The 144179-nt window shown below is 39.7% G+C and overlaps 1 protein-coding gene across 1 annotated transcript; it reads left to right on the forward strand.

Moving 5' to 3' along the window:
• The first annotated feature begins 46769 nt into the window (after positions 1 to 46769).
• On the forward strand, positions 46770 to 116852 carry PHF3 (PHD finger protein 3). The gene is made up of 16 exons (XM_075202575.1): positions 46770 to 46879; positions 60610 to 60876; positions 66444 to 66602; positions 69825 to 71391; positions 74240 to 74549; positions 77879 to 78062; positions 84565 to 84718; positions 87186 to 87342; positions 87446 to 87562; positions 88050 to 88178; positions 90282 to 90420; positions 102424 to 102613; positions 104127 to 104283; positions 108766 to 108855; positions 110504 to 110699; positions 111864 to 116852. Exons 2-16 carry the CDS (start codon positions 60633 to 60635, stop codon positions 113939 to 113941), a joined length of 5871 nt encoding a protein of 1956 aa, XP_075058676.1. The 5' UTR covers positions 46770 to 46879; positions 60610 to 60632; the 3' UTR covers positions 113942 to 116852.
• The last annotated feature ends 27327 nt before the right edge of the window (positions 116853 to 144179 follow it).

Consider the following 144179-nt stretch of genomic DNA (forward strand, 5'->3'; position numbering starts at 1 on the left):
AGTAAACAAAGCAGGTCAGCAATCCACAGCACAGACCGCTATAACTGGCACGAAGGCCAAGTCCTCCCTGCCTTAAATACTGGTATTGCCATTCAGCAGTCAGAGCAGCAGGGTTCATCACAGGAGTCTGCTTAATTAATTAATGAAGCTGCCTAATGAATGAATGAAGCAAGAGGCTACCTAAATCTACTAATGTGCGAGCACCCAACAGTGCAGTGAGCAAGGACGCCGCCCAGATTGAAAAAGCGCCCGGGCCGTTGCCCTGGTGACAGCCGGGAGACAGCAAGTGAGCTGCAGCTCTTAACACTTACTTCATGTAATCTACACAAAATATGGCACATGTGTCAACCCTTAACAATAGACTTTACCCATTACTCAGCGCCCCATTGTGTTCATAATCACTTTAATATGTTTTTTGTCTCTGCTTCCCTGACTCTACTCTCCTCACATTTGAGTATTACCCCTTTTCCATGGTCTAATCATGCTGGCATTCTCTTTACATATTTCTAAATCAGTTCCCTGACTTCGCTGTTGACGTCTCCTTTGTTTTGGGCTCCTCGACATATAAAGACATTAAAATGTCAGTAACCAACTACTCTAAAATTAACTCCTCCCCTGGCATCATCTGGGAAGCCCATAAAGCAACCATCCTTTTTTCACTTCCTTGCCTCTTTTAACTCCATTACCAACATAAATAACGCCCTTCCTCTTCACTCCTCACTCAGAATCGGTTAAAGGCCAATTGATCACTCTGCTCTCTAACAGAGCAGCTTCCAATATCAGAAAAATCCATCAACGCTTTTGTGGTAAATCTGACAAAGCTGATGTGATGCTGGCCAATAAACTATGACAAAAAAGAGCTTGTGGTATGATTGGGGAGATCAAGAGGAATACCAATGACTCTTCCTTTTGCGACCCACTAAGACATTGTTAAGGAATTTCAGACCTACTATTACTCTATATAATTTATCTCTTTCTACTCCTTCCTCACCTGCCAAGACAGAGCTAATAGATGACTATTTACACATTAATACATAACCTCAGTTATACCCGAGGCGAAAAGATCAGTATATTTCACTTGAAGGAAGCCTACAGGCTATAAAATCGCTGAAAACTTTTTCTTCTCCTGGCTCAGATGGTTTCACTTCACATTATTACAAGAACTACTCTGATACCCTCACCCACAAACTCACTGACCTATTTAATAAGATTCTATGGGGGCAGCCTTTCACCTGGCAACCACTTGAGCCAATGTAGTCATACCTAAACCTGGAAGAGATCATGTGACCTATTTCACTATGGATTTAAAAATATTTACACAGGAACTAGTTGAATGTCCTCCCTTCTTTAATTCATCCCAACCAAGTCGGTTTTGTCCCTGTTGGTCAGGCCTCGGTCAACAGCAGACGAACAATTGACCTGATTTACTCCATATAATAGCGCAATATACTTTCTCTTGTACTAGCGCTGGATACGAGAAGGCATTTTACCAGCTATCCTGACCATTTATGTTCCAGACTTTATCTATTATAATGTACTCTGTTAAATTCCCTTTTGCCATCTTGGCATTGTTCAGTTGTGGTGCTGGTATTGCCTCCGAACCATTTACAATCACTAATGGAACTCCTCATTCCTGCTATAATTATTGAACCTCTCCCTCAAGCCATATGCAGTAACGTCCATTTTTCCGGTATTAAATCAGGCAAACTTGAGCACAAAATTGCATTATATGGTGATGACATCCTTCTCACAATCACCCAGCTCCAACACATTCGCCATGTCCTCAAACAATGAGCCTTAAGGCTCTCTTTCTGGATATAAAATCAGCACTAAGAAGACAGAAGTCTTAGACTTCCATCTTACCCCTCCTGTCAAATCCACTTTGTAATCGCTATAACTGTCTAAATGGAGCCTCTGAAAGCTGAAATATCTTGGTCTAATTCTCACCAAAGCTCATCATTAGGTCTATCAGACAAATTACCCCTTACTTTTATCCACTATTTCAGACAATGTGGCCAAATGGAACCCACAATATATTTCCTGGATTGGACTTATCAATGTTGTTTAGATGATCTTACCTAGATTGTTCTACCTCTTTCAGGCACTCCCCATACAAATCCACTCTCAAACAAAATACCTAACTGTAAGATATATTACCAATTGGCTTAACTCGCCTAATGTATCTAATTCACTTCACTTGCAAGAGTTTGGGTCCAGATGGAGGCAGATTATATCAAACTTCCCACATTGTCCTCCCACTTATGGCTACCCCCTTCCTGCTGTTTCTCTTTAGCTTGGACGCATCTGATAATAGTGTTTTCTCTTTAAATCTGGGGTTGCGTTAATAGATTTTACTCATTGACCTCTGATTCTTCTCCCCTGATACACATTTTTGGATACCCTGTCTTCACCCCAGGCCTTAGGTTTACATTCTCTGCTTCTTGGCTGGCAGGTGGCATCAGATTTCTTTAGTGATATTACTCATTCACCCACATTTCCCCAGTTTTCTGATCTACATGTTGCTCTTAATTTGTCACATAAGAATTTCTATGCATTTTTACAAATTAGGACTTTCTTTGCAGGTACAAACCACCACTCGCCGATGGGACCCTTGACTACATTTGAATCTCTTTGCGTGAGGCAAGCCTCTACCAAAGTTTAGGTCTCTACACTTTATGCCAAACTTGCTTTACCCAGGTTCCCCCATAATGATCCCCATGTGCAAGGTGAGGTTTTGGATGGAGAGGATTGATCTCAGATTTGGGAGCATATCGCTTCCAGCTCTTTCGTGTGAGATTCAAGGAGAATGTCTACAAACTTTTTGATCATTGGTAATATGTCCCCACAAGACCAAATAGATTCTCTCCTGATGCCTCTGAAAGATTCTGGAGGAATTCATGCAATTCATGCAAAGATTTCCTACACATCTGGTGGTCCTGTTCCAAACTCACATCCTACTGGTCCACATTCAGAAGGCTGGTATTATCTGTCCTGCAAATTGTTGTTTAACTTCTGCCTAAGTATTACTTAGCTGTTTCCAGTATTAGTAAACATCAATTTAAACTTTTGCGCCACTACATCTCTGCCACCACCTGCAAGCTTGCAGTAGTAATCACGCACATCTGGTATGTCTACTGCATGGAATAGATGATTGCGATAGTAAACAACTCGGCTAAATAATTTTCTAAGACCTGGGAACTTTGGGCTCTTTATAACAACATCCACCTGTTCTTCTCTCATGAATGATTTTCTGCCTTCTCAGATGTCATTGATGTTCCATCCTTTCATCCCCCCCTGCTTCATTTGTCTTTGATCCTTCCTGTTCCCTCCTAAAATTAGACAAACCCCTGGTTGACAATCCCTTACGCATCCCTTAACAAGTGTTTTCTGTTTCTTGTTATTTTTTTCCTGTACTTATTTGACCTAATTTATTAGGCTTATTGTTGTTACTATTTCAAACAATTGTTTGACCTTGCATAAAATAGAGTTTAAAAATAAAATTGAAATTTAAATAAAAATAAAAATGTAATAAATAAAATAATAATGAAAATATGAAAAATTGCATTACCCTTTTATATTATATCACAAAAAAAGTCTATTACATGTCCCCATCTTACATAAAATCAGAAACTGCAAGTTGTCTGAAGGGGTTAGTGGAGGAAGTGACAGGTGATTTTTTAGTATTGCCATCACTGTTACAATTACCGGGGTACCTTATGGCCATTTTGCCCAGGCCAAACAGCAAACAGAGTAACCTCAGGGTAACAGGCAAAGACTCCCATATAACGTCAGCGGATGTGGGAACATATTGTGCATCCAGGCAAATATCAAGTAACATAATATGTAAGGTTTATTATGAAAGGAACTATTACGGGTAGGGTTAACTAGAAACAAAGTAATTATAGCAGTTATAAAAAAAGAGTATTACAGTCATACTGCGAACAATTGACCTGATTTACTCCATATAATAGCGCAATATACTTTCTCTTGTACTAGCGCTGGATACGAGAAGGCATTTTACCAGCTATCCTGACCATTTATGTTCCAGACTTTATCTATTATAATGTACTCTGTTAAATTCCCTTTTGCCATCTTGGCATTGTTCAGTTGTAGTGCTGGTATTGCCTCCGAACCATTTACATACTGCAGTGAATGTAACAGTAACCATACATACATGTACGGCACTATACCGGTCTGTCTGAGTATCTGATTCAGGCTTGCATCAATGCTACGTTGGCTTCTCCGCTGCTTCACTGTCACTCAACATTTAAAGTATATACAGATTCACAAGACCCACAGAGATCACAATGAATTAAATAGACTTTACAATCCTCTCAGTCCTTCTTTAGTCCTCTGATTTTCCAGTCAGTGTATTGGGAGCTATAACCCCTTATCAGTTCAGACATCCAGCTCATTAACACCCAGCAGTTCAAGATTGAACACCCACATTGCAGCAACATGTGCTCTGTATACACATACACATAAACCAACTCAATAGCTCCGAATTCTCACTACTGAGTAAAGGTCTTTCATTCGCCCCTACACATAAACCAAATAAATTCCAGATGTTCATAGACATCAATAAGTACACAAGGAAATTGACTTTAAAGCGACATTTCGCCAGAAAGGGTACAGCAATAATTTCTAATTACGAAAATATGTCCAAATCAGGGCTAAAACCAACTTCTAAGTTCTATCCCCTAGAATCCAGAAGTAGTCACATTGATCTATTCCAGGAGTAAGTGATTAAAGACCTATGTAGAGAGAATTACAATAATCCCAAAACATCTAAAGTTACCAAACATGAACTTCTGGCTATGAACACACTTGCTAACAATAAAGAACTAGTAATAAAACAAGCCGATATAGGGGAAGGCATTGTCCTACTAGACAGATCAGCTTATATAGAAGAAACGGAGAGATTATTAAATGATGAAATTTCTTACACTAAGTTACAGAAAGATCCCACTATGGAATATGTATCGCTACTAAGAAATACACTTATTAAAGGCTTGCGTAATAATGTACTAACTAAAGACGAATATCAGTATTTACTGGTCTTGAACCCCATTATTCCTGTTTTTTACTTTCTACCGAAAATTCATAAAACATTGAACAAACCCCCTGGTAGACCAATAGTAGCCGGTATAGATTCCCTCACATCCCATATTTCCGAATATGTTAATATATTTCTTAGTAAATACGTCACCAAGCTTGAATTTATCTTAAAGATACAAATAGCGTGCTGAACATCTTTGAAGGATTTTGTTGGAGTCCTAACTATACATGGCTAACTATTGATGTCCAATCATTATACACAGCAATAGAGCACGAAAAAGGCATCAATGCTTGCAGAGAGTTTCTTGACCCGGACCCAGATCTCTCTTTAGAACATAAGGACTTTTTATGTGAACTAATGAATTTTATTCTCACTCACAATTATTTAAAATGTTTAGAAACCTTTTATCTCCAGGTATGCGGCACAGCTATGGGCACTATATTTACGCCAAGCTTCGCTAACCTATTTATGGGAAGCTGGGAACAGGAATATATATACAAGCCCAATCCCTTTTCCAATTGCAATAAGATCTATAAGAGATATATAGATGAAATATGCATGGTTTGGGAAGGTGATGATGAGTCTATCAATGAATTTCTTACATATATTGGTAATAATAACTGCAATCTCAAATTCACAGCTAATCGGAATACCACCAGCATTAAATACCTAGATCTAGTCCTCACAGGAACTGATAATCAAGAAGTTTGTTAAAACGGTTGATACAAATATTTATCTCCATTATAAAAGTGGCCAAGTAAAGAAGTGGAAATCAAACATTCCATATTCCCAATTTTATAGGATAAAAAGAAATTGCAGCAATTATTCTCAATGTAGGGAACAATTACACATGTATTGAAACAAAACCAGAGAAAAATAAGCCCGCGCTCGGTATATCCCACATTATATATGTAACCAGCTGCGTGGCAATATAAATGCCCATATATGTATACAAAACAAAAAGAAATTTGTCAGCGCTTATCCTTTAAACTGCATATCTGTGTGTGTCTAGCAAAATGAAAACATGAGGTATTAGTTCATATTTTGATCAAAAAACTTAAGCCTGCATCCCAACATCAAGGGTACCTCATTATATGCAGGTCCTACACTGACCTATATGCTTTAAACACTATAAAATGCAGTCAAAATCAGATGCACTCACCTCCCAGGTATAGGGGTCCACATCTAGCAAAGGCTGGCTTGTGAGTCACACCCAAATGTGCCTTAAATAGGCTTGATGGACAGCTGCTATGACAAAAAGGCAATATTTTGAAACAAAACCAGAGAAAAATAAGCCCGCGCTCGGTATATCCCACATTATATATGGTACCAGCTGCTCTGCAATAAGCCCGCGCTCGGTATATCCCATATTGTATGTGGTACCAGCTGCATGACAATATAAATGCCCATATATGTATACAAAACAAAAAGAAATTTGTCAGCGCTTATCCTTTAAACTGCATATCTGTGTGTGTCTAGCAAAATGAAAACATGAGGTACTAGTTCATATTTTGATCAAAAAACTTAAGCCTGCATCCCAAAGTCAAGGGTACCTCATTATATGCAGGTCCTACACTGACCTATATGCTTTAAACACTATAAAATGCAGTCAAAATCAGATGCACTAACCTCCCAGGTATAGGGGTTTACATCTAGCAAAGGCTGGCTTGTGAGTCACACCCAAATGTGCCTTAAATAGACTTAATGGACAGCTGCTATGACAAAAAGGCAATATTTTGAAACAAAACCAGAGAAAAATAAGCCCGCGCTCGGTATATCCCACATTATATATGGTACCAGCTGCTTGGCAATAAGCCCGCGCTCGGTATATCCCATATTGTATGTGGTACTAGCTGCATACACATGTATGCACAACGCTTCCAGAAAAGAGGCTATCCAGATAAACTCATAACGAAAATTGAAGGGGTTAACAGAACTGATTTATTACAATATAAAATCAGGGACAACAAAAAGGAACGCATCCCATTCATTACCAATTATAACTCCTGCGAATACAGAATAAGATCCACCATCTCCAAACATTGGGATATTCTACGTATGGACCCCATTCTAGCCACCATTCTTCCCATAAGACCTGATATAGTCTTTCGCACAAATAGGAATTTGAAAGATGTCCTTGCCCAGAGCATGATACTGATATCCACACCAACACTCCTAATACATTTTTTGAGGTTAAGGGGTTTAACAACTGTAGCCACTGTAATATTTGTAAGTTCGCGAGTCCAGACAAGAAAACATTTTACAACCATGATAATAGCCAGAAGTTTAATATCAAACAATTCATGAACTGCCAAACATCATCCGTGATATACTTATTAGAATGTTCTTGCGGATTTAAATACATAGGCAAAACGAAAAGACCATTAAAATTGAGAATCCAAGAACATGTCCGCAACATCAAAAACAAAATAGAATCCCATTCTGTCTCCAAACATTTGAATAAAAGACATAACATTTGAATAAAAGACAGATGTTCTGGATCTTCCAGTTGAACACCCTGGCCCCTTCTGGTCTTAATGAGGTCTACGAAATTGCACCCTTCTATAGTACTAATTTTATTCTATTAACATTTTAGATTATACTTTATTACATATTTCAGTAAATTATTGTGAGCCCTTTATGTTAGATGGCCACTATATCACTTCAGTTAAGAATGGCTATGTACTTGTCTATGTGTTTCACCATGTAATATTTTGTATGGATGTATATGATGACACCATAATTTGTATCTATATTTTATCATATGTCCTCTTGTATATCTTAATTTTGTATTTGTATTTTTATACTGTTTTTATCTTATATATACTGTATCTCATCTGCTATTTATTATTATTGTTATTGTATACTATACTTTTCAATATGTACTGTAGTACCCTTATCCAAGATGGCCACTATTGGCCTCACACACTAACATAGTGTGTAAAGTGTCCACATCCAAAATGGCCGACGCACTCGTTTTTAACATACACTTCCTAGAGGCTTCCAACAAGTTTTTAGGCACTGGACAGGATTCATTAGCATCCTTGGTCCCAGATCCATATGCCATTACAAGAAATTCCTCTGTGTGCACGATTGTAGCACTCTCGCAATCGCGAGTGTTCCGCGCATACGCAGTAGCGTCCGCGCATGCGCAAATTGGCCGCCATACATACTATATAAACAAGCCCTAGATATGGATTACTTAATTTTCCTCCAGAAGAAGTCTATCCAGACAAAACGCGTTGAGGCCATACTACATCTCTTCCTGCTAAATAGGTCATATTGCCACCCTGGACACTAAGTGTATTTACCCCGATAACTTCTGTGTGGAGATCGTCGGTAGTACCTTATGAACTTACCAGGGATCCATACTGGTACAAGTAGACCTACTTTCAAGGAATACAGATAAGCATTTATTAACTTTACATATTGTGAGTTTGCATTTTTATGATTTGCTGAATAAATTCTTTGTATATAAATTACTACACTATATGGCTCCTCTATCTTTACTATATCGGTTGATTGGAGTCTGTTAGCAGTGATTGCACTGGGATGGCTGTCCGTGATTAAGAAACATTGTATACGCATATGCTGTCTATTTGCCTGTTCCTGACACACTAGGCTGAGCAGAGATTTTCTCCTGGCGACCCTGATACAGATAAGCTGATTTTCTATTTCTTTTTGGTACGCTCCCACTCACTGATCTGTACTATATTATCACTTTGTTTGACTATACTACTCTATATACCTCTTTTTTCTCCCTGTATTTATTTTGATACATGATTTGAGAGTTTGGAAGCTGTGATATACTGTTCCAGCAAGCTTAATATGAGTAACACATGAACCCTCAATATTGGAATTTGAGTTGAATTTCTGCACATCACTGTCTGATACGCTTGGTCATTCTGTCTAGCATATGATTTGAGACTGGACTGATATATACATATTGTTGGACACCAACCCAGAGACTTGGAATTATATTCATATGCTTATTTATCTTGTACCCACCTTGTTCATTATATTTCTGACAACACCACCATTGCGCCTTTCCTCTGTTGTACCTATCAGATAGATATATATATATATATATATATATATATATATATATATCTACTATATAAATGCCTAGTGGCGTGTGTGGGGAAAAAAACCAAGCTGCAGCGCCACCTGCTGGGCAGAGTTATACACTGACCTATATATTTCTTGAAGGAGAAGTGACAGTTAAGAGTGGTTGGTGGTTGCCGGGGGTGACAGTGGGGAGTTTTTAACACCTTAAGTAGCTTGATGAAGGATGTGGCGATGAAGATGAAGGATGAGGTGATGGAGAAAAATGATGAGGTGGTGACATGTGGACAAAACCACGTTAAAAAAGGGCGCTTGCATCGGGAAGTAACGCTCTTCCCCTGAGGAGGCCTGGGCTAGGCCCAAATGCATGACAAGAACCTTTTTAACACCTTAAGTAGCTTGATTTGACTAGAATGCATGAGTATCATGCACGGGTTAACTTGTATATACATATATACATACACTAAGATCACCAAAAAGGGAAGAAATCTGTTCATGCCAACATGAGATCTTACAATACAGATATATTACATATTCATATTTAGCAGCAGGGGGTAGTTTTTGCCTCAGAGAAATGCATCATCTAACTAACATTAAGATTCAAACACAACATACAGTAATCTATGATTTCCCAAGTAAATGCTGCAACACAGTAGCTTACAGACCTGGTTCACAGGAAATATGATAATTGCCATTTGTGTCCCCATTTTATGGTCTACTCAGCCCTGGTATTACCATATTACCTTAGAAACAACACTTTCTGTTTACAATAATATACATTCTGGTTAAAACGTATGCTTAATAAATGCATGGGTTTTAAAACATAAACAAAAGGGCTAAAAAAATATATTATCATAGTCCACACTTTGTGAGAAACGAGGAACAGCATTGGTGGTAGGTGGAAGACAGTATAATTGGAATGGTGAACAACTTTTTCCAGAACGAACCATAATTTATGGATTTACCTAAAATTCCTGCTCAAGATACAATTAAGGTACAGGGTAAGACAATGCTTTATATCAGGTGCCCCCAAGCCACTTTGTGTTTAGCCTTAGAATTTTTAAGCTGCATATAACTTTTTAATAATTAATTTTTTAGTGAGTTAAAGTATGCTTTGGGAAAGAGATAGAGAGAGTAAAAATGAGATTACATTAATTTTCAAAACTCTACCTGGTCGTATAAAGTGAGGTAGATGTAAATTTCAGTAAAAAAAAGTGTGATATTGTTATTGTTTATTTGCATGGGCCACACTGGTCTGCACCTTAGGACAGTGGGGAAAACAAGACATAGGTAAAACGGGGGCATACAAGGTAGACAAAATAAAAGTAGATATGAAGAAGAGAGAGGGTCCTGCTCATGAGAGAACTTGCGTATTAATTGGAACATAACACAGCTGTGAAAGAGGAGTGAGAGAATAGATTCGGACAGTTGTAAGGGTGTACCAGCATGAGTAGTTTATGTGGAGGTAGGGTAAGCTCTGCTACAGAGAGCATATAAAGATTTGAAGGCTGTGGGAGTGTCTGATCAGGCATTGTAGAGAATTTCATAAGTGGGTATCAGCACCTGAGAAATTTTGTAGGCGGAAGTGAGAGGTGGTTACCAGAGATGACTTTGTAGGTAAGGTGTAATTTGAATTGAATTATGGAGGTCATGGGAAGCCAGTGTGGGGATTTACAAAGTGATGCAGCAGATGTGGAACGGGGACAAAGTGCTAGTCTTGCTGCAGCATTTAAATGGACTGAAGTATGCAGAGAAGTCTGACTTGATGGAGCAAGTGATAGGAAAGAGACTGATTATTAAATGTAGAGATTCATGGGTGGAACAATACCAGTTGGACTGATGCATTTGATCTCTTATACAACCTCCATCCAAAGCCACAAGAGCTCTGAGACTCGTGCAAAGTTTCGGAGATCTTATGCTCTTTTGCTTCCCTTTTTAGGAGTAAATCTCACATGCTCTTTATATATGGTAACTGGTAGGAGAAGACATATCGTCCAGATTTCCATTAGCCAGCTTTCGAAGGTAGATCTTAGGTCACGAGTGGCCAGACTTATTTACTCCATGATTTTCACTATCTACCAAAGTCATTCACAATCTACCACAGTACATAATATAATATCTATTTGGTTAACTAAACAAAGAAAAGTAAAATAGCATTAAACATATACATTTTATCACAATGTGTTTTTCACTTATTGTGAAGTTTATAGATGATACTGAACATCTTGTGAAAACTTACTGAAAAATGATTCATAATTACTTAGGCAGAAGTGACGGCATTATTTTAAATGTTAGTCGGTCGGATGGCTTCTGTATCTTTATTATCTTCACCTTGGAAAAGACTGCCTCGCAAAGGTAGGTTGATCAAAAAAATACTGTTAAACAAAGAGCTATTGATCTCAAGCCTGGGTACTGTCTTTCATAGAGTCGATTGCATATATTGTTTTCAGAAACTATTGCTTTCACAGGAATGCCACATTGAAGCTTCAATATTTCTCCTTTCAAATTTGACACGTTCATATTGAACACCGAGAAAATCAGTGCCATTACTAAACATTATTGTGCCCTGGGCAAAACAGAGCACCCCCGCCCTTCCTGCACACTCGTGGGAACGCACAGCCAGAGGGGATATTCCTACCTGGTATTGCTGCCGATGTCTTAAACGCAGTTTCTGCTTGGACGGATCCTGGAATGTTGGGTTCCCTGTTTGGAAAATAGATAGTTACTATGCATCTCCTGGAAAGTTGAGCATTCACTAAAAACTAAGCCATCCAACCAGTCTGACATTAAATCATTAGCTTTTTTTTGTTCAATAAACAGGCCTCTTTGTATCCAGTCAGCCCCAGAATTTAATTAATAGTATTCGCAATTAATGAAAATTGCTTATTTTCCCCCATATAGCCCCAACATTAAATTAAATGGCACCTGCATTTAAAAATTAGGTATCTTTCCCCATAACCAGCCCTACATTAGTGTTTACATTTAATAAATAATCCTCCTTACCCCAAACCAAACTCATTAATTTAAAACTATTTACATTTAATAAACTTTCACCCCTTAACCGCCCCGGCATTAATAGCATTCCCATTAAATACAAAGGTCTATTTTCCCCACCAGCCCCACAATCAAATTAATGGCATACAAATTTCCAACACATTTAATAGAGATTATTATTACTGATAAACACATCACAGCCTTTTTGAATATAGTACTCATTTATTATTTATAATTAATTACTTATTATGCCCCCCTCTTTCTCCTCCTGTTCTTTATAGCTCCCTCTCTCCTCTCCTGTTTTTTTTTACAACTCCCTCTTACCCCCCTGTTCTTTACAGCCCCGTCCCTCCCATCCTTGTCACTGAAAAATGACAGCTCTGCGGTAAGTGCGCTGTGGACTGCATATTGCGGGCGGATGATGCGCCCTGGGCAGTCGCACTGCCTGCACCCCCCTCCTTACAGCTCTGGAGGAAATAGTTGCAGAAATTTCGTTAATGTCAACCTCAGCAAAAGGAAATTACATAAAAGCTAAGATTGTCTTAATATACTGAACACCCTGACACTACTCTAGCTCTTGTAAAATATTTGGCATTTTAGTAAAATTAGTCATGTAAATCTGCTTTCATCATAGTTTTCTACAACTTTTTCTATGTTAGGGAAGTTCCACTAAATTGCCTTAACAAACTGTAATTTTTGAAACTGCAATTTGAAAGCATTTAAGGAACTAATTGGGTAATTGTTTTATCCTTTCCCTGAAGTTCAAGGTTGAATGTATTGCAGTGAGCTGTTAAATCCATCAAAAAAGCTAACTTTAGCAACCATGATGCAGCTAAAATGTTCATTCTCTAAGTGATTTCAAGAACTTAGTTATTTCTGGCAACAGGGACTGGAATACTTTTAAGACCTGCCACAGATTAAGCCACCTAGCATAACTATACTACAGCAGGTCTTCATACTGCACCTAATATTTCTCCTGTTGAGTCTGGAAAAGATGTCTTGGTAAACTACTGACAAGAGTTAACTATCTTGGCAGTGATGTCCATAACATTTGTCATGTTTAAAACTTTAGCACACAGTGCATTCTGATGTGCATTCACAAGGCATTGTTGCACAGTTAACAAGAAACCCCTTATATTTGCCAACTATGGCAATTCCCCTTTGGTAGCAATGCACATAGGTTTCCGAAGAAGAAGGCTTGTTTCCAGGCGCACATATAGGGGGATATCCAGTTGCTTGAATGATTTCAAATTTATTCAATTTATCAAAAAAAACCTTGGAAAGTTTCAAATCTTGGAAAGGTTTCTTATACTTCACTGAAATATTTGCAATATGAAAGGATGTTTCAGTCACTAGGGAGTGCAAAATAGTTTTAGCAAATATAAGATGTTGTACTGCTAACTGAGCTTTCAAGGATTTCACTTTAATCCACCTTATTTCACTATTGGGTGGAAAGTCATGATCGTATTTCTTATGTTGGCTTGAAATATGTGTTTCTAAATACCCCTCAATCTTATAAAAGACATCATGTTCTCATTCTTTATGAAGGTGGTAGGTTATATTAAAGTAATTTTATCGTTTTCAAATAAGCATTGCCCAAGCGATTGTATTGTGTTTCCGAAGCACAAGCAATTTATTTAGCAAAAGCAATTTGTTTAGCAGTTCAATAAACAAGTACAATACAGTACAATATAGCCGATACATGATACCTATTAAAGATGTTACATTAAAGCAGGAAAGTATGAAAACACTGAATACATTACATTTTCCTTATAGAGCTCCCCCGAGGTCCATGTAACACAGCCATGTTCACATGTAGCCACGTTCAGAGAGAGAGCGAAAGAGAGCGCTCTGGCTGATAAAAAAAAGCTTCATAGTATCTGGTTTCAGTTTAGAACATGTTTCCATTGGTTCAGGGTTCAGGACAGTCTAATGTAAATCAGGTCTTAGGTCAGTTCAAAGGATTCCTCTGGGAAGATGGGATCACCTTCCCCCAACAGCTGAAAACATGTGCTTCTCAAGGAAACTGACCCAAACCAGTTATAAACACAATGCCATTTTGATCATTCAATCTTTTATCTTCCATAACTATTGATTGCAGGAAGCGATCACAAAGCTGAAATTATAGGATGAGAGATGGTAATGTGCAGATCAAAATGACACTAAACATGATACATTTGCTAAATCCTGAGCCTTAGATACCATTTAACTGTAAACTCTTATTACATTTGATTATAAACAACTGTGTGTTGGAACTATTTTAAGGTGAACTATTTACAAGTGAATGTGTAAGTGTATGTGTGCGTTATTTATCGTGCGATTGCATCATAACAACATCAATCAATATAGTTTATTTCATCCAATTATTCAACTTTGACAGTTATCAGTCTCTCCCAATTGCAATCATGTTCACTAAGGGTACTAATCACAAAACACAATTTATATATATATATATATATATATATATATATATATATATATATATATATATATATATACACATATATATATATATATATATATATATATATATATATATATATATATACATACACAATCAACAATTCACTGTTTTCCCCATTTTGTCCTCAGGCAGGAACTAATCTAATGCAGACAGATTAACAAATAAATTTACTACAGAAAATGAAAAAGCAGTCGTTTAAGCCCAGAGACAATCTGGTAAACATTATTGAATCACTGCAAGTAAAAGCAAATCTTTCTAGTTTATTAAGTTTCTTAAATAAACAAATCAGGATAAAAAAACCAATAATAAATTAAATAGAAACAGCTATTGACTAGACACATGCAACATCTACAGACTGCCGAATATCATCCAAAACGGATTACTATATTCATTTGTAAAATATATCATCTCCAAAAAAAGGAGGGGAAATGTTCATTTGAATAAATCCAACAATTGCAAATATATCAAGCACGCATCTTATAATATGAGTAATTGGTAGAAATGTCTCTTATCAAACACTGCAGTGGGAAATGGATTGTGCTTAAATGCACTTTACGATGAGAAATTATTAATAAAGGACTTAGAAATATACAGAATAGAATATTAAAACTAAAATTATTTCAGCATTTACTCATGCTGATAAAGTATATCGAATTGCCTTTCCTGCTTTGATAGAACTGTGGGTTAATTTTAGAGATGCTCACTGACCCCCGTGTTTTGGTTTTGATTTTGGATCTGGATTACCGTTGTGTTTCGGTTTTGGTTTTGCCAAACCGCCCTTGCGTGTTTTGGTTTTGGTTTTGGTTTTGTTTGGTTTTGCCATTTTTGAAAAAATACCATTTTTTTGGTCTAAAATAACCTAATTTAGTGCTCCACCAGTTTCTTGGATAAGTGAGGTAATTCTAAAGCTAATAAATTATGAAAAAACAGTTTAATCCCTGGTAGGCCATCATTAATTCTACCACTTGCCTGAAAATTATACAGACAAACCTGGTTGTCTTCCCCCTCCACCTTTGATTATTGGCAATGTAGCCATCGTCTTTGGGTGTATATTATACCCTCCACTTTAGTTTAATAGAAAAAAAGCAGCCTGCATAAACTGTAGAATTAGAAAGTAAAAATAAATGGACCAAGGTAGTTTGGTGGCTATCTATGCCGCCCCCCTCCCCCCCCCCCCCCCGCCCTCCACTTGTAGTTGAATTGAAAAAAAGCAGCCTGCATAGACTGTAGAATTAGAACATTAAAATAAATGGACAAAGGTAGTTTGGTGGCTATCTATGCTCCCCCCGCCCTCCACTTGTAGTTGAATTGAAAAAAAGCAGCCTGCATTGACTGTAGAATTAGAAAGTAAAAATAAATGGACAAAGGTAGTTTGGTGGCTATCTATGCTCCCCCCTGCCCTCCACTTGTAGTTGAATAGAAAAAAAGCAGCCTGCATAGACTGTAGAATAAGAAAGTAAAAATAAATGGACCAAGGTAGTTTGGTGGCTATCTATGCCCCCCCCCCCTCCACTTGTAGTTAAATAGAAAAAAAGCAGCCTGCATAGACTGTAGAATTAGAATGTAAAAATAAATGGACCAAAGTAGTTTGGTATCTGTCTGCATCAGACCCCCTCTCCCCTAGGAGTAAAATAGAAAACTATTCAGCCGTTATAGAGTCTAGAATATAAATAGAAATTAAGAAAGGCAATTTGGTATCTGTCTGCATCATAATCATCATCATTAGTGCCCTTGTCGCCTACGCAAATCTCCCCCTCATCCTCTTCTATTTCCAAAGTGGCATCCTCAATTTGTGTATCACCAGCTACACTCGGGCTGTTCAGGCACACATCAGCAGAACTGCTGAAAGGGTCCCTCTTTATGGGTACACTAACAGAATGCTCACGATTAGACATCCCACTGTTGGATGGATTCTCCACAGGGATTGGTGTCATTTGTGATTCAGCGCAAACATTATTCTCTAATGCCTTACTGTTATCTTGCAGCTCTGCTTTGACGCGTAACAGTAGTTGTCCACCACTTGTAGGCTCGGTAACATTTTTTGATCTGCCACTAATAGACAAAGGTGAAGGCCTCATTCTCTCTTTGCCACTGCGTGTGTAGAATGGGCATCTTGGCAATTTTTTTTTATCGGCACTTTTTCTCAGTTATACCCCATTCATACTGCAATCCCGGGTTTTTGCCGGGGCGAGCTCAAACGACCCGGGTCTTGGGGGTCTATTTGCCAAGCATTTTTCCTGTGGTAAACCCCCGAAAACAACAGTTTTCGGGGGTTTACCGTGAAATCACTATGTACTATTGAAGCATCGCAGATATCTGCTGCTTTGCATTTCCTATCGTTTTTCTGAGCACTCTCCATAACAGTGTATGGGAAGTGCTCAGAACTGCTATGTATTAAAGGCTAACTAGAGCAAATGTTCTCTATTTTTACATGTTAATGTACCCCATCTGAAGCTGGCGCCATCTGAAGCTGGCGTACATTAACATATCTGAAAACCTTCGCGCTGTCCAGCTCTGCTATGAAGAGAAGAGCTGGACAGCGCATGTGTGGAGGGATCATGTGATCCCTTCCTGTCAATCATCCTGCAGTTTGCCGGCAAGGATGTTACTGCGCATGCAGCAACTATTCAGTCGGTGCATGCGCACTAACAAAAAAAGAAAAAAAAAAAAAAAGAGAAGATCATCGCAGCCTTGAAAAATGAGAAAAGACTGCGATGATCAGGTGAGTCACTTCTCAGGGACAGCAGGTTATCGGCACTGCTGTCCCTGAGAAGTTTTTTAATACATAGCCGTTACTTTTCAATCCGTATCAGGGAGATAAGGATTGAAAAGTATCAAGTCAAAAAAACGAAGGGTCATAAATAGACCCCTTGGTGCAGTATGAATGGTACAAGTCAAAAATCCCGGGTCTAAAAACCCAGGTATTCAACCCAGGATTTATCGAGGGGTAATTCCCGGGTCGGACCCGGGTTGCCTGCACTATGAATGGTGCAACCCGGGTTTTTAGACTGCTGACAAACAGGACTTTTGACAGCCAGAAATATTAATGCAAAAGAATGGGGGACACCCCAAAAGCACTTGGAGTGCCAGAAACTGCACAAAAAAACCCTCCTCTTACTGCTGTAACAACTGGTATTAAGATTACAATGGTATTGCATACAAACAATAATGTGTCCAATTATTGCTCTGTCCCTGCGCTGATATAGCCTGTGTGACCTAACCCTGCTTTCTCCCTCTGTCAAATGGCGATGGATTGCTGTGGAGGCTGGTATTTATGCTTTTCAAATCTCACGAGAACCAAGCTTAGAAATACGAATACGTCACGATGATGTTTTGCCTCGATTCGAATCCGAATGGGCGGGGGAGTACCGAGCATGCTCGGCTTGCTACTCGGATAGGCTAAATTCGGATGAATTCGGATCTCGGGGAACCGAGCCCGCCCATCTCTAGTTATTTTATTAAATAGCGATCAGTGGACAGAGAGAAAAAGCATAAAACATAACTTATATACAGATCTCAATTACTATTCCTTAGTGAAATATAACCATCTTTGGTTATTTAGTATATGCAGTATTTTTCTTCACTATCTGTAAGAAAGAAAGGGAGCAAGCTTAGGAGCTGAACACTTATTTAACAATAGAATGTTATTGGTTTGTATATTTTACTTTGTAAGAATACATATAGAACAAAGTCTGCCCTAATTACCAATTAACTGATTACATTGAAATTCATACATTGTGGTGTATCATGTGAACATGACAACCAGAAAGCACAGTTCTTATGTGAAATGTTAGCCATAGGAATACCTAAAAGAAAATGATGACCAACAACCATTACAACACTTTTGAGATTGTGCTATTGAATCAGAAAATATATAGCATTCAATAATATAGATATAAATCTAAAAATTGAAACATGGATAATAAAAATAATTTTTAAAAATTGATTTGTATGATAATGAAAGGTGGGAAGGAAAGAAATATATAAAAACATATAATAGTATTATAATGCTGAAATAAATAAAAAAAAATATTTAAAACTTATACAATATGACAAAAAAAATCCATTCAATTATACTGCCTCATTCTTATTCAGATGTAATGTGTTGAATTGAAACATCCAATATACTTCTTGCCAACAAAATAATTTGAAGTGATCACCCCCTTTGGGATGGTTTGTACTTGCTCAGTTTCTGTCACCTTCAGACAACTGAGGTCGCTGTTGGGATGGTTCAAAAGGGGTCTCAAATCATTCTGATTAGACACTTTATTAACGATTTTAGGTAGTTTTTCATGGCGCAGTTTGGGTTGTTGTGATGATTGTATGTTTTTGTTGCTGAGTGGAAGTGTTTAGTGGATATGGCTTACCTCGGGGATGTTTTCATTATTGCTGTTGTTAGTGGTATCTTGAGTAAGAAAAGATCTAAGTTTGAGTTTGGTGAAATTCTTCTCTTGGTGTTGAGTCCTCGGAGTTGTTTCCATTGGTGTTGTTTGTAGAAATTTCTTGAGTGGGGTTAGTAGTCCTGTGAAATTTAGTGGGGTGGGGGGAGGAGAGAGAGACCCATATTTTTTGTCTTTCTGCAGAAATACCTGGTTAGTCTGGTCTTATTTAAAATAGTTAATGTGTATAGTTCTTTTGTTTCGGTCATACTGCTGTTATTAACTCCAAGTGAACAAGTGTGGATGTTATAGCTCATGTTATCTGGAAAGAAAATCAGGTTATTTGCGATACTGGCTCTAAGAATGTGATTAGTAAAGTTTATTAGTCAGGTCTTTTGCATTATTATTTCTTTTAATTTTACGAGAACAAAAACAAAATGCATACACTATGGACTGTTGAGAAAATTGCAGGAAATGTGAAAAATAATGCTTTTCCGGGGCGCGAGCGCTGTCATTTCGGCGTCCGCCCATTGCCCTAGTCGTCATGGAGACGGCTAGGATGCCAGAGACAGGGGAGAGCTAGTCGCGCGATGCCTGTGGCTGTGGCGGTAGGCAGGTGTGAGTGCATCTGCATGCACAGTAAGGCAAAGACTTTTGGAGGATGGCCTGGTGTCAAGAAGGCCAGCAAAGAAGCCACTTCTCTCCAGTAAATACATCAGGGAAATACTGATATTCTGCAAATGGTACAGGGATTGGACTTGGTTAAAGTAACTTTTTCTGATGAATCCTCTTTCAGATTGTTTGGAGCATCTGGAAAAACTCTTGTCCGGAGAAGAAAAGGTGATCGCTACCATCAGTCCTGTGTCATGCCAACAGTAAAGCATCCTGAGACCATTCATGTGAGGGCTTGCTTCTCAGCCAAGAGAGTGGGCTCACTCTCAATTTTGCTTAAGAACACAGCCATGAATAAAGAATGGTACCAAAATATCCTCCAAGAGCAATTTCTCCCAACCATCCAAGAACAGTTTGGTGATGAACAATGCCTTTTCCAGCATGATGGAGCTCCTTGCCATAAGGCAAAAGTGATAACTAAGTGGCTCTGGGATAAAAAAAATAAAAATATAAAAATTTTAGGTTCATGGTCAGGAAACTCCCCAGACCTTAATCCTATTGCGAACTTGTGGTCAATCCTCAAAAGGCGGGTGGACAAACACAAACCCGCAAATTCTGACAAACTTCAAGCATTGAATAGGCAACAATGGGTAGCCATCAGTCAGTATGTGGCCCAGAAGTTGATTGACAGCATGCCAGGGCGAATTGCAGAGGTCTTCAAAAAGAAGGGTCAACACTGCAAATATTAACTCGTTGCATAAACTTAATGTAATTGTCAATAAAAGCCTTTGACACTTATGACATGCTTGTAATTTTACTTCAGTATACCATAGCAACATCTGACAAAAAGATCTAAAAACACTGATGCAGCAAACTCTGTGAAAAACAATTCTTGTGTCATTCTCAAAACTTTTGGCCATGACTGTAAATCTATACGTATTTTCTTTAGTAAAAGTTGATATAAAGCTGAAGGCTACCTTTTTCTTTATTGTTTTCAATAACCCTCCTCCAGGGGCAGGCCAAGATCCTTCTCCCAATCAAGTTCATGTTTGGATTGAGATCCTAATGTTGTGTCTAGAAGAATGCCATAAAATGAGGATGTCATGCTTTTTCAAAGAGGAGAGAGGATAGACAGAGTGGGGAATTTATATAATAAAGCATAAAAGGTCAGCCAAGACTCCCTGTCTAAGAGATCAGAGGCAAAATGTATTCCAGCACTGATTGAAGATTGGGAATATGACTAAGACAGGCCTGGAGGAAAGTCAGCATTGTCCCATAATGGGGTCAGGAAAGAGTATGGCATTCATGAGATGAGCATGGATTTGCATCTGTCCAAAATCTTGAAAGCGAATCAGAAGGGAGGGAGCGGTCCAACCAGCTGTGCTCTCATGTGTTTCATGAGTCCCCAGAGGTTGAAGAGAGATATACGTTTGAGAAGTTTGGATTCAATATCAAACCAGGGCAGTGTTGCAGGATGGAAAAGGATGCAGTAATTTGGCTCAAGTGGGCCACCCAGTAGTAGAGTTTTATATTTGGAAAGCCTCTGCCGCTACATAGTGTGGGTTTTTTTATGAATAGAAAGTTGGGTTCTGGGTTGCTTGTTGTTCTAGATAAACTATGAGAGGTGTTTCTGGATTTTGATAAATGTTTGATAAGGAATCTGAACAGGGAGCATTTGAAAAGGGTAAAGGAGTTTGGGGAGGATATTCAATTATGACTGCAATTATACTACCTAGCTATGAAAGTATTAGCACTTTCCAGGCATACGTGTCTGATCTGAACCTAGAGAAAAGGCCAGGAAAATTCTTGTCATACAAGGAACCATAGGAACAAGTAATGTAAACCCTCATCTTTTTTTTACCGCCATTTAAAGTCAAATTGGGAGGAGATACATTGTTTTTCCAAAGGGGGGAGGTTCAAAAACATGGCTTCAGATTTTGATAAGTTAATTTTATAACCAGATCGTTTACCATAGGAGTCCATGAATTTAAAGAGAATAGGAAATAACAATCTAGGCTGCTGCAGGCTCAATAGGATGTTGTCATCAAAAAGAGATATTTTACCCTTAAGGTTTCTAACTCTCACAGCATGGATGTCCAGAGAAGTCCTAATGGTTGCTGCCAAAGCTTCTATTATAAGGGTGAATATAATGGGGGACAAGGGACAACCTTGCCTAGTACCACTTGCTATGGTGATAGAGTCAGAGGGAACCATTGACCATGACTCTAGCTGAAGTAAGAGTGTGTAGGGCTCCCATGAATTTGAGAAAGCTCCCCGAGAGGCCAAAATGTCATAAAGTTTGAGTCATAAATTGCCAAGATATCCTATTGAAGGCCTTCTTAGCATCAAGAGAGGGAACAATTGCAGAATGTGAATCAACTCAATGGTTCTCCCTGTGTTGTCTGTCTTCCTGGGACAAACCCACCTGGTCATAGTAGACCAGAGTAGGTAGTACAGTGTTAAGTCTGTTGGCTAGAATTTTTGCATACCGTTTTATGTAATTATTTAAAAGTGATATGGGGCGATAGATTTCTTTACCTTCTTTAAGTGTAATGAAGATCCTGGCCTCAACAAATTTTTGGACCAAGATCCTCTTATCAGAGTTAAAAAGGGTGTGGAGACAGGGAAGCAGGGTAACCAGGAACTTTTTGTGACATGCAGCAGAGAATCCATCTTAGCCTGGGGCTTAGCATGAATTTATTGGTTTTAACAACTTGTGTAATCTCTTCAATAGAGATTTCATCATTAAGGGTTATAGTTGCTTGTGTAGATAGTTTGGGGGATTAGCTGCTGTCAAGAAATTGTTAATTAAAGATTCCTGTCTTTGGCGGATATGGAATGAGGTTGTGGGAGATTATATCATTTTGAATAGTTGAATAGAAGCGAGGTAGAGGATCAAGAGGAGGGAGGTTTAAACCAGGCAAAAAGTTCACGCCTGAGTTAACAAACAGAGGTATATTTAATTTGTCATCAAAAGTTTTATCACAGACAGAGTTAAAACTTCTTCGAAAGAGGTTAAAATTTGCCCCAGTAACCAAACCAAATCTGTTCAATCTTTTTGTGGATCTCAATAGATATACCAGAACCCTTAGCAGAAAGCGATATTTTGCGTGCAAAGCTTATAAAAAAATGAAGATTGAAGCTTCTCCTATAGTTTTGGATGCAAATGATCATTCGGCTTTGGTTTGCTTAGAATCACTCCAAGCTGAGAATGATGAAATGGACTCCAACACTCCTGTCCAGATGTATAATATTAACTCCTCTTTCCACATAGGGAAGTTTAAGACGAAATCAAACTTCTACCCTCTCCAGTATAAGGGGCCCCTGATAGAAAGCTTTTATAGAAAGACCATGGAGGACTTCCGGGTGTTGTGTGAGACGTCAGCACAGGAACAAGTTAGGGATAATTTAACATCTCTTGAAAGAAAGGCTCTCATCGATTTGATGTCTGCACGGCGTGTGATGCCAAGCATGTTTGCTTGGCATCACACGCATGGAAAGTGACAGGAATTTTTTACAAAATAGAGTGTAGCTCAGGATGAAGATGTTGAACAAAATGTGTTTCTTTGTAAATAATGAGATCACCTTTCAGTGACTGTAGTGTGGAAAAGAGTTTTGTATGCTTTTGGGGGATATTAAGCCCTTAATACTGTAGGAGATTACTCAGAAGGCCATAAGTAAGGAGTAGGACTATTTGTAAGCAGAGGTTCAGGAAGAGTGTAGATAAAAACATAGGTGGCAGAGGTGTCCGTAATGGTGGAAAGTCCATCGGGAGGACTGGGTGGTGGTGGTAAATAGTATGAGAAAACTCTGGAATGGGTTGATGGTGTAGCTGGTAGGGGAAGTGGAAGGATGCTGAGAGCATTAGGGGGGCCAGCTGTGAGCCTAAGGCTCTATGGTGAACGTGAAAGCCAGTGACAAAACATGCAGGAAAAATTGGGAGACAAAAGGGGAGGAGAAATACACCATTCTCCAGAGTGGATGTTGGGGAAATTCTGTATTGTGGACCCAATAGGGGCTCTATAATGGATTAAATTAAGCACACCATAAGATGCATACATTACCAAACAACATAGGTAAAACACATGAACAATATATGTCCAACCTGTCACTGTCTTGAATGATTGGAATGAAGTCTTCAGCTATTTCTTGGAGTATTTGAGTTTTTTAAATTTCATCTATTATTTTAAAAAAAACAACTAAATAAATAACCAAGCATACTTACTCTAAACACAGGATTTGAATTGGCAGCATCTTTGTGAACAAGCCCTTACTGTACTGGGTCTACGTTAATCCACACCTTTCCTCCCTCATTACGCCTCTCAAGTCGTAAGGGTCATAAGTGTCAGATGTGTGTGGATATGAATTTTGTGCAATTGCATGTAGTTGTGTGAACTTGGTTTCTGGGCATGGTCATGAATGTTTTCTGCAAAAACAGGAGTACATTAGGACTCAAATTAGGCCCTCACTCTCTCTGTTTCTTTCCAGACTGATTAAATGACTAACTGAATTACAAAGTAATTATAAATATTTTCTATGAATGTTTCCTATAGGTATATTCTTGTAATTTAACTTGCGGAGCACTACACAGAATTACTGAATTTTCTAACCGGTGTCGCAAGTTATCTAAAGGCACCTGTGCTCAATAGTAATGTTCCAAAGAGTTAATCTCAGGGCCGAAAAATGTTAAGCACCTCTGTACATAAGTATAGGTTTCTCATCAGAACTGCTTGCAACCACTATAGGACAACTAGCAGAACAGGTAAGCCGAGCACATCATGATGGGGGATACAGAAGTTTGTGGCCTTTCTCTGGAACCATGCCAGTATCCACGGGAGAAGAGGCCTATGACTCTTGAAAGGAAACTGCCCGTCACTACATGGGAGAGTGGAGTTGTTTGGATTCTGTGAAATGGCAGAGAATAGCTAAGAGCCTGCGTGGGCCTGTAGCGGATCTCGTGCAGGCGTTGCAGGGGAAGAGGAATGACCTCCATGCGACTGCCCAAGATTATATAGATGCACTTGATGACATGTATGGAACACCTGAGAATGCTAATCAGCTGAAGTATCAGTTGAAGCACACCTACCAGAAGCCGGGGGGGGGGGGGGGAACTGTCTATGTACATATCTCATTTAGATTAGTTGATCCACAGAATTTGGCAAAAAGGAGGGATGGCTCGGAAGGATGTAAACCTGAGTAGACTGCAGCAAATGCTTTGAGGGGCTATTACCCAAGACCCCAAGCTCAGAAATACAGATACACTGACACTGAAAAAAATCCCCCCCTCTCAAAGAGTTGTTGACAGATATCCGGATAGAAGAAATTATAGTGGCCGCTAGAGAGCAGCCTGTGAAAAGGATAGTGACTGTAGCCAAACAGCCTGATACAGAATGCTGCAAGAGTGAGTTATTATAGATGCTCAAATTACAGGGGGAACAAATCGCCCAACTTTTGGCAACACAAGCCCAAAATATTCCTGGTGGTTCTCAAGAGTCTAATAGTAGAAAAAGCCTTACAAGTCACCAGGAGAATAGAAGTAGAGAAGGGGGCCCTCTGCAAGGATGTTTCATTTGTGTAAAAATGGGCCAAATTGCCAGACAGTGTGCAAATCGGTGGAACCGAAGAAGATCCCCCACTCCGCCAACCTGAGGCAGCACACCATCGTGAAACGGGAGGGGAAGACCAGAAAACCCCCTGCTAGCCCTCTAACAAAGACATGAGCTAAGAAGTTGGGGGAACCCAAGCAGGAGTGGTGGAAGAGTGTGGAAGTGGCCAGTTTCTATAAATGGCTATCAATGCTCAGATTCGCTAAATTGTGGGTCGCAGGTGTACATCATTTTTTGAGGGGTGGTGTAGGTGATACCTATCAAAAGTGCCACTGAAGCCCTAGACCGGATTGACCATCTGGGGTCTGAGCAAGCAGAGTTACCCCTACCTCGGTGGTAATCATTTTCACGAATTTAAAGCGGCAATGTGGTGACCCCTAAGGTTAAGTGTTTAAACACTTAACCTGACATTGCCGCTTTAAATTTCTATTGACAGACATTGCGATGACAGCAAGCTGCAGTGCCGAACACTTCTCCAATCGGTATAACTTACTGTCAGCATGGTGATCCAATTGGAGATCTCCAGCGTCGGCTTCAAGGTAAGTCTGTTTATTTTCATATCGGTTTGCCAGAAATTTGGATTTTAGTTGGAGGGCTTGTCGATGTCAGATTTTTCCTCATCTATCAAGCGTACCCAACCCCCCTACCTAGGGTACATCACTGTGACTTTGAAGTTTCCTCAGGAAGTTGCAGGAGTTGATCGCCCACTACAGGTGATGGCTTTGGTGTGCCCTGAAGTTGAAGAGGTGCCCATCATCATAGGCACTAATGCAAACATCTTCAGGCAACTAGCTCAGTGGTGCTGTGAAGCTGGAGGCGAAAACTATCCACAGAGTCTCACCTTCCATCCAGTGTGTTTAGCTATGTATTAAGAGATGGAGAAACAGGAAAGAAAGGTGAGAGAAGGCCCAAGAGTTTTGAGTCCTGTTTCGAGGGAAGTGATACATCCTCATCAGACAAGGAACAAGTGATCAGAGAAATGATGAAGAGGGCCCCAGCTTTCTCCCTAGGACATTGTAACCTAGACGTAGCCCGAGGGGTGGAGCATCGGTACAACTTGAATGATGAGAGACTATTCCAAGAATAGTCCAGGAGATTGGCTCCAGCAGATCTGGAATCTGGATGTCCGAGATCACTTGCAGAAGCTGCATGAGACAGAGGTCATCATGGAGTCCAAGAGCTTCTATGCTTCTCTGATAGTGGTGGCTCGGAAGAAGAACGGGGACATCCACATGTGTGTGGACTACCGGACACTGAATGAGAGAGCAATCCTTGACCAGTATACTGTTCCAAGGATTGATGAGGCCTTGGACTGCCTATCAGGAAGCAGATGGTTCTCTGTGTTGGACCTCAGGAGTGGGTATTGTCAGATACCCAAGCACCATAAGGACGCACTACAGTGGCCTCGGCCAGCGAAGTTGGGGAAGCTTCGGTCTTTCCTATGCTTCTGTGGTTACTATCGGAGGTTTGTGCTGGGATACTCTAAACTCACAAAGACTTTGATTGACTTTACGCAAGGTTACCCACCACCGTGAGGAGTAGCTCCCCCGAAAAAGAGAGAGACACCTTGTCATAAGGTGATTGAAGAATTTGGAGACAGGTGGACATTAGCCTGTGAGGAGGCTTTCAAGAAGCTGAAGAGGTGCCTGACAGAGGCTCCAGTAGTGGCCTATGCTGATCCCATTCTACCGTATGTAGTCAACGTTGATGCTTCATTTGAAGGACTCGGAGGAGTATTGTACCAGGAGCATGATGAGAAGCTTCGCCTGGTGGCTTATGTTAGCCGAAGTTTGTCCCCCAGCGAGAAGAACTATCCCGTCCACAAATTAAAATTTCTGGCTATAGTGGATAAGCTGCATGACTACCTCTACGGTGCCTCTTTTGCAGTCCAGACAGATAACAATCCTTTGACCTACATGCAGACTACAGCAAAGCTTGATGCCACTGGACATTGCTGGCTGCCAGCATTATCAATCTACAATTACAGCATCAAATACTGCCCTGGGAACACTATATATATTATCGTTGCGGATGCTTTGTCAAGATTGCCAGGGAGACCATGTGGAGAAAAGGAGGAAGGTTGGGTTGAAGTCCCCGCTCCTGAGGTGAGAGGGATGTGCCATGAAGGAAAAGTGACCATCTCTCCTGTGAGGGAGAACATCAGTTCTCTTGGAGCTACTGTGAAGGCCTTACCGCCATCGTATTGATGGTTGACCAATCTGGAGATGGGAGACCTCAAACAGCTAAGTTTTGCCCAGCTGATAGAAGATCAGCAGTAGGATTCAGCCATTGGACCAGTGCAGTGGGCCGTGAAGTTCAAACAGAAGTTCAAACTTAAAACTCTGCATGACGAACATGGTCATCTAGGAGTGGAGAAGTCTGCCAGGCTCATTGGATACAGGTTCTACTGGCCGAGGATGGAGGCAGACATTGAAAGATACTGCAAGACCTGTGGCAGGTGTATATTGAGAAAGACTCTTCCCACCAGATCTGTTTCCCTTCTGAATATCGCATGCAGTGGGCCACTCAAGCTAGTTTGCCTTGATTTCCTCTCTATCGAGCCTGATGAAGGGAACATTAGCAACGTGTTTGTGGTGACTGACCATTACACTCACTATGCCAATGCCTGCACCACCAAAGACAAGAGGTTCTAAGGGAGAAGTTCTCTGTGCACTACTGAATACAAGCACACATCCACTCTGACCAAGGTCGAATCTTCAATGTCACAAAAGTCAGGTAATGGGAATGGTCTTGATCTCTGCTCAAGTGACAGCTTAGCCTGCAGAGAGGAGCAGAGTCTAACGGAGGAGAGGTATTCACCCGGGATTCCCGCAAGGGAATATGGTCTTAGCTGCTCTCAACTGCAGGTCGTGGTCTTCTAGGGGGCGCAGAGCAGATAATGCGCAGAACCACCAAGTAGCTGTTAGGCAGAATAGAAGTAGTAGTGAAGAGATGAACTGCAGAGAGTTGGAGCACTGAGGTCCACACAGGTGTATAACTAACTGTGTTATAATGCTGGAACAGGATTAATGATGAACGATGCTGTGCATTGAAGGCACAGGTCTTAACTATGAAATAAGCTGAGCCAATAGGGTGGTGATGTGATGAGCTGCAGAGAGCAAAAGCACTGTGATCCACACAGGTGTTATAACACTGGAACAGGATCAATAATGAGCGATGCTCTGCGGTGATAATGCTGGGAAGCAATAAGCTGCACAGGTAATTGCTGAGAAGCAGTGAGCTGCACTGGTAATGCTGAGTAGCGATGAGCAGTAATGCTGAGTAGCGATGAGCTGCACCATCCACGATGTCGGGAACAATAGGAGTCAGAGGGGATGCTTCCTATCAGGTAGAGATACCTGATGATCTGACACCCAATAAACAGAGGCAGGCCCTTATAAAGGGAACTGGCTGCGAGATGATCCAATCACTGCGGAGCAGAGGTTTTGAAGGATCCCGGGGTAACGCATGTGCAGACCACTGGACAAGATGGCATCCGATAATAGAGGAACGCCAGGCTGAACAGCAGATAGCGGTAATCAAGGGAAACCAAAGCACACAGTGAACAACACGGAGCTAACTTGGTGAGATACATGATAGTATCCCCCCTTTAAAAAGGTGGGCACTGAACACCTAAGGTTTTGGTTTCCTGGGATTTTTCTTATGACATTTTTTCATCAGAGCTGGAGCATGAACATCGGAGGCGTCGATCCAAGAATGCTCCTCGGGACTGTATCCCTTTCAGTCAACTAGATATTTTATTTTGCAAGATCTTAGAATCCAATATCTGAGAAATTTAAAATTCATCTGAATGCTGTACAACCAGTGGAGCTGAAGTTGCCGAAGTAGAGGAAAACCAATTAATAATAAGAGGTTTAATGAGAGAAACATTACTTCGAATTAGCAATTCGAAGTGAATCTGGCAATTTCAGCTTGACCGACACTGGATTAATCACTTGGAGAATTTTATATGGACCGATATAACGGGGTGCAAATTTCATGGATGGGACTCGAAGACGAATGTTCTTGGTTGGTAACCAAACTTTGTCTCCCACATTTAGTGGAGGTACTGCTCGGCGTCTTCTATCTGCAAACTGTTTATATCGATAAGATGCCTTTCTAAGACATTTGAGAGTCCGATCCCATATGGACAAGAAATCTCAGTGGAGTTCATTGGCAGCTGGAACTTGAGTTGGAGAAACGGTTTTGAAGCTGGGTAGATTAGGATGTAATCCATACACAATAGAAAATGTAGTGGATAACGTGGATTCATGATAAAGATTGTTATGGGCAAATTCTGCCCATGGTAGAAGATCCACCCAATTGTCTTGTGAAGCAGATGAGTATAACGGAAAAAAGTCTCTAGATCCTGATTTACCCTCTCGGTTTGACCGTTGGACTGAGGATGATAGGATGAAGAAAACTTTAACTGAATATCCAGCAGTTTACACAATGATCTACAGAATTGCACAGTGAATTGAACTCCTTGATCGGAAACAATTTTGAGAGGGCATCCATGCATGTGGAAAATCTCTTTGATAAATAATTGAGCAAGCAGTGGAGCTGAAGACAGACCAGCCAGCGGAATGAAATGTGCCATTTTCGAAAAGTGGTCAACAACCACCCATACAGTATTACGTTTCTTGCATGGCGGAAGGTCTGTCACAAAATCCATGGAGATGTGTGTCCAGGGTTTGGAAGGAATTGGAAGTGGCACAAGGGTACCAACTAGAGACTGAGAAGTTTTATTTTGCGCACAGATTTGACAGGCTGCCACAAATTGTTTAACATCTGCTTTAAGAGTAGGCCACCAATAGTTTTGGGTAACTATTTCAAAAACTTTGGTCATGCCCGTGTCACCCATAAACTGGGAACAATGATACCAGCATAGAATTTTTTTGCACTGATTAGGAGGTACAAAGCTTTTCCCCGAAGGAGGCGTCGGGGGAGGAGACACTGATGAAACTTGTAAAAACTTTGGTTCCAAGATGGGACGATTAGTGATATCAGACAGTCCTGGTTCACATGAAAAAACTCTGGACAACGCATCTGCCTTCTTATTTTTTGATCCAGGACGGAATGTAACATGTAAGTTAAAACGTGAAAAGAAGAGAGACCAACGAGCCTGTTCTGGATTCATGCATTGAGCTGTCTGACTTCATTGCTAAAAGTTCCTTATCCCCAATTGAATAATTCTTCTCGGCCGGTAGAAATTTTCGAGAGAAGAAGGCACATAGGTGAAGTTGTTTCTCTGGAGGAAACTACTGAGATAATACTGCACCGACTCTAACAGCTGAAGCATTCACTTCAACAAAGAATGGTAACAAAGTATTAGGTTGCCTTAATACTGGAGCTGTGGGAAAAGTTCTTTGAGGGCATGGAATGCAGATAATGCTGAAGTTGGCCATGTCTTGGTATCTGCCCCTTTCTTAGTGAGGGCAACAATCGGTGCCACAATCGAGGAATAATTCTGGATGAACTGCCTGTAATAGTTGGCAAATCCCAAGAAACATTGGATGGCTTTCAGGCCGGAGGGACTAGGCCAGTTGATAATAGCTTTGACTTTCTCAGGATCCATGCGTAATCCTTGTCACGAGACAATGTAACCCAAAAAGGTAATTTCTGATGTTTCGAAAACACATTTCTCTAGTTTACAAAAGAGCTGGTTTGCTCTGAGCTTGGACAGCACCTCCACTACCTAAGCCCGATGAGACTTTAAATCCCACAAGAAAATCTAAATATCATCCAAGTAGACGACAACGTAAGAATACAAAAGGTCTCTGAGAATTTTGTTCACAAAACTTTGGAACATTGCTGGGACATTGTTGAGACCAAACGCCATAACCAGGTATTTGCAGTAGTTGTCTCTAGTATTAAATGCGGTTTTTTCACTCATCTCTGTTACGTATCCTGATAAGATTATAGGCGCCCCTCAGGTCCAATTTGGTAAATATTTGTGCCCCCTTTATTTGGTTGAATAATTTGGTGACCAATGGAATGGGATACTGATTTTTTAAGGTGATATTATTGAGACCTCTATAGTCAATACAAGGACATAATGTCCCGTCTTTTTTTTTAACAAAAAGAAATCCTGCACCCGATGGAGAGGAAGATGGTCAAATAAAGCCTCAAGCAAGGTTTTCTTTCACATGGTCTGATATGACTTGCGTTTCAGGAACAGATAGAGGAAAGACCCGACCTCTGGGTGACATTTTGCCAGGAAGAATCTCAATAGCACAGCCCCAAAAGTGGTGAAGAGGTAGTAATTCCGATTTTCGTTTATCGAATACATCTGCAAATGATTGATACTGAGATGGAAGCAAAGGAGAGAGATGTCATACTAAGTAGAGGTTTCACTTGAAGCAGGCAGTTGGAATGGCAAGAAGGACCCCAGGACAATATCTGAGAAGAGGTCCAATCGATTTGAGGGTAATGCAATTGCAACCACGGTAGATCCAGAATGATAGAACTAGTGGTGCATGCCAATACATAAAAATAAATATTCTCGAAATGTAATGCTCCAATCTGAAGGGACAAAGGTTATGTCCGGCATAGAATTTTCCCTTTAGTAATCGGACTTCCATCAATAGTGGTAATGAGCACAGGTGTAGCTAGTGGACAGGTGGGCAGAGACTTGATTTGACCACGAAGGAGGAAATAAAGTTTCCAGCGGTCCCAGAGTCCAGTAATGCTGATAACAGTTTGGAACCAGATGGTCCATGGAGAAAACCTGGCATGGGACAAATAGAGGATGAACTGATATTTGGAGAGGATTTAAACGTCCCTAATCTGACTCCCCAATCACAAGTTAGGGTTTGGTATTTTCCTGTCGTTTGGAACAGGAAGCAAGAAGATGCCCGGGTTCACCACAGTAAATACATAATTTTTTTGAGATTCTTCTCTGTCTCTCCTTAGGAGACAGTTTGGTCCGACTTAATTGCATCGGCTCATCAGGGGAATGTGGAGACAAGGGACGAGAAGAAGGATTGTTGACAACCCGCCGTGGAGATTCCCTTTCAGGTGTCCTTTCCCAATAACGAATATACACTTTGTGGCATAATGAGATAAGAGAGTCAAGTGTGGAGGGTAACTCCTGGGGTGCCAATACATCTTTGATTCGCTCAGCGAGACCTTGCCAGAAGGTGGCTATTAAGGCCTCATTGTTCCATTGAAGGCAAGTATCATAGGTGGTTTAATGTCCCTTCTGGGACTGGTACAGAATTCAGGAACCCCCTCATCTTCCCCTGGCGATTCTGACTGGACTCGCTCTGGCATGACCTGAGCTTCCACACGGACTGGATCTTCTACAGGTTGAAACTCTTCCACCACAGCTTCAGGAATGAATTGTTCCTCTTGAACTGCTGGATCTTTCCTTCTGGTGCCTCTAAGAGCTCACCTCTGAAACTGTCTTGATTCCTCCGGGGGATGAACATCCATATCAAACCCCCACTCTTTGTCAGACTAAGAGGATGATGGTTCCAGACTTCTCAAAGTCCTCTCGGACTGTGAATTAAGGCGTTGACCTTGCAACCTTCCACTGCCCCTCCATGTTGTCCTGCTTCTTCCAGACTATGGAGTGTGGAAACGAATCTCATGGCCTAGGGGCAGTAAATGCTAACGATGATAGGTTTTTATTGGCCCGGATGCCCATTCTAGTCTCAATAGGTAAGAAGGAATTCCATCCAACTTATTTACTATCACATGTGGGTCATCTCTCCACCTGCTGGCAAATTTATGTTTCCCAGGTATGCCTAGGTGGCGGATGAGCACTCTGTCACTTGGCTGGAGAATGTGCTCCCTCACTCGAAGGTCATAATTGGCCTTGTTCCTCTCCCCCAACTTCCTTGCCTGCTCCTTCCTCAGTCTTATGTATTATAACCTCGAGGATCCTAAAGTATCTTCTGGTAAGACCCGGAAGCAGATATCTATGGGTAATCTTGCCTCTCTCCTGAACATCAGAGCATAAGGAGAAAGCCCTGTCCTAATTCAAAATCCTCATTCCAAGTTTTCCAAAATGTATTGGGACATCACCCGAGTCTCTAAGAGAGAAACGGGGTAGATCCTGCCCCTAGGGATGAGTTTTCCCGGGATAAGATCAATGGGGCAGTCCCAGGAATGATGTAGAGCAGGCCTGTCCAACCTGCGGCCCTCCAGGTGTTGTGAAACTACAATCCCCGGCATGCTTTGCCAGTAGACAACCTGTTGATAGCTGAAAGGGCATGCTGGGACTTGTAGTTTCAAAACACCTGGAGGGCCGCAGGTTGGACAGGCCTGATGTAGAGGAAAGGTCTTGGAGGCAGACTTTCTAAAGATGTCCTGGAAGGAAGCATAAATGGGAGGCAAAGAAAGCACCGGGGAGATAATAAGGCAGGGCGTAGAGAGAGGAATGGCCTTAACTGGAGTAAGGCACTGTTTATGACACTGAGGTCTCCAGGAGATCACCTATGTGTAATGCCAGTCGAACTGGGGAGAGTGGGTTCACAGCCATGGTAATCTCAGGATGATGGGCTTGGTGGACTGAGGCAGTACCAGGAAAGAAATCCATTCTGAATGTAATACTCCTACCAGCAGCTGAACAGGAAGGGTAATGCTGTTAATGAAGCCATTGGAGACACGGTTACCATTGACAGCAGTGAGATATAACGAGTGCAGCAAGGTCTGCACTGGCAGAGTTGCGACACTAAATTGGAAGAGATGAAATTCCCGACTGACCCAGAGTCCACAAAGGCAGATGTAGTTAAGAACCCACTGGGAGAATCCAGGGTGACAGGCATTACAAATTAAGAATTCCTTGGAAGGTAAGGAGTAGGATTCTGGACTCCCAGATCAGCCTCCCTAGAACCATCTAGGAAAGAGTGTTTCCCGGCCTCTTGGGACAGGTGGAAAGAAGTTGTCCAGCCTCGCCATGATAGAGGCAAAGATTATTTTTAAATCGCCTTTCACGTTCCTTGGGAGTTGGACAGAAGCATACTATCGAGCAAAAAAGGAGGGAATAGGTTGCGCTCCCTCCACATTAAATGAGCAGCCACTAAGGAACCTGGAATGGAATGGGAGACCCCTAAGACTCCCAAAGATTGTATTGATATAAAGATAAACAGGTTCTGGGCGCTTGGAAAAGGTAAATGTGTTTAATAATGACAAAGCTATGTGAACAATGGGTTCCGGCCGGAACAAAACAGCATAGTGTCAAAAACTGTTATAATAAATACAATATAATGGAGTACATGCAATGCAATAGTAATAATAAAACAAATATGGAATATTGGATCTTAAATCCGACTCCAGATGGTTATCGAACCACAGGAGTATATAGTGTAACAATGAGTTAGATCAGCGTGATATGTAAATATCCAAAATTGTTGATATAATAAAAAGTCCACTGAATATAGAGTTGTAGTCATGAATATAAACCTAAGACCGCATTATAGATCACAAACTGCGGCAATATAGGTAGTCTAGGATTGGACAACGGTAGTCCCGTATTTATCCTGCTGATAATGTCCAGTATGGTGAGTAAAAACGAGTGATACTGTTGTAATCAAAAAGATATATTCATATGTAAAAGTCTGAACAGTTACTCACTTTATATGCAGGGACGTCTAGGTGTCTGTTATGCAGACCAGCACTCAGCAGTAGTCCCGCGATGTGTACTAATGCTGTCAGTTGGTGGATACAAGCTGTACACTTGGCTCCAATGGTAAAACAGTGCCTGACAAAGTGTCAGTGAGTGGATCCGGTTGTAGTCCTCCTGATTCCCGAAGAAGTCTCTCTCCTTTTTGTTAAAGTTGGCGGCTGAGCAGATACTGAAATGATCCCGCTTTAGATATGCGTGTATACGCGGCGGGCTAATCTCCGTTATGCTATGTATAAAATACAAGAGTCTGTATGTCACCAATGAAAGTAAATGGATAAATCCAATTTGAATCCTCCTGATTCCCGGGGAGAGCGCCTCTGTCCTTCTCACTGAGAGTTTGAAGCTGAACAGGAAGAGGGGGGGCGATCCCGCTGCAGAGATGCATATGCACGCTGCGGGCTGTGCTCCGTTATTAGTATCTGTAAAAAGTTGAAAAAAAGATCCTAGCATGCTAGATAGTGCCAGCGAAGCACTAATGTGATGTTTAAAGACAATAACCAACGCGTTTCACCCGGGGCAATAGCCAGTGGGCTTCCTCAGGGATAGTAGAGTCCAACTGGTGTCTCTGGCCAGTCTTTGTAATATCTGGATATGCCAATCAACCAATTAGGTAGTTGGGCAATTGAATAATTGAATGATCAAAGGATCAAACAGTGAATACTGGTGGCTGTTCCAAAAGTCCAACAGCCATGATTGGTTACAGAAGTGTACAAAAAACATGATGGACAAATAGTACAAATGTATACATTGTATATATATCAGATTAAAAATAAAAATATACCAATTAGAAAACATGCATATATGTAAAGTATGCATGCAGGGTGATCATCATAAATGTAATGGTATAAGTATATGCTGTGGCAAAGATAACACTATATCTAACTAGATAAGAGCAGGTGGTAATGGATTTGCCATGTCCTTATGTGCCTTTGGTGGAAGTAAGGCTGCTCTATCCATATTTCTGACTTGCTCAAATGCTGTGTGCACTACATCAGCATTATAATCTCTTTCAAAAAATCTGGTTTTCAAAATCTCAGATTGTTCCTCATATAGTGCCAGGTTGGAACAGTTACGTCTAATCCGGGAGAACTGTCCTTTTACCAAAAGGACAGTTCTCCCGCTCTCACCTGCTCTTATCACAAAATACAATTCTAATCATAAAGAGCTTGAAAGAATCGTAAGGAAGCACTGGCATATATTACGAATGGATGAGCATTTGAAGGATATCCTTCCTGGACACCCAAGGATCATCTATAGAAAATCAGACTCGCTGAACACCAAACTTGTCAAGTGTTGTATTCCAAGGACAACTGTTGAAAAACACCATCAAAGTTGGCTGAAAGAGAATAGTGGGGGCTTCTATTATTGCAACAGGTGTCATGCCTGTAAAGCAACCAATCATAAGGGAACGAAACCTACCATCACTTTCCAATCTAACACAACAGGTGAACTTTTTCAGATCAAAACCAAAATCACCTGTGATACTACAGGTGTGGTGTATTTGTTGGAGTGCCCGTGCGGGCTACAGTATGTAGGGCGCACCATCCGCAAACTGCATGTTAGAATTTCAGAGCATCTCCGCAACATCACTAACCAGTCAGATAGCCACACTGTATCTACCCACTTTCTCAAACATCACAATCACGACCACACCAAACTTCAGTTCATAGGAATATGCAAAATCCACAAACCATGGAGAGGTGGAGATTTTATTTTATTTCCCTCATTTCAAAAGAAGAGGCCAGATGGATTTTTAATTTAAAGACCCTGACCCCCAAAGGATTGAATGTGGATTTCGATCTGGGGTATTTCCTTAAATCCTAATATGTTCATCATTTTATATATGACTTTACATAAGATTATTTACATATTGGGAATTCTAGTTAGATATAGTGTTATCTTTGCCACAGCATATACTTATACCATTACATTTATGATGATCACCCTGCATGCATACTTTACATATATGCATGTTTTCTAATTGGTATATTTTTATTTTTAATCTGATATATATACAATGTATACATTTGTACTATTTGTCCATCATGTTTTTTGTACACTTCTGTAACCAATCATGGCTGTTGGACTTTTGGAACAGCCACCAGTATTCACTGTTTGATCCTTTGATCATTCAATTATTCAATTGCCCAACTACCTAATTGGTTGATTGGCACATCCGGATATTACAAAGACTGGCCAGGGACACCAGTTGGACTCTACTATCCCTGAGGAAGCCCACTGGCTATTGCCCCGGGCGAAACGCGTTGGTTATTGTCTTTAAACATCACATTAGTGCTTCGCTGGCACTATCTAGCATGCTAGGATCTTTTTTTCAACTTTTTACAGACACTAATAACGGAGCACAGCCCGCAGCGTGCATACGCATCTCTGCAGCGGGATCGCCCCCCCTCTTCCTGTTCAGCTTCAAACTCTCAGTGAGTAGGAGAGAGGCGCTCTACCCGGGAATCAGGAGGATTCAAATTGGATTTATCCATTTACTTTCATTGGTGACATACAGACTCTTGTATTTTATACATAGCATAACGGAGATTAGCCCGCAGCGTATACACGCATATCTAAAGCGGGATCATTTCAGTATCTGCTCAGCCGCCAACTTTAACAAAAAGGAGAGAGACTTCTCCGGGAATCAGGAGGACTACAACCGGATCCACTCACTGACACTTTGTCGGGCACTGTTTTACCATTGGAGCCAAGTGTACAGCTCGTATCCACCAACTGACAGCATTAGTACACATCGCGGGACTACTGCTGAGTGCTGGTCTGCATAACAGACACCTAGACATCCCTGCATATAAAGTGAGTAACTGTTCAGACTTTTACATATGAATATATCTTTTTGATTACAACAGTATCACTCGTTTTTACTCACCATACTGGACATTATCAGCAGGATAAATACGGGACTACCGTTGTCCAATCCTAGACTACCTATATTGCCGCAGTTTGTGATCTATAATGCGGTCTTAGGTTTATATTCATGACTACAACTCTATATTCAGTGGACTTTTTATTATATCAACAATTTTGGATATTTACATATCACGCTGATCTAACTCATTGTTACACTATATACTCCTGTGGTTCGATAACCATCTGGAGTCGGATTTAAGATCCAATATTCCATATTTGTTTTATTATTACTATTGCATTGCATGTACTCCATTATATTGTATTTATTATAACAGTTTTTGACACTATGCTGTTTTGTTCCGGCCGGAACCTATTGTTCACATAGCTTTGTCATTATTAAACACATTTACCTTTTCCAAGCGCCCAGAACCTGTTTATCTTTATATCAGAAGCATACTATCCCCATAGGTTCCTCCAGAGCAGGTAAGGGATTCTGAAAACCGAGGTGCCAGACGAATGGTCAAAAAACTAGTGCGGTCTATTTCTTGGGTGCACTCTCTGAAACGAAGATCCACTCAGATACATAAGGAGATAAGGGAGTCAAGGTCAGAAGGATGTTCCCTAGAGGCTAACTCATCCTTTATGCGATCTGAGAGTCCTTGCCAGAACGTAGCTAGCAGTGTCTCATTATTCTACTTTAATTCTGAAGCCAGGGTGCGGAATTGTACGGCATATTGCCCCAAGGACAAGGTACCCTAATGAAGATTTAGCTAACTGGAGGCAGCAGTTGACACATGGCCTGGATCATTGACAAGTTTTCAGAAAGTTTCAATGAAGGTGGCAGAGTTCTGCAGAATGGGATCATCTTGTTCCCAGCCAGGGCTTATACAGAAAGTAAAGAAATAATAAAAGCCTCCTTAGCCCTTTCTGAGGAGAAGCTCTGATGATTCCATTCAAACTGAGTAGCACATTGGTTAAGGTACCCTCTGCACTTTTTAGGATCCCCGTTGTATTTCTCAGGAAGCGGAATGTGAAGTTTCATGGATACTGCAGGAGCGGAGGTCGAGGAAGAGGTGGAGGAGGCCGTGGAAGGAGTGGAGACAGACTAAGAGGCAGCCAGAGAACTCTGTGGAGAGTCAAGGCATGAGACAACCCCTTGAATAAAATGGAGCAACTGGACTTGATCCGCTTCTTGCTGCTCTAACCATTGGGCTAAATAGAGGAGCATGTCCCGGGCTGAAGGTTCACCAGCATCATCCAACATGGCCAGAGTATACTGTCACGGATACACGAGGCGAATAGGATGCTGCCTACTGCTGGGATTAGCACTGCTGAGTCTGGAGGTGCGGAGTCTAACGCGCCCCGGTCTTCGCCAGTGACCCCTGCAAGGAGGTTTGAAGTTTGCTGCAAGGGACGCGCAGTTACCGGTTCTCCAGAACAGCTTGCAGCAAAGTAGAGGTAGAGAGGTCAGGCAGTCTGGGTCAAAGCCATGCAGGTAGCGAGGTACCAAAAGTAATCCAAAAGGGAGGTCGGACAATCTGGGTCAGAGCAGTGAGGGTAGCAAAGTGCCAAACAAGATCCAGATGGAAGGTCAACAAGCCAGCAGTCAAACACGAGTAAATACAAGTAAAAGGGAGATCCAAAAGGGGTAGTCAGAAATCCTGAGGTCCAGAGCCGAAATAAACAGGAACAAACTGGCAACATAAAAATGCTGGAGATCAGGAGACCTAATACTCTGGCACCCTAATGGTGCTGGAGGTTGCCTTATATAGAGGAAGCTGAGATGTGATTACCGGTGGTGGTGACGTAACCAGCCGCCCCCAGACTTCAGAATCGCGTCCTGTTGCCTTGCAACAGGAAACGCATGCGCAATAGAGCCGGTCGGCTGACCGGAATCATCGCGTCTGGTTATTTGGCAACCAACTCGACACAGAAGCAGGCAGCAGTCCTGAATAGAGGAGAGCAGGAGCACCTGACAAGACCTATACTGTATTTTGTTACTGCTGCTGTGACAGAGCCTGTACTGGCCATTTGTAGAGGAGACTGGGCATGAACTGTGTCACGAACAGCACTCACCTGAGTCTGCGTGACGCATATGTGACACAGGGTCAACCACAACGACAACCACCTGGTCTGTCTAAAATGATTAAATCCTTCCCTATCTATGCCACACACTAGCTTTGCGATACTAATTACCACCACCAAGGTTGTTTCGGATAAGAGCTGACACTCTTATTTAGGAAGCCTTCGGTTCTCCCTAGCATTAATCCAACACAATTTACTTTAATCAGAGTTCACTTAAACCACAAGGTTTGCACCGTTTCAATTAGGTAGCATCTGGACCAAACTGTCGCGTGAATTCATAAGAACACAGAGACTAGAACTTATTAAGTGTAATTTAATATGGAAAATACATCCACAATGCTTAAGATAAAAAGATAATAAAATGACATACAAATAGAGTGCAATTGTTTCTTATAAAATAAAAAGGATAAAACACAGAATTGATACCTCACTTAGAATCAAGTTTGTGGTGCCGGGAGGAGCAGGAAAAAATGGAACCTCTTCAATTAAACTCCCTCAGAAGAAGAACCCAGGGTTACATTTTCAATACAGTTTTAAAGTCAAGCTACAGGGCCCCCCAGCCCCCCTTCCCTGTGAGGTCAGAACCAACAGGAGGGGAGAATGCAAATTAGAGTCTTATGACTTTGCTGTTTGAATACCTCTAAGTCAAGTTTTCTTTACACCGTCCTAACTTTTCAACAGTATGGTTTACGAACATGATTTTACCTTCACACAACAGGTCCTAAGTTTCCCTTCATCTGCATACCACACATGCCTCTGGTATGTATGATATTGGAGAAAATGATATGATCTTTTCCTGTGCCCTTATTCAGCTTGAATCTGTCATTAACATACAACCCAATCTCTGCAGTCGGCCTGTCTGGGGCCTCCCAAACATGTGTGAGATTTCATTGTCTTGCAAGAGATCTCCTCAAAGGCATTCACATTTGCCATCCTGCCATAAATGGTATAAGGTGCTATCCTTATCTACCAGCCCCCTTGGGTGGTTTAACATCCACAAAACCCATTGATCTAACAGCTTCTAAGAGCACCAGGTCACACTATTTCTAGGAAGTAATACACAAACATATATTTGCAGATTTATGCCTAAACATTAGCTTGCACATGACACCTTCCCTTTTTAAGAGATGGCATGGGAATTGACTGACAGGTCATAGCCCAAGCCATCTCCCACAGATCCCACCTGGTTCAAATGGAATAGCTGTTAGCCGGGTCTCAATAGGTTCTCTGGGGAGAAGGGTTAAAAAGGGGTTACATATCTCAGACTGCTGGGAATTCTGATCTGGCAATATCTGTGGGCTAACCTCTGTATTCTTAAAGGGTCCTATCCCTTGCGCTGCAGCTACTAGATCCAATGGCAAGTCCTTCTTCCCCTCATCTGGCAATCTACAGACTGTCAGGGCACACGCATCACTGTCATTAGGAGCCTTCAACAGATTATCATGAAAATTTCTCTCTATCATCCTGGCAGGGGGATCATACCACTGCTTCTGGCTTGTCTGGGCCTGCGTCATGTTCTCATGTACCAACCCTGTTGCAGTGTGCACTTTGTCTCTAATTCTCATGTCCTCTAAGTTAAAGCCTGAGGGAACAATGGCCTGGGATTCCTGACACTGCACTTCTAGGTGGGGGGACACTATGCAATTCTTATCTTGGGGCCTACATAACAGGACACTCCCCTCCCCCTTGGACTCATCTATCTGGGGGTGTAGAGTAACAGGGAGTTTGGGCCCCTCATCTACCTCCTCTAAGCTGTTAGACGGCTGGCTAAGTGAGAGTGGGCTAGCCACTGACCCCCCTGTCTCTATAGAAAACTCAAGTGAATGGTCAGAACTCGGATGTAGATCTGAGTGGTGAACATTCGAACTACAGGTCCCAGCAGCAAGGTAAGGATTGCTGTCACTCACTATTTCCCGTTGGTCAGGACTAGGTGTCTCCCCCCATGCTCCCCCGCTCTGTGTGCAGCTGGTTCAGGCACAGAACATACATCTTCACTCTGCCCGCCCTCCCAGTTACCTTGTACAGCATCTTCTGGGCATATTACCTGGGTAGAAACATTGTCTTTGTCTAGCACAACAGAAGTAATCACATGGGCATCTGTCCCATTTCTAGTAAACATAATATTTACACCAGTATTAATGCCAATATCTGCAATAACAATGTCCGCTGTCCCTATCCCATGACAAGATGTCAGTGTGAAGACAGGTTTGGATTCTAACACAATACTGTTATTGGCATTATCCTCATTATTCGCATTAGGTACAATAATACATTCTCTTTGCTTGTCACCTCCTGGTGCCTGGGAAAAAACATGGTTACTCTCAGCAGGTTCTGGTACTGTAACATGGGCGGCATTAAAATCATCACACACTTCAGGTATAATATGGCATTTCCGTTCCCTGTCACACCCTGCTGCCTGGGAACAAACGTTGGTATTCTCAGCTGATTCTAACACAGTGACATTAGCATCATTACCTACATCAGATATAATAAGACATTCCCTGTCCCTGTCACATCCTGGTTTACACATTTCAGGTGCAATTGAACAGACCTTTTCCTTGTCACCTCCTGCTACCTGGGAACAAACTTTGGTACTTTCAGTTGATTCTGACACAGTAACAGGGGTGGCATTGACATCGTCATTACAGACATATTGAGACAACATTCTTCCTAAATCTGTCCCCAGTAACACATGTATAGGCATATTATCCGAGACCCCGACATCCCTTATACCTCTTCCAGCACCCCAATCAAGGTAAACTTTGGCTACAGGTACAGTAAGGTTAATTCCACCCACTCCTTTTACAAAAATACATTTTCCTGGAATGAAGTCCTCTAACCCTACCAGTTCTGAATGAACTAATGTAACATCCGCACCAGTGTCTCTTAACCCCACAGTTACCTTGTCACCCACAGTGACTGTTTGTATGTTGTCCTTCCGGCCCCCTTCTGGTCCTGCAACACACAGGACAGCTGGTGAAGATTGCAGGGAAGGTACCCCCCCAGCGGAGGGTGAACTGGTCTTCTTCTCTGGACAAGCGGTACTAATGTGCCCCACCTGGTTGCACACAAAACACCTGCGGGTGTCTCCCACAGCAGGCTTTGCCCCAACCCTCCCAAAAGATGAAGAAACAGTGGGTGATGGCGTTGAGGGGGGTGGCGTTGATCCTCCTGGCCGGCCCCCTTTCCAGGCAGACTGTCCTGGCACAAAAGTTCCTCTTTTAGCTGCAGGTGCCCGGGTGACAGTGTACTTGTCAGCCAGTCTAGCTGCTTCCGCAGATGATGTAGGATCACGATCCACTACCCATTCCTTCACATCAGCTGGGCACAAAGTCAGAAACTGCTCCTGGATCATCAAATCTTGCAGAGCATCAAAGGTGGTGATCTGTAGCCCTCCAACCCACTGTTTGAATGAAGCACACAGCTGGGCCACAAGTCCTGAATATGTGTCAGAGGCACTGCGTTTTAAATCTCTGAATTTCTGCCTATGCGCCTCTGGGGTGATGTTAAAGCGTTGCAACAGGGCACTTTTGATTGCCTCATAATTTCCGTCCATCTCAGGTGGAAGATCTGCAAAGGCTTCTAATGCTTTACCTCGCAAACCAGGGGTTAAATATGGTGCCCACTGATCTTTGGCCAGTCCATACTGTCTGCATGTCTTTTCAAAACCTCGCAAAAAAGTATCCAAATCCCCATCTTTTTCCAATACAGGGAAATTCTCAGGACGGGGTCTGCTAATACCAGCATCTCTGGTCTCTGGCTGGCGTTTGAGCTTCGCAAGCTCCAGCTCATATCTCCTCTCTGCCTCTCGCTCGGCAGATTCTCTTTCTGCCTGTCGCTCTGCTTGGCGCTCCGCTGCCTCCATAGCAGTGCGCCTCTCTGCTGCCTCCATAGCAGCGCGCCTCTCTGCTGCCTCCATAGCAGCGTGCCTCTCTGCTGCCTCCATAGCAGCGTGCCTCTCTGCTGCCTCCATAGCAGCACGCCTCTCCTGACGGTCAGCAGCTTCCTTCTCCTGGAACTGCTGTATGAGTTGCATTTTAGTTGTAATGTCCGCTGGGCCCAAATATTTTAGGGCAGTTTGCAAATAAACATCCATAGCAGTGTCCACACATGAACCATTAGAATCATCCGAAATTAACAGTCCCTGGTTTTGAGGAATACCCACAGTCAGGTCCACTTCTGAGTTCTGGCTATTCTCTTCCTCGGACACAGCTGTGAGTTGCTGATCCCTCTGCACAAGGGCTTCAATCAATTGCTCCTTGCTTTTGCCACTGGTGGGAATTCCTCCATCCTCACAGTCTGAAATCAGCGCCTCCTTTGTCAAGCGTTTATATGCAGCCGCCATCTCCTCCGCTTAATGCCAAATAAAAAAAGATAAGAAAAAAAAAGAGAAGGGGAGGGAAAGAAACAATTGCTGTATGTCTTATAATGTTTTAAGCATTGAGTTCAGTCTCTGGTGAATTAGTCTGTATTTCCTCTCTCAGGGATCACACAACCCTAATTCACTTAAGTTCTTAAAAATTTTTTTTAAAAATATATCCCACAAGCTTGCCACCAATTTGTCACGAACAGCACTCACCTGAGTCTGCGTGACGCATATGTGACACAGGGTCAACCACAACGACAACCACCTGGTCTGTCTAAAATGATTAAATCCTTCCCTATCTATGCCACACACTAGCTTTGCGATACTAATTACCACCACCAAGGTTGTTTCGGATAAGAGCTGACACTCTTATTTAGGAAGCCTTCGGTTCTCCCTAGCATTAATCCAACACAATTTACTTTAATCAGAGTTCACTTAAACCACAAGGTTTGCACCGTTTCAATTAGGTAGCATCTGGACCAAACTGTCGCGTGAATTCATAAGAACACAGAGACTAGAACTTATTAAGTGTAATTTAATATGGAAAATACATCCACAATGCTTAAGATAAAAAGATAATAAAATGACATACAAATAGAGTGCAATTGTTTCTTATAAAATAAAAAGGATAAAACACAGAATTGATACCTCACTTAGAATCAAGTTTGTGGTGCCGGGAGGAGCAGGAAAAAATGGAACCTCTTCAATTAAACTCCCTCAGAAGAAGAACCCAGGGTTACATTTTCAATACAGTTTTAAAGTCAAGCTACAGGGCCCCCCAGCCCCCCTTCCCTGTGAGGTCAGAACCAACAGGAGGGGAGAATGCAAATTAGAGTCTTATGACTTTGCTGTTTGAATACCTCTAAGTCAAGTTTTCTTTACACCGTCCTAACTTTTCAACAGTATGGTTTACGAACATGATTTTACCTTCACACAACAGGTCCTAAGTTTCCCTTCATCTGCATACCACACATGCCTCTGGTATGTATGATATTGGAGAAAATGATATGATCTTTTCCTGTGCCCTTATTCAGCTTGAATCTGTCATTAACATACAACCCAATCTCTGCAGTCGGCCTGTCTGGGGCCTCCCAAACATGTGTGAGATTTCATTGTCTTGCAAGAGATCTCCTCAAAGGCATTCACATTTGCCATCCTGCCATAAATGGTATAAGGTGCTATCCTTATCTACCAGCCCCCTTGGGTGGTTTAACATCCACAAAACCCATTGATCTAACAGCTTCTAAGAGCACCAGGTCACACTATTTCTAGGAAGTAATACACAAACATATATTTGCAGATTTATGCCTAAACATTAGCTTGCACATGACAAACTGGTTACTGCAGAGTTGGCTCCAAATTTAATCTGCAGCAGGATAAGGACCTCAAACATACAGTCAATGTCATTAAGAACTACCATCTTAAAGAAGATCAAGGAGTCCTGGAAGTGATGATATGGCCCCCACAGAGCCCTGATCTCAACATCATCGAGTCTGTCTGGGATTACATGAAGAGACAGAGGATTTGAGCAAGCCTACATCCACAGAAGACCTGTGGTTAGTTCTCCAAGATGTATGGAACAACCTCTCTGCTGAGTTCCTTCAAAAACTGTGTGTAAGTGTACTTAGAAGAATTGATGCACTGATGCTGTTTCGAAGGCAAAGTGTGGTCACACCAAATAATGATTTTATTTAGATTTCTCTTCTGTTCATTCACTTTGCATTTTGATAATTGATAAAAATAAACTATTATCACTTCTATTTTTTTAAAGCATTCTTACTTTGCAGCATTTTTTTCACACATGCCTAAAACTTTTGCTCAGTATTGTATATAGACCTATGTCTAGTATGTGAATTCCCAGTGGGGGATGCAAATTAGAATTAATACCTGGATTGAACATTCACATTAATAATTTATTTTAAGGGTGTGGATATGTGTACACAAGATTATTGGAACAATATCACACTATGTCAAATTAATTATTTTTTCACATGTGACAAATAATATTGAAAACTTTGTATGGGCGAACATCACTAATGTAATAAAGGATGAATACGCATGTCAAGAAAATTAAAATATTTTATTGATTTATTTGTGTGAACGCATTCATTAGTGATGGAATCTCTACCTCTTAGTTACATATATGTGTTGGAATTTAAACGATTATTTTTGAGTAGGAAGCAGCAATTGAGCACAATCCACTGTTTATTAGTATACAATTTTGTTTAATTGGTGTAGTGAGGAGGGGCTGGGGGGCAGTGCTGTAATATGTGGGGCATTGCTGCTTGCTGTAATGAGTGGGTGTGGGGGGTTATTTATTAATGTAATGGGGGTTCTAATAATGTAATGTCAAGGTCTTATTGAAGAGTTGTCATTGACGATTTTGGATATTATAGAGGTGATATAGCCTGTGCTGTGTAATGTAGAAAAGACTGTGCTGCGTACTGCAGTCAGGGTGACACAGCCTACGCTGGGTATTGCAGAGGTGACAGGGCACGTGTTGTAATGTACAGGAGAGACGACATGGCCTCAGAACGTCAGCTCCCTCGATAAACAGCTCAGCGGGAGCGGCCGCGCGCACTGTCGGGCGCGCGCAGTGCATTGGGGTCTTTGCAGCAGTTATACTCACATCGAGTCACGTGTGCAGAGGAGCTCGTGCACGCGCACTTGCTCACGATTAGCAGCGCGCGAGGAAATAGGCCGTAGACATGATCAGCTCGTCACCCGTGACCGCCCCCACCTCGGTAAGTGACCTGCAGGCGAGGGGCATAAATGGGAGACACCAGCACACCCACTCATTGGTTATGTGCTCAGTGTCGGGCATGAGGCTACTGGCGGTTGAAGTTGTGTTTGCGGTCAATATAGGTTTCACGACCACAGGCCTGCTTAGGCGATTGCCCGTATGTTCAACTTCTGGGTGTGTGTCTGTTTATAATGCAGATCTATCACGTTGTGCAGAGCACTATATGCTGCTTTCATATGTCATTCTATGTTACACGGGTTGTTACGTGTGGCCGTGGTTGCTGGGGGAAGGGGTGTTACAGTTTATTCTATGCGCGTGTGTATGTTTTGTGTACATGCACGATGGTGAAATACACATGGCGACGTCTAGGTTTCAGTGGCATGTATGACAGTTTACCCATGGCTATGCCTCGGTCCACATACGTGTTTTTATCTTGCTGGGGCCTGATCTGTTTAAATAAAACGTGCATGATGTGTATGCTTCTTGGCCGTCTTCCTTACAGTTTTATCATGTACTGTACTTTATATTGTCACTGTGTAGCTACTGCTGTTGGCTTCTTAGACCATGGGCTTCTAGCAACATGTAGTGTTGACTCTGTGTTACTCTGCACAGTAAATATGATTTGTCTGCACATGATCAGATGGTAATCTGCTGCAGTGTGCTGGACTGTACAGTAGTCATTGTAATGGAAACCACACATGCTTTAAAACAATTTACTGCTCTAACTGCTTATTTAACATCAATGTTTCCTTTGTTTTTGTCTTCTATTAAAAAAAAAAAGTATTCTCTTTATTAGTTAGCAATGGTGTGCCTTGAATATGTTTGTACCATGTAACACTGGCCTGAATATTAATATTTAGTAAATGTCTACTTATTTTGGACTTTGTGCCCTTGAAATGGTTTTCAACTTTTAGACCACTCCATCTAATTATCTAATCCTTCACTGGGAGACACCCCTTCCTCCCATTGAGGCTGTGTTCACTGCTTGAACAGCATGTTTTAGTTTCAGAATGTCTTAGATGGTTTCTCCACCAAAGTGTCTTATACTTTTAATTAAATGTATAGATGGGGTTTTTAATAAAGTTGTTCTCCTCTTCAGCAGTATTTCAGCTGCCTTCTGAAGTTTGCATGGCAACCTGACACAGGCTAAATGATGAGTTCCAGCAAGACCCAGCTCTGAGCATGGGTGTCCTGGCATCCCATCCTGAAGTTTCTTCAGAATCTTACTGTGCATGCTTATGACTTGCTTAGCAAAAATCAGGCATCACCTCTACACAGGACAATGGAATGTTCATACATCATCATCATCATCAACCTTTATATAGCACCACCAAATTCCGTAGCGCTTTACAATTAAGAACAAACATTAATAAGACAATACTGGGTAATGCATACAGACAGAGCACAGAGTATTGGGTTGCTATGCATGCTTCATCACTGAGGAAGTGCCAAAGTAAGTGTCTAAAAATCTGCAGAAGAGGAATACTGATGGAGGCTAGTATACTGTTTTTCTAAAGGCCTTATCATCCACACATGCCGTTAGCTTTGACCGCCTCACAGCACTGGAGACATGAGATTCCGACCTGGGTCCCATCTATATGTAATTTGTATGTTCTCTTTGTGTTTGCGTGAGTTTTCTCCAGATGCTTCATTTTCCTCCCACAGTCAAAAAACATACTGGTAGTTTAAATGGCTGCTTGATATTTAGGGGGGGGGGGGGGGGGAAATGCAATTTTAAAAATATCCACGCGAGGTGTCTTTGGAACGGGCGTGAGATTCTATTTTTTTTTTTTTTTTTTACAGAAGGAACACTGATTTTTGTTTGCAGCTCATAGAGCTGCAAGCAAAAACAAACGTCCCTTTTACCCGTAGTAATGGTAAAAAAAAGCGTGGGTGAAAAAAAACCTCATCAAATTGACACACAAATCTTTGATACTCAGGTGCTCATCCTTCTATGTAGCCTGCCAGTGGGGAACCATCTATACACTCCACAATTTCAGTCGCATTGGCTCCTGCTCAGATGTGCCTGACTGCTTTAATGGCCAGAGCGCTATCAGAGCTGGAGGACAGGGAAGCAGTGTGCCCCTACCAAATGAATAGGAGAGGTTACTTATCTAAGGTGTTGTCCAAAAGTGAATAATCCCTTTACATAAATTTGTGCCATTGTTGATAATGGTTTTCTTCCGCTTAAATTGACTTTGACCTTAAAACTATGTTTAATTGCTAGACATGTGTAAACATAGTTGTATTTGTGTGCATAAGACACTGCTGATGTTGTTATCTATCCACTTGTGTAAGTGAGAATGGGGCTACATGTGACCGTGACAAGGGCAGTGTCTTGCTGTGAGAAGGGTAATGGGGCAAACAGAAAGTTTGCCTTTATTACCCTTGCCTCCTGAAAATTGGGGCTCATTTACAGTACTCTACTCCATTGTAAAACAGCTTATGTTTGCAAATTTGCACGAAAAATACATTGGAGTAGTTTACATTTGTTTTGGCATCTTTCTCACCATTATGCATTAAAATCTTAATGTTGCGTTTGATTCTACAATAAATTCATTTTTTATGGAAAGTTATACAACTTATTCTTCCAACCCCCAGAAGGGGGCCTAATCCATGTATCCTCTACTCTTTGGCAGTATTAGATCATATGTAATAGTGAGGGACAGTCTTAATGATATCAGTGGTTAATGTAGCAACCCAGACTGCTGATTCTTCATAGGAGAGTGCAATGATGATATTGAATACTGTGCTCTGCTCTTCAAGTGCCCAAGAACCGTTTACATACATTCTACAAGTTATCTTCACGGAGGACAAAATGTATATAACTATTGTCTTCGTCTTTTATTGTCATGCAGTCAGTGTAATTCCAAAAATATTTTACTGTATTTATTCTAAGACTAACGTTCATAGTTTGCAAATATGTGTATTTTTTTATTTTTTATTTTTTTTGTCTCCTTTTACTATTTTCATCTTCTTACACCTTATGTAGATTTCTGTTCTTCATGTGTTGTGAAACTATAAACCCAGCATGCTTTGCAAGCCGATAATTGGCAGTGTATACAGGGACTTGTAGTTTCACAACACCTGAAGAGCTATAAGTTGGCCGGGCCTGCTCTAAAGCCTGTAGTTTAAATCTGTTTAGTTAAAAAAAATAAAATAAAGGATATTATTAATGTTGTTAGGATGTTATAAAGGAAATTCCTTTGATGCACCCATTACGTCTACCAATCACTAATGTGACTAAAAAATGTACTTGTTTCAAACATATAAGTAATTTATGGTGGTAAATACATAAACAGATAAACTACTTCACATCTGCTGAAAGATCTATAGTATTCTGACTGGACATAGATTACACTCTGTGTTGATGATGGACGTTGAGTTCCCTGGGGCCAGAAAAAGGCTTCCAGCACTGTGCCCAGGATTTGCGTTATTGCGTTCCCTTGCACCTGATTCATGTGTTTCCCAGTGTGGATGCACTGCTTCTCTGTCATGATTGGTTTCACATTCTGCTGATGTCATTGGTTCTTCCTCCATATGGGGCTGGCCACTTTAAGGCTGGAGAGGCAATTATATCACTAACAAGTCTCCCTCTGTACAGTGTAACAGTGGGAGAACATAAAATGTGACTCAATTGAAAAAGTTCCTGACTCCTATCCAACAGTGCCAAACAAGTTTGCTTGCACCCCACAAAAAAATACTCCATCATACCAACTTGTCTGTTTACCCAATGCCGGATCTTGTGCCAAATGACCGTGGTTGACATATTTGTACATAACACCGTGCAGAATTATAAATCATTAATAGCAGCCTGAAGAAACAAACCAAGGAAAATGGTATGTGCCAACATTCTACTTATAGCCTGCCACAGTGATTTAAGTTACAAAACACACTTAATTTGTTCATGGGATTGCTGCTTTAATCTGGGTACACACTACCGATTCTTCATCCAACTATTGTGCTGATCACATGATAAATGACCATTTGGTAAAATATTGCCTTAGTGCGTTTGCTCCCACAATCATGTTTTATAGCACCAAAGTGCTTTGAATCGATTGATTTGATTTGCGTTTCAGTGTTCTCCCCAGAAAATTTTGCCAGCCAGGTGGCATTAAGAAGTAGCCGGGTGGGGGTAGTTGTAATACTTTGCAATAATAATGAAGAATATTGGAGGTTATAGCTTACATATGCCAGGCTTGGTCAGTCTGGTGGTCAGGGGTCTAATGCACACACTGCTGTTTGTAGTGCTCACATAGAGCCTGTTCTAATGGGAGAAACTATGGTTTATTCTATTATAATAGGACTCTAGTGCTCCAAGAGGCAGGTGGCGAGTAAAAACAGCTGAGTGGAGTAGCTGGGAAATAGGTGCTGAGGAGGACACTGCATTTAATAATAAAATGTGTACTGTTGTTTTTGGGACTTATAACTATGCAAGAGTGATTAGTTACCCTCTGGTGTTACTTTTTACCGTAGTAACATCTAAACTCTGAGTTTTGTTCGCACCTTTATGGGCTGCAAGCAAAAATCAGCGTTACTTTTGTCAAAAAATATCCGTTCAAGGTGTCTCTTGGCTGTTCCGGAGGTATCTCGTGCGGATATTTAGGAAATTGAATCTGCCCCATCAAGTCCAATGTCGATTCGGCAATAGCTATTCATGGATTCTACCTTGTCAGCATTGGATGCTGGCCGCCATTTTGTCTTATTTCATTCTTTTTTCCAACCTAAGTTATTGACTTTAATAGAAATATTGATGCACACAACTTCAGAATGATTTTTTTGTTTATTTTAGCAAAAGCAGTATTGTACACATTAATCTTATACAAGATAAAATATATCAATTTTATTTAAAACAAATTGTGGTCAATTGAAAAAGGTATGTGTTTATTGATGTACATGATTTTCTAGTGTTAAATGTAAAGTGCCTTTGTATGAGAGTTTTCGTGGCCAAGTCTAATATAACATGTCCAATTGCCACACATTTGGCTACCATTAGTTTAAATGATCATGCTTTTTTTTTTTTTTTAAATTACTTAAAAAATGTACCCAGCGCCTTCTCTACCATTAACTACCTGTGCTTGGTTAACACTGTTACCCTATAGTAACATGGATCCAACCTTCAGCAGAAATTAGTGTGTATGTAACTTGTATGTCAAATATCATATATTGAGCATTTTTAGGGCCTATAATGTTTACACACACTTAAGTGTAGATGTGCAGGAGCATTTGACTTCGATATCATTGATCACCATCTCCAGAAGCACAGCAAACCGTTGCTTCAAAGATCAGTCCTATCGAACAAGCTTTGGGGCTTCCAATAATAACGCAATACATTTTGAGGTGTACAAGAACTTATTCTCCCAAATGAATACAACTGTTCCCTCTTTAATGCTGTTTGTACATGCAACATGGATGATCACTTCCCTATAACATTGTGAGATGCTTATCTGCTAAATTATTTCCAGTCTATGTTTTGGTGAACCCTTAGTCCATGAATAATGGATGTTGGGAATAAAGGTTGGAGACATGTGTGGCACCCAGGCCTGTTTTGGGGCCATACATGTTGGGATAGCCAATTGCCCAATATCGCCACTGATATTACAGAATATGTGGTCAGTTAACCAGTTAAAGATTGTAGTTCAAGTTATAACAGGTACTAGAAACTGAGGAGCTTTTGGCAAAGATACCTTGATGCACCTCCAAGATGAGCCGGCTTAGAAAATATTTATTTAAAGCTGGGTACACATTACAGAATATTACTGCAGATACGATTTCTGTAATGATTTCATAAACAAATGAAAGTCACGATGAGCATGCATGATTTATGTGTAGACACCTACACGATTTATCTTCAGATTTGTGATCTTCATCTTTCTTAACAAGCTGCTGAAAAGATCATGACTCTGCACACTCTATAGAGCAGGCATGGCCAACTTGTACCTCTCCAGGTGTCGTGAAACTACAAGCCCCAGCATGCTTTGCCAGCTGATAGCTGGCAGGGCATGCTGGGGTTTGGAGTTTCACAATACCTGGAGAGCCACAGGTTGGCGAGGCCTGTTATAGAGATCTGCCTACACTGCTGGTCATGAGTGTATACACACTTCCACATTTGCCCGATATTGTTTCATAGTTGAATGTGATTTTTAGGAAGATTATAAAATCAAATCAATCGATTCAAAGCAGTTTGGTGCGATAAAACATGATTGTGGGAGCAAAGGCACTAAGGCGATATCTTACCTAATGGTCATTTATTGTGTGATCAGCACAATAATTGGATGAAGAACCCGTAGTGTGTACCCAGATTAAAGCAGCAATCCCATGAACAAATTAAGTGTGTTTTGTAACTTAAATCACTGTGGCAGGCTATAAGTAGAATGTTGGTACATACCATTTTCCTTGGTTTGTTTCTTTAGGCTGCTATTAATGATTTATAATTCTGCACAGTTTTATGTACGAATATGTCAACCACAGTCACTTGGCACATGATGCAGTGAGGACAGTGGCTTTAGAATGCCCCTCTTAGCTCTATTTGCCCATCTGCCTTCCCATGACATGCTCTGAGCCTGTGCAACTGGCAGCCATTTTTGTGCAACCTCCAGAGATATTTAGAACAGTAATGATTTGTAGATGGACAGCTGAAAACTAAATCAGATACATGCTTTAAAAGGTACTACCGTATTTCCCCATGTATAAGACGCACCTTTTTTCCCCAAATCTTGGGTCTAAAAAAAAGGTGCGTCTTATACACTGCAAGCGCTTACTTACCTTATTGAAGAACTCGGCATCTGGTGTGAGGAGTCCCCGCTAATCAGCTCCAGTGTGTCCAGTGTTTCCCCGGTACTTTGCAGAAGGATCTTCAGGTTCTTCAGGCGCCTCCCACAGTCTCGGCGCTGTCAGTCACGTGACTGACAGTTCCGATGACTACCGATGTTTGTCTGTCTGATTAAAGCTGCACAGTGTTGATGACATTAGACAAGTCACGTAGACACGCTTGGGGGCGTGTCTACGTGACTTGTCTCTTGTCAACAAGACTGTGCAGTAGCGCTCAGGTGGGACTGAATGTGTGACCATTGTAATCTGACAACAAATTTAAAGCTCCTGTAGTGAATCCGGGACAACAAATTTCAGGCTCTAGTGAATCCGGGACAACAAATTTCAGGCTCTAGTGAATCTGGGACAACGAATTTCAGGCTCTAGTGAATCTGGGACAACGAATTGCAGGCTCTAGTGAATCTGGGACAACGAATTGCAGGCTCTAGTGAATCTGGGACAACGAATTGCAGGCTCTAGTGAATCTGGGACAACGAATTGCAGGCTCTAGTGAATCTGGGACAACGAATTGCAGGCTCTAGTGAATCTGGGACAACGAATTGCAGGCTCTAGTGAATTTGGGACAACGAATTGCAGGCTCTAGTGAATTTGGGACAACGAATTGCAGGCTCTAGTGAATCTGGGACAACGAATTGCAGGCTCTAGTGAATCTGGGACAACGAATTGCAGGCTCTAGTGAATCTGGGACAACGAATTGCAGGCTCTAGTGAATCTGGGACAACGAATTGCAGGCTCTAGTGAATCTGGGACAACGAATTGCAGGCTCTAGTGAATCTGGGACAACGAATTGCAGGCTCTAGTGAATCTGGGACAACGAATTGCAGGCTCTAGTGAATCTGGGACAACGAATTGCAGGCTCTAGTGAATCTGGGACAACGAATTGCAGGCTCTAGTGAATCTGGGACAACGAATTGCAGGCTCTAGTGAATCCGGGACAACGAATTGCAGGCTCTAGTGAATCCGGGACAACGAATTGCAGGCTCTAGTGAATCCGGGACAACGAATTGCAGGCTCTAGTGAATCCGGGACAACGAATTGCAGGCTCTAGTGAATCCGGGACAACGAATTGCAGGCTCTAGTGAATCCGGGACAACGAATTGCAGGCTCTAGTGAATCCGGGACAACGAATTGCAGGCTCTAGTGAATCCGGGACAACGAATTGCAGGCTCTAGTGAATCCGGGACAACGAATTGCAGGCCCCTCTAGTGTGCTCTGTGACAACGAATTGCAGGCCCCTCTAGTGTGCTCTGTGACAACGAATTGCAGGCCACTCTAGTGTGCTCTGTGACAACGAATTGCAGGCCACTCTAGTGTGCTCTGTGACAACAAATTGCAGGCCCCTCTAGTGTGCTCTGTGACAACAAATTGCAGGCCCCTCTAGTGTGCTCTGTGACAACAAATTGCAGGCCCCTCTAGTGTGCTCTGTGACAACAAATTGCAGGCCCCTCTAGTGTGCTCTGTGACAACAAATTGCAGGCCCCTCTAGTGTGCTCTGTGACAACAAATTGCAGGCCCCTCTAGTGTGCTCTGTGACAACAAATTGCAGGCCCCTCTAGTGTGCTCTGTGACAACAAATTGCAGGCCCCTCTAGTGTGCTCTGTGACAACAAATTGCAGGCCCCTCTAGTGTGCTCTGTGACAACAAATTGCAGGCCCCTCTAGTGTGCTCTGTGACAAAAATTAGAAAGAGCCTGCACATTGCATGCTGTAATAATAAAGCAGCAGTTTCAGCAGTGAAAAGGTTACAATATCATATCCCGTAATTACGGTACCGTATAAAATCAGTACCATTCCACGTTCTGCCCAGAAATGGCTCAGAAAAGATTTTCATACAGTGCTGATTTCAAATTAAAAGTGATCCAGTTTGCAAAACTGAATGGAAATCGTGCTGCTGAGCGTAAGTTTGGTCCGCCCCCAACTGAGAAAACAAGCCGAGACTGGCTACGGGAAGAAGAAACCCTACTGAAAACGCCACGGCAGAAGAAGGCTATGAGAGGCAAGTCAGCAAAATGGCCTGATTTAGAGAGAGAATTGAAGATATGGATTGAAGAGCAAAGGGCAATTGGAATTCCTGTGTCCACAAAGATGGTTCAGCATGAGGCAAGAAGAATTGCTGATACAAATGAAGTTACTGACTTCAAAGGAGGACACAATTGGTGCTTCAGGTTCATGAAACGGAATGGACTAAGCATGCGTACACGCACCAGACTTGCCCAAAGGATGCCTGATAGCTATGAGCAGAAGGTCCTTGAATTTCATCGTTTTGTCACTCAATGTCGGAAGACACATCCGTTTGAGTTGGGACAGATTGCAAATATGGACGAAGTCCCCCTTCAATTTGATGTCCCAAGTAACAGAACTGTTGATAAGAAGGGGGTGAAAACTGTAATTGTGAAGACAAGTGGACATGAAAAGAGCCATTATACAGTTGTTCTAGCTTGTTGTGCCGACGGAACCAAGCTGCCTCTTATGCTGATTGTCAAACACAAAACAATGCCAAAAGAAGTCATTCCTCGAGGAGTGAATGTCCACGTTCATGACAAGGGTTGGATGGATCAGAATGGGATGAAGATCTGGTTTGAGAAAGTTTGGAGCAGGAGACCAGGTGCGCTCTTATGCAAACCTGCCCTATTGGTGCTGGATCAGTTCAGGGCACACATAACACCAAACACAAAGAAGATTGCTGCAGAGCAAAAAGCAAAACTTGCCGTTATACCTGGAGGCTTGACATCCCAGCTCCAACCACTTGATGTCAGCATTAACAAACCCTTCAAAGCTACCATGAGAGAGGAATGGAACCAATGGATGAAGTCTTCTGGAGACAACTTGACACCAGCAGGAAGAGTGAAAAAGCCAACTATAGGAGAAGTTTGTACCTGGGTGAAAAGATCCTGGGATAATATCAATATTGAGATCATTGTCAAGTCATTTAAGAAGTGTGGCATTTCAAATGCCTTAGATGGAACTGAGGATGAGGCAATATATGAAGACAGCGATTCGTCATCAAACACAGATGAGGACAAGATAATGGATGAAAGTTCTGACAGTGATGATGAGTAGTTTTATGATAAATAAAACTTGAGTTCAATAACTTTATGTAATATATCTTTTTTTTTTTTGGGCCCCAAAATTAAGGTGCGCCTTATACATGGGTGCGTCTTATACATGGGGAAATACGGTATTTTTAAAAAAAGGAAAAAGGAAAAAAAAGTGAGATTGCCACTTTAAGTTTTGCAAAGAGAAGGACCACTTGTACAAAAAACAATTATATATAGCATGCAATATGAATCACTTTAAATGTACGCAGATGTAAGCCATTTCAATACAATAAATATAGCAAAATAACATACTTCAGAGGTGAAAAAATATCAGCTATAGTAAAAATATGTTTACAAGAACATACAAACCAATTTGCAAAATAGTCTGAGTCCTTAATGACCTAGGTAATGAGCATGGTAAAAGAGTTTGTAACCTAATATACAGTGAGTGGTCAGGTTGGCAGATACAGTTGTCCTTCACTAGTTAATGAATGTTCAGTTAATGACAGCGTATGTACAGGTAATGCTATTAAAATTACTTATTCAGTTTTTGACTACCACCACACTTGCTTACACCCTTTCCATGTAGCAAATTGGGCAACTAAAAGAAGCATATCAAAATGCAAAAGTCATAACTTGGGTTATGGCAACCAAAAACGCAACTTAGCTGCACTTTTGCAAACAAGAAGGTGCATTTTCAGGGAGCTAAAGAACACTTGGACATAACAGTTGTTAGACTGATTGCATAATTTGATTGAAAGATTATGTCAAGTATATAAAAACTTTTAGATGTACAGTGGATAGGGACAGAGCTGGGAGTTGCAAAGGGCTGGTTGTGTTGTGAGCTTGTAACTTGCCAGCTCTGGCATTAGGTAAGATTGAAGGGTAGTTTACATACCTAGAATTTAGCAAAAAGTGACATTCAAACTGCAGAAACATAGGAGACTGAGTATACAGCCGAACTCTGAGAAACATTCGATTTGTTCAGACAGTGAAGACACAGAAGAACACTATCACTGAGGAAAACATTCCTACAACAAGGATATCATCCAATGGTTATAGATGAACAGATCCACTGGTCATAAGAATCCCAAAGAGTAGCCTCCTGGATTACAAACAGAAGGAGTAGCCTCCTGGATTACAAACAGAAGGAGTACATCAGCAGGGTGCCCCTAGTGGTCACTCACAATCCCCACATGAACATCTCAGAGCAATTTTCTTGGGGAAAATTGCTGATTATCAACCCATATTTCAGAAAGACAATTGACTGAAGGAAATATTACAATATTTACTTGTCCTTTCATACAAACAACCTCCAAACTTAAGAAATCTGCTCGTTAGAAGGGCCCTCTAACACCATCAGAGACTGGCACCTTCCCTTGCAAAAAAACAAAATGCAAAACCTGCACCCATGTCCTACTAAAAAGCACAATACACATACCCAACACACAACAGGACTATAAAATCACTGACACATTCTCAGGTACATCCTCCAATGTGGTGTACATGATACAGTGTACAAGGTACCCTGAGGGAATCTACATTGGGAGAACAAGCAGCAACTGCAATCCAGGATGAATCTACAGAGACACACAATAAAGAAGACTTTGGACACCCCGTGGGTAAATACTTCTATGGACCAAGACAAAGTATGACAGATTTAAAAGTCTTAATACTGAAAGGTTTTTTAAAAAAATGAGTCATAGAAAAATATGGGAATTAAAACTGATAAGAACATTCCAGTCATTGACTCAAGGACTCAACCTAACACCTGGATTTATGACCCACTACATAGACACACTTCACATCCCACAGCAGAGTGACTACAGATCTTGAACTCCTAGGACTTTCACTCTTCCATCCCTAAGGAAAACCTCTGATTACTTCAGCTTATCTTTATGATGTATCCCGCCCCCCTTACCCCCACTCTTGGTCAAATTGCTTGATGTAACATCTCTTAAATGTTGTGCCCTTTTCTCAGTCATTCACTTGTAAACTTGCCTGATGAAGGGGCCTCTGTGCTCTTAAAGCTAGCAAATCTAAAAGATTCCTTTGGTTAGCTAATAAAGGTATCACTCCTATAATACTTTTGTCTTTTTTGACACAAAAGTATTCAACATCACATAGATTTTTCTGGCTGACACGGTACTGCAATAAAAAAAAAAATATTTTTTTTTTTGCTTCACATTTAGACAGATATATAAAATGTACAGATCGGCCACAACATTAAAACCACTGACAATGGCTCATGACAAGGGGTGGGCTATATTAAGCAGCAAGTTCTCAATCATTTGATATGTTGAAAGCAAGAAAAATGACCAAGCCGAAGTATCTAAGTGACTTTGACAAGGGCCAAATTTCAATGAGTAGACAACTGGGTTAAATCATCTCCAAAACAGCAGCTCTTGTGGGGTGTTCGGTATGTAGTTGTTAGTATCTACCAAAGTAGTCTAAATGAAGGTCAATTGATGAATCGGCAACAGGGTCATTTGCGGCCAAGGCTCATTGCACGTGGGATGCGAAGACTAGCCAGTCTGGTCCAATCGCACATAAGGACTACTGTAGCACAGATTGCTATATAAGTTGGCTATGATGGCAAGTGTGAGAACAGACAGCCCCATGCTCAGTCAGAATGCCAATGCTGTTGTAGATAGAACATGCAAATGGAGCAAGTTTAGTCAAAAATTGTAGAGAAGATATCTATGTATACATATAAACATGCAATGGAAACAATGATGTTGATGCAATTTCTAGCAAGGAATTGGCAAACATACTGGGCATTGATGATGTTTAGTTGTTACCTCTAGTTGATACAACCCTAAAGGGAAATTCAATATAAAAATCTACTTGTGTATAATAGTTGCATCACTCTAGACTGTTTATGGACTGATCAACTGTGATCATTGTGCAAAGTTATTATCTACATGCTGCCATAGGATAGACCTCAGGATCAAATTGAGCATGCTACTGCCAGTACATGAGATGTTTACAATCATTATTACTGATGGATATTCTTAACTGCCCAGAAGATGGCTAATGTCATGCAGGCATATCAAAGGGTAAATATAAAAGAAGCTACAGCTGTAAAACACAGTAAAATGTAAATAAGAATATAACATTTCGATGTCCAGCTGCAATCTGATGAAAGATTGTGTAAAGCATGCATGCCCTTCAAAAAGCAGAATGGTGGCGTTTACGTGTGTATGCCCACAGTGGATACATATCTGAATTTGCACAAAACATTATGTTGTGTGTGTCCCTGAAAATTACATCAGGACTCTTGTGCTGTTAAACAGTAGTTTATGCTCTAGGACAATGTGGTGTCTCATAAAGTTGCTCAGGACACACTGCATATGTCAGGCAGTAAATACAGAAATGAATGGTTGGCACTCGTGAAAAGCTGCCTCTTATTACTGACTTCCATGCAGATAGGTGCATAGAAAAATACAAATGACACTGTGCTGGTTTGTAAGAGAGAGCAAATTTAAGATATATATTTTTTTTTTTATTTGGTCTGCTCAAATATCCATTTCACGTATTCGTGACAATTCCACTATATATGTTCGTTCTTTAGTGGCAGTGGTCTGCTTTCATTAATTGTATAATGTAATGTTATGCAAGTTGGTCTGTTTCTTGAGTACTTACGACTGAAAGATGAAGCGGCTGAATGATAAAGGTGTTTTTCGATCCTGTTTTGGAACACCTTTAGCAGAATAAATGGCCTTATTTCTCTTCTCAAACTTGCAGATGCATTAATTAAAAAAAAAAAAAAGTAAAATGTATGAAACTCTGCATATATGGTACGTTTTGATAATTTAATGTTAAAGAAATCAATGCAATTAAATATTTTTTTTTCTTCTCAGGATTGATATATACAGAATTCTTCATGGATATAGTTGACACATTCAACCATTTAATCCCTACTGAACACTTGGATGATGCCCTATTTCTAGGCGCTAACCTGGAAAGTGAAGGCTGTGACGAATTTTCCGCAAGCCAACATGTCATAGAAGACTCCTTGAAGAACATGCTCAGTGACAAAGATCCAATGCTTGGATCTGCAAGCACCCAATTCTGTTTACCAGTTTTGGATAATACTGAACCAAATTTCCAAATACCACCTTCAACAGGTTTGTTAATATGTCTGTAAACTTTAATGTGGCCATATTGACTTTTTCTCATTGCTTGATAAATTAATTATTAACTATTAATGTGATCATAAATTATGCAGAATTTTTTTCCAGCTTACACTATAGCCAGAGATCAAATTAACATCTTGCAACACCTGGTACACATAATAATCAGTCTCATGAGTCTATGCGCACTGATCATTTGACAGAAAAAAAATGAACCTATACATTAGCAATATCTGGCATTGTACTTAAATGAAAGTACTTGTTATGCACCCCACATAACTGGGCTTACTTCTCAAAATGTTCACTTGTTTAATTATATGTAGTTTATACAAAAAAAATAGTAATGACATATGAGGTCGGCATACATGTGCTGGTGACACGTGATGCCACCTTCCCGTTAGTGGTATGGCCCTATTTGCGAGCCATTTTGCGGAACTTTGGGTGTAGTCCCACATTCATTCGATCAGTTCAGCTCTTATATTGCCTTCAATCTACAGTAAGTTGGGTCTAAGAATCTCTAACTCTGTCTCTTCCACATCTCCCTTGATGTAAGTGGTAGAGCTGGAGCCACTTTTGGCTTATTTACTCTGTATTAAGGGCCTAACGCATTTTTAGAATAGTTTGGCTTATATGTAGACAATATGATTCAAAATCTTAAAGGGCTACTTAATTCCATAATTGAAATTTTCAGATATGAACCATGAAGGTAAAATGCATTGTTCAGATTTACTGTGACACTCCACTACATCTCTGGTAAAAATATTTTTTTTTTCTCCCCACTTCACTACAGGCAGTTGAACATCCTTCCAAATCTTTAGGACAGTGTCCTGATGGGATCTCATACAGGCCAAAAAACTGATTCTGCAATCATTTGAATTACTGTGGCAACACTAGCCATTCCCCTATGTATGAATCAACCATTCCACATAGTATATTTGTACATGGCAAATGTACAAAGCTGTCACTCAAATTCTGAACCTCCCTCTGAACTTTGCAACCTGCTGCAGAAGAGTAAAAAAAGGAGCATGCAGACATATCTAGTTAAAACTTCTGTTTAGTTTATACCCTTTATCTCTGTGATACACAGCCTTTATATATATATTAATATCAATTAGAGGCTTTACTGGCTCTTTAAATAACCCAGTGCATCCTGGAAGGAAGTTAGGTCAGTTGATATATATGTCTTTATCAGTGCATAAGGACCTCATCTGGTCCTCTACTATTAAAATATCAGGGGATAACTATTTAATGGAACCTGTATTGATTTACTAGGTCTAATATTATCTCACTTTTTCAATACATAGTCTAAGATCCCCTTTCAGTTGTAAGACAGATCTGTTTAATATATTCAACGCTAAGAATGAGTGGGACTCAACAATCCTACTTAAACACAGCCCGACAGAGAGAAATTCAGATTGCATCTGTAAGCACTCATAGTTACAGGTCTTAACCCTTAGGAACTTTATCATCACTACTAAATAGTTGCATAAAGGTCCCAAACATGTTACAACCTTTCAATTTTGGTTGTATTACTTCACCGTATTACCATCTTAGAATATCAGACACTTTCAAGCAATATTTGGGTACTATATATGTGTATGTAACTAAATGATAAATACAAACAATAGGTCTAAGCATATATAGAAAAATAAGACATTAATCTCATATTTGGTAAGAATAAATAATTTATTGCAACAATAATAATAGTGGATTATTTGTGACAATAACAATTTTTGTTACAATATCACACATTTTCATATCCGGCTCTACTGAAGTGTTTGTTCATGATTTTAGTCTTTTTCTTTTTTTTGTCTTTCTTGATTTTAATCAATTTCACCTTTCAATGGACCTATACAGTTTAGCAAAATAAAACAAATAGTTAGATCATGAGATACCAAATTTTAATAGGAATAAACAATAATTTTTTAGAATTGTTTTGGACTGGAGTGCTTAATTTATCAACTTTACTTTGTGCTTTTGTTGGATGACTATTCATACTTAAGTTGAATAAACACCCCCTTGTGGTACAGTATTACAAGCTGTGGCTAAGGAGGAGTCTCATTCCTTGAGCAGCCTCTTTCCTTTTTCTTCCATGTATGAAACTAAATAATTATATTGTGCACAAATTGGGTAATGTTAGTTTCGCACTTACACTGTAAGCCACATCTTTAAGCTTTTTCAATGCTATTGTGGTGGATAAGTACGCACACTTGTTGCTCCTTATGTAAACCTGGCACATGTGCTAGAGTTGTAGATCTGGAAGCATCATCAGATGATTGTGACTGAACATATGCTTGTAATTGTGCTTTTTCATTCCCTGCAAATGCGTCTAACTCTACATGGTCCCCTATGTGTGGAAATTCTTGGCTGGACTTGCATATCAGGCCTATTAGGTCAACTAACTCCAAGCATGATTTGCAGTACAAGAAGCGAGGACAGATTATGTGTACGATGTCAAGGAATTGGCCACATACCTGTAAATTGTCCAGTCACCCAAAGAACCTATGGAATGTGACAGAGGGAAGAATTTGTAATTCATTTCTAGACTCTGGGGTTTATACATAGTGTCCTATTTGAATGGAACTTTCTGTGGGGAACGGTATATAATGCTGAAAATATGAATTTTAGTAAAAACCAACCATCATAAATACTGTAGGTTTGACAATAAGTGAACATACAAACCTTTTCATCTGGTACATATTTAGTAAGTCCATCAATCTCGTCTTCTGTAAACTCTAATTGCATTGATCCAGAAGAAGGCAAAACAAAACTCTAGTGTTGAACAGCTGCCAATTTGGCTTACATGGGGTTGGGAGCTGGGTTTCCGTCCTGATTTTAAAAATGGTAAAAATGTTAAATTCTCTGTATTAAATACCCGCATAATTTCCTATATTATTTATAACTGCAGATACCAGTTTATGCAAGAAAGGCATCCAATCCATGTTTAGATGTTAGTGAATTTGCCATCACCACCTCATGTGGTAAGCAGTTCACAACTATACAACTCTTAATGTTAAGAAACCCTTCGTATGCTGATGGCAAAACAGTATTTCTTACATTGCAGTTGATGATTTCTGTCTTCTGTAAGGTGCTTTGTACGAAAAATCTTTCCATTCACATTGAATATAATTATACATGTTAATAAGCATAGTTTTTACCACTGCCTAGGTTCTTTCATATTTCCTGCTGCCTGCTGGCTCAAATCATTGCGATTTAAACTTTGTGATTAACATTACATTCACATAGCTCTTATATTGGTGTTGCAGCTGTTTCAAAGCTGTTTTCACACTCCTACTGCCTGCTAATATCATAATGTATTCATTGCACTGAGGCAGACAATGGGAGATTTGAAAACTGTTTTGAATCAACTGCAATTTACTTTATATGCAACTGTTGCTTCTCAGCTGATTCAAACCTATGCAGGCCAATGGGTAGTATATCACTGTTTGGTTAGATGGATGAAAGGGAGAACTAGCAAACAAGCTGCTTTCCGGAAAAGAGCAGTAAAAAAGATTCCATCAGTCAATCCCTTCATATTGTGCTTGGGGGTGACAGTTACCCACTGTCACATGACTGCTGTGTGTGACATACTCTTCTAATGGAGCAGTTGATAAAAGCAACCTGTACAGGCAAATGGTCACTTACAGTAGGTCAATGCAAACCAGCGGCAGACCTATACAACCCTGTAGAAATTAAATGCCAAGCAACAGAAAACAAGTAAACCCCCTATATGTCCCATAAAATTTACTTAGTTTTGCACTGGGTCATTTTCTATGGAAATAATTTAATGTAAGTAAATGGGTCTCTTCATAGAGGTGTAAACCGCCTCCAGTCCGGAAAAGGTTAAGCTGATCATATTATGCCATTCTTATTTGGTCAGAACGTTTTTGTTTTTTTTAATGATAAAATAGATTTACATGGCTTTTGAACTGAAACTTTTCTTGTTAAGTAGTACTTTTAAAGTTTATTTCTTTAGACCTTTCCAAATTCAAACCCAAGAAACTCAGTTTTATGGTCTTTGCCAGTAAATGGTTTAGCCACTACATTTCCTCTGACTGATTGAATTTGGTAAAGTATTTGTTTGTTTTTAATGATCCAATTAACATGGTAGTCATTCTGATATTTCACTTTGTATTTTGCAATTTAGTTTAAATACCCCTAGCTACTATTCCTCACGTTTGCTAGATTGGTAGGGACTGTCAGTCAGACTTTAATCTATCCTCAGAATCCTATTAGTAAATATCATATTATCTTGTATGTTTCTGTGTTTTCATGTTATCAACTTGTAATTAAATATAATGCGTGTGTTCTACCCAACCCCCTCCTACCTGCCAGAAAGTACATAGCCAATAGTTACATAGCTATGATCTTGTGTTGTCGATTGGCAAGATCGAAGAAAATGTGTTTTAATTTACTGGTCTTTTTAAAATTCTTCAGGCTTCAATCCCATTGAAAATGAGGATTTTCTTCTATTTATGTAAGTCACTGTGGCAAGCTATAAGAAGAATTTTGGTAGTTAAAATTTTTCCTTGGTTTGTTTTATTAAGCTTCTATTAATGATTTATAATTCTGCAAAGTATCATTTGACTACCATGTCATCTGACATGCTGAGAGCTGTGTGTGTGGCTGGCAGGCCGCAATACTTATTGCCATACAAAGAAACTTTTAAAAGGAGATAATGATTTTTAGGAGGAGAAATGCATGCTTAAAAGCTACTTAATTTGGAATTTAAAGGGGTGAAAAAACTTATGTGGGATTGCCGCTTTAAGAATTTTTTAGTCCGTGGACATTTTCACATTTGCTAGTGACACTCCCCTCAAGAATCTGAAATGTGGGAATAAATGTCTTGCAACCCCCACCATTTTCTCATTGTGTGTGCTGAAAATGCAGGTTCAGGCAGTTTGAGGACCAGAGCTATGTAGTGAATTACTAAAGGTATTGTTGGGAGTCAGCTAAAAAATGGGATGGCACCTCCCTTTCTTCCACACATTTTTCACTCAACTACATAACTTTTTGTTACATTGGATGATGTGATAGAGGGTGCTGCCTTGTAAAATATGTCTGTAGGTGCCCAAATTAAAATTACTTTCAATAGCCAGTTTGAAAGGCTGTATAATTGCAGTATTGTCTTTTTGTTTTTTTTCATTTGGACAAGTTTGATTTGTTTAAGCAAACATAAATAAATGTCTGCATGCATATGGTTACTTTATTCTTTCTAACTTGAGGTCTGTGTGTTCTCTGGCATGTTTTTTCCCTCTTTATTAATCCTGGATCCAATTGAGCCACATAAGGGTCTTACCAAATTAGATGGATACAACCAATTTAAGTTCTTGCATCGCCTTTTATTATGCACTCACTAAAAGATTGTAATCACTGAACAATTTTCAGGCAATCCCAACCGGCAGCTGGCCAAATTGGCCATCTAAATTGCTGCATGTGGGGGCAGCTTTACATTATCCCTTGTGTTGAGCAAATGAGAAAATATCACTCAACTTAGTGAAACTGCGAAGGCAGCTAAAAAAGAATGGAGGGTTTGAGTTTTATTTTTGTTTTCCCCTTAGGTGTTGGTCTTGATGATATAATGGATGTTGGTGTAGATAAAGTAACTGGTGTTGATGTCAGTGATGAAGTGGATCTAATGCTACCCAACAAGAATGTTAACAAATTGGACGAACCTTCTTTAAACACAGTAAGGAAATCGCCACGCTTGAAAGCACATGGTAAGTCTCACTGCATTGTTTTCTTGTTATAGTTTGAACAAGCCAATAGTGCTGTAATCCAAAAAATACAAAGTACCAAAAAGTTATGTTATATAAAAGAGATACTAATATCATTAATCTGATATTAGTGTTACCTTGAATTGTGATATAGTTGTAATTTAACAAAATCAACATAATATATAATATTACACAACAAATTGACAAAAGATATTTTTCAAGACAGAATCCATGCCGTTAATTATTGAATTGAGGTGTTTCAATCAGACCCATTGCTAGAGGTGTATAAAATCAGGCACCTAGTCATGTAGTCTCCATTTGCAAACACTTGTAATACAAAATAAGACGTTTTGAATAACTCATTGACTTCAAGCATGGTACTGTGATAGGATGTCACCTTTGCAATAAGATGGTTCATGAAATTTCATCCCTACTGAATATTCCACTGTCAACTGTAAGTGATATTATTAGAGAGTGGAAGCGTTAAAGAACAACAGCCATGAAATGGAAGACCACATAAAATCACAGAGCGGGGTTAACGACTGCTAAGGCGCTTGGTGCATAAAAGTCACCAACTCTCTGCTGATTCCATAGCTGAAGAGTTCCGAACTTCCACTGGCATTAATGTAAGCGCAAAAACTGTGCGGCGGGAGCTTAATGAATGTGTTTCCATGGCCGTGTGGCTGCATGCAAGACTCACATCACCAAGACCAATGCCAAGCGTCGGATGGAGTGTTGTAAAGCACACCAAGACTGGACTGTGGAGCAGTGGAAACGTGCTCTGTGAATTCCGCTTCTCTTTTTGGCAGTCAGATGGGCGAGTCAGGGTTTAGCGGATGCTGGGAGAGCGTTAACTGCCTAATTGCATTATGCTAACTGTGAAGTTTGGTGGAGGAGGGATAATGGTATGGGACTATTTCTCAGGGTTTAGGCTAGGCCTCTTATCTCCAGTAAAAGGCAATCTTAATGCGTCAGCATACCAAGTCATTTTGGAGAATGATATGCTTCCAACTTTGTGGTAACAGTTTGGGGAAGGCCCGTTTCTATTCCAACATGGCTGTTCTCCAGTGCACAAAGCAAGGACTAGGAAGACATGGTTTGATGAGTTCGATGTGGAAGAACTTGTCTGGCCCGCAGAGAGAGAGCTGACCTCAAACCCATCAACCTCATAAATGCTCTACAGAATGAATGGCACAAATTCCCACAGAGACATTCCAACATCTTGTGGAAAGCCTTCCAAGAAGAGTGTTATTGCTGCAAAAGGGGGAACCAACTCCATATTAAAGTATATGTATTTTCATATACTGTCATTACAGTGCATATATATATATATATATATATATATATATATATATATATATATATATATATATATATATATTATACACACATATATGTGATTCCCAAAAATCTTTGTTTGAAAATAACAACCACCAAAATGTGCCATTATGTGGGAAAAACATGACAGTAATTTTTATTTTGAAATTATATTTAGAACTTGCACAACACAACCAAAGTTTATAATATGACGATTACATTGCAATAATGCAGAACTGTAATTTGTTTTATAATATATTAAATATTAATGTTTTTTTTCATCAAATATTTTAAATAATCACCAAGTTTACGTTATTCACTTTGATAATGATCTCTTGATGGCACCCGTTTTTGTTGGCGTGCAGAACTTACTGCAGTGCTCTACCATGGCCTGCAAAAGGAACTGCTGTTCCTCTTTTCGGGTTATCGAAGCATTGAATTAGCGCCACACATCTCTCAGCAAGATCATTTACTACCTTCACTGAGTCTGCAATCTTCTGACTGTTTTGGTATGATTCATGGTTTTGCCATACCACTGGGTCATACTCCAAGAATTTTGAACAAATTCAGTATTGATGTTGTGACGAAGTTATGTAAACCCTTTGTTGCTGGCTGAAGAACTGCTGGAATACGTTTCAGAGGATTATCAGATCCATCTGAGTGTTTGATAGCAGCAGCCATAAGTTTTTTTGATTTCTGTTGACACTTCATTATCAAAGAAACTGAAACCCACCAGTATTTATGAAAGATACCATTGATGGTTGTTAAATGCCTTTTTGGCTACCGTTGCAACTTCTTTGTTTGGATACATAGACCGTGCATGTAACAAGGCAAGGTCATTCCTTGGAGCTGCAGTTGTTGATGAGCTCTGGAATCAGTTTCTCTCATAAATGGCAGTAATGAACAGACAATCTTCCTGCAGATGATGCCAAACTTTGTCACAGTACAATATCCCGCAAGTCTTCCGTGACTCACTGATCCCTGGCTGCTGTGGATTGTACTGGTTGCGGAACAGCCACATCTTGATGGAGTAAATGGCCCGGGCCATCCAGCGAGCCTGATTAATAGCTGCAAGAAATATGAAATGTACTCCACGTGGAGGAATGCCTCCCCAAAAAATTATAGTGAGTCCCAATAGCTCACGTTAATCATCTCTCGTTTGTAATTTCTCCAAATGAGCAACTGCAGATTTAATGTTGTCATCTTTCCAGGGCGCAACCACAGCTGATGTCTTTTCATCTTCAATTGCTGTGCTGAATGAAACTTGGTCGATTCTAGGCCATAAGTCTTGGAAGTGGACAAAAAGCTCCATGTTTGTAATTTGGAAACTTTATGGATACTGAAGAACTTTTCCAGCATTATTTCAGAGATGTGATATCGGCAAGCCAAATTTAGTAGTGGTCGGCCAATCTCAGACTCCAGCAGCACACATACTCTGCCTTGCACTCCAGTGTTAGATGCTGTGGTATCAAAGCATAGCCCTTGGATGTTGTCCTGCAATCCCCACTCTTCTATGGTTTTCACCATTTCCTTAGCCATAGTTTTTGCTGTTCCATCCTAAAGTCTCGAAACTGAGAGCAGCTTTTTTACATTCTGTCCTGAAACCAGAATAGGGAGCCTGACAACCTGTTTTCGGGGACACACGGTAATAACAATGAATATCTCCCATATTATTACTCATTGACATGACTGCAGTGCATTAGGTTAATAATGTTCACTTCTATTTGTTCCTGCAAGTATACAGCATTAATAGAAATACTTATATTAACAAATACAAGCACATGTTCCTAGTTTGCCAGCTTAAATTTTTTTTTTTATATAGGTAGTTGTCATTTTTAAGAAAATACAATCAATAAAAATAACAGCTTCATTTATTATTTATATATGTATGTGTATTTTTTTTGACAGAATCTTCAAGAACCATGATACCAAGTACTATTGAGAAGCCTTTGAATCCTGTAAATGTTTTAAGTCCAAAAAAAGCTATGTCTTCCAGAGAAGAAAAAGCAACTGATAAAGTGAAAGAGGAGGAGCACATTCTACCCATTGAGACTAATGACAGAAGAGGCAAAGGGATTATTCCGTTAGATCAAATAAACATTTCTCCGGTAAATTCAAGGAGATCATCAAGAATAGCAAATAAGGAACTTAAGGAAAAAATTATTGCTGATGAAAACGCGTCAGTGAATAAAACCGAGGAGTGTTCTAGTACAGCAAATGACATTTTACCCAACACGGATTGTGTCTTAAAAAAAAGAGAAGATCAATCTGAAATTTTAAATGAAACTGCCCTTATATATGAAAATACTAATAAAGCAGTAGAGGAAATTGCAAAACATGATTTAAAAAATTCACAAGGAGATCAAACAACAGATCAGGTCTTAGAAACCCCCGTTGAAGAAAACGTTTCTAATAATCAAATATATCAACCTACAGATAACAAGAGAGATGTGATCTATGATAAAGTCCACCAGGAACTTGCACTTTTATCAGGAGTTGTTGAATGTAACCTGGGTGTTAAATCGGTGGTGCACTCAGAAATTAATGAGGAATGCGTGTTGGAAAATGCTGTTGACAGTTCTATCCAAGAGGAGGTTGATACAGGAAAACGTTTCATAGCCTCTGAAGTTTTAAATCCTGACAATAAATATACTTCTGATACAGATGTATCTGTTTTAGAAAGCAGTGTTCAAAATCACCCGGAAGGTGATGAAAAAGTACAGGTTACAGAAAAAGAGATATCCGTCATGAATAATGTTTGCAGAAAACCAAGTCGTAACCAAAAAGGTGCAAAACAACTAAAATCTACTTCCGCTAAATTGCTAGTAGCTACAAAAGATACTTCTAGAAACATTGTTGCCTCAAAAGATGGTAGCTTAAGCTCTAAAACCCAAAAAGTTAAAAATAAAACCAACACAATTCCCAATCGTAAGTCTGAGGGCCAACCCGAAACATTGAAAATTGTTAAAGTAAAGAAAAAAAGATCTGAAAGTACAAATGTTGATAAAGTTTCTTTAAAGACTAAAATGAAAAAGAAACAATTTCCAGTTGGAAAAAAAGGTAATTCTTCTACACTGTTGAAACAACTGGACGATGCATTAAGAGACAATCAAAGAAATGTAAAAGAAACTCTACAAGTGACATCAAGTTATGTACCTTCTAAGAACTTGTCTCATTCTTCTGACAAGTCAGTCACTAAACATGCTTTGTCAAGAGTCGGCAATCAAGCAAAGGATGGTGGGGAACAGAAAGAAGTAAATGAACCTTCAGAAGAAAAAACAAAGCTGAAAAAGTCTCTCCCTCCTCGCCAAAGGAGGAGTAGTAAAAGTATATCTGTTGATGAGCCACCATTGTTTATTCCAGATAACATTCCTGCTGTAAAAAAAGAAGGAGCAGAAGTTACATCCCCAAGTGACAAGTATATTTGGAATCCAACCAGACATTGCAATTCTTGCAGAAAACTTCATGGTAATAGGTAGGCACCTTTTACTAATTCAGTAGTGCCCCATGTTTCTTACCAGAAAGATTTAGCCCCCTTCTTCACTAGATCAAGTTTTAAGATTTAATTTTGTATCTATTTCAGTGGAATAATTCAAAATTGAATCAGGTTTCCTGAGTATTAAAAAATCAAATATGTAATCATAATTTTTAATTTATAAGGCACAGCAAAACTCTCCAAACAAATCATACATGGAAACATAACAAGGAAATACGAGTTGCAGGCATGAGATGGTAGAGAGGGGCTTGTTCATCAGAGCGTACAAACTTTTTAATTTCCCTTGTGATGGTAGACTGCAACTTTATACAGCATTGGGGACATGAAGAATGGGAGTCACTCTTTCTGGGAAGAGACAGAAATCATTTTCTAATGCTTTACCTATAAAAAAAATACATTTGTTTTCCATGCTGGACATATGAGTGGTTCGGGGATCTGATCAAGGTCTCTCCTGAACTTCAACATTTAAGACCACTTGTACAGGTGGCTGAAGGCTGGCATGACATCTAGGTTGATTACCTCTACAAGTCATCTTTTAATGCTGGGATGCAGGGGAAGCATGGGACATATCTCTTGTCCTAATATGACAAGCCTACAGTAGGCAAATTTCATAGTGATATCACATGTTATTGCAGAAATCCCATTGCAGATGCACAGATTCCAAATTGGAGAACACCGCATTTACATTGAATGCTATATTTTAATCAGCACGTGCCTAGTAACCGAGTTGAAGAGTTCCTGTAAAATAGTGTTGGAACCATAGTCTGCTACTGGCAATTTTTCAGCAGAATATTTGGGTGTATCTGGGGGCAAAACACACTGTTTATTTGACTCTGCAGCTTTACACATCATGTCAGGCTCTATTGAAGTGTGTACATATAGGAACAGGAACTAGTTAATTAAGCACTAGTTTGCTGAAAGTGCATTTCCACCATTTTTTTTTACTTGAATGGGGGGGGGGGGAGCTTTATAGCAACATATCTAGTAGTTAAGTGGTGCATACCAACCAACATTATGTAAAAATGTATATGCTGTAACCTTTAACCTTGCTGCTAATATTCAGAAATACTACAATATGTTGTTTTTAAGCTAAATGCAGTAGTTATAGAAAATCCCGCGCCTACAGATATCACGCTCCTGGTTTCACAGATCTTTGTGCCGGTATTCCATTAAAAGTGGGTTATGGGGTGGCAAAGTCTTGAGGGAGGGAGTGTAGGGTTTTCTTTATCAGCTGAAATTAGCACACCTTGACAATTGTAAGAACATCTGGTAACAAGAATGCTTGCTGTATATACTTTTTTTTTTTTTACATGACACTGTTAAATAAAGTCTAATGTATTTCTGCAGGGCATTTCTCATGTCCATACTCCCATTACATTGATTGTAGGTAACTCTATTTGTCTTCCTTCTTTATGTTCTTCTGTTACTTTTAAACTTTTTTTCACAATATCTTCACCTGCAATATTTTTTGTGTTGGAAGATTGTCCTATCACTTATCCGAGAAAGATATGTTCCTCCCTACAGTATTCTGCCCAGTTTATTTTTGTGGCTTTAGAATATCAGTCAACAACTGTCTTTTGCTATTATATTTATGTTCCTGAAATGTAAAGGGGTGCCCACTATTTTAAACAAAACCAGAGAAAAAACAAGCCCGCGCTCTGTATATCCCACATTCTATATGGTACCAGCTGCTTGGCAATAAGCCTGCATTCGTTATATCCCATATTGTATATGGTACCACCTGCGTGGCAATATAAATGCCCATATATGTATACAAAACAAAAAGACAGTTGTCAGCGCTTATCCTTTACACTGCAAATCTGTGTATCTAGCAAAATGAAAACATAACGTATTAGTTCATATTTTGCTCAAAACATTTAAGCCTGCATCCCAGCGTCAAGGGCACCTCATTGTATGCGGGTCCTACACTGACATATTCTTTAAACACTATTAAAATGCAGTTATAATCAGATGCACTCACCTCCCAGGTATAGGGGTTTACATCTAGCAAGGGCTGGCTTGTGAGCCACACCCAAATGTGCCTTAAATAGGCTTGACGGACAGCTGCTATGAGAATAAGGCAATATTTTTAAACAAAACCAGAGAAAAAAACTATTTTAGTCCTATGTATGCCTTGGGTTGTCTGCATTTTAAATTGGCTGTCAGCCTCTTCCTGTTTCCTGTTTCATTGCCAAAATTGATTAAGGCAGAAACCTATAAATGGGTGATGTTGTTCAGAAGTTAAAATTGCCAAACATTGCCATAAATCATAAATTAATTTCCCAAACTATCCAATCGATTCAAAATTGGTTTATTTTAAATGTAGCAGTTTTTATTCATTTATATATAATTATTAAGCGGATTGCAAATCGACATCTAAATCATTGAAAAATAGGAGTTTTGATCAAAATCGACCTTTGATAGATTTCTATGATTTCAGTAGCGTCATCCATGTCAGCCATGTGTTGGGCCTGTCGTTGATTTGAAATATGGCTCTGCAGCAGAGCAGTTCAAGTGAGATGCATATTCATAGATTGACAAAATTTCCTTTGCTTTATGGAGTCTTAATTCAAGTGATATGGGCTTTTGTAAAAATATATATATATATATATATATATATATATATATATATATATATATATATATATATATATATATATATATATATACACACATATAGATACATAAATCCATACTTACATAAACTTTCATCCCCTGTTTGCAACATTTGAAACAGGACTAACGATGGTGGGTTATCCAAAAGTGGACAACACTATTAAGTAATTAGCAAATTTATATTGTAATATTATTTACTTTCATTCATCAGGTTTATGGTGGGTTGTGGAAGGTGTGACGATTGGTTTCATGGAGAATGTGTTGGCTTAAGCCTTGCTCAAGCACAGCAAATGGAAGTGGATGACAAAGAGTACATATGCGCTAAGTGTTGTGCAGAAGAAGAAAAGATGGATTCTACTGAGACAATTGTTTCTGCTGATAACCAGAATATAGATATACAGCAAGATATTAAAACCATGGAAATTGATAAGCCAGTGATGACAGGATGCCCAAGTTTACCACATGAAAAATCCAAACCGGTGGATGATACCATAAAACACAAAGTTAAGATTTCCAAAAAGGTACTGTCCGTGTGTATTTTGACTTTGTTTAGTTTTAAACGTTCACACTAGGGATGTGCTAAAATTTTCTTGTTGGCTATTTGCTTTTTCTCTTGCTAAAATGTATTTATTTACTATTTTTATATAGCGCATACAATTTTATAAAGCATTTCTCCAATTGGTTTATTTATACTCCTACCCATACTTGCCAACTTTTCTGGTGTGCTTGACAACGTGATACGCATCCTCATGGCCCTGTCCCCGACTGTACAATGCCGCAATTTATGTCAACATGCAGCTGGGTGGCGGGACCATGATGATGCAATACGTAGCAAATCATGTCATTAAGCACAAGGAAGTTATTTGGATCTGAGAGGGGACTTTGCTCTCTCATGGGTCCCGGAGGTCTCCCCCAAAATTTTGCCATTTCATGGGCATTCCGGGTGAGTAAGCAAGTATGCTCTTACTCAACTCTGCACAATATGGGGAATGGAAGAGTCCTTCCAAAGCACAGAGAGAGGGTTAGTGATTACATTACACGGTCACAGCGGACCAGGTGAGACAAGGAAGAACTTTCACAGGCAAAGGCTTTGTTTATTATATATCTGTCCTATACCTTTTTGGAAACCCAGGGATGAGCCCCTAGTAATTTTTTCCTCTTTTCCCACAGCACCATGGCAACCTGGTTGGAATTTAAGGGGGATGGATTGAAAAGTTCACAATTTCAGGCAGCCTGTTAAACCTCCATAGTTTCATGGAAAAGTTCATATTTAACTAGGATTGTGAAGTGCATAGTTGTGAACTCTCTCTAAAATAGCCGGATTAATGCATTTTATTGGTGACCTAAATACGTTGTTCCCCTTTATGTCCTGCACACCAGCATCACTGCAGCTCTTGTAGAAACAATTTAGGTACACTGTTTGGCTGTGTTACCAGGGGATGAAACTTTTCAATTAACAAGACTCCCAAACCTGATTGGGGTGTGGCAATTGTATAAAATAAGAACTCTAAAGTAAAATTAAAACAAGAAATTAGATTTTTAAATAGTCTTTCAATATTTCCCACTCTGTTCCATGTTTTATTCTAAGATATGGAGGATATTCTATATTTAAAATCATAACCATATCTTGAAGGATTTTTTTTATTAGGATTAAAATTTTTTTTGTATTTACTATTCATATCCTGCTTGTGCCTATGCCTCCAGTCTGAGTTGTGATGGAAAACTAAACCTATGTATGAGATCGGACTGTTCACAGCAGTACAGGGTAATTCAGGATGAAATGTAATGGGAGGCAGCGACCTGTCCACTAGTGGACTTAAGTGAGAAAGAGCTCAGTATCATGGTGTGGGGTAGGGAATGGAGACAAGCGTTAAGCCACAGACACTGAATTGGATGGTAGAAGGAGCAGGGTCCTACAACAACACACAGTGATGTGAGGCTCTAGTCAAGCTTATGTTGGAAAATTATGTTATCATGTGTATCTATCTGAAGTAAAGTTTACACATCAAGCATGTTTCCTTATTAAATCTATGTATAGCTAAGGCTCATGTATGGACTGTGAAGCAATATCCGAACGCAGCCATTTTCTTAACAATAAACTCTGGTATTCCAAAGGTTGATACACTTAGCATATAATTAAAGTGAATGGGTAATATTGTTCTCCTTTCACACGATTCCATTGTCAAAATTTTGCATGCAGTGGTTTGATAACAACCAGCTAAGGATTGCCACAAATAACTCTCCCCTTTCCTTAGAGATGCTTGGAAATTTTGAACAGGTTCGAAACTTGAACATGTTCACGGTACACTCACTGTATAATCGTTAGAATCGTTCTATCATTTTTGTTCTTTTTTGTTTTTAATAAACACTTTTGGATAATATTTTAAAATAATAAAAAGTGTTAACATGTTTTATAAATCAAACTTGAGTTTGGCAATAAAAAAGAAAAATGTGTATGCAAGCAAAAGTTCAAAGATTAACCCACTACATGCTATAACCTGTGTTTCAGTTAGTGTATTTTTATCTTATTATTAAACGCTTGTGAAGATACTTGATCTGTGGAAGTTTTTCTTCTTTTTTAGCACTTTCTTTTATATAAATATCGAATATATATTGGGGTTGAGTATCATTAAACAACACTGATTATGCCGACATCGAGTATACCTACAAAAAAATTCCGATTTACAGAATGCCTTTAAAAAGAAAAAGCAGACTTACCATAAAAATGACACTGTAGATGGCCCACATGCTTCTGCTATATAAAGATTGCTGAAAATGACGGCAGTTTGTATTTGCGTAACTTCCCATATCGACAGTGGTATTTTTGTATTTGAAGCTGTAATTCGAGGCGGCGTGTGTAATATAAAAGTGTTTATCATGTTTGTAATTGTAACACATACACTAACCATAAACCTAACCTTTAGATGAGCTAATAAAAGTCATCCTGGTGTTGCCACTTTAAATACAGAAATATGACTGTCGCTATGAGAAGTGCCGTCATTTCCAGCAGTCGCTATATAGCGGAAGCATGTTGGGCCTTTGCAGTGTCATTTTATGGTAAGTCTGCTTTTTCTTTTTATAGGCATTGTGGAGATCCTTTTTTTTTTTTTTTTTTTCTTTTTTTTTTGTAGGTGTACTCGTCTGCATAATCAGAGCCGTTAACATGACTACCACCTAGATATTCAGTGAGTCAGTGAAAGGGTGGAAGCCCAGGGGCAGAATCGGCTTTTTAATTGTGCACTGTGGACTTGCAAATATGTAGGAAGAGCACACTTTCTATTTATAATATTCCAGTTTTAAAAAAAATAGCATAAAAAGATTAATCAACTTTAATTTGACTGTGTGCGAGCTGTCTTGATCATGGTCAAACCTGTTTGACTTTCTTGTATTTATCTCTTTTATAATTGTTTTAAGATTCAAGAATTTCTGGCAAATTTTGAAATTTAGAACCATTGATTTGAGCATTGTTTTACCTTTTCGTGATGAGCTGACAGAGCATTTCATAGCTTACGATGCCATGGCCTCCCAGCTAGAAAACTGCTGCATTCTAATATGCCCATCTGACACTGCTATTTTCCAGTCTAAGAGCATGTGGGATGGTTACTTTGTCAATTCGATTCACTTAACCAATGCATACTTATGGTGCTGAAGAAAATTCAGTCCTACTTGTTTTATGTAGAAAACCATGATAATGCCAATTTAGTTTTCGTTCCTTACATGTTGAAGTTAGCCACCTGAAGTTTTGCCTCTTTTTTTTTTAAGTATGCTTTGGGGATGGGACTACTTCTTAATGCAACATTACAGCATACACGTTTTACAAACTGATTCCTGAAGTTCTTTCTGGTTTTAGAACTCTGTTGATAGTAGACATGTCCCAGAAACCAAGGATTCAGATGTTAAGAAACATCGATCTAATCGTAAGAGCTTGCAGTCTGCTACAGTGATCCACCAAGTGTCTGAGGAGAGACATGAAAAGTCTTCAAAGGATTCTACAACAACTGCTTCAACCCACGATGAAAGGACTACAAAGTCTGGTAATATAAATGTATTCTATACATTCCAGTAATGCTAAGCTACTTTTTATGTGCTTCTTAATGATTTTTCTGTGTGTATGTATGTATGCATAAATATATATATATCTATATATATATCTATATATATATATATATATATATATATATATATATATATATATATATATATATATATATATATATATTCTGTACTTATTGTTGTGTTATTTGTTGCTATCTTTTGTTAGTTTTTTTTCATATTAACACTGCATATGGTTTAAAGCAATGTAAGGCAGTGTTCTTTAAATTAATAAGATAAACCTGGCCACAGCTGAAAATTTATATTTCACAAGTGCTTATGAATTAAAATACAGTGATCGAAATAAAATCATTGTTGCGTCTGTTAATTAAAGTACATCATGTGACACTTGTAAGTGATCTGCATGAAAAGGAAGAATGTTTTTTTATGGGCCACTTTTTAGAACTGGATTCTAGCCATTTAACTAAACCCTCATTTTATTTCATCAATTAAAAAAGTCATCCTTTTGTTTTGACCGTTTCTAGAATATAAACTTTTTAAATCTTAATATGAGTAAATTGTGCACTTGTGAAACTGTATCTCAAGGAAAACCATATGATTAAAACCTAACTCGAGTAATCCCCTAGTTTCTTTATCTTATCACAATTTTGATTCTCAGTCAATATGTGAAATGTACAATATTTATTTATCACGTTTGATCTATATTTACTAAACTTTTCATACATTCCTCCTATGATTATTGGCTTTATTGATGATGGGTCACCTCATATATCTGACTTATTTAACATGTGGTATCTCCGCAGTGTATTTCTCACATTTTTCAAAATTCTTTGTTCTTCCTTTTTGTGCTTATGAAAAAATATTTAAGTGTACACCACCTAGTGGAGGAAAAGAGAGATATACAGTAAATAAAGGTTTTATATAAATTCTCACTAAGCAGAAGTTGGAACTGTCTTTAGTGCAGATCCTTGTGTTTTGTTACATCATAAGTAATCAACATCCCAGATCAGAATGAATCCACAGAATGAGAACTGCACTATACTAAAACAAAATTCAATATTTTATTGGGTCACAAAAACACTTGAGGACAAATAATGATTAAGTAAACTAATTTCACACTATATTCAGTTTGCCCAGCTCTTAGTGAGTACAGTGGTTTTGTTTAGCAAGGCCTTTTCCACGAGTTAATATGCTGTTGTCTTATCCAGTGTATATGAGGTCTAAAAGTACCAGTCCTAGGGGTAAATGTATTTAACAGCGCTTATTGCAACTCAACAATATTTGGCGAGTTTGACAAATAAATTTAAAACGGCAGTGTCTTTAAAGGCAAATTTGTTTAATATATTTACCCCCTACAGTATTAACAAAAATATGCATACTTGCAAAAGATTACATGAGCAAGCAAATATGAAACCCAGTTATAGTATTAACTATGTTCAATAATATTTAATATTAAAATGCAACAAAGCTGAAGTCCTTGTTCAGAATGCTGGTGCAACAAGCTAGTGACTATACAATATCCCAGTTTCTATGATACTGCCATGTATTTTGCAGCAGCTTAGGCCAAGTCCCAGGTTCAGTGTCTGATTGGGGCATGAAGGGCCCACCGGGGGACTGCAATGTTAGGATAGGTAGGGCAGGTAGGGGTTTGTTATTTTCTGTAGTAGCTTTTCTTCCATGCTGCAAGCATAGAACCAGACTGGCTACCCAGGGACACCAGTCTGCTACCTCCTGGAGCAGATATAATGTAACCGATTTTAATCCGTTTTTTTGGGAGACTCTCAACTGCTCTTAATGATTTTTGCCTTTGCGAAACGTTTTTTCCTGGATCTTGGACATGTTTTCTGGACCTGGCAGAATGGGATTACTCAGCGATTTGGACGGTTCTGCTTAAGCATATTTTCAAATCTATCAAACAGGATTCCAAAGTCTCATAACATAAACTTGGGGGAGGAAAGTGTAGTTTTTTTTCCTCTGTACATCATGTGGTGAAGAAGCTGATATTTAAATAATGGACTCGGGTGCCACTCTAATTTGAAGAGGTTAGAGCATATGTATCCATTCAGGGATGAAGGAAAAGCATGGTTATTCAGTTTTTGTGTGAAGAATTTTTAGGTACTATTGCTTTTTTCAGCCAGGACATTTGGGCAGCACAGTGGCCTAGTGGTTAGCACTTCTGCCTCACAGCGCTGGGGTCATGAGTTCAATTCCCGGCCATGGCCTTATCTGTGTGGAGTTTGTATGTTCTCCCTGTGTTTGCGTGGGTTTCCTCCGGGTGCTCCGGTTTCCTCCCACACTCCAAAAACATACTGGTAGGCTAATTGGCTGCCATCAAAATTGACCCTTGTCTCCCTCTCTGTCTGTCTGTCCCCCTCTCTGTCTGTGTGTGTCTATATTAGGGAATTTAGACTGTAAGCTCCAATGGGGCAGGGACTGATGTGAATGAGTTCTCTGTACAGCGCTGCGGAATTAGTGGCGCTATATAAATGATGATGATGATGAGGAGGATTAGAAGTGCAGCATGGTCCTAAAAGTGGATCTACCTATGGCCAGTATGTCATCCAGAAATCATATTCCTGTTTAAGGATTCCATGCATTGCAAGATAGAGTTGTTTTAAGAAACTTCATATTTTATAGGGACCCACTTTGAAATTTGCTGTAACTATGGATTCAGTGGCAAGAACACTTAAATTATTGGGAGAGACACTCTTTTTACAGATTTTCAAGTGAAAGCTAACAGACATGTTGAAAAGCATGGTTATTCAGTTTTTGTGTGAAGAATTTTTAGGTACTATTGCTTTTTTCAGCCAGGACATTGACCTCAGGAGCAGTGATCAGGAGAGCCCTCTGATTGCAATCTCCCATTTGAAAGATTTCTGCTTTTTGGAGACAAATTGGACATTGTTATACAGAAGTCCTTTGGGAGTAAATCAAACTGTTTGAAAAAGAAAGGAGGCCTAAGTATTCTTTCTAGGCTCGTCACCACATCCAATTATTTTTAACAAGGTGCTAGTCCCTTTTGATGGTGAAATTGAGGAAACAAGATATGGCCTTATCTTATTCTTGTAGTGGGGTGTTCAGAGCACATTGTCAAGTGCACAATGTCTCGGTTTATAGAATTTCTGCAATATGTTTTGGATTGTGAACAATTCAAAAAATCATCTCATCCCTTAACAAATAAAGTTACTGGGGTCGAGATAGACACTATAGAGGGCAAAGTATATTTATTCCCAAAGAGATGTGTCAAGATCCTCTCTCAGGCATATCCGCTACAGGACACATCATCAGGAATTGTGAAGGAAAGGGGCTTTAACTATTTGGCATGTTTTCGTCCACCATAGGGATCATGCAAAATCTACAGTGGGAACATCTAATAAAGTGGCACAGATTTCTCTGAATCATGTCATCACCCTGTCAAAAGACACCATGTAGTGGCAAAGCCCAAAAAGAAGGACAAAAGGAAAGCCATTTTTAGAGCCAGAGTGGATTATATTCGCAACAGAAGCTAGTTTCGCAGACTGGGGAGCCCACCTTCAGGGAGAAGTAGTGCAAGGGACATGGTCACACAATGAAAGAGTCTTCACATGAATGTTTGGGAATGAGAGCAGTATGGAAAGTAATTCACTATTTTCATCTTCAGTGAAGTGTCACAGAATATTTTCAGACAACAGGACAGAAGTAGCCTTCATAAATCGTTAAGCAGGTACTGGAACCTGGACTTTGGTGGAAGTAACAGATTTTTCTGTGGGTGGAGAGAAACCTAAAGTCACTCTTTCTATTGCATGTACCGAGCAATCTGGCTGTTTTAGTAGATTTATTGATCAAATCATTTGGGCTTCCTCAAAAGGGCATCATGGTAATAAGCATAAATGACAATGCCCTCACTGCCCATGGTTTCCTGTTGCCTGGGAGAAGCTCAAGGAACAGCTTCTTCGGTCAGATCTACTGCATCAAGGTCCAGTTCTTCATCCAAGTGCAGAGGGGCTAACTTTGATGGCATGGAGATTGCGTGCAAGCCTCTCGGGAAAAGAGGGAGTTTCAGAAGATGTAATCAACATACTGTTAGAGGCAAGAAGAATTCTTCAGATATCTATTACAGGATTTGAAAAAATGTATCACTTGTTGTGACTCTAAATTCAATTCCGCAGCACCAACCAATCCACAGATCCTTGACATCCTTCAGGATGGTTTAAGCAAAGGTCTGCTTTATTGTGGCACAAGGAGCCTTTGCTCATTGTACATGTTTATAAACTGGTGCTTAGATCCAATCCAGAATTTCTACCTAAGGTAATCTCTATATTCCACATTAATCAGGTGGTTGTACTGTAGTCTTTCTGTCCACAGCCAAACGATGAAAAGGAAAGAAAACTATTCACTGGTCTTTAAAGAGCAATTTCCATATCTGTCCATAAAAGAAAGATTTGGAAAGGGCAACTCTTTGCGATTTGAGCTGGGCCTAGGAAACAATATGCTCCTTCTAAACATGCCATTTTCAGATGGATCAGAGAAGTTATTATACAGGCATACAAGAATGTTTTGCGTTGGTGCCAGAGATCCCGAGTGCCCACTCAACACGGCCAGTGGTAACATGTTCAAGAAAACCAGGCTTCTTCAGTGGAACTTGGCAAAGCAGCTGGATGGTCGTCTATTCATCCTTTCCTTAGTCATTATCATCTGAATATCTTATCTGCCTCGGATTCTCAGTTTGGGAGTCATGTTCTCAATTCAGCAAGAAAATGCAAATTTTCATTTGTAGCATATATGGCTGTTTTTTTGTTTTTCTTCTGTGGTCCTCCCTACTGTATTGTTTTGCTACATCCCAGAGTTATATCTGTCTTGAATGGTTGAAGAGAAAAGGAGCAGATCATACTAACCAATAATTCCTTTTTCCTCGAAAAGCTCTATGCCGACCCAATTTACCACCCATGCTCAAAGACATAGGAGAAGAATGGGAGCTGCCTTATATAACATCCAGGTTGTGTTTTTCTTTTAGCTTGTCTCTACCTAAACAAGCAAGGGAATCTACCCAGAATTATAACTGATATGGAGTTTTCTGAGGAAAATAAATTATCGGCAGTATAACCTGCTCTTTTTTTGTCTAGGATTGGTTATTAAATAGTGACTTTTTTATTGCAATGACATTCTGAACTAGGACTTCAAGTTTGTTTGTTGTCTATTATATTATTATTATTTCTATTATTATTAAAAGCTTAATACTACAACTGTATGCGTGCTCTGCTTTATGTAGGAAATTATTTCTATCTTTGTTTAAAATATCTTCCTTTCTGTTAAGCTGCTGAAAAAATATTTGTGAATTTTGGATTTTGGAATTAGTGGTACTTTTAACAATATTTTTTTAAGAATGGGTGTGTTTCATGCTAATTTGACCTGAATAAATATATCCTTTCCAAATTTCATCATTTTTGTTTTTGCTCAATTACATGACATTTTATTAAAGCTGCAATGCCACATATAGATTTTTTGTAACTTTCTTACCTGGAAACATTTGGATTCTGCTTGGTCTTAATAAGGAATCCTGGTCTCTTGGGCTAAGCCAGTCAGTCACCAAGCTCCTCTGTGGTGAGGGCAGAGGGAGGCGTTGGTAGTTTTATGCTATGAACTGTCTAAAACCTCTCTGCTCACTACGTCCTATGTAATAGGACTGTGCTGACATAGTAATCACATGACATTTAGCAATATGTAGCGCATTAATAACAGCTTAACTCAAAATCCTAAGGAAAAATGTCTTCTTACTAATAAGCAGAATGATTTATGTTACAGAATCACACTTTGTTTCTACTATAGATTGCACTTTTAAAACACAAATTAAACTGTGTCCTGTTATTATTGATTTTTCCTAAATACCCTTCTACATTAGATATAATATTGTCCCATATATATTTAGCTACTATGCCACTTCAGCAAAACAGTTAGCTTCCATAACTTAATTTAAATTTTAGTGGTTAAAATGACCCATAATGCACTTTTATACTAACCTCCCCCTGCACTTAATCTTCAGTAAAATATATTCTACTTTGTGATTTAAATATTTTTAGCATTTTTTTTGGATTCACTGTGGTCTCTTACAGCCAGGCTCATTTTATCAGTAAAAGGGTGAGTTTTAATTAGCAGTGATATGCTGCCAGACATCACTACCAAGTCCTGCTGCCGAAATTGCTATCCATTACGCCAAGGAATCTGCTAGCCATTATGGTAAGGAATCTCTGCTAATTTTTCTTTGCACATCTATGGGGTGCAAGGAAAAATGAGCAAAGATGTCAGCCCCAACGTGGTGTGATGTGTCTACATGGATTTCACTGTCAATGTCCTTTAGTTTAAAAATCCAATTTTCTAAATGAAGATTCAAAATAGCAAATTACCTTCAGAACTGTGAAAAAAAAACTGACTTGGGAATTGAGAGTAAAACCTGCTCTGTTTGATGTGTTACATTCCCTAACATATTTCATTGACTTTCAAATACAGGTGTTAATGAAAAGTTCGAGATTAAAAGAAAGAAACCAGAAAAAAAGGGGTCATCATCTAGTGTCCCTACTTCGTCCCCATCTACACCAAAACCATCTGTTGACCAAATACGACAAAGTGTTCGTCAGTCTCTAAAAGACATACTGGTAAAAAGGTATGCAAGTCTAAAGTATACAGAAAAGGCATTGTTTTGCAATAAATATGTACATGAGCTCAGTGGTATAGAAAAACAATACATATGCAAAAACACAAGCTTACATAGTAAAGTTGAAATGTTAGATATTGAGTGGCAAGTGGTGACTTCTAATACAGTATCTGTATTGTCGAAGGTAAGAAGGCCTAATTCCCACTGGTCTTTTTTTCTTACTAGCCTTTTGCTAGCATTTGGAGCTCACTGTATGCTTTCCCAATACTTTGATCTGCGGTAAAAACAAAAAATACATCTGAAATGTGTGGTCGTAGTCACCTTAGAAACAATGACTTCTTGTCTTAGACCTGATCACATGCATAATGTAAAAACATTAGTAATATTCATGCAAATAATACCAGTTGGTATAAGCTCTAAATCAAGTATGTGTGTGTGTGCGTCTTATGATGTTGCAAAGAATACATAATTTATGAATCACAAAATATGTTCACCTCAAACTATGAAAAATTGTTGAAGTCCATTGCAGCAAGAGTAGTATATAGTGAGAATAGAAATATGTATATATTTGACTGGCTTGCACATATGTTTTGTAGACGTCCACTTATATGAAGTGCCTCAGTGTAAACGTTTTGCAAAACCATTTGCAGGATTTTGGTCCCAGCTAGGTACATCTATGCCTAGAAAAAGAAAAACTTCCCTTTAAAGTCCTTCTTACTGTCCCTTTTGGACCATCCACTTAATTACAAAAATTGCACTTTTCTCCTAAAAAAAACCCCCAAAAAACTGGTCTTATTTTTATTTTGTGTCTATAAATGCTTTTGTACAGTGTGACCCCAGCAATCTCCTAAACTTGAGGCTCGCATAAATATCCTATCCCATAACAAAATATTGTTTTTGCATGTTAGGGCAATATACACACAGATTTCATTCAGAAAGTAGCACACAAGAGTTTTAGAGGTCAGTGTTCTTCCCAGCACCTATTTCCCGGGGGCTCTATCTGGCTGTTTTTACCTGCCATCTGGCTCTTGAAGCCCAACAGAGTCCTATTATAATAGAATAAATCATTGTTTCTCCTGTTTGAACAGGCACTATGTGAGCACTACAGCCATCGGTGTGTGTTAGACCAGTCCTGGCAGGTGTGGGCAATAACCTCCAATATTTTTCAATATTATTGCAAAGTATTACACTGCCCTCATCCGACTACTTCTTAATGCCATCCGGCTGTCAAAATTTTCTGGGGAGAACAATGGTAGTTATTCACATAGTCAGCAACTGTATTGATGTCTTTTCACCAACTTAACTAAGCAGTGATAGGCCTTGCTGTTACTGGGCAGGCTCACTGTAAGTCCCTTCTGCTTGGGGTGTTCATGCGCAGAGTGTGTCTCTTTGTCCTTTTGTATCTACACACAACGTTTGAGCGTCCATTCTGGCACCACCTGACATACAGCCTCCATTCACATGGGCGGAAAGCTTGTGTTAAGTTCTCATCTGCAATGCAAACTATCAAAGTCAGTGAGGGCATCTGAATTATGTGCCCTTATAAACCTGGAAGTGTGGTCTACTACCTGTCTGAGTATAGTTATATGCTTCATAGGTACGATATCCTACAGTGCTAAACTACAGTTAATGGCCTAGTATTCCTTACAGTTATGCTGCAATTGCATTCAAGAGTGGTTCACAGAATTATAGTTGGGCAAACATGGAGGTCTAATTACAAGTGCCCTTGCTTTAGTGAATCCACAATACAGCTCTAGGCTCTCTGGATGCTTTTTTCAGGCCATAGCCTTACTTTATGAGGAACAAGATTAGAAGGCATCTACATTTCATGCTGTATGTGATCTGTGGAGATGTTCTACAGAAAATAATTCTTCCAAATTCCCTTGTGGGTAATTATGTCTTGTTGGAATGATCAGGCCATTTGCCATCCATACAGATCCTGGAATTTTAGATGCAGTTAAGATGCCTTACTCAATTATTTGACTCCTGAGCCCCCGAAGGATGTCGTGCATCTCACTATTTAATTGACACTCCTATCCGACACAGAAGGCAAAAAATACACTCGCTTCTCAAGTATATAAACCTCCCATCACAGTAACCCATGCAGCTGGGTGCTTTCCATCTCACACCAGAGGAAAGAGCTTGTAGGCGTACCAGGGACTGTACATATACTGCAGAGAGAAGAGGCACTTACTATATACCTGTCCCTATAATCTGGAAACTACAGTGCCTAGACTTGTTCAAGAAGACTTGCCTAAATTAACCTCTACGAGCCAGTTGCATCCGATAATAGTTCACAACAGGAATAATTGTTCAACATTTCTCTATATAATCTACATTATGCAATTTATCAAGCTAATAGTGCTCAAAATACTGTTCATCTTGCAGGTATTTTGAATTTTTATGTTCCAAGACACTTGTAATTCATATCTCTAGGAAACTTCTAAAGATTTTTTTTTTTTTTTTTTTTTATCAGGCTTTCGGAATCAACTTCAAAGATTCCTGCAGAAAGAGCTACAAAAGTATCAACTAAGATTGAAAAGGAATTATTTTCATTCTATCGAGATACAGATTCTAAATATAAAAATAAGTACAGAAGCTTAATGTTTAACCTGAAAGATCCTAAAAACAATGTAAGTTTGTAATAATTATATCTGCCTATTGATATAACCTACTAAGTGTCTGATATGTATTTAAATAGTCACAAATACAATCTGTTTTATTTTTGTTTTGTAGGTATTGTATAAGAGAGTATTGAGAGGGGACATCACTCCTGAACACCTCATTAAGATGACTCCAGAAGAGTTGGCTTCTAGAGAGCTGGCAGCATGGAGACAGAGGGAAAATAGACATGTAATACATTGCTACTGTTATGTTAAGTTGACATTCCCTTATTTTAGATGTAATGCTATGTAGTACAAGTCAAATATATGCATTATTTCACGCGGTATTGTATCAAGCATATATATCCTATGACAATATAACTTCCTGGTCACTTTTTATCCACATATTTATATGAAAGATTTGTTTTTACAGTTAAAAGAAATTACTTTAATTCATCATGCTCCTCGGTCAAAGCAAAAGTATCACTGTCCAGTTTGATAAAAACGTGCATCTTACTGAGACATGTTAGAGCTGTTAGACGGTGACCACACACACCGGTTAAAAGTGACTACATTTTTCAAGATGATAATAATCTGTTCAATTTTTAACATGCTTGGAATTGTTATTTACACTTGTTTAGGTGCTTTACTCCGCAATCTGAAACCAGTGCGTTATATTACAGGTGACATTGCATCGTGCTGCAAGCTTTAGTCACATTCTGTTTTTACCTCTATAGACCATTGAGATGATTGAAAAAGAACAGCGTGAAGTTGAACGACGACCAATCACTAAAATTACACATAAAGGTGAAATTGAAATAGAAAGTGATGCTCCTATGAAAGAACCAGAAGCCATGGACACTGAGGTAATCAATTAACATTTTCTATTTTGAGTTTTCAATGTGTACTTTCCTCATGTTTACAATGGTCTGTTTAGTTCAATTTCTTACATAGTTAGAAAGTGAGATTCAACATAATTGTGGTTGTGGAAGGTTTCCGAATAACCTAGAAAAATTACAGATTATGCAAAGAGGAGACATACAAAATACTAGGTTTTCTTACAGTCTTGAGGCCTTGTGCACATGAGTGTTAACAATGCCTGTTAAAAGTGGTAATAAAACCTTGTACTTTGGTTTTGCTTTTAACAGACCATTGAAAGCTTGTTGTCAACGCCTCCCTATAGGTTAGTGTACTAAGTACAAAGTGTGGATGCTGCAGGCAATGTTGAAATTGATGCAAATGAAAGTGCTTTGCAGAAAGTATGTGTGTGTTTACAGGTCCATTAGCTTACATTATATATGAACTCTCTTCATTAAAGGGTGTGAAGTAGGCTTTAAGAATGCACATAGCATGTGGGATTGTATCATCCTTGTGAGAGAGAACCTAAAACCGTATTCTCCTTTGCTAGGCACAATTAAGCAAAGAATAATGTTTGAGTTTTGAGAGACTTTAATAAACCAAAATCCATTGTATTTTATTTAATCTTGGCCACCTTCTATTTAATACTAAAACATTTTTTAATATAAGAACAATAAGATAAATACGCTTTTCAAATGCATTGTATATTCATTTTACCCTTTTTCTCTGACTCACCACTTAACCATTAACCTACTATCCCTCACTTTGTTTTCCATTACCTCTACCCCCTAAACTTGGCAATGATTAAAAATTCAGCAAAGGAGCTGCCGTTTGTACTGTAAATAAAAATGCAAATTTCTCAGTTGCACACATTTGCAAATGTATGTTAAGCCACCCGCCACTCCACGGCGCTTTTGCTCATAGGGTGCTCCAAACTAAACGGTGAGAGTCCCAAAAATTTGGGCGCCATACATATGTGTTTTTAAATTGAGAGCTAACTTACCAGGAGGTACCCCAGAAACCTCCAAATGGCAATACAGCAGCAGCACTCCCCATCAGCTACTGATACCAACATGCCTCTCAAACAAACAATACAGAAGTGGAAGTTGCACAATCAATTTATAGGCTCATAGCAGGTGCTTGAAAGGGCCTATAAATGAGCCTGTAAATGATCACTTCGACCCAGAGGTGGAAAGGATAGAAGAAATTTACCGAGTGAGTCTCAAATGAAGGGGCGGTTAGGAGATAAAAAGAATACCTACGCTGCCACTCAGAGCCGGGGACTGTGTGATGCATAGACCGCCAAAGGAGAGAGCAGAAAGGGGGACAGTGTTAGAACATGGGATCTAGGTTCCAGCTAGGACAGGGGGGCTGGGTTGAAGGAGCAAGACAATAAATGTCCATGAAGTTTGTCATATACTGATCTGGCATTTCAGACCACAAAGGTAAAGGAGATGAACTAAGGTGAGCTCTTCCTTTTGTAACCTCAAAAGTGAAATCCTTCTCCAGAAGAAGGTTGGATTCGGCTAAACGGTCATGGTTGCCATCAGCCGAGCATCAGATATTTATCAAGATATTTATTATGACTAGTTCATCTTTCATGTCTCCACCTTCCACTATATCTAATCATTCCAACTGTAGCACACCACCAGCAACTGTACAAAAATGCCAGTCGTCAATGGCCACTTTAATTTTGGTGGCTGATAAATGCCTCTGCCTTACATGAGCCGCAAACAATTTCCTCACCAGCAGCAGCAGTTGTTTTTGAATAATTGTTCCTCACACCTCATAAAATGTAAAGAAAATTTTTGTAACTTCTTTTTTAACTGAATTTCCCTTATGCCCATGGGAATTGTGGGAGTCATCAAACTAAAAATATGTCCACTCCAAGGTCCCTTTATTTCCTATATGTGTAGCACTCCTAAACTTACCAGTGTCAGCCTGTGAAGACACCTGGGCAGATACCTGGGTTTTGCCCTATTGCTATTTTCACCTAGTAATGGATTTGAATGTGATTGTGTGATGATGACTGACAGAATAAATATTGTGTTGTTTTTTTTTTATTTTTATTTTTTTGTTTTTTTTATACTTTATTTATACCTTCTCTGCAGGAATCTGTTGTTGTTGTTAAACCGTTAGAAAAAGAGGAAGAACTGCAAAAAGATAAAGATACACCTGTTGAAACAACATCAGACACGACAACACAGCACAAAAATCATCTCTTTGACTTGAATTGCAAAATCTGCACAGGTGATATTTTCATTTATTGCTATGTAGACAAATAAAGGGAAATTTAACGTTTTATCAACCTTCTTCAACACCAAAAACATATTTTCTGTTACTTTTAAGTGGAAAATTCCTCACTTAACTGATAAAATGGAGACTAACGACAAGAATCCCCACCACTCAGTAGCTGTTATCTCAACAACAGTTCCAGCATTGCTGAGATTTCAGATTTTCTTACCAGACGTGTTAAGTGGTAAATGTACTATTATTCAGGCACTAGAGAGAGTATCACACCGAATACCATTCTGCGAGTTGGGTGTTAATGTTTCATTATTGCAGTGAGTGGACCTTGTCTTTCATTTACAATCAACAAATAAAAGCTCAAACATGCTCCTAGAGTGAGTAAAGGTAATTTAGAAAGGGGAAAAAAGGAGCACTGAAACATTTCTGTTTGATAATGGAACAAAATAATATATGTAATAAATTAAATATTGCATCGTGAAAACAATTTCCTTGAGGTACTCTACAGCAGCCTTAATGAATAGGTTAATCCTTAATTGGCTAAGTAAAGACAGCAACAAAAGTTCATATCCCCAGAAGGTTTATACAGTGGTTGGACAGCGAATCAGGAATTTTGTAGTTTATTGTAAAATTTTGATAAAATAATGGCAAATATACATATTTTATACTTGATATAAACCCTTATTTTTTAATTTATTGGCTCATGCTAGGCGGTTTTTCCTCATAGCTGGTGTCCGCTTCGGTTACTTGACTGATCGACAAGCTCTAAACCCAAACTCTGTAAGGTACCTCCATACAGTTTTCAAAGAACCGTTAGCTCCTGCTTCCTTCCACTTTATCATCAGATGTTTTCCTGGCAATTTTCGGTTCTCTGTTGCAATTTTCTTGAGTAGTTTGTCCTGTCTTCGCGTAGTTTTATGACTGCTTTTGCGTTGGGAAAGTGATTTAACCATTTTGTGCTGCTACCCAGTAAAACAATATGGCAACAAACTGCCTAAATTAAACTATTATTTTGTATGTTCACATCATAGACTAAATCAGAACATATTTACTATATATTCACTATTTTTGATATACAAATATAAAAAAAAAACCCCAAAAGTTCAAAAATTCCCAATTCATTGACCAACCACTGTAGTGCGACTCCTACTTTGTTGTCTTTGAGTGACTTCCCAAGCTGTCTCTGAAATAAATAAACAGATACATGGAATTTGGGGCTGCCATGGAGTACTTCAAGGAAATTAAATTATTGGTGAGTATAATTTGCTTATTTCCTCCTCAGACACCATGGCAGCCTTAAGAAATGTACCCAAGAAATAAAACAGGGTGGGTCCAAGAAATCAAGCAAAAACTGATGAATCCATGCATATAAAATATTTTATTGATCAACTGTTTGAAGAATTTTCCTTCCAGACTGTGTGTCAGTTGAAGCTACAACATCCAGAAGGTAATGTCTGAAGAAGGTATGAAGCGATACCCAACCTTCTTCTTTGCATAGATCATTTACTGAAGCCTGAGCTCTGTGTGCCCAGGAGGTTGCCACCCCCCCTTCTGGAATGCGGCTTGTGTATTTTTTCTTTTTTATTCTTTGAAGTCTTTGAAATGACTTCTCGAATCCATCGTGCAAGAGTGCCTTTAGATAGAGCTTTCCCTTGACATGGACCTTCATTTTCTGAATTCCTTTGGTCTAGCATATGTAATATTTTCTCATTTCTTGATTGATATGAAATGTGAAAACTACCTTAGGCAATAAGGCAGTGTTTGTTCTTTGCACTGCTTTATCAGTGTACATGTAAAAAAAAAATGGTTCCTTACTCCATAAAACATTACGTTATTCAATTGTTCTAACATATGTAATTGCCTCTAAGAATGGTAGTGTAAGCCATTTAATTGAAACTTCATGTAAGAGTTCAAACGAATCTGAAACTAGAGCCTCCAAAACAAGATTAATGTCCCAAAGTGCCACAAATGATTTGATGCTAGGACAAATTTAGCCACTGGACAAATTCTTCCCACTAGATCATCTGACACCAATCTTGGCTTCAGGAATACGATAAATGCCGAAACCTGTACCATCATTGTACTAAGGGTAATTCCCTTCTGTATAACTTCTTGAAGGAAATCCAGGACCTGAGATATGTTTGCCACAACTGGATTGATCAATCTGGATTTGCACCAAACTCTAAAAGTTTTCTATAGTCTGTAATACACTGTGGAATAATTTTTCTTTCTTGCAATAATACCTTAATCACCTTTCAGAGATTCCTATACTCTTGAGCAACAAATGCTCAATCTCCACACCATCAAGGAGAGAGTCTCTGGACTCGAAAAATAGGCCCTTGATGCAGAAGAAGTGGTAGAGTCCAAGGTTGTTCTAGGAGCATCTCCCATGTTACTGCAAAACATTGCGGGTGAGACCAGAATGGGTCAGAAAGGTAAACATACCCCAGTTTGAAGTTACAAGAGCTTGTCAGAACACCTATTCACTGTGCTCTAGAGTCTTTGTGACAGGAGTAGAATTGCTCTGTTTTGGTGTTTTGACTTGTCGCCATCTGAGGGGCCCCGAAACCTTTCCACCAACTGTTAAAACTCCTCAGTGTGTAATGCTTACTCTCCTCGGTGGATCTACCGGCTGAGATAATGTGCTAACTTGTTCTTGCCCTCTACGTGAAGAGCCGACGGAGATCTCTGATTGTTTACTGTCCACTGTTAAAAACCCTGTCACCAAAGATTTGTTTCCTTGTTTATGAACGCCACTACCGTAAGTTTGTCTGACAAGATCTAAAGATGTTTATGTTGCAACTGAGGCACAAAATGCTGTATAGCATGCCACACTGCTCTTTCTTCCAGAATCTTTACATGCAGTTTTCCTTTTGAAGCTGTGCCCTTAGCAATACTTCGATGTGCAGATGAAAGCCCCAACCTTTGGAGTGTGAATCTCATTAACACAGTCCATTCTGGTTCTGAAAGGGATACTCCCCTTTCCTATTATGCTGGATCCTGACCCTAGTCGAGAGACTACCTTGTCCTCTTTGGAAGTCTTATAGTCTCATCCAGAGTTTCTAGGCTGCGATCCCACTGATCGAGTACCTCTAGTTGAAGATTATGCTGCCTTACCCATAGAATAATCTCCGTGGTTGAGGAAATCATACCTAAAAGCCTGAGACAATCCCTTATTGAAGATTGCTGTTGACACTAAATTTGATAAATCAGGTGTTCAATTCTCAAACATCTTTTCTCTGACACTGATGCTCTGTCTTTCACTGTGTCTGTCTATAGTCCCAGACATTGCAGCTGTTGCGAAGACACAAGACTCTTGATTGTATTTATGATCCAATTGTATTATTTTGGAAAACAGATTACTTTCAGTGCTTCGGTTATGGCACTGTGTTCTGAATGCCATATCATCAGAATATCATCCAGATAAAGCCAAACTGCAATTTCTTATTTCCTGAGAGAAGCCATAATAGCCACTAATACCTTGGTAAATGTTCTGGGAGATGCATAGAGGTAAGTCCTGTTGAGGAATCTGAGTTGGTGTTGCGTTGCAGTTGGTATGTGTGTGTATTGAATAAACTCAATGCCAAAATGTCATCATGAACAAATTGAGGCTTCTCAGATTGCCGAGTAGAAGCTGGTGCCTCTCTGAGGCTTCTAGAGAGTTTACCGGTTTCTCCATGAGTGTCTGTAAACTGCTGCATAATTCCAGCAGGGAATAATTTCCCAAAAACATTTTTCCTGTGTTTCACTTAAAACTTCTTGTAAACTTTGTTTTATAATATCCCCAACCTAGTGATCTTGTGTAGAGAGTGACTAGGCTACCGCATTCCTTGCAGCCTTACCCCCTATTAGGTCTGCTGGAGGTTGTATTAGCCAGGAGCCATTGTGATTTTCTTGGTCTTCTCCCTTCCTTTCTTCTAAATGAACGAAAAGGTTGTCTGGATTCATTTTCCACATATTGTCTAGCATACTGTTTGCATACTGTTTGCTAGGATGATGGGTTTGAGTCTCTTTAAAATGTTGTCTTGAAGAAGAAGCAGAATATCGTCTTCTAAAGTCCAGTGGCAAATTAGGTAATTTACCTTCTGACTTTCTCAACCCTATTATCCAGTTTGTCACCTAAAAGAAAATCCTCTTGAAAACGAAGCACATCGATTTTTATAACTCACAGCCAGAGGGTTCTCCTAGTCACATTGTTGAAGCTACACTTCTGGCGGAAAAGCATGATCATATCCGGTGATGCCTCTTAGTGGAAATCAGTTCCTAATTTCACAGTTTCCATATTCTTCAGCAAGTGTTACCTACTTCCATTTTCTTGAATGGCCTTATACAGATTATCCATCCACATTATCCATCCACATTCAGAGTGCTCCAGAGAACAAATCCTTCTCTGGGGCATGCCAGATTTAATTATTGTTCCTGAGGAGATATGAAGCTTTTTAAAACATTTCTCCATTTCCCTATCCATTGGGTCTCTTAATAGACCTCCATCTTCCAATGGGATAGCAGTTTTTGCCGAAAAACAAGTTACGACAGCATCAAATTAATGTCTCGCTTAGTGGTATCGGTTTCTTGTATTGAATATGTGTTATCATGTCTTATAAAATTGGATTGGCATTTCTCCAGTTGATCACATTCCTTATCCAGATGTTCTATAATGACCCGGTGTATTATAAACTCTTTGTTTTGCTGCTTATCAAAAGGTAGCTGCGATTGGCATGTCCTGTATTCCCATAATATTATGATGTCTAATCAGTACAACCACAATTTCAGGGTTTAATATAATGGGCTCCCCTTCTTCAATATCGGATGAGTCTTCCCCAAACAAATCTAGAGATCCACATGAAGAAAGTTCTTGTACAAATATCCAGTTCTGTACACGTCTGAGACCTGGTCCTTGACATGCTTGAATCTCTTCTTATGATATAGGGAGAAGGCCATGAAGATAATAAAACTAATCTTAACTTTGTGAACAAAACACCTCTAGCTGGGACTTAATTAGAGCGCATGTTTTTCGGCTTTTTTCGGGTCTGGTTCAAGATCCATACTGCCAGCTATATACGAGTATTCAACGATGCAAGCTGCGATAGTACTACCAGCTCTCCATGTAAGTGAGTGACCCCGAAGTGACATCCTCCACTCGGATCACGCTACCTGATAATGTGGCGCCTGCGCGTGTCTTTTTAATTTCCTCTGTTTAGACAGAGTACCAGCTTTTCCTACATTTACTATCTGATAGTGGTGGCACCATGGGCCAATTTTTGCTATCTATTTTAGTGTGCATGCCCACAGGGATTGGCACAGGGACATTTCGGATCTTTCCCAGGAATCATAGGTAAGCCCACATACATAACCAAATAAAAGACCTTAATACACTCACCACTCCCTTGCTCAGCTTTGAAGTCACAGAATAAAGATCATGAAAAAAGGTGGAGTCGCAGTATACATCTTCCACCGGTGTCAAATTTTGTTCCTGCTCTTGATCACTTGATTAAGAATTATCTTGTTTGTTGGGGTGTCCTGGAGTCTGAAGAGGAAAAATATTGTGTGTGTATATACTATCAGAGCAGTATTTATGATAAAAACTGAAAAATCTATAAAAACTTCTCACACTTGTGTATATATGTAAACATGATTTTCTATATAATAATGTGATATCTTTACAATTTCAAAAATGGTATTCGCAAAAATCCACAAACTGTATGCCACCACTGTTTCACTGATAATCCATAAATTCATTGCAATGATACGTAATCAGTTTTCATTGTAATTCTGCTCTAATAGCATAAAATATATTTGTTTATATGATGGATAATAAAATCATGATTTGATTTTTCTTGGAGTGCTATATTTATTACATATATTTAATTTGTTCCATTATCGATCACAACTTTTTGCTCTTTTATTTCTCTTCGAGGTGTCAATTACCTAATTTTTAGCACCAGTTCTTGTTTATGTAACTGGCTTATTAGGTAGTTGCTTGTGTTTGTAGAGAATCTATTTGGGTAAATTAGCTAGCCTTAAAACATGTAGAATATCTGTGCTCTGAAAGCTAACAAATATAAACATTTCTTTTGGTTAGCCAATAAAGATATCACTCCTATAATACTTTTGTCTTTTTTGACACGAAAGTATTCAACATCAAGTAGATTTTTTTGGGCTGACACGGTACTGCAGTAAAAAAAAATTTTTTTTATTGTGCTACACATTCTGATAATGGAAGATACCCCAATGTACCGAACACAGATGGATCTTAAAAACCTACTGAAGAAAGTGGCACAACTGAACAGCGACATCTTCTTCCTATCCAGATGCAAAGAGGAGAATCTTATTCCCAAAGGCCTCATAAACAGGAATCCAACTCGGCACAGCTACAATACTAATTTCTCACAAATACTTTGCTACAGATCATCTGAACGACTGCGAAATCACCTTATTGGACTCTTCTATAACAAGAGGAGAACTATCCAAGATAATATTTATTTCCTAAATACCACAATACAGGGACCTGTGTCATATCCAACCAGCAAAGTACTATGTGATTTCTTTAATAAATTGCAACATCACCTAATCATGAATAAGGAAAAGAAACTCAACAGACTAAGGATGAAAGCTGGTTTCAATGTGCCAGACAAAAAGCATAATTCACATAACAATTTGGATACATCGTCATCTGTTGCACGGTGGCTAAGTGGTTAGCACTTCTGCCTTACAGCTCTGGGGTCATGAGTTCAATTCCCGACCATGGCCTTATCTGTGAGGAATTTGTATGTTCTCCCTCTGTTTGCGTGGGTTTTCTCGGGGTGCTCCGGTTTCCTCCCACACTCCAGAAACATACTGGTAGGTTATTTGGCTGCTAACAAATTGACCCTAGTCTGTGTGTGTGTTAGGGAAATTAGACTGTAAGCCCCAATGGGGCAGGAACTGATGTGAGTGAGTTCTCTGTACAACGCTGTAGAATTAGTGGCGTTATATAAATAAATGGTTTGTTGTGAACCTCTCACAGTATGAGCCAAGCACAGTGGTGGAAAAGTGTTTTTATCCAGAGGCCTTACATTCTGTCCCACAAAACCTCTCGACACGGCTCAGTTTTGCAGTGATGGGGAGGAATTCTTCCGAAGATTGTGGCTAAAGGAAATCTTTTATGCCAAAACAGATATCCCATCACAAGCTGATACGCAACAAGAATATCCTTGAAAGAAAAAGAGGACGAACTGGACCTCACAGCCGAGACGCAACCAAACTATGGGAATATCCCTATATAAACTGTTTCAGAAATAAAGTAGTAAAATCTGAGATTTTGGACTAACACCACAAAGTGACGCACAGTCTCAATGTGGAGGAGAGGAAGGCTATAAAATCATTACAATCTAACAACAATATCATCATTAAACCAGCAGATAAGGGAGAAGCTGTAGAAATTATGAACATCAGATTACATTCAGGAAGCACACAGACTACTCTCGGATATAAAATACTACACTCTGATTATGGAAGACCCCACCAAACAACACACAGAAGAACTTATAAAGATCATAAATGATTTCAACCCTGGATCATCCTCTCTACTTGACCTTTATAGTGGACAATCCCAAAATAGGTAACTTCTACATGTTACCTAAAATTCATAAAGAAGGCAATCCAGGGAGACCGATAATTTCTGGTATTGGGACCTTGATGGAAAATATTTCTGGATGTATAGAGAATGTTCTAAACCCCTTGGTGAGACGTACACCTAGTTATATTCAGGTTACCACAGACATTCTCTGCAAACTTTCAGCCCTGGGTCCACTACCAGAAGGCTCAATACTGGCAACTATGGATGTGGAGTCTCTTAACATACCGCACAAGGATGGCATTGCTGCATGTCGACACTACCTTCAAATAAACAGTCTGGCCACAGAGCCGACCTTGCAGCTGATTAGGTTCGTACTTAATTATAATTACTTTTCTTTTGAAAAAAACATATACCTGCAGTGTATGGGAAGTGCCATGGATGTTATGGTATGTTACCTCAGTATGCTAATCTTTTCATGGCTAAACTAGAGGAGGAATTCTTATCAACTTGCACAATGAAACCTCTAGCATACTTCCGTTATATTGATAAATTGCATCTAATCTGGACGTGCTCTGAAGATGAGCTGCTGACTTTTCATAAAAACTTCAAAAAATCTCACCCAACCATCAGACTAACTCTTAACAATTATTATTATTAATTTTTATTTATAAGGCGCCACAAGGCGTCCGCAGCGCCGTACAGAGACAAACAAATTTCAATACAAGGGAGACAGCACAGTACAGTAAACAGTAAGCACAGCAACTCCGTAAGCTCAATGCACACCTAGAGAGGGCGGGGAAGGGGGAGGGAGGATCCGCAAATGACGGGGCCCAAGAAGGAGGGCGCGGAAGACAGGGAGACCCCAAGGGGGAGGAGGGAGCGAGAGTGGACGTGGGGTGAAGGACCCTCGAGGAGGAGGGCTAAGTAGCTGGAGAGCAGAGTTAGAAGTGGTGGAAACAGGAGGAGAGATGGCCCTGCTCAGAGGAGCGTACAATCTAAGGGGAGGGGTGGACAGATAGAGGGAGAGTAGGGGGACGGAGGCAGAAGATAAGGTAGGAAGTTAAGTGGGAGACCGAAAGGCTTTAAGAAAAAGGTGAGTTTTTAGGGCCCATTTGAAACTGGACAGATTATTGGAAGTTCTGATGGAGGGAGGGAGCTTGTTCCAGTGGAGGGGGGCAGCGCGGGCGAAGTCTTGGATACGCGCGTGGGAGGAGGTTATAAGGGGGGAAGAGAGGCGACGGTCAGAGGAAGAACGGAGGGGGCGGGATGGAGCATGAATAGAGAGGAGGGTGGAGATGGAGGGCGCAGATGTAGGGCGCAGTGGAGTTGGCGAGGGCCTTGTAGGTGAGTGTGAGGAGCTTAAAGAGGATTCTGAAGGTGAATGGGAGCCAGTGAAGTGCTAGGTAGAGGGGGGAGACAGAAGAGGAGCGGCGAGAAAGGAAAATAAGCCTAGCGGCATCGTTAAGAACTGATCGAAGGGCATCGAGATGAGAGTGGGGGAGGCCAGTGAGGAGGAGGTTGCAGTTGTCCAGGCGGGAGATGATCAGAGAATGGATAAGGCATTTGGTGGCATTTTGGGAGAGGAAGGGCCGTATGCGAGCGATGTAACGCAGCTGGAAGCGGCAGGATTTAGCAAGAGAGAGGATGTGGGGGCCAAAGGGGAGAGAGAGGAGTTGAGGATGACACCAAGGCAGCGAAGTTGGGGGACAGGGGAGATAGAGGTGTTGTCGACAGTGATGGAGAGGTCAGAAGGGGGATGAGGTATGAGAGGGAGGAAAAACTATGAGCTCAGTTTTGGCAAGGTTAAGTTTGAGGAATTGAGAGGACATCCATGAGGAGATGGCAGAGAGGCAGGCGGACACCCTAGAGAGGAGGGAGGGAGAGAGATCAGGAGAGGAGAGGTATAGTTGAGTGTCGTCAGTGTAAAGGTGGTAGCTGAAGCCGAAGGAGCTGATGAGTTCACCCAGGGAGGACGTGTATAGAGAGAAGAGTAAGGGTCCCAGAACAGAGCCCTGAGGGACCCCGACTGGAAGGGTGGACGGGGGGGAGAGAGACCCAGAGGTGGTAACAGAGAAGGATCGGTGAGTAAGGTAAGAGGTGAACCAGGACAGGACTGGGCCGGAGAGGCCGAAAGACTGGAGGATGTGAAGGAGGAGGGGGTGGTCAACGGTGTCGAAGGCTGCAGAGAGGTCAAGGAGGATGAGAAGGGAGAAGTGGCCCCTGGCTTTAGCAGAGAGGAGGTCATTGGTGACTTTAGCCAGGCAGTTTCAGTGGAGTGGAGGGGGCGGAAACCAGACTGGAGAGGATCAAGGAGGGAGTATTTAGAAAGGTAGGAGGTGAGACGGCTGCAGACGAGCCGCTCAAGAATTTTGAAGGCAAAAGGGAGAAGAGATATGGGGCGATAGTTCGAGAGAAAAGTGGGGTCGAGATTAGGTTTCTTAAGAATGGGGGATACGAGAGCATGTTTGAAGGAGGAGGGGAAGATGCCAGTGGAGAGGGAGAGATTAAAGAGGTGAGCGAGGGGGGAGCAGGTGGTGGGGGAAAGGGAGCGAAGAAGATGGGAGGGGATGGGATCCAGGGGACAGGTAGTGGGGAGGAGGATGAAATGAGAGAGTGGACTTCCTCGCCGGTGGTGGGACGGAAGGAGTTGAGGGGAAGGACGGAAGAGTGGGAGGGGTGGAAGAGAGAGTGGAGGAGGAGATTTCAAGTCGGATGGCCTCGATTTTAGAGGAGTAGGAGGTGAAATCGGAGGCAGTCAGGGAGGAGGGAGGGGGGGGAGGGAGAGTGCTGAAGGTGGCGAAGAGGCGGCAGGGGTTAGAGGACTGGGAAGAGATGGATTTAAAGAAAGATTGTTTAGCGAGTGAGAGGGCAGAGCTGAAGGATGAATTTAAAGTACTGCTCACGATCTCCGATACATTTCCTGGACATGACCCTATACAATAAAAACAATACTATACAAACCTCAGTCTATCATAAACCTACAGGCCACCCAGCGTATCTGAGATGGAACAGCTTTCACCCAGGACACATAAAGAAGTCCATCATTTACAGCCAAGCTCTGAGATACATTCGGATTTGTTCAGACAGTGAAGACAGAGACCACCACCACCTGCTATCACTGAGGAATACATTCCTACAACAAGGATACCATCCAATAGTTATAGATAACCAGAGCCACAGGAATACCAAGGAGTAGCCTCCTGGATTACAAACAGAAGGAGGACAACCGCAGGGTTCCCCTAGTGGTCACTTACAATCCCCACATGAACATCTTGGGTAAAATTGCTGCTGATCGTCAGCGCATATTTCAGAAAGACAATAGACTGAAGGAAATATTCCCAGATTCACCTCTCCTTTCTTACAAACAACCTCTGAACTTAAAAAATCTCCTCGTTAGAAGGGCCCTCTCATCACCATCAGAGACTGGCACCTTCCCTTGCAAAAACAAAAAATGCAAAACCTGTACCCATGTCCTACTAACAAACACAGCCCACAAACCCAACACACAACGGGACTATAAAATCATTGACACATTCTCATAGACATCCTCCCAATGTGGTGTACAAGGTGCCCTAAGGCAATCTATATTGGAGAGACCAAGCAGAAACTACAATCCAGGATGAATCTACACAGACACACAATAAAGAAGACTCTGGACACCGCCGTTGGTAAACACTTTTCTGCACCAGGACACAGTGTGACAGATTTAAAAAAAAACTTTCAGTATTAAGACTTTTGTTGTTTTTTTTGGGTTTTTTTTTTTTTACATGACAGGGAGAGAAAAATATGGGAATTCAAGTTAAGAACATTCCAGTCATTGATTCAAGGACTCAACCTAACACCTGGATTTATGATCCACTGCATGGATACACTTCACATTCTACAGCAGAGTTGACTCCAGGGGGTAAATGTATTATCGTCCGGTTTTGTCAACTCGCGGGAGTTCGGCAAGTTGACAGCTTAAATTTAAAGCGGCGCTGCCTTGTAAAGCTCTGTTAAATTTGCACAGAGCTTATTATATGTAGCTTACAATTCAAACAAAATACCAACATTTACAAAAACATAGGTACTTCCTAACAACATATTTACATCTAAATGATGAGCTTATCTTTATGAGTTTAGGTGTAACTTAATACAGAAAACATTCCCAATTTGATAGTGGGACAAGGAGGAGTTGTGCCCAAAAGAGGGGCCTGTGTTGTTCCAAGTTTATTTTCTCTTTAATAAGTAAACTTATTATTTCAGGTACTGAATAAACAATCTGAAATTAAAAAACAAGTTAGGAATATTTTGTCCTATATACATCCAATGAAAATTTGTTTTTTCATTATAAGTATTGTCATTCATGAAAGAGAAATTTGATTTTTCATTTTTTTGCATTTATTTATACAAAAATTGTACTCTTGTAATGAAGAGGAATATAAACTGAGTTTACCTTTTATTTAAAGGCCGAATGGCACCTCCTGCTGAAGATCTGTCACCTAAGAAAGTAAAAGTATCGATGGGTGTAATGCATAAACAATCTGACAATGAAGCTGATAACACAACAGAAGTACTATCCTCTGGTTCTCTGAATATAGATATATTAGATGCAGAGAAACCTGAATCCCCAAAGGAAACATTTTTTCCAGCTGCAAGGTAATAGTTGTTGGTCGTGCCAGAACATTTGAATTTCTAAAGATTTTTGACTGTAAAAGCTTTATTATTAGAGGACCTGTCATCAGATCAGTGGTATTACTACTTTTAATTTCCAACATTGTGCCTTGTAGTTAGCACAAAAGGTGTCTCCTAGGAAAGCTGTTTTCCCAGAAGAGAGCATTTTATTCACTGCAATGTGCTTCCATCTAGTTTGACTTTCTGCAGTCTGCATAGCAGGAAAGCCATGAGGTATACAGGAGCCATTGCTGTGACCATAGGGCTGAATTTGGATGATAGAGTAAAATACTTGCTGCTAGACTAGCTTCTTCTCTACATTACAGCTCTCCTTCTGTGTGGTTTAAAGGGAAGACAGCCCGGAAACCCGTTTTTGTTTCTCTAACTGCGCAAGACCCAATGAATTACAGTAAAAATATATATCAGTGAGCCATGTCACAGGTCCTTTTAAAGAAAACAACTAGGTGTGCAGAATCATGCTATTTACATAGAATGCGAGCATATTTATGTTAATAATCTGCAGATCATAATTTACATGGTTTTCTTTAACATTTTTAATAACAAGCATTTCATAGAACACAACATTATGACATTCATGAAATCAGTAGTAGCAGCATCTCAGGGACAATTTCAGTAATTTCTGAGAACATCTAGCCAGAATTTGGCAATAACTTCTCAGGTTTAATCCAAATGGGGACACACTACAATATCTTGATTGCACATAATGCAGGTTTTTTCATGGACTTGGCCCAGTCAATGATGGATCCAAACATTTTTGTGGATATATTTGATAGTTATATACTGAACTTCCCCCAACATTCCCCTATTGCTCATTCTCAGGGGCCCCATGTCAATGTTCAACTTCACACAGGCATGGGTAATAAACACCAAGCACATTTTGTTTAATAGCTGGAGCAGATATACAGCTTACGTAATCATATAAATTTGCAACAGTTCATCCAGGTAGGAGGCAGAGCGTTGTATAGGGAAAATGAAAATTGTCAAGTAAGAATTTATATACTGTTATCAATGTACAAAGTGATTACATGCTCCTAAAATAGCTGTTGGTACCAGGCTTCGTGCAGTCCAGTAATATTAAAGATAGAAATAGGCGTTCATTGACTATGAAAAATATTTTTTATGTTCAATATAATGCCTTTTTGTAAAGATATAGATAGATGTCTCTAATAATTGCCAATGTCCAGTAATGCAACTACTGGCAATATAACGTGTCATGTGATGGATTTTTGTGTAGTTTATTGTATTAAAATGTATGTTAAAGTAAAGCTAGAGTGCTGGATCATTTCTCCTTTGAAAATAAAGCATCATTTATGGTATAATATTTTCATTTTGAAATGTAAAAATAAATACCTGTGTCTTAAATTTTAATCCACAAGTAATGTTCTGCTTTACTGATGAAAGTTTGACAAGTTTAAATTTCTTCTAATTGTAAATATGTATATCTTTTTTTTTTTTTTTCCCCTTAATCCTTTTATAGCTCGGATTCTTTTAATATTACTGACACAGCTGAAGATGAATCTACCTTTTTGGCCCGGTTAAACTACATTTGGAAAGGATTTCTTAATATGCCTTCTGTGGCAAAATTTATCATTAAGGCTTATCCTGTATCTGGATCGCTAGAGCATTTAACAGAGGTATATAATTGTAATTACATTTGAAACCGTAATAGTCCTCAATACAGTGTTTGAAACTGTATACATGTTCTTTTTATTCATTATACCCTTTTCTCAAATGTAAAACATATTTCTTTCAACTTTTGCTTAGACCATTTGGTTTCCATTTGTATGGGTTGACACTGCATATTTCTACTCATGAACTTGGATAAGATTATATCCCGCATGAGGGAAGGGGAAAGATGAGTTCCTTTCTATCTGTTAATGCCCCAATACCTATGGTCCCTAAATTTTTCTCCTTTCATTACTCGGGGAAAGCAAGAAGTCAGATTTCCCAGAGGGCAATCTTCTGCTCCTCGTGGAAGTCAGCAGAGGGAAAAGCATGCTTGGATAGCTAAGCTTCCAGTTCACAATTTCTCAAATAGAACCTCATATATATATGTACATTCCCCACTTCCCTGCTCTTCCCCACTTCCCTGCACTCCACACACTTTCCACTTCCACAAACAGCACCCCGGTTATCTGCACAAACTCTTCCCTTAACTCACCTTGATGCCCCGCTTAGCTTCTTTGGCTGGTTTCTGTAGGCTCCTCTGCTGAAACCATTGTGGACGTGACCTAATGATGTCATGACGCTATCATCTTAAAGGGGCAGGGAGCAGCATTGAGCATGACAGACAGGCTGTGAACTTCCGTGGTGGGGAATAGTCTGTTTATCTTCTGGGACCGGTGGTTCGATTCCACCTGCGACACCTGGGTGAGAGGAATCGTAAGTCATGGATACATGATAGATCTCCTGAAGTCCCCACTCAGACAGTTTTTTACCACAATCCTTCCTGGATACAAAACAGTGTTTTTATCTATGATGTATCCACTACTTAAGATTCTATGCGGGAAGCCATCCAATCATTGACCAATACAGGGGTAGTCATTACAGTCTGGGATGAGCAGAAGGGGTTGGGTTTTTACTCAAATCTCCTTTTATTCAGAAACCGTCCGAATTCTTTCTTCCCGTTCTGAACCTGAAATCCCTAAATATAAAGCATCAAGTGGACAGTTTCAAGATGGACTCCTTGAGGTTTTTCATATACAGCATGGAACATCAAGGATGTGTATTTGCATGTTTTAAATTGTGAGGGGGACACCAGTGCCGCCTTAGATTTGCTGTTCGATCCCATCACTTAAAGGGCCATCTTAAAGGGCCAGGGAGCAGTGTTTATCTAGCACCCTAGATTAGATGGTGGTGGTACTGGTTCACTCGGGCGGTAACATAGGAGTAGAGTGGAAGTTTAATGTCTGACAGAGCCGGGCGGTAAGTAAAAATAGCCAAGAGGATTGCCCATGAGGAGAATACTTCTTAGGGAAAATGATTCCACTCAAGGGAGTTCCAGATTGATTTAATATTGAAATGGAACAAGTCACACCATCATATGACCTGCCAGTTCATTAGATTATCTGAAAAAAATTTGGCGGTCTATTCTCTGGTCGCTGAAGGTTGATAACTTCAACAGGGATTGCCCCTTCACCATCTGTGATTGAACAGTCGTGACAATGGACCGATGGGGGGCACACTTCATTGCACCTTTCATGGTCTCTGGACTCCTGAGGAGTGAAAGTTACCTATTAATGTACTAGAGCAATGTTGCCAAAGGTCACCAGTTTTTGTGAGGAAAGGTCACCAGTTTTTGTGAGGAAGGACAATAAAGATCCTGTCAGACATTGCCACGACTGGCTTTTCTCAATCATCTAGGAAGGCACGAGAGCTCCTTTGCCATTATGCAACGAGCAGAATGTAATGTTCCAGCTATCGTGGTCGTCATTGCAGAGGTGGAAAACTGAGAAGCAGATTGTATTTTTTCAGAAGGCATACCTTACACCCCTGGCAATGGTCTTTTCATCTGTAAGTCTTTTAACAGATTGTGGAAAGATGGGGTCAGCCAAATGTCGGCAAGATGGCATCTCAGTTGAACCTCAAGGTGCAGCGCGTTTTCTTCAGGTTGTGTGATCAGAAAGAGGTGTTGTCAGTTCCTTGGAACTTTTATCTGATTTAGCTGTTCAAAAAATGAAAATGAGCGTCTTCAAGGGTTTATGGTGGCATCGGACTAGCCAAGAAGCTTGTGGTACACAAACATTTTCTACATGGCAGTGGGCCTGTTGTGGCATTTGCTTCCAAGACAAGACATGTTAAGTCTGGAGTCTTTCTTAACCAAAGTTTATATCTACTGGCTCTAATGCCTTAGCTGTTGAAGTCATGATACTTAGAGCTAACGGTTTTCTCCGTCAGCGGGGTTTAGACCATGCATAAGACGAGGAACCCAGTTTCAGCCAAATATCACAGCGTGTGAAAGTAAGGGGATACCTCTCCTTTTTCAATTAATATGTCTACTTTTTTTTTTTTTTTTTTGCAGAATGATTGGGGTCTTGAGACTCTCTGGAGTTTCAGGTTTTGTCCCTCTGTGTTTTCTTTCAAAGAAAACTTGCACGTTTACTATAAGTGCAGACTTTTACAGGGAGTGGTGCATGTGCATCTCCCCTAAACCACCCTATTGCTCCTTGGGATCTCATCCTGTTGAGAGCCTTTTAGCATCCTTCTTTCAAACCTTTGGATTCAGTGGAGTTAAATTTCCTTTCCTGGAAGACCATCTTTTTTTTTTTTTTTGGCTATTTCCACAGCTAGGAGAGTTTCAGAGCTAGGCATCTTCTAGGCCTTTTTGTTTTATCTTTTGTGAAGACAGGGCTCTTCTTTTTTTATTGTTTGGAACCCAATGTGGTCTCCAAGATCCACCTACATCAGGGCGTTGTGATTATGGCTTTAGCCAGTGGTAGGTGTCCAGAAGAAGAATGCTCTCTTCACTCTCTGGATGTTGTCAGAACTTTGACGACCTTAGTTCATAGTACCTTTTGAAGTGTGCTGGACGGATGACCTTTTGATCCTCTGATGCCCGCAAGAGGTTGACAAGCATCCGGACAGAACATTTATCTGACTTACATTGGGGCAGGAAAGCCAGTTCCCAGAAAGTGACAACACATTTTTATCAGATCAACGGGAGCCTCAGGAGCAGCACATGCCATTGGCTGGGCAGCTTTGTTGGGTGGGCCACCTGCTCTTCGGTCTACATGTTTCTCAGATTCAACATATTTGCCGACAGTGTTCCAGTTTCCAGTATATGGTTGATGAAGAATCCGGTTTTTTTATTCCCAAACTCCAGTGCTGATCCTCTATACCCCAATGTTATAATATCCCCCAGTGGAAGTAAGTATAGAAAAATACCTTTTTTATTTAAAAAAAATATATATATTAAAATAAAAAAAGTGCGGACTACCCTCTTTAAATTGAGGGTTCCCCTGTTTATTTCATAGCTGGGGGTGAGTTCTGAGATCAACCCTTCTATTTCAGTGTTATTTATTGTCTGCTGTTTAAAAGTGATTACCAGGCAATAACAGGAGCACACCCTTGTTTGCTTGAGGGAACTTTTATGGCCCTCCCTACTATCTACATTAATGTATATTGCTTGTTGATAAAAAAAAATTGGTCAGCAGGCAATTACTAAATAGGAACACTGTTGTTTGAAAGACGGGACTTCCAAGCAAGGGTATCCAATGTTTTTTGAGTCTGGGACCGAGAGATCAAGGCGCTAAAAAGAACCACACCATATATGCTTATCACTGTTTGTTGCCTGGGGTGCATATGTACCTGTTGTCACAAAGTGCACACTTGACCATCACACCCAATAGAGACAACAGTGCTGCATGGATCACTTGTGTAAGGAAAATCAGCCCTGCTTTTATAATTGTTTATTACTATAATACAGTGAACTGTGTATGTGGAGTGTTTTTTTTTTTTTGTCTTGTGCTTCTCCACTGAACAGGTTCTATTAAAAATATAGGCCTTCAGTGGAGAAGTACATTTCTAGGTGCACTCCAAGCACTGTATTAAAGCTTCACACTGACTTGTGTAATAAAAACAGCCCTGATGTTCCATCTGGCTTTTTAAGGCATAAATAAGGCGTGCACAAAGCAGTAGTTCAGGAGAAAAAAAGAAAACTTTATTCAGTTGAAGGAGGTGCTGCTAATGGGGTAATAGGTTGAGCCTTGATGTGTTGTTTACAGTATACCTCTTAAAGATTTTTCTGTATCTGCACATCAAAGCACACTTTCAGTGTGCAGAGACTTCTCCTGAGTGGAGAGATGAGGTGTGGATCATCTAGACATGCAGTTCAAAATCGAAAGTGGTTTGCGGTGTGCTTCAAGTGCGCATTGTAAATGAGGCCCCCACTGTTTTTTGGGATAGGTAATTGTTCAATATAAGAACAAAAAAATCAGAATTCATATTTGTGTATTTTATGCAGTGTATTGTTGGAGACATTTATATGCATCAAAACATAGTTATATTCATATGTATACATTTTCTAAAATATATATGTGTGAATGTCGGTATTATTTTATTCTTGTACCAAATGATTTTGTAAATTTTGAATCTTGAAAATGTTTTCATCCATGTAGGACCTACCTGACAGCATCCAAGTAGGCGGAAGGATTTCGCCACAGACAGTTTGGGATTATGTAGAAAAGATAAAGGCCTCTGGAACAAAGGTATTAGAATTATTATGCACTTTTGCCAAACAAAAACATATTAAAAGCTGTATTCTACAAACATCTGGGGACGTTGTAATATGTTGGGATTTTCACTCTCTTTGACATTTTTTCAATTTTCATTTTCTTACATCATGGAATCAAATTAGATTACCACTGATCATCACAAAATACTTAGCAATGTCACATAGCAAAATACACAAAGTTAATGTGTTTTTTTTTGTCACAAATGCAATAAATATAAAGTATTCACCCCACTTGTTTTAATACATGGTAGAAGCATGTCTAGCTGTATTTACAGCTGTAAGTCTATGTTGGTAAGTCTACCAGCTTTGCACATCTGGGCACTGCAGATTTTGCCCACTTTTCTTAAAATATTGGTGTATATCCATCAGGTTGGATTACTAAAAATTGTAAATTGCAATTTTCAGTTCATTGTGCATATTCATGATATGATTTGGGCTTTGACTGGGACTATTCAGGACTTTTATATTTTTAGTATTTAAGATGCGGGCTTGCTGTATGTTTAGGGTTATTGTTGTACTGAAATATAAATGAAATATAAATGATCTCCCAACTCCTATGTCTATTGCAACAAGGTTACAGCAAGGTTTCCTTCAAGATTTGACTATATCTTGCTTCATCAATCCTCTAAAGCAAAAAAGCATTCATAGTGATAGTGTTCTTGGGCTGGTGTTTTGTGATTTAAGTGCAGTGTAAGCCTTCCATTAATCATAGCACTTGGCATGGCGCCCAGAAAGTTCACTCTTGTTCTCATCAGACCATAGAATTTTCTGACTTGGTATGATGGTCTTTCTGGCAAACTCTAGGCGAGTTTTCTTCAACAACAACTTTACCTTTTCCCATTAAATGCAGATTTGTGAAGTTCCCTGGCTATTGTCTCATGAACAGTTTTCCCCATCTATATGTAAATATGTTAGACTTCTTGGTGACCCTCCCTGACCTTCTTGCACCAAAGCGCAATTTTCATAGATGGCCTATTCCAGTCATTTTCATAGTAATTACGTATTCTCTTCATGTATTTATGATGGTCCTGACAAGTCTTTGGCGGATAGTAAATGTTTTTGAAATCTCCCCCGGATGATTGGCTGCTTTTTAGTAACCTTTTCTCAAATGTGCTTAGAATTTTTTTTGATTTTTATTCTATTTTAATCTCATGTTGTAAGAAAATAAAATGTAGTTAATACATATAAAGGTGAACTTAGGTGGAAAATATAAGCAAAGTGGTGTTGCTTACAGATGTAACACCCAAGCACCAATTAGACTGATTCACCCATCATGGGACCAATTTTCTATTCAGAGCATGTTATTCATCGTTGCACAGTACTCGCTCTTCCCCTGATTTTGCCCTTAGTACCTGCAGCTATGTATTATGAGAACCTATTTGTAGATAACAAATATCACTAGCAATAAAAAATATCAAAAAGACAAGATGTAGGCCAAGAAGGTATCATTTACTTATCAAAACCACAGCATGATCACATTTTCCCAGGAGCAAGGCAGTGAGAATGAGAAGTCTATAAATCTAAGAACACATCGTTCATAGACTTCCATCTGTCAGTATACATGAAAGATATGTGCTATGGTTTCAGCAGGAGTTAATTAAATGATTTGTTTTTATGTTTAGGAAACCTGTGTAATACGCTTCAGTCCGGAGACCGAGGAAGATCAGATATCTTATACATTGCTATACTCTTACTTTAGTAGCAGGAAACGTTATGGGGTAGTAGCAAACAACATGAGGCTGGTGAAAGACATGTATCTCATTCCCTTAGGTGCCTCAGAAAAAATCCCACATTTTTTTGTACCTTTTGATGGACCTGGTAAGTTTTAAACTTTTTAATAGTCGTGTTTTCTTTGTAGTTTAGCATTATGTATTTAAAAAGTAAATTATTGCAAGCTTATGTGTTGATTGATTTCCAACAACACTGAAAATATATTTATAAGGCTGCTCTAATTCTGAAATTTAAAATTAGAAAGTCAGCCATTTTTATCCTGACTTAGTTGTTGACTGAATCTTACATATAATTGGAGATATCCCACTTCATATTTTTTACATTAGTTTGACAGATACAAAATAAGTTGATTATTTTGCTGAAAGTTTCCATTACATTTTTCAAAATTCTTTTTGCGCAAATTATACCATGTTTACTTTGTCAAAGGGCCGTTATTGTTTTCAGTAATTAGATAATCTTCTTTTTTAACTATGTAAACTCATTATACATTAATTTAGAATAGTGGTCTCATCGTTTCCAAAGCATTATTTAAATTCTGTTCAAACTTTGCGTATCATAATGTTTTAGTTTTTTTCACTTTCTTTTTTTCCTTAATGAGGACCTGTAAATAGTTTTCTTATAACTGTTCTATTTATTGATTATTGGGTGATTGATCATCTTTCCAAAATATTCTTTTCGATCATCCTCTCTGTCCTCGTAGGGTCTTACAATAAATGTGCCCAGTAAACTGATTGCAAAACTGATATACACTATGCCCTGAGCACCTGCCCTCCTTTATGTCACAACTCCTGGTACACTGGACCAGTAAATCATTCTGAGAACAGTGACACTGCTCAACTAAACTGCAACTTTCACTTGCTAGTTGCTGTTGAGCTGAGCTTTGTCTTTTCAGCACTTCCTCCCTTTTTGATGTCATCTCTCTCCACTCTACTGTTTCAAAGCATCGGGAGCAGTAACATGTAGGAGGGGGGATGTGGCGGTTGAGATGCAGAGTGTCTCTGTTTTTCGTTTGACACACTGGGCACAATTTTTAGGTGTCTCTCCAAATAGAAGTTACTGGGTGTGGATTTTTCTCAAGTTTCTCAATATCTCTCTTTGAAATAAAGGAATAAAAATCCCCTGTCAAACTTGGGAACTGGTCATCTTCAATACCTATTTAGAAATAATGGACAAAATGCAACTGTGCTTGTTTTAATTGTCATTTTAAATTTTGTATGAGTAATTGCCAGTTGTATGTCTCTTTTCACATAGGCCTGGAAGCACGAAGACCAAATCTACTTTTGGCCTTGATCATTCGCCAGAAAGTGAAGAGGCAACACAGTACAAATCCCGATGATGAACACTTAGGATTATTACTTAGTGTTCCAGAGAAAAGGAACAGAATTGAGCTTGGTGATGACGATGATGAAGAAGATGATGAAAATGATTTTTTCAATTCCTTCACTGCTGTGTTGCATAAGAATAGAAACAGACCACAGCTTTCTGATACTGAGGAACCTCAAGCAGTTGTTGAACCTATACCAGAGGCAATCAAGCGTGATCCTCCAACGCCGTTACGGTTTCTCCCTGGAGTATTAGTTGGGTGGGAAAATCCACAGTCTACTCTAGATTTAGCCAACAAACCCTTACCTGATGATGACATATTGCAGTCTCTTTTAGGCACTACAGAAAATGCATTTGAGCATAAACCACCAAATATTATAACAAATATTGATAAGCCATTAAAAGAACTTAAGGTTCAAGTAGCTGATCAACCATTAGTTTCCGAAAAGTCACTTGATAAAGATATAGAAATGGATACAGCACCCAACATTATAAAAGAAACAAAAGGGATTCAAGCTCCAGTAACTGTCCCGCTTGGAACACAGTCAGTCCTTTCCCTTAAAGGTAAACCACCTGATGTTTCTACTGAGGTGTTTTTAACTACAATAAATGTTTGTTCAAGTGAAGAAATAGTAGATACAGATCTTTTAGAAGAGTCTGGTGATGTTAAACATGACACTGCTAAAACAACAAATGCAAACTTGTCTCCAGTTCATGTGGCTAAAAGCAATATTGATGATAATACTTCAGTATCTTTGGATGCTATTGTAAGCCCTGTGAAGTCACCAAAGTTAATACATATTAAAAGAGACCCTAGACAAGCAGCTGGAAGGAGTAATATTAACTCTTCTGATGCACAAGATTTTGATTTGAACAAAAATGAAGGAAATTCACAACCGAATAAAGAATCTACTGAGAGCACATCCCGACATAAAAAAGATAAGACAAAGAAACACTCTCATGAAGAAAATGAGCTAATTATATCTAAGCAGTTTTCTTCTTCTACTCAAAAAGAAGCAGAAATGACTGAAGCATCAAAAAGTGAAAATGCCAAACAGTTTCCTCCAGATCTTCTTATTGATGAGACGGACCCACTTCAACAATTTAGACGAGCATTGGCTGCGAATAAGTCACAGGCATCAGATGCTCCACACGCAGAAAATTCAGGCAAAATTCTTGCTCCTGCATTTGCTGGAAATTTTTCAGCATTAAGGTTACAACCACCACCGTTCCTACCTTTAAAGAGCAATCCTCCAACATTTCCTTTCCAGCACACTGCCAGCTTTCCTCTGCAGGGTAATCCAATATTTCCTTATACTCCTCATATACCACCTCTCCTACCAACTCCATTAGGGATTGGTTTTCCAAGACCGCCCAGATTTCATTCTGCAGAAGCTAATATGCTCAATCCGTTAGTTGCTTGGCACCCAACACTTCAGTTAGCTCGACAGCCACCAAATTTTTTTGGACATGTTACAACTGGACCACTTTTGAGTACTGAACAAGTCAGGTACCAGCCATCTCAAAAGCTGTATCATAAGGATCATAGAGGTCAAGAAAGGCGTCATAGTGATCCCTGGGACAAACAAGATCGTATCTCTGACAGAAGTCTTAGTCGGGAAAGCCGAAGTGAACAAAGACAGAGATTTTATAGTGAGTCTCATCATTCAAGAGATAAGAGGCATGAAAAGGAATCTGTAAATGATAAGCATTTAGATAGAGACTCTGAAAGAAGCAGACGTAGGGACAGAGATAAAGAAAGAAGTCATGACAGAGATCGGAAAAGTCGTGATGAGTCACACAGAGAGAAAGAAAGATCTCGAGCTTCTGATAGTAGGTCAAGCAAAGAAGGGAGAAGTGGTGATAAATCTAAAAGTGAGGATCGTGCTCATGAAAAAGAAAAAAGTAGGGAGAGAAACAGAGATCGAGAAGAGGAAAAGGAGAGAGATAGGCACCACAAAGACAGGAGCAGGGACCATAGTGAGAAAAGTAAAAGTAAACGATAAAAGCATCTCTTCCTAGCAGTTTTATTTCTTACTAGATTGTGCCATCCTTTTCTATTAATTGTCAATGGAGTTTTCCAGAAACAAGCTGGTATTGCAAAGCCTGACTGCCCATTATATTTTCTTTGATGATCAATTTTCACAAAACCTAAAATGTTTTTTGTTAATCTTTTAACAGTGATGCACATGTAATATCATAATATATTTCTTTCTGAATATACAATAACTTGTTTATATTTCATTGGAAACGTTGCAGTGTGTAGTTGAAAAATGTCCTTTGAATTTTAAGGTATTAGTATTTTAAAACAAAGTTCTTTACACAAAATGTTTTTAATTGCACTGTTTTTAAAACCAGTAAAGCTTCATAATCCATAGATTACTCTATGGAAAATAAAAAAAACTATTTAGTGCTATAAAAACCTTACTTTTGACAAATGTTAAAAATAAGTTGATTATATCATGACTTATTAAGTCTAAGCAGATCAGTTACTATAGCTTTGAAATGCACTTGCCATAGGGGAAATATATTTTAATCTTTCAAACATCAATTTTGTTTAGCAAGTTAAAATGACAAATCTCGTTTGTGCTTTAAATACTTGAAATCTCTGCTTGTACATTCTTGTGTTTTGCTATTTTTTATACTGTAAAATGTACATATTGTAAGGAATATTTTGATTTTAAAGATGATAAAAACTAACATATTTTGTCTCATTCCTGTGTGTGAAATGTTATGTTTAAAGTAAAGGTTTTAGATTTTCCTGCATTTGCTTTATATATTTGCTTGTTTTTATTTTGATCCTTTTTGATTTCGCAAATGTAAATTATACTTTTCTAGTTACCTTTTTTGATTTTATGTTGTCACTGGACATTGACTTACAATTTAAATCTGCTTAATGACAATAGTTTTCAAGTCCCTTTATAAATCACTTATTTGTCCAACCTCATATTGTTATATCATGTATGAGTTACAATTCACTGCATTTTAGTGATTCCGAATTACTGTGGACATGCACTTTTTAATGTTACCTTCAATAGTATTATAGTGGCAAAATGTTTTATATGTACAGCGCCTTTGTCTTCAAAACTTTTACATTTTCCAGTTTGACAATTATAGAAAAAAGTGATGGCCTACAGGCTCTCAACCTGATGGACACGTTTGTTTTTTTTTAAATAAATGTATAGTGCACAAGTCACTGTATAATAAATAAATAAAACTGCAATCCCTAGCCTGTTTAATATGCATGTACATTCTCTTGACCTTACCATAGTCAAAACAAGATATATGCAGGAGTTGTACCGAATATGTCTCATTGTTTCAATAACAGCGAAACGTTCTTCAGGATTACCTTGTAAGGTTAGAATGGTATCAGCTGTAACTCTATGTACAGTACATAATCTAGCTATTCATAAAATGTTTTGCAGTGTTTAAAAATGCTGATGAAATGGACATTTTATGACCAGGCCCCTTCAAAATTACTCTTTTTTTTTTTTGACCAGAAAGTATCCTTACCAGAATAAACCTCATAACATGAATTACCATAACAATACATATTTTAATTGCATGGCTTATACAGGTATTGTCACACATTTAGAAAAAAAAAATTTAAAGGGAGAAAATAGCACATTGACGTAAGACTGTAATAAATATATTTTGTATATTGCATAATACATGCCTAACTTTTTAGAGAATGTTTGTGCAGTCGTATTGTTTGACCATAGAAATGATTTTGGCTGATGTCCATTTTGGGTCCTCCTTCACTCTTTTCAGGTAACACATACTTCTCCGGATGACAATTTTACTCTACCAATTTAGATGCCGATCAACAAGCTACTAGTGCCTAAGTATTTGAAGGTTTCCTTTGCAGGAAGGGGTGATCGATGCAGGTCTTAAAGGTTGTCATTAAAATACATTGGACAGTAGTACTGGCTAATTTTTTATTCCAAACTGCTTGCTTGTATTTTCTCTACTACATTTCACAAGCATTTGCTGGTAAATAAGTATTTTATACATTTTTCATTAATTATCCCTAACACAATCACAAAAGTTATCCAATTGGAATGCTTGCTAAACATGAGTAGTATGTTAAGCATAACATTTGCATTGTGGATATTTTTACAGTTTTTCTTGTGTGGTGGAATAAAGACATCTGGTGACATAAATAGTTGAATAGATTATATAATAGTTCTGTTAAATGATTTATTTTATATTGAAATGTGATAAGATGTTCAGATATTGTTCAACAAATATACCCCAAATGGTCATCTATACCCACAATATGTATATAGTTGTTTCATTTGTCACAATGCATTTCTAATTTTAAAGTGGAGTGTATTCAATAATGTAAATTCTACTTGTAGTGTAATGTTTATATGGAAATTAACTTAAAAAACAAAAAAAAACATTTTTATTAAAATATTTTAAGTATTCCAAAGTTTTTTGGCCTTTTATATATATTAAATTATAATAAAGGGTATTAATTGTGTTTTAAAGCTTGCTCTCTTTTACTTTTATATCTGTTTTCTTTGCCAATCTACCCTTTTACCTAAACATTCAGTAATGTAGAATACAAGATCTGGTCATTTACATTTAGAAATGAGCAATACTTTTTTTTTTTTTTTTTTTTAACTTTGCGCTGTTCCTACCTCTTTTGATACAAAGCAACAAACCTTTGTTATTAGAAGGGTTAGGAAAAAGCACAAAGATAAGGAGCCAGTGTGGTTTGCAAAAGATGTAGTATGTATTGTGCAAGCAAATAAGATGGCTTTTAGGAAATATAAGCAGACTCAGAATAATGAAAGACAAAGAGGTGTATCTTGTTAAGAAATTGTGCAAAGGCACAAGCTGAAAAGAAAATGTCCCAGTCAGTAGATAAAGGGAACAATTTATTTTAAGATATATAAGTAAAAGGAGGAATAATAAGACTAAAACGGAGTGAGAGTCTTGTTGAAGGAGACAAGGTAATAGCAGATCATCTTAATTATTTTTGCTCAGTATTCACTGCTGAAATAGAGGGGAAGGGTTCTCAATTAAGTTGCAATTTTATTCATGAAAATCAGGTAGATAACAGTACATTTACAGAGAAGAACGTCTGAACAGAACTCTCAAAACTGAAAGTGGATAAACCACTGGGCCTGATGGATACATCCAACGATACTAAAAGAGCCTAAAGGGGTGCCGGCAACACCATCAACAGAATTATTCAACCAGTCACTAGCTACATGAGTAATTCTAGAGGATTAGAAAAGAGCGAATGTCCCACTGCACAAAAGTGGATGCAAGGAAGAGGCAAGCAACCACCGACCAGTGAACCTTACATCAGTAGTAAGGAAATTGATCTTTATGGGAAAGTTTTTAAAGGTTTCGTGTTACTTTAGTGTAACGCAGTTGACATTGAATTTGCCATGAAGTATGAATATTTGCTGGAGCCACTTGATCAACGGCTGTTGCTATGATTTGGTGAAAATGTGGTACTGCCATATCAGGGGAAGAGAATGTAAGAATATTGGAGAGAGAAGGTGTTGGAGAGAGGTGGAAAACTGTTGAAGATTAATAGAACTAAGATTTCTGCGGGTATGAGGAGACTTGGTAGAGTTTGTGGCTGATACAGTGACGATCCGAGATGGGGTAAGGCATTTTAAAGAAATCAGAAACTGAGCATAGTCTAGAGAAAAGAAGATCAAGGCAATGGCTATCCCCATAAGTAGAGGATTCAACTCACTTGGAGTGGTCAGGAGGGGAAGTTAGAGTAGTTTTGAAACAGCATTGGAATGTGGATTGGCAACGGAGATGTTGAAATCATCCACAATAATGGTGAGGATGTCAGAAGATAAGAAGCGAGGGAACCATGCATAGAAATCCTCAAGAAAGTGTTTGTGCGCTCCAGGGGGCCGATTGATCACAGCAACATGCATAGAATTAATTAAAAATCTGAATAGCATGTACTTCAAAAGATGTGAACATAAGTGATGGGACATTTGGTAGAACTGTGAATGTGAACTGTGGGGAGAGTAGTCCAACCCCACCTCCTTGTCTGTCTCCAGGTCTGGAGGTGTGGGTGAAATGGAGGCCACCATGTGAAAGCTGAAGGTGAGGCAGTGTCTGATTATGTAAGTCATGTTTCAGTTATTGCTAGCAGGTTTCAAGTTGTTAGAGCGGAAGAAGTTGTGTATGGAGGTATGCTTGTTTCCAACAGAATGTGCATTCCAAAGGGCACATTTAAAGGACTTTGGAATAGAAGGATGAATGGTGATGTGTTTGATGTTTGCTGGATTGTGGTAGTGTTCTGCTATATGTGTAGAGGAGGAGTGTGGGGGACCTGGATTAGGAGATAATTCAGCTAATAAAAGCAGAGATAAAGATAAGAGGATTGTGAAGTGTGTGACCTTTAATTTTCTGCTGAGAGGAGGAGGCTGTTTCAGTTAGAGAAAATAAATAAGACAAAAGTTCATGAGTGGTAACTTGGGGTGAGTGGCGTAATGAAGGGGCAATGTGGACAAACGTTTGTGTTGCAGGAAGGGTGAAGGATGATACAATCTGAAAGACAATGCCATGAAAGGAGAGTAGAAAAAAATTGTAAAACATTGTGATTTAAGCGTAAAAACCACAGATATAAGGGAGTTACAAGAAATTTGTATTTGCAGTGTTCCGTGTAGATAGAGTAGTAGTACAGAGAGAGGCTGCAGCAGATGTAGCTTATTCCTGGAAGTGTTCAGATGTTGTCCAACTGTTGTTTAACTGTGCATCTCCAACCACTTTGTGAGAGAAACCCATTTAGTATAGGAAACCCCAAACACATTTTCATCTAGACTGAATGCTGAGATAGTGACTTCAGAATACACTAGATCTGTGCTAATTGGTCAACTAATTGAAGGGGAAAAAAATTGTATTATTAGACTAGAGGAGGCCAGGTACTGATCATAAATTAAGCATCGAAAAAACACTGGCCAACATAGGTTAAAACAATAGATAACAAATTACTGTTACATACTTTAAAGTTAGATACACGGTTATACAGCTGAGAGATACAAATTAATCAGGCACAGATTAGCAGAAGATGAGAAGTATTACTTGATGAACATATATATATTTTTTTAATTTGTTTTTATTAATGGTCAATACAAAAAGCTGTCAGTTTTTAAAAAAATGTTGTTACAATGAAAAACATCACTAACCTGTACAAATACTATGGTCTTAAAAATTGAAAGTACGATATCAAGGGCATAAAATATCAATGACCCTGATGTTTTGTTTTTTTATGAAAGAGAACATGAAAGAGGAGGAATAGAAAATAAAGAGGAACAAGAGTCTGAGAAGAGAATGATTCTAAGACCGTAAAGGGAGGAGAAGAAAGAACAAAAAAAGAAATGGATGGCGTGGCAAGGGGGAGCGGTATTGAAAGTTGGACAGCCATGGGTCCCACACTTTTTTAAACGTGTTAGAGGAATTGTTGATGCTGGTCATACATTCCATGTGGTGAACATTTCATAGTCTAATTATGATGGCGGGGGGGAGGCGGCTATCTGCTTCCAATTGGCAGCAATTTGACATGTGGTGGTCAAGATAATTTGGCGGACTAATTTGTTCTGGTGTCTAGTAGCCGAGGGAAGTCCCAGAGGTAAAAAGGAAAAATGTGGGTTTCAATGGGAAAGGAATCTGAATTATAGCCTCCAACAGGGATTTATTGTCCAGCCACAACTTGGTCAATTTTGGGCAGTCCCACCATGTATAAAGAAACATGCCCATGCCAGAGCATGCAGAACAGCATCTGTCAGAAGATTCGGGTAAGCATTTTATGCAGACGAGAGGGAACATAATACAGACGAGTTTATAGACATTTTCCTTTATACGGACACAATTTGAGCTAGAAGTGGCATTGTCTCGGATTTCAGTAAAGTCTGTCGTTGAGAGGTTCACTCAGGTCACGATCCTGGGCTACTTCATGGGTGTAGTGTGTGTGTCTGTGGTGGGGGAGGTCAGTTCAGCATAAATGGAGGCGTTAAGCGTGGACGTGGATGTTTGGCATAGGCACAATGACTTAATGATGGTGAGAGGGTGGGAGGTCAAACGGGATTTAACCATAGTGTGCAGATTGCATATCGGTAGGTACTGGTAGTCTGAGTTCTATTTGAATGTCAGAAAATTATGGAAATTACTTTGAGAGAGATTGTTTAGGTACCTGACAGCTTCGGTGTGCCATTGAGAGAAGGCAGCAGGAAGTAAGCCTGGGGAAAATTCAGGGGTATTAAAGAGGGAATGTCTTGGGTTGGATGTGGGGAAAGGCTAAACGAGGTGGAGTCCCAGATAGCCAGAGAATGCGAGACCGTGGGGTGTGCCAGGAGTCATTAGGGGTGTCGAGCCTTTGGTAGCCAGAGAAGGGAGGCAGGAGAGAGTAAGCCCAGACACTGCCTCGAGGGAGACCCAAACCCTAGAGGACATAGATTCATTTCACAAGACACATTGAGTGAGTTGGGCCAAGAGATAGTATAATTTAAAATTGGGAATACCATGGTCGCCACTCCGGGAGGCCTTCTGAAGAAAGCAGAGCTGAATACATGGTCGCCGACTCTCTCTGTTTGCAATGAATGTTGGGCGTGATGTCATCACGTCACGCCCGACATTCAGTGAAGAGCTGCGCACAGAAGAAGGCAGAAGACAGAAAAGAGAAGAAAAGAAAATAAAGATGAAAGAAAGCAATACAGAGGTAAGTGAAAGAGGAGAAACGCAGAGACAGGGTTGAAGAAAGGGGGCAAAGGCAGCATAGCACAGGGGGTTGAAGAAAGGGGGGGCAAAGGCAGCATGTCACAGGGGCTTGAAGAAAGGAGGGACAAAGGCAGCATGGACCAGGGGGATGAAGAAAGGGGGGGGGCAAAGGCAGCATGGCACAGGGGGATGAAGAAAGGGGGGCAAAGGCAGTATGGCACAGTGGGATGAATAAAGGGGCAAAGGCAGCATGGCACAAGGGGATGAAGAAAGGGGGGGCAAAGGCAGCATGGAGGGCGCAGTGCAATTATAAGGGGGCATAGCATGGTGATGATGAAGGGACACAGTAATGTGTGTGTGATGGCACAGGTAACTTTTGGCAATGTAGTGTGTGTGAGGTAGATGGTGGCTAATTAATGGTTGCTATTTTGTTTGCGGGGTCATGGGAATACTATTATTTTTATGCTGGGGCTGGAGGAAGGCCTAATTAATAATCATGGGTGCTATTGATTTAACGGCGGGGCTGGTTGTAATTTTCTAAATGTAGCCATTTTTTTCCAAATAGGGTCCCCCAACATTCCAGGACCCAGACAAGCCGCAACTAAAGAAACCTGAGGCCACATGGGGTGAAAGTGAGAAGAACAGGTAGGAGAGAACAGGAGAGTGTGTGAAATGTGATTCTAGTGAGACAGTGTCAATTTTTGGTGAGTGTTCTGCCCAATGTAAGGTACAGGCCAAGACTGTGAACTCTCTGTGTACACAATGCATTCTTTCTGTACTACACTGTGGTGCTAGATGTCTTGAAAGTCAGGAGTGCTTGGACATATGTCACGCTCCGGTGAATTCAGGGCCTAGCGCTTTTCCCCACCAGCCATGGCCCAATGATGCATAGCCACGCCCCCAAATGTATGACCACACCCACTTCCCATTTTTCCAAAGTTTTTCAACATGCGCACCTATAAGGGGGCCCCATGAAGTTGTTGTACCAGGGCCCTGAATTCCACTTGGCAGCCCTGCATATCAGATAAGCGCACTCTTAAAAACATTGTGGGGGGAGGGAGAGCAATGTTTAAAGTCCACATTTTTACATAATGAAAAAGGTTTTCTTCATATGAGGAAAGTATAGTATGGTTAAATGTACAATCAGTTGTAGTATATGTCTGCATCGCTTAATTACACCAGTATCTGAGAAGCTTAATTTGAGGCAAATGTTCATTGTCCATTATTTGATTGTGTGCTATGGTTAAAAACATAAAATCTTGGCTACATTTTTATACAAGAGAATCCTCAGACTTGATTTCAAGATCTCAGTGGAAGCACAGGAGGTGAGGAAGAAACTATAAATAAATAGAATTAGTTAGCTTGTCAAAAGCAAGTGGAAGGAATCCACTTTAATATTGAAGTCTATTATTTATGCTGTTAGGAATAAAGTACTCCAAGGGTACATGCCAAGGTTACTTATTCCCATACATTTGGATGGATATGTGTCTAACTGATGCTCAATAACTGATTTCCACAGAGGACCACAAATTAGAGCTCCACTACTTAATGTATGTGATTATTTATTACATCTAATGATCCATAGGGATCAGCCATATATTGTTTATTTGTGAGCGCCGGACAATAACTTTCTTTTGTTTGTACATTGGTCTTATTTGTCCTTGGTTGCTGTCTCAAATGATTTTATTCACTTGTACACATTTCATTAATGTAAAGAAGCGCATCTTTTTCTCTTTCACTAATTACTAGTTTGTTTTTCTGGGAGTTGACCACTCCCTCCAGGTGCTGCAGGCTTTATAAGATGGAGGTTCAGGGAAGAATTTAATTGTGACACCCTGAATATAAATTTGTATCACTAGCTTAGGGGCTCACCTACAGGAGATGCCTTGACGTTGGCAGGAGAGCTTAATCCTAGTATAGCTATATTGTGCACTAAATTCACCTTTTATGTATATGCTGACATGTAGTGATTTATATAGTTTGTGAGAGCCGGACAACAACTTTCTTTTATTTGCACATGCACATTGGTCTCATTTGTGCTTGGCTGCCATGTGAAATGATTTTATTCACATTGTACACATTTCATTAATTTAAAGAAGCGCGCCTTTGTAAAGGATCAATAATTCCCAAGCAAGTGGCATATTGTTGGGGCCTTTTAAACATATAGGGGCATATTCAATTAGCTTTTCCATCGGCGGTTATACGCGGCTGCATGAGTCCCGATAACGTAACATCGTGGATTTCCGTGCGCACCCCGTAGGGTTTGTGAAGGGAAATCCAAGATGTTGTGGTACCGTAATATCACTTTACGCGTGGCTGCGCGTATAATTACGGACGGAAAGGCTGTGCTGTGCTGTGCTGTGCTGTGTTGTGCTGTGCTGTGCTCAGTCCAGTGGTGCTGTGACCTGTGCTCTGTCCTTCTGAGTTCAGTGGTGCTGCTGGGTCCTGTGCTGTGTCCTGTTCAGTCCAGTGGTGCTGTGTCCTGTGCTCTGTGCTTCTAAGGGCATAGTTATTTCCCCAATATTCCCAAGTGTTTAAAAAAATTAAAAAAACTTATTTTAAAAAATACAAAAAACTAATTTAATTTTTTTTTTATTACAACAAAATTTGCACAACCAATCCTGCAGTATAAGCCCAGTGGTACTGCAATATTACAAAGTTCACACATTCTGCACTATCAGTCCAGTGGTGCTGTGTCCTGTGCTCTGTCCTGCTGAGTTCAGTAGTGCTGCTGGGTCCTGTGCTGTGTCCTGTTCAGTCCAGTGGTGCTGTGTCCTGTGCTCTGTGCTTCTAAGGGCATAGTTATTTCCCCATTATTCCCAAGTTTTTAAAAAATAAAAAAAAAGTTATAAAAAAAATAAAAATTAAAAAAAAATTAAATTATAACCAAATTTGCAAAAACAATCCTGCAGTATAAGCCCATTGGTACTGCAATATTACCAAGTTCACTAATTCAGCAGTATAAGTCCAGTGCTACTCTCCTGTGCCGCATATAATTTTTAAAGGCTTTGCCGAGTGTGTGTGGCTTAGGGGTACGCTCTCTTGTGCTACATATAATGGAAAACCAAAATTTGGAGGATAAAGTAGGGAAAGATCAAGACCCACTTCCTCCTAATGCTGAAGCTGCTGCCACTAGTCATGACATAGACGATGAAATGCCATCAACGTCGTCTGGCAAGCCCGATGCCCAATCTCCTAGTACAGGGCATGTTAAATCCAAAAAGCCCAAGTTCTCAAAAAATAGCAAAAAGAGAAACTTAAAATCATCTGAGGAGAAACGTAAAGTTGGCAATATGCCATTTACGACACGTAGTGGCAAGGAACGGCTTAGGCCCTGGCCCGTGTTCATGACTAGTGGTCCAGCTTCACCCAAGGATCTAAGCCCTCCTCCTCCCCCCCTACAAAAAATTTAAGAGAGTTATGCTGTCAGCAACAACAACAAAACAGCAAAGAACTCTGCCTTCTAAACAGATGACATCACAAATCCCCAAGGCGAGTCCAAGGGTGTTGTTGGTTGTGAACCCTGACCTTCCCATCACTGTACGGGAAGAGGTGACTCCATCCAGCATTTGCAGCACGCCCTCTGCATATGCTGGAAGGATCACCCACAGTCCAGTTACAGATTTGGCTAATGAAGGTGTGAATGTTGTACACCGGGAGGAGGATGTTGATGATTATGATGCAGACAAATACCAAATTGCCTTTCTCAATTTCTATTTATATTCTAGATTATATAACGGCTGAATAGTTTTCTATTTTACTCCTAGTGGAGAGGGGATCTGATGCAGACAGATACCAAACTGCCTTTGTCCATTTTTTTGTATATTTGAATTTCTAGTTCTACAGTCTATGCAGGCTGCTTTTTTTATATTCAACTACAAGTGTAGGGTGGGGGGGGGGGCATAGATAGCCACCAAAGTAACATGGTCCATTTAATTTCACTTTCTAGCTCCACAGTCTGTGCAGCCTGCTTTTTTTATCTTCAAAGTATTTACAAGCCTTGCAATCTAAATTAACTAGAGGTAGTGACGTGGTAGAACTCCAAAAGGCAGTTTGGAAGCCCCTGTACAAGCTGGCTCTATTTTACCTGAGTTGTCCCCCCTCCAGTGTGTACTCGGAAAGAGTTTTTAGTGCAGCGGGGAACCTGGTCAGTGAGCGGAGAAGGAGGTTGCTTCCTCACAACGTTGAAAAAATGATGTTTATAAAAAAGAATAATCAATTCCTCAATGAAGTACAGCACTGCCCTTCAGATAGTACAGAGGGACCTGTGGTTGTGGAGTCCAGCGGGGACGAATTGATAATGTGTGAGGAGGAGGAAGTACACACTGTAGGGGGAGAGGAATCAGAGGTTGAGGATGAGGACGACATCTTGCCTCAGTAGAGCCTGTTTAGTCTGTACAGGGAGAGATGAATAGCTTTTTTGGTGTGGGGGCCCAAACAAACCAATCATTTCAGCCAAAGTTGTTTGGTAGGCCCTGTCGCTGAAATGATTGGTTTGTTAAAGTGTGCATGTCCTATTTCAACAACATAAGGGTGGGTGGGAGGGCCCAAGGACAATTCCATCTTGGAACTTTTTTTTTTGCATTATATGACCAATCAACAGTCGTTTGCCATGTTCAAAAAGTAAAACCAAATTTAAACAAATTCAAGAAATTAAACCAAAAGTAAAATGCCCTGTCATAATTTAAAACAAGAGGGATTGACGTGCTCTAGAACTACTGTATTGTTGTTTATATTTTATAAACTCTACACTTGAAAGCTTGAGTCTTTCAATGAAAAAGTAACTCTCCATTGCACGAATATTTGCAACAGGGACAATTTTAGGGTTAAGAAAGTCAACAAATAACACTTCGACGCTGTCTGTCTTTATAAACACTACACTTGGAAGTTGGAGGAGGTATTGTGGCCCTGGCACCAAATTTACTACCGGGGCCACTCCACTGTGCAGTCCATATTTAGGTTTATCAGATATTAAACAACGGTGACAGTTGATGCCCAATTTTTTAATTATATTGTTGGCGCTGTAAAAAATTGTGTTCCGGGCACACCACACTACGCAGTCCATACCCTTTTTTGGTGGAATTCTGACCCGTGGAGGGTTTTTTAATTATATTGTGGCCTCGGTACCAAATTGTGCACCGGGGCCACCACACTACGCAGTCAAGAAAGATAGATGCGTATCATAGATAAAGTACATTCAGTGTTGTGGGGCAAATCGAAAAATATTCAAAATGCACTGTCATTCTCAAAAACAGGAGGTTTTGACACGCTGAAACTCCAACATGTATATGATGGAGTGGATGGAGGAGCAGCCGTATGTGCAGTGGAATGCAGACCTGTTGAAGGTTTTCTATATATTATATTGTGGTGGCCAGTGGCCAGTCCTCTACGCAGTCCAGATACTATTTTTGAGTGTAATGCAGACCTGTTGAAGGTTTTCTATATTTTTTATTGTGGTGCCCAGTGCCCACTACTCTACGCAGTCCAGATACTATTTTTGGGTGTAATTCAGACCTGTTGAAGGTTTTCTATATATTATATTGTGGTGGCCAGTGGCCAGTCCTCTACGCAGTCCAGATACTATTTTTGGGTGTAATTCAGACCTGTTGAAGGTTTTCTATATATTATATTGTGGTGGCCAGTGGCCAGTCCTCTATGCAGTCCAGATACTATTTTTGGGTGTAATTCAGACCTGTTGAAGGTTTTCTATATATTTTTTATTGTGGTGCCCAGTGGCCAGTCCTCTACGCAGTCCAGATACTATTTTTGGGTGTAATTCAGACCTGTTGAAGGTTTTCTATATATTTTTTATTGTGGTGGCCAGTGGCCAGTCCTCTACGCAGTCCAGATACTATTTTTGGGTGTAATTCAGACCTGTTGAAGGTTTTCTATATATTATATTGTGGTGCCCAGTGCCCACTACTCTACGCAGTCCAGATACTATTTTTGGGTGTAATTCAGACCTGTTGAAGGTTTTCTATATATTATATTGTGGTGGCCAGTGGCCAGTCCTCTACGCAGTCCAGATACTATTTTTGGGTGTAATTCAGACCTGTTGAAGGTTTTCTATATATTTTTTATTGTGGTGCCCAGTGCCCACTAATCTACGCAGTCCAGATACTATTTTTGGGTGTAATGCAGACGTGTTGAAGGTTTTCTATATATTTTTTATTGTGGTGGCCAGTGGCCACTACTCTACGCAGTCCAGATACTATTTTTGGGTGTAATTCAGACCTGTTGAAGGTTTTCTATATATTTTTTATTGTGGTGGCCAGTGCCCACTACTCTACGCAGTCCAGATACTATTTTTGGGTGTAATTCAGACCTGTTGAAGGTTTTCTATATATTATATTGTGGTGGCCAGTGGCCAGTCCTCTACGCAGTCCAGATACTATTTTTGGGTGTAATTCAGACCTGTTGAAGGTTTTCTATATATTTTTTATTGTGGTGGCCAGTGCCCACTACTCTACGCAGTCCAGATACTATTTTTGGGTGTAATTCAGACCTGTTGAAGGTTTTCTATATATTTTATTGTGGTGGCCAGTGCCCACTACTCTACGCAGTCCAGATACTATTTTTGGGTGTAATGCAGACCTGTTGAAGGTTTTCTATATATTATATTGTGGTGGCCAGTGGGCAGTCCTCTACGCAGTCCAGATACTATTTTTGGGTGTAATGCACACCTGTTGAAGGTTTTCTATATTTTTTATTGTGGTGCCCAGTGCCCACTACTCTACGCAGTCCAGATACTATTTTTGGGTGTAATTCAGACCTGTTGAAGGTTTTCTATATATTATATTGTGGTGGCCAGTGGCCAGTCCTCTACGCAGTCCAGATACTATTTTTGGGTGTAATTCAGACCTGTTGAAGGTTTTCTATATATTTTATTGTGGTGCCCAGTGCCCACTACTCTACGCAGTCCAGATACTATTTTTGGGTGTAATTCAGACCAGTTGATGGGTTTTTAATTATATTGTGGGGAACACTCCTCTACGCAGTCCAGAAAGATACCTCGTTGCAACGTTTTGTACTAAAAAAAATAAAATATTGTGAGGTGTTAGGTGTTCAGAATAGCCTTTAAATTAGTGGAAATGATTGTTATTGAATGTTATTGAGGTTAATAATAGCGTAGGAGTGAAAATAAGCCCAAAAACTTGATTTTTACACTTTTTAGTTTTTTTTCAAAAAAAATCCGAATCCAAAACCTTAAATCCGAACCAAAACCTTTCGGCAGGTGTTTTGCGAAACAAATCCGAACCCAAAACATCGCGAAAATCCGGATCCAAAACACAAAACACGAGACCTCAAAAGTCGCCGGTGCACATCCCTAATTTAAAGTGTTTTATTTTACGACCATTAGCTAAAGAAAGCATGAATATTATGAAAAATACACTTTTCCATAATTTTTATGTGGTTCCTTGTTTGTTTTTATTCAAGTTTTATTGAACGATGGATACATCAAAAATTGTGTTACATTGCATAGGCAGTAAATTATACAACACATGGTTAGGTCTGTATGTACAGCTGACACATATACTTTGTATTAAATATGCCAAATAATGAAAAGAAAGTTGCATAAAGTAATGGTTACATTTAACCAACGTTACAAAAAGTACTGTCAGACAGAAGACACTTGTTGCTGGTTTGACTAGTATAGAAAAGGGAGTGATTCAATTAGATGAAAATTTCAGAGTTTTTCTGCCATCACTATAATGTTCCATGGATATTTGTTACTTCACGCTCTGAAGCTCATATATAATTCAATTGTAAAGCACACTTTGTGCGTAACGCACATAAGACTATGTCCTGTGTGAGGAATGCACGGTACATGGGTAGGATTATATTGAGGTCCGCAAAAGTCATGTCCATAAATGTTTGTTAACTTCTGTAGCAAGTTGCCATAATAATCATTGATGTCAGCCTGTCAGAGATCTGAATTGTAGTCTATGGCTCTTCTTGAAACCTGTTTTACTAATCCAAAGTGAATTGCAACCTGTAATTGTAGTGTAGAATACAGCATTCACATAGATTTGATTTAAATATTTTTTATAATATATATTTTATGTAAAAATATATAGGTTTTATTTTTGTATAGTTATAAGGTGTCGCAAAACTGACCAATGTAGTGGTGGCGTTTAGCATATTACGAAGATGAACAGCAGGCACAGGACTGAGTTTTTAAAAAGCATGGACGTAATGCTGTGCAGGAGGGCTTACAATTCAGTGTGGAGGAGGATAAATATAATGTTTGTGAGGCGTGTTTGCAGGAGAGGGTATGAGTAATACTAATGGATGAATAAAACAGCAGGCAGACGTGTTGTTAGATGCAATAAATATGATAAGATTATGAAGAAGGTGATTATTGTTGATGAGCAGATTAGTTTGAGGGATATGTTTCATACCTATTAGAGTTCATGGCCAGTGATGACTTAAAATTCTGATTTTAAAGGCAGGCTTCCTAAATACTGCACATAAATATATTTCATCATTAGGCTGGTGCAGGACAAAGCAGCATAATTGGCAGAAAGATTACCTATTTAAAGTGAGGTCATACAAGTTGTCCAGTAAAAAAGAAACCTTTTGTTCCTTGTCAACTCGATGGCAGCCATAATGAATGGGTTAACTCCCTAGTCAGCTGAGTAGAGAAAGGGAAAAAAAAACACCAGAACTATATATTATGACTCATACCCCGGATGTCTTTTTACTGTATCTTTGTGTAGGTACTATTTAGATGTTTGAATTTTTTTTATATGGGTTTTATGGTGGTTCTGGAGGGTACCTGCATTCCATATTAAAAAAAGAGAATCGGTAAATCTCATCACTGTGTTTGCAGATTATGTGGCAAACTTTTGTCTAAAAATTGTGAAGGTGCTTTCTGGGCAGATTGTATTACTCGGCCCACAAGGTCTTCTAAATAGTTTCCAGAATTAGATTCCAGAATGATGGAAAGGCAATTATTATTAACATTTTGTTCCAGTATAATGTGCCACAAAGTTTCACAGCGCCATACATGGCAGTAGTACAAACATGGTAGACATAGTTTACATAAAAAAAGTTATGAAAAATGTACATAGCACATGCAGAACTGAAAATAGTAAGTAACAAATACAAGTGGTAATACAAGAAGGATAACAAATTAAGTCATAGTACAAAGGGTAAATTCAAAGGCAATTACAAGGATGGCAAGAGTAGCCAAAGGTCACAAGGGAGACATAGAAAGCTTAGAGAAGAAGAAAGGCCTTGCTCATGAGAGTTTACAATATAAAGAATGAAGGATGCTTTTGTCATAAAGGGGGTTATTACGCCATTCAAGGAATTGAGAGCCAGAAAACAGACTAATGTGGATCTGGAGGATGTTAGGCCTGGTATGTCTGCTATGGAGTCATTGGGTACTCAGTGATCTCGAAGGTAGTGCAGTCATTGATATTCAACTGTGTCGAAGAGATGTTCACTTGCTGATCCCAGCAACTGTATCACGCTACCCTTTACCAGCCTGGAGGGAGTTAACACCCATTCACCTTCTCCATAGAGTCACGATGACATGGTATCACATAAATGACATAAGCATAACAAAACCGTAATGTACATACGCTTGATAATGCTCCCAAGCCCCATATATGAATAATGGCATTGCCATCGCATATGGAAATATGCCTTACATACAATGTGTCCATACAGTACAAATCCTGGCATTATCAAGTCACAAGTGTATAGTCCATGCTGTGCGCATGGAAATACAACCTGTGAGTTGCGGATGGAATATCTCTATGCAGAATGTCACTACATACGCATTAGATGGGAATCTGGCATCTCCCCTCCTGTAGGAGGGAACTTTTGAAGGTTCATGGAGGAAGGAACCATATGGCCACACATCCTCACCTAGATCTTGAGGTCCGGTAGAGCTACCCAAAATTCTGGAGTCTCCCAGACATTCCAGCAGGGTAGAAATGCATGACTTAATATTTATTACTCAGGCAATGAATATAATGGTTTACTATATATATATTATATATGAACATTTATGCAATGTAGAAAATTAAACTTATTGATTTTGTATGCCATTTTTACTACACTGTTTTAGATTATGTGTAAGATCGTTATAATAAGAATTTAAAAATATTTTAAATACACTATATGGACAAAAGTATTTGGCCACACCTGTTAATTATTGCATTGAGGTGTTTCAATCAGACCCGTTGCCAGAGGTGTATAAAATCAAGCATCTAGCCATGCAGTCTCCATTTGCAAACATTTGTGATACAAAATGGGCTGAAGAGCTCATTGACATCAAACATGGTACTGTGATAGGATGTCACCTTTGCAATAAGACGGTTATTAAAATTTCATCCCTGCTGGATAGTCCACGGTCAATTGTAAGTGATATTAGAAAGTGGAAGTGTTTAGGAACAACAGCAACTCAGCCACGAACCAGAAGACCACGTAAAATCACAAAGTGGGGTCAATGACTGCTAAGGCGCATGGTGCGTAAAAGTTGCCAACGCTCTGCTAATTCCTTAGCTGAAGAGTTCCAAACTTCCACTTATATTAACATAAACACAAAAACTGCCTAACTGCATTATGCTAACTGTGAAGTTTGGTGGAGGAATAATGGTACGGGGCTATTTTTCAGGGTTTGGGCTAGGACAAGTAATTTTGGACAATGCCAGGCTTCCAACTTTGTGGCAACAGTTTGGAAAAGGCCATTTTCTATTCCAACATGTTTGTGCCCCAATGCACAAAGCAAGGACTACAAAGACATGGTTTGATTAGTTTGGTTTGAAAGAACTTGACTGGCCCGCACAGAGCCCTGACCTCAACTCTATCAAACAGCTTCGGTATGAACTGGAAAGGAGATTGCGAGCCAGGCCTTCTTGTCCAACATCAGTGCCTGACCTCATAAATGCTCTACAAAATGAATGGGCACAAATTCTCACAGAAACACTCCAACATCTTGTGGAAAGACTTCCAAGAAGAGTGGAAGCTGTTATCACTGCAAAAGGGGGACCAACTCCATATTAAAGTATATGTATTTGAATACAATGCCATTATTGGTTTAATGGTTAAGCGTTCGAAAACTTTTGTCCATATAGTGTACATTTTGCATGCAGTCTTTCCTTATAATAAGCATAACTTTATGATATAAGTATTGTTCTTGCGGATTCATAGCAGAAAAGGAATTGTATTCTTTTGGTTAAACTGGAACCTCCATTTGCAAAGAGTTGATTGATGATATAAGTCATAAATAGGTTATTAAATGGTTATTAGCATCTATGCCTCTCTATTAGACCCTCGGTACTATGAGACATATTTTCAGGACAAATTTTCAATGGTTTCTACTATCCAAAACAAATGTATTAAATGGCATTATGGCACCCTCTTGTGGTTATCTGGTGACAGCATATTTTCATGTAGTACAGATACATTACAAGTCACATGAAATTCTAATGTTTATTACTTCTTGCTATAATTATATTCATCCTTGTTAAGTCATTAACAGTATTACTTTATTTGCATGTTTTTGTCTGTATTACATCATACTAGTTAACAGCAACATTTTATGCAAATAACATTGGTAAAGTGTAAAATCCAGGCATTCTATACAATATGATCCTGAATCGGGAATAGTCCCAGTGCTTTTCAGCCTGGTGCTGCTAGTCTCTTAGAGGGTACGGGCTCTGTTTTTTTGTGGCCACCTACCAGTGTTGACCAGCCTGGGGCTGATTTTCTCTACAGCAGTAGGACCACATTACCTTGTTATAGAGGAAACCAGCTCAGGATGTTTAGCACTGGAGTGTGTTAAAGAATTCATTTATTTATTTTTATTTTATATAGTACACCTACCTGGGAACTGTTTTATCTCATTAAAAGTACAGAAGTGATATAAGACAATTTGTGGAGTGGGAACGTAGCAAGTGACATTCCTAGCAAAGTACAGGGAAGGCACACAGGTGTGCCACATTGCGGAGAGCAAAATTATTGTCACGAGATAAAGGGGCAGAGAGGATGCCTTTTTAGGGGTGTTCATTGCCATTCTCATTCCGCAAAGGGCTTGAATTATGAGCCAACTCAGGTCTGGTGAAGATTAGGCCTTGTCCTATACTTTCAATGAAGTCAGGTTTAATCACATTTTGCAGGTGCACTCCAAGTAAAGTAATCCACTTCACACTCAAATTGTCTGTAATACAAACATGCACATTGCAGTTTGAAAGTCACAAAAATAACTAAAATGCACAAAAATCAAAATGCCCTTGCCAGGGCCCACATTCTTCCCACTGAAAAGTGCTAGGGCTCTTCCCAACTCCTCTAGATCATGAAGTCAGTGTAATTAACAAGACTGGGACCCCCTGAATGGTGTCAGTGGTCCTAGTATAATGGACAGGGATTACTATTAGTCCTGTCTCATGCATACGCCAATATACCAAAATTATACCAATGTCCTGTCTTGTATGTCAAAATACCAAAAGCACAGCCAACAGACCATGGATTTATTCGTAGCAAAGAAGAGAAGAGTAGAAGATGAAGACCTCTTTTAAGGTAGAAAAAGATAGTGAATTAAGAGTTGAATATCCTGAAGATTGTTTGAATACCATTCAAGCATGTGACAACATGCAAAAAATGATCTCGGAAACTACATTGAATCCATTTCTACTATCAATGATCATTTGAAATGTGAGCTTCTCGAGAGACCATGGAAGCCTTCACTTGGATTCAAGCTACCATTTTTAACTCCTAATAAGAAAGGGAAGGAGGAAAAAAGGTGGCAAAATCAATCTCACCTGGACACTTTTCCATGGTTGGTATACTCAGATGCTAAAAAAGGAGTCTGCTGCAAATATTGGGCCCTGTTTGTTACTGCAGCACTGGGGAGCTCTCACAAACATGCTTCTCTTCAGAAGCTTGTAAAGAAGCCCCTGACTGTTTTTGCAAAGATGGAGATCTGTGTACTCATGAGAAGCAGCGATACCACAGGATTTCTGTGCAAGCAGCTAAAGACTTTCTGAATACCTATCATGCACCAGAGAGATATATTATGAACATGAGTAGATCACAGTGACTATAGCAGATCCAAGAGAACAGACAAAGATTGAAGCCTATAGTCGAAACAATTCTGTTCCTTGGCAGACAAAATATTCCTCTACGAGGGCATAGGGATGACGGAGAGCTATGTAAAGAAGCTGACACAGAACCACACAGATGAATGAAGGAAATTTTAGAGAGTTGCTGCGCTTTAAAGGTAACAGTGGGGATACTGCTCTTGCAAATCACCTGGAGAACACACGTTCAAATGCAACATATATCAGCAAAAATACACAAAACCAACTGATTGAATGTTGTGCGGAGAAGAACTTAGGAAAGTAATTTTGGAGTGTTATATTTGATGAAACAACATATATTTCCCATAGTTCTCAGTTGAGTGTCTGCTTGAGCTATGTATAGAAGAACCAAAGATATGAAGAATACATTGCGTTTGAAAATGTTCGTGAGGCTTGATTCAAGGATTCATCACCATCTTTTGAGCCTAAAGTGAGTGGCAAAGTTTTGGGGCAGCTAGTGATGAGGCAAATTAAAAAGTTAAATTTAGATTTGATGAACTGTGTGTGGATAGGTACAGATGGCTGTTCCCTGATGATATCGGAGCAGTTAGGTGCTGTTGCAGAAATACAAAAAGAGGCCAAATATGCCACTAGATGTCCTTGCTTTAATCATACCCTAAACTTGTCCATGTCCAAGACTTAAAAAGTTCAGAGTAAACGCAACTGTATTGGCGTGTTTTTTTTAATGCTTCAGCGAAGCGGAACCATGTTCTTTTGAATGTTGTAAATGCTCAATTAAAGGGTATGTGCAAAACATGCTGGGTGGAAAGAAGTGAATGCTTAATCCAGTTTCTTGATCAAATAGAGAAAATTGTTCAAGCACTTAAATATATATCTCAATGGACAGAACCAACATCATCCTTTAAAGCCCAGACCTTGCTAAGCACCCTACAAAACGTTGAGTTTGTAGTGGCATTGCACTGCCAACGCTCGATATTTGCATTGTGTTTACCGTTTAGCAGGCTGTTCCAGAAGAAAACTGTAGAGTTGACTGGTGCTGCTACCCTTGTCATTGACCATCTGTCAGTTTTGAATAAACAGCATGTAAACTGCAATGAAGAATTTTCAAGTATATTTTCAAAAACATCACAAGTTTTGTCAAAGCTAGATGTTGCAATAGAATTACCCCATATAACAAAAAAAAAATCCAGTGCATAGAGCTAATATTCCATTCTCACACCAGAAGATTACTATAGAAGGGCAATCTACATTCCTTTGCTGGATTCCGTAACATGCGATTTACAAAGCAGGTTTTCTGTTGAAACTTTGTCATCTTGTGATCTCGCTTGCTGCCAAGAAACATCTTGCATTTGAACAATGATGCACTGACATTAAAAGTTAAGACATTTTGCAGTACTTATGGAGATCTAATAAGTTCTAAACCTAAAGTGGAATGCGCCCTATTAACAGAGGTTCACCTCTGGAAAGAGGGTGACAGCATAACTCTTCCAGAGTCTGTGGAAGAAACTATGCAGGCTTGTGATGAAGATGTGTACTTGTTAGTGAACTCCCTTCTGAAAATTCTTCTAACTTTGCCCATCAGTGTTGCATCAGCTGAAAGGAGCTTTTCTTTTTTACGTTGTTTAAAAAACGTGGTTGATAACCCAAATGGGTCAGGAGAGGGTAACTGGCTTAGCTCTTCTACATATTCATCGTGAAATTAGACCTGGACAGAGTGATTGATCGCTTGGATTTTGTGTTGTAAAAAGTTACCTATTTGTATTTATTCCTGTCCCCACCACTCTGCCAATGACTGCTGCATCACTGCCACACTGATTACATCTTCCCACTTCCGCCTCCCGTAGAATGATTTCCAATGCTTGAAGCATGCCTAATTTCTTTGCCTCTGCTATCGCTTCCACTCCCCCCCCCACAATGCCACCCTATTTGTGTCTTTCTATTCCTTTTAGGATGCTCTCACGAGCAGGGTCCTATTTTGTCCTGTTCTCCTTCTACTTTTGCATCACCCTCTGTACCTCTAAGATGGTGTTTCCCAACCCTAGTCCTCAGGTACCCCTAACAGTGCATGTTTTCCATATCTCTTTGCTGGAGCACAGGTGTAATCATTACTGACTGACACATTTTGAAAGATCCACAGGTGGTACTAATTATATCACTGGTCACCTGGAAAACCTGTATTGTTAGGGGTACTTCACTAGCCCTGTTTTCTGGTGCCCCGGCCTACTTCATGTTGGACATTACCATCACTCCTGCTCACTGTTCTGCAAATAACTTGATCTGCTTTAACAAGTTATCTGTGTAATCTGTTATCTAGTAGATGACTGGTGTTTGTATTATGTTTAGTCTAATGATGTTTTATTTAATGTACTATGGATTATTGCTGTCTGTGTGCTGTATAACACTTTAGATTTCATTTACAGCGCAGCAGACCTTTTTGAGGCACCTTATAAGTAAAATATAATAATAATAATAATAATAATAATAAGTGTATAAAAAACGATTTGAAATCATTATACACAGTCTTCCTTATGTCTTTGATACACAGGATTAGACTATTTTTTATTACTTTTGATTAATTTTGCCATTCTAAGCCTCTGGCTCAACTAGAATGTTTGTTTATTCTGTATAATTTAATCATATTTCCTTTAGCTCTCTTTTTAAACAAGTATTTGTTTATAAGGAAACTATCAATTGTTTGCTCCTCCTCAGCCCTGTATTGGTGTCTTCTCATTACCATTTTCCTTCTCATTACTCTGTCACCTTTCTTTCCTTACAAGAGTTACAGGGTTTTCATATGCAATCCTGAGGGCTTCTTAATATTGGGATTCTAAAGAATGAAAAAAAAAAAAATTCTCTAGGGTCACAGTAGCGCTGAGTTTTTGGTTCCTTGGCAGTAACTAATTAAAAAAAAAATAGAAAGCAATCTAATTGTAGCGCCAGCACACAGACAGATACAGAATTAAAAAAAAATCTGAAAATATTAAACTATATCGAAGCCAGAGAGTTAGCAAATTCATTGGATATATAAACAGTTGCAGAATGTATGGTAGTGTGTAAGCTTGCGAGCAGGGCCTTCTCACCTCTTTGTCTGTTTTACCCAGTTTGTTTATTAGTTTATTACATTTGTCCCCAATTGTAAAGCGCTACGGAATATGTTGGCGCTATATAAATAACTGATGATGATGATGATGATGATGATGAAATATAACCCCAAACTTCAGACAACTTCTGCCACAGAGACCTCAGGCAAGTAGCACTAAACACATCTCCCCATTGACTCTCGATATACTTCCCATTAATTTGTGAGTACACTTGTCTCACTTGCAAGATGTTGACTAGCTAAAAATAAACAGCAAACATTAACTGTGACCAGGGTTGTTCTCATCACACAATCCTGGGGGTAAATGTATCAAGCTGTGAGCTCCGGCGGGTTTGAAAATTGGAGATGTTGCCTATAGCAACCAATCAGATTATAGTTATTTAGTACATTCTACAAAATGAAAGCTAGAATCTGATTGGCTGCTCTAGGCAACATCTCCACTTTTCAAACCGCAGCTTTAAACATTTACCCCCTGGCGAGGACCCACAATGATGTGTTAAAGCGTGCTATTCTGCATACTACCAAGCTTGCTCTAGTAGCCTCCACATGTAATCACCTATCACTTGGAGGATTTGGTGACCTCCTCTGCTCATTAAAGTTCTTTTAAGACAGTGGGCTAGATTTACTATCAGGCGTGATGCTTGAAGCCGCCATGCATTGCGGCGGTTTTCCAGCGGGTTTGCATTGCAAACAGCCGGATTTACTAATGGGCGCATTTCATCTTCAATTTGAAGCCGCTGGCGATGTCACGGCGGGATGTAATGCTCAAAGCCGCCGGCGGCTTTGAATAGAACATGGCGCTTTTGCTTTAAATGACGGCGCTTTCGTGTGAAGGCGGTTTTTTTGAAAATTACACCTGTCTCATTGCCTGTTACTATTGGCTATTTTCAAAGTCAGGAGATTTGACATCACAAGCCCTATATAAACCACTGGCCTGACACTTTTTCTTTGATAGGGTTTTGAGGAGTTTTGTGAGAGGAGTTTGGAGGATTGTGGTTTGGTGACAGTTGGTGAGAGTTGGAGTTTGGTGGATTGGTGGAGCGATATCTGATTGAAGTGTGAGTAGTCCTGTGGTATTTTTCTGTTTTGTACATTTATTTTCTCATTTATTTTCTGTCTTGTATTTTTTTATATTTGACTTGTCCTTTGTCTGTGTTACTTGTGTGTGACTGTGTTGAGAGTGTGTCTGTAGTTAGTTTAGTTTGTCCTTTGTGTTTGTCAGTCCTTCAGTGTTTTGTGTTTCTCTGTTTTCTGTGTGAAAATGTCCAGAGATAGGAGGGGAGAAGAGGCTGAGGAGAGGGAGATGGAGCTGGAGGGGGCAGAGGAGGGAGAGGGAGACTTTGAGGAGTCAGAAGAGGGCAAGAAGACTAAGACAGGGAGGAATGTCCGTTTCTCACATGATGAGAATTGTGTGTTGGTGCACCACATAGTTCCCTGCTATGAGGTCATCCTAGGCAACCTGGCAGCCCGGACTCCTCTAAGGCGGCGTCACCAACTGTGGAGGAGAGTTTGTGATGCTGTGAACGCGGTGGGCCCTCTAAAGAGGACAGTGGCGCACTGCGCAAGCGATTTTCGGACATTAAGAAGAGGTTGAAAGAAAAAATGGCCCAGGAAAGGAGGTCCACAAGACGCACGGGTGTGGCCCCCCTCTTCGCATTGAATATACCAGCTATGAGGAGGAGCTGCAGCAGATAATGCCCCGTGAAATAGTGGAGGGAATTAATGTGCAAGACACAGATTCGCCCTCGTTTGCCCAAGGAGTTGGTGAGTTATTTGTCTTTTTTGCGATAACAATATTGAAAATGTGTTTTTAATTTAAAAGTGTCTTTTTTATTTTAAAAGTGTCTTTTTTATTTTAAAAGTGCCTTTTTTTACTCAATCAGTATTTAAATGGCAATAATGTTGTTTAGAACTGTTTTTTAATGTGCAAACACATGTTTTCCCAAAGATTTTTTATTTCTAAATTGCTTTTTGCTGCAAATACATTGTATGCTTTTTCTAATACATCCAGATTCGCCAGGCCCGCAGTTCAGTCCCAGTCCGAGACCTACACATCCACCTTCAGTCAGAGATTCGGGCACAGAAGAGCAAGCAGGTGTGTGATTTTTGTTTTTGTGCTAAATAATGGAGTTAATTGATTTTCTGTGCAAATGTTGCTGGCAATGTTTTTTTGTTTTTTTTTATATGGTTTGCTATGCGAACTTAGGGCTACATTTACTAAACTGAGATGTTGCCTAGAGCAACCAATCTGAATATACCTTTACTTTATTTATTGCATTCTACAAAAAGAAAACTAAAATCTGATTGGTTGCTATAGGCAACATCTCCACTTTTTCCAACACGCAGTTTAGTCAAAATACCCCAGCATGTACCACACAGAGGGAGTACTAAAATAGGATTAGTTTACCCCAAAGCACGGTCTAGCCAGATTTTGCATAATAAATCCTAATATTTGTAGGTTAAAAATACTTTGCTTTTTTAGCCCCCTCAACCAAACATAGTCCAAATGATAATGGGTATTAAAAGTATAATAAGTGCATCCTTAAGCAGGTAGCATAGGACAAGAAATCATGAATGCAAACATTGTGAAACAATCTGTAGTTGCTAAAGATTATTCTTTCCTATCCAGTGTTCAGAATGCAATATACAAACATATTATATCCTATATACTTACCGTCATTTTTCATACACAGGGCCGTCTTCATACCAGGCACCTCACTCGGAGTCCCTGCAAATGTCCCCTGAGCCAGATGATCAAACCATCATCACCCTGGAAACAGTGGATGCCCCTGTGTCTGGCCTCCAGGATGTTTCACCTGGCCCTGCTGAACCACCAGAACACCAGCAACCTGCACCTTCAGGTATGGACACAGCCAGAGAAATGGCGCTGTCTATTGGCGCTTTCCAGCAGCAGCAAACAATATTCATGCAAAGCCAAACTCGCCACATGTCCCAAATTGCGGCCCAGTTGAGGCGGATACACCGCACAAATAGCCAAATCCCTGCTGCAATCAACCGTCTGGCTAATGCATGGGAACAATCAAATCTACAGATGGCCCAAATGACTGGGGCTGTGGAGGCATTACATTCCTCCGTTCGCGAGGGGAATGTGAACTTGACCCAGCTGGCAGGGCAACTACAGCAGGAACTCATTGCCCGCTTGCCTGCACCTTTTTCATCATCCACCACCAGTACCGCTAGTACGCCAAGCAGATCGGCACAGAGTACTCCTCCAAGGAGAGGTGCTCGCACCCGGGGTGGGCGAGGGAGAGGAGAGAGTGGGGCAATACATAGCGATATGCCAGAAAAAAGGCGTCGCTAGCGCTAAACCATTCTTATTACCTAATGTTTTGTTCAGTTTGTGTAAGCATTATACTTTATTATTTATTGTGTTGTACTGCAATAAATGCAGATAAATTTCTATGGTGTCAGTGTTTCTTTTCTGCTAATTAAACAAGAGTAAACTGATGTTTAAAAAAACTATGCACTCAAATCACTTACACATTGACCTCTGACTGTCACATTCCAGGGATGTTCATATTTACCACATGAGGAGTACACACTATGCTCTTTTTAAAGGTTCCAATGTACAAAACAATTTAAATTAAAAAAAACATTGCACTCACATCAAACACATTTTAGAGCAATAAATGTTTTTCCTATTCTGCACTTACATGTGAAGTAGTTTGTAATGAGACGGACTCTAATCTGCCTTCCGCCCTCTGTGATCTGCACATCACCAGATGTGACACGGACCCCTTCTTCTTTACTGTCTACTGCAATAATCGGTGGGGTAAGTTGATGTAATGCTAGATTATGTATCAAACAGCCAGGATAATATCAGATCTCTTTTCAGGTGCATACATAGCCACCCAACCAGATTATTCTAGTAACCTGAACCTAGTTTACAAAGGTACGCTATAACACACCTCTACTAGTGACTATGTGCCTCATTGAATTTGTGCTGTGCAGATGTGTGAGGATGCAGAAGAGGAGTCATCAGCCAGAAACCCATTCTTTATTGAGCACATTTAGAATTGTTTTTACACTTTGTTAAGGCATTTGTCGCAATATTAAAATAAAAAACAACAAATGTGGAAATCAGTAAATAAATTGCATGGTGGGAAAACACAAGAGAAAAAGAAACCAAAAAAACACTGCGAACAAACTTTGTACATGAAATGGCCCTTTCCCTTCTGTTCTGATTGACCAAATAGAGAGAAAAGGTTGTGTGATGGGCGCAATTTAATTTGAGCTCAGCAACTTCACACAGAAACCTTGTCCTGCGGGAACCCACAAAGTACAAATCTCCCATTATACAGGTACTGACTCTCCCCATCTGACCTTCAGAACTGATTCCCTGTATGCCTGTACACACCATCAGCACGGCTGGCTCCGGGAAACGTTTTACCGATATCTGAAGGAGCACGTGAAGGGATACAAAAGGGACTCTAAAGATACCTTTTGAGGAACACGATTTCACATGAAATGTGAGTTTTGATTTTAATGTTTTAATAAACATCAATTATTACGTACTACACCATCATATGTTTTTCTGCTCCTCCCTCTCCATATGTTTTAACACACGAGCATAATCCACACTACAAGCTCCGATGGGGATGTAAGGAGTCTGAACAGCATGCATGTATACCGGCAAACCTACTAAGGTCAAAGACATTCTGGACTAATAGAGACCTGGGAATCAGATAAGTTGCGCACAGTGTGCTGCATATACATATATTTCTTAAGAGACTGATTCCATCACCATGTGTTTTTAATTGACATGCAAAGGAATGTTATGACGATAAATGTGACTTATGCCATTTGTTGATTTCACATACAATTTGGTAAATACACTGTTGAGCGGCACATATATCACCGTAAAAAACCCATTTTCCTATTGTTATCCCAAACCCTATCCCTTAAATTGCGCCCATCACACAACCTTTTCTCTCTATTTTGTATACGAGGAGTGTCAGGAAATCCTCACTGTGTGTAATTAGTGGCAGCAGATCCAATCCTCCTTCCCCCATCCGTTACAGGAAGCTAGGGAGCGCTCACCGAACGAAACCTTCATATGGTGCAAACTAGTGAAGTTTCCTATTTTTTAAGTTACGTTATTCACCTGATTGACCAAATACCTGAAACAGCACACTGTTTGAACAATCTTGCCGCTCACAAGCAGCGCTTTCATTTTGGTCTTTTGAATGGTGGTTTTCCGGCGCCTTTATAAACCCCCTAATAGTAAATAGTAAATGGCTGTTTGTATGTAGAACATTGTTGAAACCGTCATGGCTCTTTATACAGAGGCGGGTTTGAAAACATCATTTCTGGCCGTTTGGACGGTGGGTTTAGCCTTAGTAAATCCGGCGATGGCTAAACCACCGCCAAACCAGCCGAAAGTCGGCGGGTTTGGCAAACACGCCTGATAGTAAATCTAGCCCAGTGTCTTTATTTACAGAAAATACGTCATGGGGAAAATCCCCTTTGTCACGGGCACTAGGAGTCTTGCCCAGGATCTCACCAGTTGACTATGCTTACCAGAGGGGTGGAGTTTGCACAGCGGTCCTCTGGCAGCAGGGTGAATAGTGGAACGTATATAACAGCAGATGGAGAGAGGATGTCAATGGAATTGATGATAGTCAGTGACTTGCAGCTATACTGGTAAATGAGTCAGTGACTTGCAGCTATATTGGTAGACGAGTCAGCGACTTGCATCTATAGTGGAAAGGCAGGTTTGAACCACGGAGACCAGGGTGGACGTGAGCAGGTGAAGGAAGGTAACAGGAAAGTCAGTGGTCTGCGGATAGCAAGTTGTACCACTGCTGTGAAGGGAAGACTTGTCCAGGTGTAGGTAGGTAGCGGGGAAGTCAGTGGTCTGCGTACAGCAAGTTGTACCACTGCTGTGGTGAGAAGACTTGTCCAGGTGCAGGTAGGTAGCGGGGAAGTCAGTGGTCTGCGTACAGCAAGTTGTACCACTGCTGTGATGAGAAGACTTGTCCAGGTGCAGATAGGTAGCGGGGAAGTCAGTGGTCTGCGTATAGCAAGTTGTACCACTGCTAGTAAGTGAGGAGTAGTTCAGGTGCGGATGATTGGAGGCATGAAAAGAGTCAATAACGGTATGAAGACACTGAGAGCACAGAGGAACTTGTTCCAAACAGATATGCAGCGTAACAACAAATAGTCTATTGCGGGTATGGATACCGCTGATGAGTAGAGAAGCTTGTCCTAGGCGGATATGCAAAGTAACAGTTGATAGTCAATAACAAGTAAGCATACCGATGATGAGTAGAGAAGCTTGTCCACGAGGATATGTAGGTACAGCGGGAGCGCTGAATGGCTGTAGCGGGTATGGGAACCGCAGGTGAGCAGAGCAGGTAATCCAGCAGACAGCTGAGGACACGAGCAGGATACAGGAGTCTGTAGCGGGTATGGGAACCCCAGGTGAGCAGAGCAGGTAATCCAGCAGACAGCTGAGGACACGAGCAGGATACAGGAATCAGTAGCGGGTATGGAAACCTCCGATGAGTAGATTAGGTAATCAGCAGGAAACTGAAGACACTAGCAGAACACAGGAGACACTTTCAGAGACTCACAGGGAATGAGACTCAAGATCAGGCAATGAGGTAATGAGCACAGGTGCCTTAAATAGGGAGAGGTGCCTGATCCTCCAATTAGATTAAAAGCAAAGGGTCATAAGTTCTTGGATGCTGCGCATGCGCAGTGCATCAAGATGGCGGACGGCCACGGCTCAGGACAGGTGCCGGCAGGAAGGCTAGAGAACCACGCACCAGCGCAGAGGCACTCACGGTCCGGTGAGTGACACCCTTATTGTAAAATGTAGTGATTGCTGGGGCTGGGGGCTTCTGTAGGGTTGTAGAAGGAACTACCAGAAGAAATTATTGTGAGGACAGTGTCATTCATATGGCCAATAGAGAAGATGTGAGTAAGAGAGAGGGCTGCAGAAGATAGGAAAGAAAGGTAAGTACAGGAGAGTGTCAAGTGATTACAATATAAGTAATTGTTGACATTAGCTATTACTCTGATTAAAAGGTTTGTGCATCATGCATTTCCAGAGACCCAACTAGTAATTTACTGATACACATGGCACTTATATTTATCATTCAGCATTCATAACTTGCACGTTGCACAATTGTGACATTATTCTCACAATGTGACATTTCCTCAAAAACACCTAAAAATGAAGAAACAAAAATAGTTTGCATTGTGAGCATTGTTTGGCGCAAGTTATAAATCCATACACTACTGCCCTTACAAGAAGTTCACTTATAAACAAGCTAACACAATATTACACGTTTACTTCAAAGAAGCTGAATGGATTCATAGATTACATCATGATCAAAGGTCCATCCTGATTGAGCCTCT

The sequence above is a fragment of the Mixophyes fleayi genome, chromosome 3 (assembly GCF_038048845.1).
Source record: "Mixophyes fleayi isolate aMixFle1 chromosome 3, aMixFle1.hap1, whole genome shotgun sequence".
In the NCBI taxonomy this organism is placed as follows: Eukaryota; Metazoa; Chordata; class Amphibia; order Anura; family Limnodynastidae; genus Mixophyes; species Mixophyes fleayi.

What these genes read in the sequence shown, in the direction of transcription:
- PHF3 (XM_075202575.1), top strand. Translation starts at nt 60,633, where the DNA reads ATGGATATAGTTGACACATTCAACCATTTAATCCCTACTGAACACTTG. An exon ending in GCCACGCTTGAAAGCACATG is followed by an intron (nt 66,603 to 69,824) that starts GTAAGTCTCACT and finishes TTTTTTTGACAG; the next exon opens with AATCTTCAAGAACCATGATA. An exon ending in AAAGACATACTGGTAAAAAG is followed by an intron (nt 84,719 to 87,185) that starts GTATGCAAGTCT and finishes TTTTTTTATCAG; the next exon opens with GCTTTCGGAATCAACTTCAA.